Raw genomic sequence first — 144,179 nt, forward strand, 5'->3', positions numbered from 1 at the left:
TGATCGTTTCCTCCTGTTGGCACTAAGACAAGTATAAATAGGTCTTAAACAAGGATGATTTTATTTCGCCCACTGTTATAAATACAGATATAAAGAACGTTGTAGTCACAGAGATCAATTGACTGTCAGCCATGTGTCACAAGAAACTTATCTTGAGCCTTTTCGTGGCCCTTTGTATTTGTCTGGTGAGTATTACTGGTAAAGTGTTTGAGATATGCCGGACGTTTGAAAATAGCTAGATTCAGTTTTAAAACTATTCTACATGTCATTTTTTAAACAAACACGAATGAAAATGTGTTGTCTGTAATGACCGACAATTTACTTGTGCATAACGTTCTATAATTTATTAAAAAGACTTTATCCAAGCGTGCTATGAAAATTTCTTAGGAAAATTACCTACATGTAGGTACATAATATTCCAAAATCATTTTCAGGTGTGCCAGGCTTCATCGTCTGGGGAGAGAATTGGTAACAGAGCCCGGTCGTACATGTCAAGTCGGAAGTGGTTGTATTCCAGTAGTCACGTGACTGGAACAAACACCAACAAATGCAACATTTTTGTTGCAGATGTTCTAAAGGAGGAGACTTGCCCCGCCCCAAACAGGTAGGCTTTCTCTTTTCTTGTTTTGTTGAGCAAATACTAACATTTACCCCTATATTACGCGGTCTAACTGCGAGCAAGGTAGAATCTGGTGTGGAAATCATACAGCCCTGGGTTTCAGCCTGATATCGTTTTTTGTTCACCAATCACAAATGAAGTTACTTTGAAAGTTCTGTTTCTGACTGGCTGAAACTCAGTCTCAAACTCAGACTCAGTATTTTGTGATTCCAAGACAAGGCTTGAACTTACAAGCCAAATGGTAAGTATTTAAACTGAATTCCTATCATCCAGTGCAATCATAGATCTGAGATATGTGTCTAAGATATTCACAGTTTGATGCGCTCTGTACAAGTGCTGTTTGACAAAAATTCGTTTTTATTTGCCATCTCTGTTCTCAAACTCTTCACCGTGACACTTTTATTTATCTGTCTTGCCCAAGGAGACGAAGAACACAACGTTCTTCCGCGGATATCAGAGATGAATCTCATTACATTCCAGCAACGGTTAAAGGCATGAACAACTTGAGGAAAAATGGTTGACAAACATAAAGCTACAAGTTAGCAAATAAATATAGTCGAATGCAAAAACATGAACATAAGGAATCCTCTATTGTTGTTTGTTTTAAACTGAGACAATTAAAAGTTATTAGACCATATAAACTTTGCGTGATTGCTTTTGAATTAAAAATTGAGTCAGGTAGATACTATTGTATAACGAGGTAATATGAGATCTGTGAATATAGTCCATGTATGAGTAATCACAAAAATGACAGGCCTATATATTTTAAATGACCAAAATATGAGAATATGCACGAAGGCAGGAACATTCCTCTCTCTCTTTCTGTGTGTGTGTGTGTTTGTTGGATTTTTAACGTAGCTTTAACAATTTTTCAGTCATATCGCTACGATGTCTGCATTGTGGCAGTTTATAGTTATGTCGAGCACTGAGGCATCATGCCGCAGACATGTAGCATGATGTCCCACTCAGTCACATTATTCCTACACTAGTCCAACCAATCATAACACTAACCTCTTAATGTTAAGCGCCAAGCGAGGCAGCTGTTAGTACCATTTTTAGAAGTCTTTGGTACGACCCCGGCCGGGGTTCGAACCCGCGAGGCGGAAACGTTAACCACTAGGCAACCCGAGCTGTACATTCCTAAATAGCTAATATTCACATCATGGGCTTTAAACTTAACTGAACTGATTTAGCGTAATTACACAAAACAGTGGTAAACCTTTTAAAACTTGTTGGTATTGTTGGCTATACATCTAGTTTATTTTCTGTTATTATTATTATTATTATTATTATTATTCGTATATAGGTAGCAGTGGGTTGGGGAACCATTCCACTGACTACCTCGCAATTCATTATATAGCCAATTGGACCATTATTTAAGAAAAATTGATTTCTAGCTTTTTTCTTTTTGTTTTCAAGATGGTTTTGGTATTATTCACCGATTGGAGCAGAAGAATGGGCCAATCCGAATTCGTGGTACTTGGGCACCTCCCGCTGTTGGGAAAGATGCAACAGCCCCGTGAAGGGTGATGTCATAGCAACGGGTGGTCATGTGGGTATTGTTTCCGGTTATCGGAAAACAACGAGTGCTTCAGCAGCAGCTAACCCTCAAGGCTTGATTGTCGAGAACGACTGGGGTTTCCGAAGCGGCCAAAACCCAACTTGCTGGCGCTATCGACACTACAAATCCGGCTGTTAAAATACAACGTCTCATATTTGACAAAAACTGTCCGGTGATCTGAAAACTCTTTGTAAAACTGCAGTGACCTGAAGAATGTGAAAACAAATATTGATATAATCTTTTCAATACTCATTCAGCACCACTTTTTCCTCGTTGAACTGAATGCCAATTATTTGTTTCTTTACTTTATTAGGAAATCAGTAATTGTTACAAATAAGAGAGGGTTACAACCAGGGGAAAAGTACTGTGTGAACGCGTGGAAACGGCGTTCCCTTACTTTTTGCACGTTCCCTTACTTTTTGCGCTAGTTATTGTCCTCAACTGAGTAACGTGCGTTCTCTCACTTATTTATTTAGCACTACACCACTGTTTATAAGCAAAAGAAAAGTAAGTCATGTCCAATTTTAATTATTATAGTTATCATTACAAGGTAAATCGTAATCTCGGTATGTATTTTATAAGCAATTTAATTTATTTCAGATGACCTTCCTAATGGACACCTATAATTCACAATCTGTTGATATCTTCATCGACAAGGAATGTTTTCAGTATCGATGGATGGATAGATGGATGGATGGATCGATAGATAGCTAGATAGACAGACAGACAGACATATAGATATATATACTGGGTGAGGTGGGTGGATAGTGAATGGGTAGGTAGGTAGGTTGGTAAATAGGTAAGTAGGTGGGTAGGTAGGTAGGTAGGTAAAACTGAAATATTTTTTGTCAGAGGCTTAATGGGGCAAAGATGAAGTTAGAAGTTGACGAGTTTTCCCGCTTGGTAGCAACAACGGAAAGTGCTATCCCCATATTCTACTGAGGATGCGTGTTAGCACAAAGTGAAATTGTATATGGAGAAAGAATAGTATATACAGATTAGAGAATTTATTTTCGTCCTCTAGTATACCCCGTGTATACTAGCTTGCATGGGAAATCTCATTCGAAAGTACTTCTCGAAGAAACCATCCATGCACAAGTACATTGAAATAAGAAAATATGTTAACTGGAGAAATTTGCTTAGGATGCGTTTAAAATTAGAGATAGATTATTATTTCTAAAGTAATTTCTTCATAGATTGTTTAAATTTGTCTATTCTTTCCTTTTCTGCTCCTGACGATTTGTGTATTGCATTTATGTTTGAAGATGTACCTACAACATTTGGTAACCATGCACTATTTGTAATATTTTTATAAGTATGTAAATGCTTATGATAATAAACTAATGAATTGTAATGTATCTTTCTATAATAGCCCCTATGCCTTGATTTCTGTCAGAGAAATTCGGAGTAACTGCGTATTTAGATGAGAGTTAATTACTGTATCAACATTAGAGTAGTTATGCTACTCGCAAATCCACGGAGATTTCCATTTTTTATGTGGAGATGTGCGTATTGGTACGTGCAGGCCAGGTGATCAATGCTGTTATCCGTGGACCCTAGTTCCGATCTGAGTAAAGGACGAATTAAAAATGCTCTGCCCTCTACAATAATATTGTCTTGCCCCCCACCAATAGCTCTCTCTCTCTCTTTTGTGGCAAAATATCTATCCACAAACATATTTCTTGAAAACAATACGTGTTTATCGAATGACATTGTTATCAACAACAACAATTTACAGAAGTGACAACGTTTGCGAATTGAATTATCGATGTAATCGGTGTTAAATTTTGTTTGTATTACATTTTTACATTTCTTTTTCGTACAAGTGTAATAATTATCTCGTTTTTAAATATATTGTAATTGCAATTAAATCCGCTCTGTTAATGTCCTCACAGTAACTAATATATAATTCTTAACACAGGGCATTGAAACGTGTTCATGCATATTGTTGTATGTATATTGTTTTGGCAATACGTGAAAGAAAACCACATGTACATTTTGGGAATAGAGTCGTGGTTTAAAAAAATGGTGATACATTTGTCATTTTCTTAATGGATGGTTGTAAAATTACTTCAACTTCTTTAAAGGGTTTGAAAAAGTTTGCTCTTCTGTTAATATTCAACATTAAAAATGTGATTAAATACGTCTCTTATGCATAGAACCAACCGTATTATTGTAGGTGTCTGAAAAATGACTGAAGTATACGAGATCTTTCAACTGTTTCGAAGATCAATAAGCTTCCTAGTCATGGGACTGTGTGACGTCAGAGACGGGACAGCTGAAACAATTGCTAGTCAGCCTTGTTGTGTACTTTTTTATTCCTGAATTTAGTCATTTTGGTAATAAACCTATTTCAGGTATGGACAGACATTCTCGTTCCTCAAAATTTCAGCCATACCGGTTTGAGACGTTGTCAAACGATGCTCTAGATTTTGACAGCTCGGAAACCGGCTCATCAGCTGAGAACTGTTGTGAAAGACGATATTAATATCAGCGTACTTATGAACAGGAGTTGATACTATCGTTTTTTTTTCGAAAGACATATTTCAATTTATATTTCAAAAATACAAGTTTAGTTTTATTTTTAGTTCTACAAAATAATATATGTGGGTGGGGAATGTAAACAGTAGTGTGGCGGATATTCATTGCAATTGCTAATATGCGTGTAGGTGATATAATTCAAGGTTAGTTTAGGATAACATTTAAGTATATTGCACGTTCTTTGTCAGATAGTGTGTAAAATTTTGCTTTTTAAAATTGTGTCTGTGCATAGACGTGTTATATATCTCTGTGCATGTCTATTTTCTTTTTTGGAGGGACTGAGAAGTAGTGTTCGTCATGTGCAATATTGAGTTCATGTGATACGCCCTGTTAAGTGCCTTAAACAGTAACATCATATTCTCCATTATACATTCTTGTGCTTATGCAATAAAACCTGCTAAAGAGATAACCAACACTTCTGCCAGCAAAAAAGGCCAACTTTCATTGTATGTGGTCTGTCCAAAGATGCTATCTTATTTATAAACACCCACATTTTGTCTTTCGTTTTGCGAGTTCGGCTTACCAAACAAGTGATCGCAAGTTCGATACTACCAGATATTTTGTGCTTGTTTGTATTTTGATGTTCAACTTTAATTTAATCTCGCTCATCCAATCCATTTTAAATTCCATTTTAAATTCTAAGTTTTACTTTAATATTTTACGTTGAAACCTTTTTTATCATTCCTCTCTAGGACGTGCAACCCGGCTTCCAAACGAAAGGTCGCGTGTTTACAAACTCGCGGCGGCATTTTAACATTTTTAAATACTTCTTTTGGTATTTTTATGTTCAAAGTTTCTTTTAAACTCGTTCATCCCATTTTTGTAAAATACATTTTTTGATACTTGTTTTCTGTTCAAGAGCAGGCAATTAACCCAGCTTTTTAATATTCAATAACTGCGTGTGGCATTATTTTATAAATCTGGTTTTCAAAAACAGGCAGCCTCATAAAATGGGACATTCATTTGACCTGTTACTGTTATTTTGATATTGTAGTAGAACCTATTTATGAATCATTCTTTCTTCAATTACTTCTTTCATAGGTGCTTTGTGGTTTCTCTTAGCTCAGGCATGCTGAGAATATCTATTGTCAGGAAGTGGATCTTGGTGTTAACCTGTCCCCAGACTCGGCGATGACAGTCATATAAATTTAATATCACATACATCGAGAAAAAATAAGATTGTTACACATCAAATAATCAAAGATTTAAAAAATATCAGGGTATATGTATTATGTACATGTGTGCACTACAATAAATACTGTAGAACTCAGTCATGAAGGTAATATAGATACTTGTACTATATACGATTTGTGTTGTGTATATGGCACTTGCTAAGAAGACTACACGATAAAGTTATCCCAGTCCAGTCCTGTATTGTAACAGCAATAAGTGCATCTCTTCCCATGTACACACGCATATCCTAAGGTAGTAACACGTATCATGTGTGTGTGAGTGTGATTTGGAGTTTTAACATAGCTATAACAATTTTTCAGTCATATTGCTACAATGTCTGCAATGTGGCAGTTTATAGTGATGTCTAGCACTGGAGCATCATGCCACATACATATAGCATGATGTCCCACCAAGTCATATTATCCTGACACCAGGCCGACCAGTCCTAACACTAACCTCTTAATGCTGAGCGCCAAGCGAGGCAGATGTTAGTACCATTTTTGCAAGTTTTTGGTATGAATCGGCCAGGGATCGAACCCACGAGCTCCCGCATCCGAGGCGGAATCACTAACCACTAGACCACGGGAGCGGTCACACACATATAATGTAGAAACTGATTTTGTTATAGTAATTTAAAATGTTTATTATAATGACTTATACTGATATATAGTGCTATTTCAGATTAGTGCAATGCCAAGGAATTAGGAAAAGAACGAGTTCCAGACCCCATTACACTTATGTTCCTTCGGTTTTATGCAACACAGCATGTTGGTATTTTTTTCCCTCTTAAAACTAACGTGCATCCGACATCAACTTCTACATCTGCAGTCACGCGCTGCTGCCAGTCTTCCGCCTCTGACATCACTCGCGCTGGGTTTCCGAAGATTAAGGGAAGTTATGCATACGAAGCGGGAACGTTTATTTGACCGATTTGATAGAAAACGACTGTGTACTACGTGAGGATCTGAATTTCAGCAAACACATTCCTTTGGACATTTTTATATACTCTAGTAAATAGGAAAAATAAATAACATTGGAAGAAAACCTTTCAGTCATATATTTGTATTCTTCAGCATATTACCGACAGGAGGTACTGTCTGTAGTACCGTTTCAACAAGGTCCCAGTTACACTTAACGTCTCAAATGTTCTTCCTTATATAAATATTTTCAGTATGTGTTCAAAGGTATAATTTGATAATAATAATAATAATAATAATAATAATAAAATAATAATAATAATAATAATAATAACAATGAGGACTTTGTATAGAGCCTAATCTTTTGAAGGTCTAAGAGCTTTACAACATTAGACAACACGTATAAGATAAAAACATATAATGATATCATTACAAAAACAAACACCGTGAAATTAAAAAACATTAAAAAACATGCTGAGAATATTTAAGGTAGGAAGCATTATTAGGTCTTTAAGTTTGTTCTTGCAGTCGAAATAAGTGAGTTTTGAGAGCCCTCTTGAATGTGATGACTGAGTCTTTGTGTCTTTGTGTTCAGTGGGCAATTCATTCCACATTGCTGGGCCCTGGTATGCAAAAGAACGCTTTCCATATGACTTTGTTTTCATAGTGGGAATAATGAGTATACGATTGTCAGAGGAGGAGCATAAGTATCTTGCTGGTGTGTACACACGGGTGAGGTCGGATAAGTATGTTGGACAGGTGTGTTTTGAACTTTTTGAAGTTTCTGGAGCAGAGATTGAGATAAACCAGACAGAATTGAGTTACAATAGTCCAGTCCTGAAAGTACTAATGAACACACACGTGTTTTAGTGGTATCAACTGAAAGATATTTGCGAATTGAGCCGATGTGTCTCAGCTCAAGATATGCAGCCTTGCATATGTTCATGACATGTTGGTGCAATGTGAGAGTACTGTCCAGAGTAACACCTAGGTTTCGTACTGATTGTGTGAATTTAATGTTGGTGTTGCTGATATTTATTGTTTGAGGTAGAGGATGTGAATGAAAAAGTCTTTGTGTTGTGATCAGAATTGCCTCAGTTTTATCATCATTCATCTGCAGCTTGTTACATGTCATCCATGATTTCACATCAGAAATGCACCTCTCCACACTTTGGATGGTAGCATCAACTTCAGTTGGGTGGCTAGATTTGTATATTTGGGTGTCATCAGTGTACATTTGGTGAGACACTGGATGATGATCTATGACACTTGAGAGCGACTGAGTGTACAGAATGAAGAGAACAGATCCAAGAACAGACCCTTGTGGAACACGTCAACATAGCTCAACTGGGCTGGAGTGTATTCCATTTGCAGATACAATTTGTGTCCTGTTGACCAAGTAGGACTTGAACCACAGTAAGGTTGTATCATGAATGCCAAATACATGCTGGAGACGGTGAAGTAATATATCATGGTCTATTGTGTCAAATGCTGCATACAAATCAAGGAGGGTGAGGACTGTAATCTTTCCGCTATCCAGCGCAGAGAGAATAGCATTAACTACATTTAGAAGAGTAGTTTCAGTACTGTGGTAAGGGCGATAAGCAGATTGTACATTGCTAAAAAGACTGTTTGAATTTAGATGAGATACAAGTTGGGATAGAACGACCTTTTCTAAGATTTTTGATATGAATGGGAGATTAGAAACTGGGCGGTAGTTCTTTAAATCGTTATGGTCTAGTGTTGGTTTCTTCAGCAGAGGCTTTACAATAGCAATTTTTGAAAAATGATGGGAATTCCCCGGATGAGAGAGAGGTATTAATAACATCAGTTAGTGAAGGCAATACTGGATCTAAGCACTTAAGCAGCAGTGATGTTGGAATTGGACCAAGTTCACATGACTTTGGTGTACTCTTCATCAGGATTGTACGTACGAAATCGATAGAGACAGTTTCAAATGCTGCTAATGGTTACCGCTCAAATTCTGTATCCCAACTGTATGGTGACGACGAGTCAATTGAAATTGTGGCGTCAAGCTTATCTCTAATGGTTTGTACTTTGTCACGGAAGAAATTTGCAGGCATATCCGGAAGGTTGACTGGAGAGAAGGTAGCTGGAAGTGGTGTAGATTTGTTCCTTGACATTAGCTTGCTAGTAATCTCGAAGAGCTCTTTGCAGCTTGAACTTTCCATGATCTTAGTCGTGTAGTGGGCTGATTTCGCTGCATGGACTATATTTGTGACATTCTTCTTAGCGGCTTCATAGATTTGCTTATGAATAGTGAGTCTGGTGGAAAGCCAAAGCCTCTCAGCTTTACGGCGGTCTCTTTTAGGAGTGCGAATTTTTACCATCACACTGCTATACCATGGAGAACACTTTTGAATTGATACTCAGCACTTGGTAGCTGGCGCATGTTTGTCAAGCAATGAACGCAGGCAGTTATCGAGTTGTTCTGCAGTAGGAGGTAAGCAAGTTGTTAAGTTAGCTTGCATATCGTGCATTAGTTTGGTTCTATTTATCCTACGGAGGTTTCTCTTAGTAGCAGATAAAGGTGGAGGGTTAGGGACTGATACGTCAAGATGGCATATAATGCAGAGGTGATCTGATGCAAGGTCATGGGATACCAGGGAGGACCGTAGAATGTTATCATCAGGTCTATGAAGAATCCAGTCTAAAATGTGACCATGTTTATGGGTGGGTTGGTTAACTGACTGTTTCAGGTTGAAAACATGAATGGAATCTATGAGTTTTGATGTATTTGGGTTTCCGGGACAGTCAAAGTGAAAGTTGAAATCTCCAAGAATAACCAGGTTGCCACCTATCGATGACTTTATTGTTTTACAGTACATGCAGCACACATCGAGGATTAAAAACAATTACAATATACATAATGGCATTAATAAGATTTTGTTTTATCTTCATGTACAAGTTAAAACTTTCGTCAAATTTTAGGAATTTTCTACCCTTTTTTAAGAATGCAAGCAATCCAAATTCTACAGCTTTGAACGAAGGATTTGATTTCTGTACTTAAGTTAATTTGATCTTTGCCGCTAATACAATTCTTAATAATGACAGATGCTACGAAATCTTAATTTGAGGTGGTATTCGAAGACTTTTTGTGAAACCGAGGCCATGGTGCCCAAAACGGTACCAAGTCATGTTCGATAGTAATTTAAATGTTCATGTCTCTCGGCATTCGTCCATCTTCGGGTGACGATGGTGTATCTTCCGGTTGTGTGTCCTATCTCTACATTCGCGAGTGGCTGAAGAGTCCGACCCTAGAGTGACAGTCTCTGTTGCACTTGCTGCAGGTGAACGTCGATGCTAGTTGAGGCTGTTTTTGTTTCGCCTTCCTCCTGGCTCTCTCTGCAATGAGGCTTGTGTTTCTAGCTTCATCGGCTTTCTAAATTTTCATGTATGTATTGAACTAATAGGGTATTTGTTATATTCAGATATTTTGAAGTGATCCCTCATTCGACTGAAGCTAAAATTCGGTTATTTTTGTACATGACCCTATTTGACAGTACCGAACGTATTACACACTGAAAAAATGTTGTGAAAGTATTGTCGAAGATCTTCTATTCTAACCAGTCAACACGGTCATGGAGATTATGCAGTATACCGACTTCAGTGGTTGTCAATGTATATACTGGTAAAGACCAAGTCATTCACGGCATCGAACGAGGCCGTCATCCTACTGGAGATAACAAACACAAGTTAGGTCATGAAAATTTCATCGCCTCGTATTCTAATTGCCAGTAACAATTTACGAAATTAGCTGACTGCTTAGTGGTAAGTAAATCTTTTTTTAATATAATTCATTTCAAATTTGATGTACTGGACATATCGTATTTATGTCCAATTTACAAGTTAGCTTGTTTATACCTAGAGAATAAAATGACGAAATTTCACGAACTTCTTACATTTTGTAAAGGTTTTACTATGCAAGTCCGATGGCCGTGCTTTCAACAAAGAGGAGAACTGTTAATTTTCTAATCTTGTCTCCATCCTATAAGTGAAGATTAACACTTTGGTGTGGACTTTGTATTAAACATCTGGGATGATGACCTCATAATGTATCTAGAATAGTAGGAAAGGATATACATGTACCTCAAGGCCTAAAGACGAACTAATAATGACATAACTATATACCAGTATACACACATATACGAAGTTAACTCCACCCACCCTCTCCAACCCCATTCAAAATACGTCGTTTAATGTGAATGTTTTCGTTATCTAATTTTATCACATTATCTATAAGATATTGATACAAATCTGGGCATTGTAGTGAAATCAATGTCACGACTCATGCCGAGATGTGCTAAGTGTCCCTGATGGGTTTAGAACGGTCCGATTCTTTCATTTGCATTCATGATGAATCATTTTTCGAGGAAAAGGAGGCTATATAAAAAATACCCTTTAAAAGATCGTGTCGTGAAGAGAAGTTAGGAGGCAGGTGGAGGGAGCGAGAAGTAGTTAAATGGGAACATTATACCATCCATTTTACTAGTTCTAGCACACAACTTGTCCTCTGAAAAATATTGTAATGATGGGATACATTACCGCTCTCTTACCAACCTATGTATGTATGTATGTATGTATGTGATGATATTCTCTCACACTTTATTCTTTCTCTCCCACTCTCTTCCTCGATTTCGTTACCCAACAAAATAAGCACACAGATGTTTATCATAAGCATATTTGATTGATACTTGACATGTAGCGTGTTGTCAATAACATCAATCGATTGATCACTGACGACTATCAAACCTTATAGCGTGTTGTCAATAACATCGACCGATGCATGAATGGCTACTATTAAACATTGTAGCGTGTTGTCAATAGCTCAATCGATCAATGATTATTAATGAACCTTGTAGCCAGTTCTGAATAATGGATCACTAACTACTATTTCTAGTGCTGCTGTAGGGAAACAAATCAAACATATAAATGAAAGTCACGTAATTTTTATAGAAAAATGAAAAGCAAACTCGTAATATTTATTCTGGAAACAACGACCGAAAATCTGTAAATGATGCACCAATTTGAAGAAAACCAGATTCACAACGCAGAGAGCCATGTCAATGTAGTAGTCACGTGACACCAAGAAACACATCGCTGACACGTGCTCGGTACTTCTTGAAAATGGTTTTCTCCACCCTGCTGCGATACCTACAGGTTTCTGGTCATTGTTCTGAGAATAAATATGTTGAGAATTAAGAGTACATTTTATTTATTTGCAAACATTAAGTGACTTCTACATAAGTTGTCCAGATTCTATGTACAGCAAGTTTCGAAGTTTGTTTATTGTCGATGTCACGTGACTGTATGACCTCTGATATCGTTGACATGTATGTTGCGAGAGTTGTGTAGTCACGGGACTAGGAATGCCAATGGCCAGATCCAGATCAAATTTCAGCAATGACGTACTTTTGTCTCGTCTGTCAGCAAATTAGAGACATGACGAATGATATGCTCACGATTTTTGAGTAAATGACTCATATTCCTATCGATTTCATGCAGGTATATCCCGAAGAAAGGTCATTTAAGTTTGCTGGGCGGGCTATTAAGCGGCTACATTTCCTATACAAGGCAAAAATACCTTAACATGGAAAACAGCCTATCACCTACACCCCACGACTTAATATTCCCAATGAGGCCAGAGTATACGCCATAGGTCAAATTCCTGTCAGAGTTGATACATCCTCTGAACCAATGTTTTACATGCTGGGGACACTATAGAACCTACAGTGTAATGTTAGTTACAGTACTGAAGCTAACCACATCAAACAATGTATGCAATAGTAACTTCATAGTCTCGGTGTTAAATTCCCGTTTGAGGCTATAGTGTTCCCTTCATATTAAACCTACGGACATTTGAATCAATTCCCATGTTTCTTCCATTATTAACCCACGACGTAATGTTAATTCCCGTTTGAGTGCCAAGTGTCACATATTACTCCATCGTTTGTGCATAAATCATACGACTAATCGTTTAATTATGTTTACTCTTGGCGTATTAAGTGGCCATCCGAAATAAATATTTCATAAGTTAAAATTCTATTAACTGCAAATCTTTCTTGAATTCAAGACCTTTTAAAAATAGTACGAAGAGCGTAGGATTTTGCTGAAGCTGTCTCTGATAATAATACTAGAAGTAACACTAAAAATATACAACTTTGGGAGGTACATTGAAAACAGTTTGATTATTAGGTCAAGTATTCATCAAATACTTCAGGCACTTATAATGCTATTAGAGTTACAGGAAGCATGTATCTGTAGTAGTTGCACTTCATTCAGATATCCATTTCATATTCAACAGTATTTATTTAATTTATTTAATAACAAAGATAACCCACGGATTCTTCCTTTCTTCGTTTCTTCTTCAGGCTATCCCGAGCATTTACATCCACCGATAGTACACCGTGAACAGTCATAACAGCAACGTTTATTTTTATCTCCAGCAACCATTGGCTCATGTGATTATTTTAACAAACAAACGAACGTGTTGAAACTCACACAATGTCAGTTTCAATACACCTCTGAGTATTTTGTAAATATTTGCAACTGTAAACTGTCGGAATTCGAGTGATTGAAGTATGATGAAACTGATGCATCGTATGCAAACTTGAAAAGTTCATTGTTAGCGAAAGGAAATACGTGAGTAATAAACACTGCCATGACTGCGCAAAACACAAAACAAGGTCATGCTGACATTAATGATAAGTATACTTGTGAAATGCACGTAAGAAGACTAATAAAGAAATCTGCGATAAATCATGATAATAAATTCGAATTTAGTGTTAATAGTACACAAAGCTAATAAAACTATGCTACTACCCCTCACACCCACCCCACGCAAAAAAGAATTCAAAAAATGAACGATACCAATTAATGAATAAATTAAAGATTGTATAGCTATCTATTTTTTTAACTTTAGCGGTGGCCTTATGAAAAATGCTAAAAATAATTTTTCTGAATTCAATTTACCTGAGATACGTGCCACCCCTATATCAATTAGGTACCCACAATTTCAATTTTTCCTTTATTGCGGTGGGGTGGATGGGTGGGGTGGACACGGTTGCTTAGTTAGTAGAGCGTCGGATTCGTTATCTCAGGATTGCACGTGTGTGCGATACCTTCCCAAGTCACAATCCCCGTTGGCTATCTCGCTGTGTCATATAAAAAGGTACTTAGCTTATATTTCTCGGTATAATAAAGCAATCAATGTCTATAAACTGCTGTTTAAGCCCCATTCACCCACCCCGGCATTTGTTTTTGGACCACATTCATTTGTAAGTCAACAGAGGAAATTGCAGTATTTTAAAGAGATAAGCAATATTTCGAGTTATTTGTAAGTTCTTAATTCAAACCTTTGTATAGATAACAGAAGTATTTATCAGAAACATGTAATAAATGGAAAGTAGGACTGAATACAGAAATGGTGTAACAGAATACACATGAAATGCATATAATTTATGGCGTGCAGAGATTAGAAAACTTATCATAAGCAGCATGGCACAGTTATCAAACTATATGTGGGTCATGTGTTATGTATATTTGATTTAATTTACATCTGATTTAATTGTTTTAAGTTTTGAAATCTTTTATTTTTTAATTTAATTATGTCAAAATAATGTAGTTCTGTTTACTAGGAACTCGATAAAAAATAAATTTATAAAAAAAACTTGTTGACGTGACTGTTACTAATTTTGAATTAAGGTCGGGGACATTTTTTATGAAATAACAGACAGGAACTTCAGTTTCACTAATGGCCCTTCTCAGGATCTCTTTACTGTTCGACGAGAACTGATTATCGTTTGTCACCCTGATTAGAATAAAGAGAATGAGTAGTTAAAAAGAGGATCAAAGTGATTAATACCTTCTGATTGCTCCAAACAAAGAGTGAGCGTGACCTCATCAAAAGCCTGACCAATACACGTGTCAGCTAAAGGAATACGTCCTTATCAACATCATTCTCAAGAGCTTTCTTTGCCATAGCTCTGGTAACTGCATAAGCTGGGAATAAATCAGGGTATTCCTTTTCAATTGGATTGACTTTCTGAGCCAAGCAAGGTTTGTCAGTTACAAGTGTATTAACCACAACCTTGTCTCCAGCACGGTCGTTTCCTAGTAATAAATGATTGCCCTCAAAGGGTAAAATAGACACTGTGCCGACAGTCACGGGTCCTGAGACTAAGTCTGATGACAAATTTACACAGTGGAGAGGAACATTAACAAAGCTGCACTCTACTACCTGAATAAGAACACTCTCGTTAGAAGAAGACTTCTCAGAAAAAGGCAAAGTACCTGACAATAAACGACTCTGAGAAGCTCCTGTGTCCCTTAAAATTTAATAGGGATAAGCTTGCCCGAATCACCCAAGGGTGATATAGAACCTTTCGATATGAATGGTTCATAATTCTCCATAATAAAATCAGACTGGAGTTTATTAGACCCAACAAATGTATTGCTTTCAATACATGACCATGACCTTGACCACTTAGAAATAAGGGCATTTGGAATAGGACTGTCTTGATTCTGATGCCTATTTTTCATTTTGTAGCAATCATAAATAACGAGTCCTTTTTTCTTGCAATAGGCACATGTAGGAAGAGACAATGATCTCAAATCAAGCTTATCATAAGCTCGATCTTTAGAAGTTGTGTCAGTGTGAGTTTTAGAAGGGCTTCTATTAGGCTGAAATACGTTTCTGCCAGAAGACAATTGAGTAGAAGTCTTGTTTACAAAAGTAGTTTCCTTCTGTTGCAGCCAGTTTTCGAGTTATATGTTAATTTTTCTTCAGATTATTTGGATTCTAAAAGATTAATTCGTTTCTCTGGAAATATTTTTGTGCTCATGCAGAAGTCTTGAACAAAGACATTTCTTAAAAATTGTATTCGGATTTCGAAAACCGGAGTGATATTTCTTCTGTTTCTACAAGGATATGTAGACTTGAACACAGTATAGGATACATCATACGTCATCGCCTTCCATCTTGCATTCTTCGTCGGGCTCTAGCTTGAGTTCATTAGAACATTTCATTACTAGGACTTCTAACATTTGTTCGTGGATTATTCTTTGATTACTTTTGGATTTGTTTCTTAAAACCGTAAGTACTTATTTTTTATGTTTACATTATTTTTCCAGGGAAATAAATAATTTGTTAAATGTTTTCAAAGCTTGTTGTTTCGACTCTTTCCTGTGTTACTTTTTGTTAGAGCCTAAATACGTGACACATAAAAGTAGAGTACAGTTGATGCAGTCACTACAAAAAGCAGAGATGAGAAAGTGAGACTTGTGTAAGGGGTATTATTATGATGAACAATCCATGTGATTTAGTGGAGGGAGTATGGAATGGACAATACAAAGATTTTAAGCAGTAAGCGTATACAGTTTGCATTTTTAAAACAACCTTCTCTACAGATGAATTCGTCTGCTATTAAGAACCAGGAAGTCGTGTGCACGTGCTGATAATCACTTATCTACTACTGCAGCAATGGATGCGAAAGTACGAGATACTGACATGCTTCCAATTACCGCTATTTAAGGCATGTCGCTACACTGAGAATAGGGAGTGCAAGAGTACAATCCTCTCCAAAGATCGCTGACGAGCTATACTGTATAAGTAAAACAATGTACTAAACACAAAACGTATAGGTCATAGCAAGGTCGAATTCAATAAGTAATATAACTGTAAACAAAACTCTCTGAAAAGATCGTTTCCTCCTGTTGGCACTAAGACAAGTATAAATAGGTCTTAAACAAGGATGATTTTATTTCGCCCACTGTTATAAATACAGATATAAAGAACGTTGTAGTCACAGAGATCAATTGACTGTCAGCCATGTGTCACAAGAAACTTATCTTGAGCCTTTTCGTGGCCCTTTGTATTTGTCTGGTGAGTATTACTGGTAAAGTGTTTGAGATATGCCGGACGTTTGAAAATAGCTAGATTCAGTTTTAAAACTATTCTACATGTCATTTTTTAAACAAACACGAATGAAAATGTGTTGTCTGTAATGACCGACAATTTACTTGTGCATAACGTTCTATAATTTATTAAAAAGACTTTATCCAAGCGTGCTATGAAAATTTCTTAGGAAAATTACCTACATGTAGGTACATAATATTCCAAAATCATTTTCAGGTGTGCCAGGCTTCATCGTCTGGGGAGAGAATTGGTAACAGAGCCCGGTCGTACATGTCAAGTCGGAAGTGGTTGTATTCCAGTAGTCACGTGACTGGAACAAACACCAACAAATGCAACATTTTTGTTGCAGATGTTCTAAAGGAGGAGACTTGCCCCGCCCCAAACAGGTAGGCTTTCTCTTTTCTTGTTTTGTTGAGCAAATACTAACATTTACCCCTATATTACGCGGTCTAACTGCGAGCAAGGTAGAATCTGGTGTGGAAATCATACAGCCCTGGGTTTCAGCCTGATATCGTTTTTTGTTCACCAATCACAAATGAAGTTACTTTGAAAGTTCTGTTTCTGACTGGCTGAAACTCAGTCTCAAACTCAGACTCAGTATTTTGTGATTCCAAGACAAGGCTTGAACTTACAAGCCAAATGGTAAGTATTTAAACTGAATTCCTATCATCCAGTGCAATCATAGATCTGAGATATGTGTCTAAGATATTCACAGTTTGATGCGCTCTGTACAAGTGCTGTTTGACAAAAATTCGTTTTTATTTGCCATCTCTGTTCTCAAACTCTTCACCGTGACACTTTTATTTATCTGTCTTGCCCAAGGAGACGAAGAACACAACGTTCTTCCGCGGATATCAGAGATGAATCTCATTACATTCCAGCAACGGTTAAAGGCATGAACAACTTGAGGAAAAATGGTTGACAAACATAAAGCTACAAGTTAGCAAATAAATATAGTCGAATGCAAAAACATGAACATAAGGAATCCTCTATTGTTGTTTGTTTTAAACTGAGACAATTAAAAGTTATTAGACCATATAAACTTTGCGTGATTGCTTTTGAATTAAAAATTGAGTCAGGTAGATACTATTGTATAACGAGGTAATATGAGATCTGTGAATATAGTCCATGTATGAGTAATCACAAAAATGACAGGCCTATATATTTTAAATGACCAAAATATGAGAATATGCACGAAGGCAGGAACATTCCTCTCTCTCTTTCTGTGTGTGTGTGTGTTTGTTGGATTTTTAACGTAGCTTTAACAATTTTTCAGTCATATCGCTACGATGTCTGCATTGTGGCAGTTTATAGTTATGTCGAGCACTGAGGCATCATGCCGCAGACATGTAGCATGATGTCCCACTCAGTCACATTATTCCTACACTAGTCCAACCAATCATAACACTAACCTCTTAATGTTAAGCGCCAAGCGAGGCAGCTGTTAGTACCATTTTTAGAAGTCTTTGGTACGACCCGGCCGGGGTTCGAACCCGCGAGGCGGAAACGTTAACCACTAGGCAACCCGAGCTGTACATTCCTAAATAGCTAATATTCACATCATGGGCTTTAAACTTAACTGAACTGATTTAGCGTAATTACACAAAACAGTGGTAAACCTTTTAAAACTTGTTGGTATTGTTGGCTATACATCTAGTTTATTTTCTGTTATTATTATTATTATTATTATTATTATTATTCGTATATAGGTAGCAGTGGGTTGGGGAACCATTCCACTGACTACCTCGCAATTCATTATATAGCCAATTGGACCATTATTTAAGAAAAATTGATTTCTAGCTTTTTTCTTTTTGTTTTCAAGATGGTTTTGGTATTATTCACCGATTGGAGCAGAAGAATGGGCCAATCCGAATTCGTGGTACTTGGGCACCTCCCGCTGTTGGGAAAGATGCAACAGCCCCGTGAAGGGTGATGTCATAGCAACGGGTGGTCATGTGGGTATTGTTTCCGGTTATCGGAAAACAACGAGTGCTTCAGCAGCAGCTAACCCTCAAGGCTTGATTGTCGAGAACGACTGGGGTTTCCGAAGCGGCCAAAACCCAACTTGCTGGCGCTATCGACACTACAAATCCGGCTGTTAAAATACAACGTCTCATATTTGACAAAAACTGTCCGGTGATCTGAAAACTCTTTGTAAAACTGCAGTGACCTGAAGAATGTGAAAACAAATATTGATATAATCTTTTCAATACTCATTCAGCACCACTTTTTCCCTCGTTGAACTGAATGCCAATTATTTGTTTCTTTACTTTATTAGGAAATCAGTAATTGTTACAAATAAGAGAGGGTTACAACCAGGGGAAAAGTACTGTGTGAACGCGTGGAAACGGCGTTCCCTTACTTTTTGCACGTTCCCTTACTTTTTGCGCTAGTTATTGTCCTCAACTGAGTAACGTGCGTTCTCTCACTTATTTATTTAGCACTACACCACTGTTTATAAGCAAAAGAAAAGTAAGTCATGTCCAATTTTAATTATTATAGTTATCATTACAAGGTAAATCGTAATCTCGGTATGTATTTTATAAGCAATTTAATTTATTTCAGATGACCTTCCTAATGGACACCTATAATTCACAATCTGTTGATATCTTCATCGACAAGGAATGTTTTCAGTATCGATGGATGGATAGATGGATGGATGGATCGATAGATAGCTAGATAGACAGACAGACAGACATATAGATATATATACTGGGTGAGGTGGGTGGATAGTGAATGGGTAGGTAGGTAGGTTGGTAAATAGGTAAGTAGGTGGGTAGGTAGGTAGGTAGGTAAAACTGAAATATTTTTGTCAGAGGCTTAATGGGGCAAAGATGAAGTTAGAAGTTGACGAGTTTTCCCGCTTGGTAGCAACAACGGAAAGTGCTATCCCCATATTCTACTGAGGATGCGTGTTAGCACAAAGTGAAATTGTATATGGAGAAAGAATAGTATATACAGATTAGAGAATTTATTTTCGTCCTCTAGTATACCCCGTGTATACTAGCTTGCATGGGAAATCTCATTCGAAAGTACTTCTCGAAGAAACCATCCATGCACAAGTACATTGAAATAAGAAAATATGTTAACTGGAGAAATTTGCTTAGGATGCGTTTAAAATTAGAGATAGATTATTATTTCTAAAGTAATTTCTTCATAGATTGTTTAAATTTGTCTATTCTTTCCTTTTCTGCTCCTGACGATTTGTGTATTGCATTTATGTTTGAAGATGTACCTACAACATTTGGTAACCATGCACTATTTGTAATATTTTTATAAGTATGTAAATGCTTATGATAATAAACTAATGAATTGTAATGTATCTTTCTATAATAGCCCCTATGCCTTGATTTCTGTCAGAGAAATTCGGAGTAACTGCGTATTTAGATGAGAGTTAATTACTGTATCAACATTAGAGTAGTTATGCTACTCGCAAATCCACGGAGATTTCCATTTTTTATGTGGAGATGTGCGTATTGGTACGTGCAGGCCAGGTGATCAATGCTGTTATCCGTGGACCCTAGTTCCGATCTGAGTAAAGGACGAATTAAAAATGCTCTGCCCTCTACAATAATATTGTCTTGCCCCCCACCAATAGCTCTCTCTCTCTCTTTTGTGGCAAAATATCTATCCACAAACATATTTCTTGAAAACAATACGTGTTTATCGAATGACATTGTTATCAACAACAACAATTTACAGAAGTGACAACGTTTGCGAATTGAATTATCGATGTAATCGGTGTTAAATTTTGTTTGTATTACATTTTTACATTTCTTTTTCGTACAAGTGTAATAATTATCTCGTTTTTAAATATATTGTAATTGCAATTAAATCCGCTCTGTTAATGTGCTCACAGTAACTAATATATAATTCTTAACACAGGGCATTGAAACGTGTTCATGCATATTGTTGTATTGTATATTGTTTTGGCAATACGTGAAAGAAAACCACATGTACATTTTGGGAATAGAGTCGTGGTTTAAAAAAATGGTGATACATTTGTCATTTTCTTAATGGATGGTTGTAAAATTACTTCAACTTCTTTAAAGGGTTTGAAAAAGTTTGCTCTTCTGTTAATATTCAACATTAAAAATGTGATTAAATACGTCTCTTATGCATAGAACCAACCGTATTATTGTAGGTGTCTGAAAAATGACTGAAGTATACGAGATCTTTCAACTGTTTCGAAGATCAATAAGCTTCCTAGTCATGGGACTGTGTGACGTCAGAGACGGGACAGCTGAAACAATTGCTAGTCAGCCTTGTTGTGTACTTTTTTATTCCTGAATTTAGTCATTTTGGTAATAAACCTATTTCAGGTATGGACAGACATTCTCGTTCCTCAAAATTTCAGCCATACCGGTTTGAGACGTTGTCAAACGATGCTCTAGATTTTGACAGCTCGGAAACCGGCTCATCAGCTGAGAACTGTTGTGAAAGACGATATTAATATCAGCGTACTTATGAACAGGAGTTGATACTATCGTTTTTTTTTCGAAAGACATATTTCAATTTATATTTCAAAAATACAAGTTTAGTTTTATTTTTAGTTCTACAAAATAATATATGTGGGTGGGGAATGTAAACAGTAGTGTGGCGGATATTCATTGCAATTGCTAATATGCGTGTAGGTGATATAATTCAAGGTTAGTTTAGGATAACATTTAAGTATATTGCACGTTCTTTGTCAGATAGTGTGTAAAATTTTGCTTTTAAAATTGTGTCTGTGCATAGACGTGTTATATATCTCTGTGCATGTCTATTTTCTTTTTTGGAGGGACTGAGAAGTAGTGTTCGTCATGTGCAATATTGAGTTCATGTGATACGCCCTGTTAAGTGCCTTAAACAGTAACATCATATTCTCCATTATACATTCTTGTGCTTATGCAATAAAACCTGCTAAAGAGATAACCAACACTTCTGCCAGCAAAAAAGGCCAACTTTCATTGTATGTGGTCTGTCCAAAGATGCTATCTTATTTATAAACACCCACATTTTGTCTTTCGTTTTGCGAGTTCGGCTTACCAAACAAGTGATCGCAAGTTCGATACTACCAGATATTTTGTGCTTGTTTGTATTTTGATGTTCAACTTTAATTTAATCTCGCTCATCCAATCCATTTTAAATTCCATTTTAAATTCTAAGTTTTACTTTAATATTTTACGTTGAAACCTTTTTTATCATTCCTCTCCTAGGACGTGCAACCCGGCTTCCAAACGAAAGGTCGCGTGTTTACAAACTCGCGGCGGCATTTTAACATTTTTAAATACTTCTTTTGGTATTTTTATGTTCAAAGTTTCTTTTAAACTCGTTCATCCCATTTTTGTAAAATACATTTTTTGATACTTGTTTTCTGTTCAAGAGCAGGCAATTAACCCAGCTTTTTAATATTCAATAACTGCGTGTGGCATTATTTTATAAATCTGGTTTTCAAAAACAGGCAGCCTCATAAAATGGGACATTCATTTGACCTGTTACTGTTATTTTGATATTGTAGTAGAACCTATTTATGAATCATTCTTTCTTCAATTACTTCTTTCATAGGTGCTTTGTGGTTTCTCTTAGCTCAGGCATGCTGAGAATATCTATTGTCAGGAAGTGGATCTTGGTGTTAACCTGTCCCCAGACTCGGCGATGACAGTCATATAAATTTAATATCACATACATCGAGAAAAAATAAGATTGTTACACATCAAATAATCAAAGATTTAAAAAATATCAGGGTATATGTATTATGTACATGTGTGCACTACAATAAATACTGTAGAACTCAGTCATGAAGGTAATATAGATACTTGTACTATATACGATTTGTGTTGTGTATATGGCACTTGCTAAGAAGACTACACGATAAAGTTATCCCAGTCCAGTCCTGTATTGTAACAGCAATAAGTGCATCTCTTCCCATGTACACACGCATATCCTAAGGTAGTAACACGTATCATGTGTGTGTGAGTGTGATTTGGAGTTTTAACATAGCTATAACAATTTTTCAGTCATATTGCTACAATGTCTGCAATGTGGCAGTTTATAGTGATGTCTAGCACTGGAGCATCATGCCACATACATATAGCATGATGTCCCACCAAGTCATATTATCCTGACACCAGGCCGACCAGTCCTAACACTAACCTCTTAATGCTGAGCGCCAAGCGAGGCAGATGTTAGTACCATTTTTGCAAGTTTTTGGTATGAATCGGCCAGGGATCGAACCCACGAGCTCCCGCATCCGAGGCGGAATCACTAACCACTAGACCACGGGAGCGGTCACACACATATAATGTAGAAACTGATTTTGTTATAGTAATTTAAAATGTTTATTATAATGACTTATACTGATATATAGTGCTATTTCAGATTAGTGCAATGCCAAGGAATTAGGAAAAGAACGAGTTCCAGACCCCATTACACTTATGTTCCTTCGGTTTTATGCAACACAGCATGTTGGTATTTTTTTCCCTCTTAAAACTAACGTGCATCCGACATCAACTTCTACATCTGCAGTCACGCGCTGCTGCCAGTCTTCCGCCTCTGACATCACTCGCGCTGGGTTTCCGAAGATTAAGGGAAGTTATGCATACGAAGCGGGAACGTTTATTTGACCGATTTGATAGAAAACGACTGTGTACTACGTGAGGATCTGAATTTCAGCAAACACATTCCTTTGGACATTTTTATATACTCTAGTAAATAGGAAAAATAAATAACATTGGAAGAAAACCTTTCAGTCATATATTTGTATTCTTCAGCATATTACCGACAGGAGGTACTGTCTGTAGTACCGTTTCAACAAGGTCCCAGTTACACTTAACGTCTCAAATGTTCTTCCTTATATAAATATTTTCAGTATGTGTTCAAAGGTATAATTTGATAATAATAATAATAATAATAATAATAAAATAATAATAATAATAATAATAATAACAATGAGGACTTTGTATAGAGCCTAATCTTTTGAAGGTCTAAGAGCTTTACAACATTAGACAACACGTATAAGATAAAAACATATAATGATATCATTACAAAAACAAACACCGTGAAATTAAAAAACATTAAAAAACATGCTGAGAATATTTAAGGTAGGAAGCATTATTAGGTCTTTAAGTTTGTTCTTGCAGTCGAAATAAGTGAGTTTTGAGAGCCCTCTTGAATGTGATGACTGAGTCTTTGTGTCTTTGTGTTCAGTGGGCAATTCATTCCACATTGCTGGGCCCTGGTATGCAAAAGAACGCTTTCCATATGACTTTGTTTTCATAGTGGGAATAATGAGTATACGATTGTCAGAGGAGGAGCATAAGTATCTTGCTGGTGTGTACACACGGGTGAGGTCGGATAAGTATGTTGGACAGGTGTGTTTTGAACTTTTTGAAGTTTCTGGAGCAGAGATTGAGATAAACCAGACAGAATTGAGTTACAATAGTCCAGTCCTGAAAGTACTAATGAACACACACGTGTTTTAGTGGTATCAACTGAAAGATATTTGCGAATTGAGCCGATGTGTCTCAGCTCAAGATATGCAGCCTTGCATATGTTCATGACATGTTGGTGCAATGTGAGAGTACTGTCCAGAGTAACACCTAGGTTTCGTACTGATTGTGTGAATTTAATGTTGGTGTTGCTGATATTTATTGTTTGAGGTAGAGGATGTGAATGAAAAAGTCTTTGTGTTGTGATCAGAATTGCCTCAGTTTTATCATCATTCATCTGCAGCTTGTTACATGTCATCCATGATTTCACATCAGAAATGCACCTCTCCACACTTTGGATGGTAGCATCAACTTCAGTTGGGTGGCTAGATTTGTATATTTGGGTGTCATCAGTGTACATTTGGTGAGACACTGGATGATGATCTATGACACTTGAGAGCGACTGAGTGTACAGAATGAAGAGAACAGATCCAAGAACAGACCCTTGTGGAACACGTCAACATAGCTCAACTGGGCTGGAGTGTATTCCATTTGCAGATACAATTTGTGTCCTGTTGACCAAGTAGGACTTGAACCACAGTAAGGTTGTATCATGAATGCCAAATACATGCTGGAGACGGCGAAGTAATATATCATGGTCTATTGTGTCAAATGCTGCATACAAATCAAGGAGGGTGAGGACTGTAATCTTTCCGCTATCCAGCGCAGAGAGAATAGCATTAACTACATTTAGAAGAGTAGTTTCAGTACTGTGGTAAGGGCGATAAGCAGATTGTACATTGCTAAAAAGACTGTTTGAATTTAGATGAGATACAAGTTGGGATAGAACGACCTTTTCTAAGATTTTTGATATGAATGGGAGATTAGAAACTGGGCGGTAGTTCTTTAAATCGTTATGGTCTAGTGTTGGTTTCTTCAGCAGAGGCTTTACAATAGCAATTTTTGAAAAATGATGGGAATTCCCCGGATGAGAGAGAGGTATTAATAACATCAGTTAGTGAAGGCAATACTGGATCTAAGCACTTAAGCAGCAGTGATGTTGGAATTGGACCAAGTTCACATGACTTTGGTGTACTCTTCATCAGGATTGTACGTACGAAATCGATAGAGACAGTTTCAAATGCTGCTAATGGTTACCGCTCAAATTCTGTATCCCAACTGTATGGTGACGACGAGTCAATTGAAATTGTGGCGTCAAGCTTATCTCTAATGGTTTGTACTTTGTCACGGAAGAAATTTGCAGGCATATCCGGAAGGTTGACTGGAGAGAAGGTAGCTGGAAGTGGTGTAGATTTGTTCCTTGACATTAGCTTGCTAGTAATCTCGAAGAGCTCTTTGCAGCTTGAACTTTCCATGATCTTAGTCGTGTAGTGGGCTGATTTCGCTGCATGGACTATATTTGTGACATTCTTCTTAGCGGCTTCATAGATTTGCTTATGAATAGTGAGTCTGGTGGAAAGCCAAAGCCTCTCAGCTTTACGGCGGTCTCTTTTAGGAGTGCGAATTTTTACCATCACACTGCTATACCATGGAGAACACTTTTGAATTGATACTCAGCACTTGGTAGCTGGCGCATGTTTGTCAAGCAATGAACGCAGGCAGTTATCGAGTTGTTCTGCAGTAGGAGGTAAGCAAGTTGTTAAGTTAGCTTGCATATCGTGCATTAGTTTGGTTCTATTTATCCTACGGAGGTTTCTCTTAGTAGCAGATAAAGGTGGAGGGTTAGGGACTGATACGTCAAGATGGCATATAATGCAGAGGTGATCTGATGCAAGGTCATGGGATACCAGGGAGGACCGTAGAATGTTATCATCAGGTCTATGAAGAATCCAGTCTAAAATGTGACCATGTTTATGGGTGGGTTGGTTAACTGACTGTTTCAGGTTGAAAACATGAATGGAATCTATGAGTTTTGATGTATTTGGGTTTCCGGGACAGTCAAAGTGAAAGTTGAAATCTCCAAGAATAACCAGGTTGCCACCTATCGATGACTTTATTGTTTTACAGTACATGCAGCACACATCGAGGATTAAAAACAATTACAATATACATAATGGCATTAATAAGATTTTGTTTTATCTTCATGTACAAGTTAAAACTTTCGTCAAATTTTAGGAATTTTCTACCCTTTTTTAAGAATGCAAGCAATCCAAATTCTACAGCTTTGAACGAAGGATTTGATTTCTGTACTTAAGTTAATTTGATCTTTGCCGCTAATACAATTCTTAATAATGACAGATGCTACGAAATCTTAATTTGAGGTGGTATTCGAAGACTTTTTGTGAAACCGAGGCCATGGTGCCCAAAACGGTACCAAGTCATGTTCGATAGTAATTTAAATGTTCATGTCTCTCGGCATTCGTCCATCTTCGGGTGACGATGGTGTATCTTCCGGTTGTGTGTCCTATCTCTACATTCGCGAGTGGCTGAAGAGTCCGACCCTAGAGTGACAGTCTCTGTTGCACTTGCTGCAGGTGAACGTCGATGCTAGTTGAGGCTGTTTTTGTTTCGCCTTCCTCCTGGCTCTCTCTGCAATGAGGCTTGTGTTTCTAGCTTCATCGGCTTTCTAAATTTTCATGTATGTATTGAACTAATAGGGTATTTGTTATATTCAGATATTTTGAAGTGATCCCTCATTCGACTGAAGCTAAAATTCGGTTATTTTTGTACATGACCCTATTTGACAGTACCGAACGTATTACACACTGAAAAAATGTTGTGAAAGTATTGTCGAAGATCTTCTATTCTAACCAGTCAACACGGTCATGGAGATTATGCAGTATACCGACTTCAGTGGTTGTCAATGTATATACTGGTAAAGACCAAGTCATTCACGGCATCGAACGAGGCCGTCATCCTACTGGAGATAACAAACACAAGTTAGGTCATGAAAATTTCATCGCCTCGTATTCTAATTGCCAGTAACAATTTACGAAATTAGCTGACTGCTTAGTGGTAAGTAAATCTTTTTTTAATATAATTCATTTCAAATTTGATGTACTGGACATATCGTATTTATGTCCAATTTACAAGTTAGCTTGTTTATACCTAGAGAATAAAATGACGAAATTTCACGAACTTCTTACATTTTGTAAAGGTTTTACTATGCAAGTCCGATGGCCGTGCTTTCAACAAAGAGGAGAACTGTTAATTTTCTAATCTTGTCTCCATCCTATAAGTGAAGATTAACACTTTGGTGTGGACTTTGTATTAAACATCTGGGATGATGACCTCATAATGTATCTAGAATAGTAGGAAAGGATATACATGTACCTCAAGGCCTAAAGACGAACTAATAATGACATAACTATATACCAGTATACACACATATACGAAGTTAACTCCACCCACCCTCTCCAACCCCATTCAAAATACGTCGTTTAATGTGAATGTTTTCGTTATCTAATTTTATCACATTATCTATAAGATATTGATACAAATCTGGGCATTGTAGTGAAATCAATGTCACGACTCATGCCGAGATGTGCTAAGTGTCCCTGATGGGTTTAGAACGGTCCGATTCTTTCATTTGCATTCATGATGAATCATTTTTCGAGGAAAAGGAGGCTATATAAAAAATACCCTTTAAAAGATCGTGTCGTGAAGAGAAGTTAGGAGGCAGGTGGAGGGAGCGAGAAGTAGTTAAATGGGAACATTATACCATCCATTTTACTAGTTCTAGCACACAACTTGTCCTCTGAAAAATATTGTAATGATGGGATACATTACCGCTCTCTTACCAACCTATGTATGTATGTATGTATGTATGTATGTGATGATATTCTCTCACACTTTATTCTTTCTCTCCCACTCTCTTCCTCGATTTCGTTACCCAACAAAATAAGCACACAGATGTTTATCATAAGCATATTTGATTGATACTTGACATGTAGCGTGTTGTCAATAACATCAATCGATTGATCACTGACGACTATCAAACCTTATAGCGTGTTGTCAATAACATCGACCGATGCATGAATGGCTACTATTAAACATTGTAGCGTGTTGTCAATAGCTCAATCGATCAATGATTATTAATGAACCTTGTAGCCAGTTCTGAATAATGGATCACTAACTACTATTTCTAGTGCTGCTGTAGGGAAACAAATCAAACATATAAATGAAAGTCACGTAATTTTTATAGAAAAATGAAAAGCAAACTCGTAATATTTATTCTGGAAACAACGACCGAAAATCTGTAAATGATGCACCAATTTGAAGAAAACCAGATTCACAACGCAGAGAGCCATGTCAATGTAGTAGTCACGTGACACCAAGAAACACATCGCTGACACGTGCTCGGTACTTCTTGAAAATGGTTTTCTCCACCCTGCTGCGATACCTACAGGTTTCTGGTCATTGTTCTGAGAATAAATATGTTGAGAATTAAGAGTACATTTTATTTATTTGCAAACATTAAGTGACTTCTACATAAGTTGTCCAGATTCTATGTACAGCAAGTTTCGAAGTTTGTTTATTGTCGATGTCACGTGACTGTATGACCTCTGATATCGTTGACATGTATGTTGCGAGAGTTGTGTAGTCACGGGACTAGGAATGCCAATGGCCAGATCCAGATCAAATTTCAGCAATGACGTACTTTTGTCTCGTCTGTCAGCAAATTAGAGACATGACGAATGATATGCTCACGATTTTTGAGTAAATGACTCATATTCCTATCGATTTCATGCAGGTATATCCCGAAGAAAGGTCATTTAAGTTTGCTGGGCGGGCTATTAAGCGGCTACATTTCCTATACAAGGCAAAAATACCTTAACATGGAAAACAGCCTATCACCTACACCCCACGACTTAATATTCCCAATGAGGCCAGAGTATACGCCATAGGTCAAATTCCTGTCAGAGTTGATACATCCTCTGAACCAATGTTTTACATGCTGGGGACACTATAGAACCTACAGTGTAATGTTAGTTACAGTACTGAAGCTAACCACATCAAACAATGTATGCAATAGTAACTTCATAGTCTCGGTGTTAAATTCCCGTTTGAGGCTATAGTGTTCCCTTCATATTAAACCTACGGACATTTGAATCAATTCCCATGTTTCTTCCATTATTAACCCACGACGTAATGTTAATTCCCGTTTGAGTGCCAAGTGTCACATATTACTCCATCGTTTGTGCATAAATCATACGACTAATCGTTTAATTATGTTTACTCTTGGCGTATTAAGTGGCCATCCGAAATAAATATTTCATAAGTTAAAATTCTATTAACTGCAAATCTTTCTTGAATTCAAGACCTTTTAAAAATAGTACGAAGAGCGTAGGATTTTGCTGAAGCTGTCTCTGATAATAATACTAGAAGTAACACTAAAAATATACAACTTTGGGAGGTACATTGAAAACAGTTTGATTATTAGGTCAAGTATTCATCAAATACTTCAGGCACTTATAATGCTATTAGAGTTACAGGAAGCATGTATCTGTAGTAGTTGCACTTCATTCAGATATCCATTTCATATTCAACAGTATTTATTTAATTTATTTAATAACAAAGATAACCCACGGATTCTTCCTTTCTTCGTTTCTTCTTCAGGCTATCCCGAGCATTTACATCCACCGATAGTACACCGTGAACAGTCATAACAGCAACTTTTATATTTATCTCCAGCAACCATTGGCTCATGTGATTATTTTAACAAACAAACGAACGTGTTGAAACTCACACAATGTCAGTTTCAATACACCTCTGAGTATTTTGTAAATATTTGCAACTGTAAACTGTCGGAATTCGAGTGATTGAAGTATGATGAAACTGATGCATCGTATGCAAACTTGAAAAGTTCATTGTTAGCGAAAGGAAATACGTGAGTAATAAACACTGCCATGACTGCGCAAAACACAAAACAAGGTCATGCTGACATTAATGATAAGTATACTTGTGAAATGCACGTAAGAAGACTAATAAAGAAATCTGCGATAAATCATGATAATAAATTCGAATTTAGTGTTAATAGTACACAAAGCTAATAAAACTATGCTACTACCCCTCACACCCACCCCACGCAAAAAAGAATTCAAAAAATGAACGATACCAATTAATGAATAAATTAAAGATTGTATAGCTATCTATTTTTTTAACTTTAGCGGTGGCCTTATGAAAAATGCTAAAAATAATTTTTCTGAATTCAATTTACCTGAGATACGTGCCACCCCTATATCAATTAGGTACCCACAATTTCAATTTTTCCTTTATTGCGGTGGGGTGGATGGGTGGGGTGGACACGGTTGCTTAGTTAGTAGAGCGTCGGATTCGTTATCTCAGGATTGCACGTGTGTGCGATACCTTCCCAAGTCACAATCCCCGTTGGCTATCTCGTTGTGTCATATAAAAAGGTACTTAGCTTATATTTCTCGGTATAATAAAGCAATCAATGTCTATAAACTGCTGTTTAAGCCCCATTCACCCACCCCGGCATTTGTTTTTGGACCACATTCATTTGTAAGTCAACAGAGGAAATTGCAGTATTTTAAAGAGATAAGCAATATTTCGAGTTATTTGTAAGTTCTTAATTCAAACCTTTGTATAGATAACAGAAGTATTTATCAGAAACATGTAATAAATGGAAAGTAGGACTGAATACAGAAATGGTGTAACAGAATACACATGAAATGCATATAATTTATGGCGTGCAGAGATTAGAAAACTTATCATAAGCAGCATGGCACAGTTATCAAACTATATGTGGGTCATGTGTTATGTATATTTGATTTAATTTACATCTGATTTAATTGTTTTAAGTTTTGAAATCTTTAATTTTTTAATTTAATTATGTCAAAATAATGTAGTTCTGTTTACTAGGAACTCGATAAAAAATAAATTTATAAAAAAAACTTGTTGACGTGACTGTTACTAATTTTGAATTAAGGTCGGGGACATTTTTTATGAAATAACAGACAGGAACTTCAGTTTCACTAATGGCCCTTCTCAGGATCTCTTTACTGTTCGACGAGAACTGATTATCGTTTGTCACCCTGATTAGAATAAAGAGAATGAGTAGTTAAAAAGAGGATCAAAGTGATTAATACCTTCTGATTGCTCCAAACAAAGAGTGAGCGTGACCTCATCAAAAGCCTGACCAATACACGTGTCAGCTAAAGGAATACGTCCTTATCAACATCATTCTCAAGAGCTTTCTTTGCCATAGCTCTGGTAACTGCATAAGCTGGGAATAAATCAGGGTATTCCTTTTCAATTGGATTGACTTTCTGAGCCAAGCAAGGTTTGTCAGTTACAAGTGTATTAACCACAACCTTGTCTCCAGCACGGTCGTTTCCTAGTAATAAATGATTGCCCTCAAAGGGTAAAATAGACACTGTGCCGACAGTCACGGGTCCTGAGACTAAGTCTGATGACAAATTTACACAGTGGAGAGGAACATTAACAAAGCTGCACTCTACTACCTGAATAAGAACACTCTCGTTAGAAGAAGACTTCTCAGAAAAAGGCAAAGTACCTGACAATAAACGACTCTGAGAAGCTCCTGTGTCCCTTAAAATTTAATAGGGATAAGCTTGCCCGAATCACCCAAGGGTGATATAGAACCTTTCGATATGAATGGTTCATAATTCTCCATAATAAAATCAGACTGGAGTTTATTAGACCCAACAAATGTATTGCTTTCAATACATGACCATGACCTTGACCACTTAGAAATAAGGGCATTTGGAATAGGACTGTCTTGATTCTGATGCCTATTTTTCATTTTGTAGCAATCATAAATAACGAGTCCTTTTTTCTTGCAATAGGCACATGTAGGAAGAGACAATGATCTCAAATCAAGCTTATCATAAGCTCGATCTTTAGAAGTTGTGTCAGTGTGAGTTTTAGAAGGGCTTCTATTAGGCTGAAATACGTTTCTGCCAGAAGACAATTGAGTAGAAGTCTTGTTTACAAAAGTAGTTTCCTTCTGTTGCAGCCAGTTTTCGAGTTATATGTTAATTTTTCTTCAGATTATTTGGATTCTAAAAGATTAATTCGTTTCTCTGGAAATATTTTTGTGCTCATGCAGAAGTCTTGAACAAAGACATTTCTTAAAAATTGTATTCGGATTTCGAAAACCGGAGTGATATTTCTTCTGTTTCTACAAGGATATGTAGACTTGAACACAGTATAGGATACATCATACGTCATCGCCTTCCATCTTGCATTCTTCGTCGGGCTCTAGCTTGAGTTCATTAGAACATTTCATTACTAGGACTTCTAACATTTGTTCGTGGATTATTCTTTGATTACTTTTGGATTTGTTTCTTAAAACCGTAAGTACTTATTTTTTATGTTTACATTATTTTTCCAGGGAAATAAATAATTTGTTAAATGTTTTCAAAGCTTGTTGTTTCGACTCTTTCCTGTGTTACTTTTTGTTAGAGCCTAAATACGTGACACATAAAAGTAGAGTACAGTTGATGCAGTCACTACAAAAAGCAGAGATGAGAAAGTGAGACTTGTGTAAGGGGTATTATTATGATGAACAATCCATGTGATTTAGTGGAGGGAGTATGGAATGGACAATACAAAGATTTTAAGCAGTAAGCGTATACAGTTTGCATTTTTAAAACAACCTTCTCTACAGATGAATTCGTCTGCTATTAAGAACCAGGAAGTCGTGTGCACGTGCTGATAATCACTTATCTACTACTGCGGCAATGGATGCGAAAGTACGAGATACTGACATGCTTCCAATTACCGCTATTTAAGGCATGTCGCTACACTGAGAATAGGGAGCGCAAGAGTACAATCCTCTCCAAAGATCGCTGACGAGCTATACTGTATAAGTAAAACAATGTACTAAACACAAAACGTATAGGTCATAGCAAGGTCGAATTCAATAAGTAATATAACTGTAAACAAAACTCTCTGAAAAGATCGTTTCCTCCTGTTGGCACTAAGACAAGTATAAATAGGTCTTAAACAAGGATGATTTTATTTCGCCCACTGTTATAAATACAGATATAAAGAACGTTGTAGTCACAGAGATCAATTGACTGTCAGCCATGTGTCACAAGAAACTTATCTTGAGCCTTTTCGTGGCCCTTTGTATTTGTCTGGTGAGTATTATTGGTAAAGTGTTTGAGATATGCCGGACGTTTGAAAATAGCTAGATTCAGTTTTAAAACTATTCTACATGTCATTTTTTAAACAAACACGAATGAAAATGTGTTGTCTGTAATGACCGACAATTTACTTGTGCATAACGTTCTATAATTTATTAAAAAGACTTTATCCAAGCGTGCTATGAAAATTTCTTAGGAAAATTACCTACATGTAGGTACATAATATTCCAAAATCATTTTCAGGTGTGCCAGGCTTCATCGTCTGGGGAGAGAATTGGTAACAGAGCCCGGTCGTACATGTCAAGTCGGAAGTGGTTGTATTCCAGTAGTCACGTGACTGGAACAAACACCAACAAATGCAACATTTTTGTTGCAGATGTTCTAAAGGAGGAGACTTGCCCCGCCCCAAACAGGTAGGCTTTCTCTTTTCTTGTTTTGTTGAGCAAATACTAACATTTACCCCTATATTACGCGGTCTAACTGCGAGCAAGGTAGAATCTGGTGTGGAAATCATACAGCCCTGGGTTTCAGACTGATATCGTTTTTTGTTCACCAATCACAAATGAAGTTACTTTGAAAGTTCTGTTTCTGACTGGCTGAAACTCAGTCTCAAACTCAGACTCAGTATTTTGTGATTCCAAGACAAGGCTTGAACTTACAAGCCAAATGGTAAGTATTTAAACTGAATTCCTATCATCCAGTGCAATCATAGATCTGAGATATGTGTCTAAGATATTCACAGTTTGATGCGCTCTGTACAAGTGCTGTTTGACAAAAATTCGTTTTTATTTGCCATCTCTGTTCTCAAACTCTTCACCGTGACACTTTTATTTATCTGTCTTGCCCAAGGAGACGAAGAACACAACGTTCTTCCGCGGATATCAGAGATGAATCTCATTACATTCCAGCAACGGTTAAAGGCATGAACAACTTGAGGAAAAATGGTTGACAAACATAAAGCTACAAGTTAGCAAATAAATATAGTCGAATGCAAAAACATGAACATAAGGAATCCTCTATTGTTGTTTGTTTTAAACTGAGACAATTAAAAGTTATTAGACCATATAAACTTTGCGTGATTGCTTTTGAATTAAAAATTGAGTCAGGTAGATACTATTGTATAACGAGGTAATATGAGATCTGTGAATATAGTCCATGTATGAGTAATCACAAAAATGACAGGCCTATATATTTTAAATGACCAAAATATGAGAATATGCACGAAGGCAGGAACATTCCTCTCTCTCTTTCTGTGTGTGTGTGTTTGTTGGATTTTTAACGTAGCTTTAACAATTTTTCAGTCATATCGCTACGATGTCTGCATTGTGGCAGTTTATAGTTATGTCGAGCACTGAGGCATCATGCCGCAGACATGTAGCATGATGTCCCACTCAGTCACATTATTCCTACACTAGTCCAACCAATCATAACACTAACCTCTTAATGTTAAGCGCCAAGCGAGGCAGCTGTTAGTACCATTTTTAGAAGTCTTTGGTACGACCCGGCCGGGGTTCGAACCCGCGAGGCGGAAACGTTAACCACTAGGCAACCCGAGCTGTACATTCCTAAATAGCTAATATTCACATCATGGGCTTTAAACTTAACTGAACTGATTTAGCGTAATTACACAAAACAGTGGTAAACCTTTTAAAACTTGTTGGTATTGTTGGCTATACATCTAGTTTATTTTCTGTTATTATTATTATTATTATTATTATTATTATTATTATTATTATTATTCGTATATAGGTAGCAGTGGGTTGGGGAACCATTCCACTGACTACCTCGCAATTCATTATATAGCCAATTGGACCATTATTTAAGAAAAATTGATTTCTAGCTTTTTTCTTTTTGTTTTCAAGATGGTTTTGGTATTATTCACCGATTGGAGCAGAAGAATGGGCCAATCCGAATTCGTGGTACTTGGGCACCTCCCGCTGTTGGGAAAGATGCAACAGCCCCGTGAAGGGTGATGTCATAGCAACGGGTGGTCATGTGGGTATTGTTTCCGGTTATCGGAAAACAACGAGTGCTTCAGCAGCAGCTAACCCTCAAGGCTTGATTGTCGAGAACGACTGGGGTTTCCGAAGCGGCCAAAACCCAACTTGCTGGCGCTATCGACACTACAAATCCGGCTGTTAAAATACAACGTCTCATATTTGACAAAAACTGTCCGGTGATCTGAAAACTCTTTGTAAAACTGCAGTGACCTGAAGAATGTGAAAACAAATATTGATATAATCTTTTCAATACTCATTCAGCACCACTTTTTCCCTCGTTGAACTGAATGCCAATTATTTGTTTCTTTACTTTATTAGGAAATCAGTAATTGTTACAAATAAGAGAGGGTTACAACCAGGGGAAAAGTACTGTGTGAACGCGTGGAAACGGCGTTCCCTTACTTTTTGCACGTTCCCTTACTTTTTGCGCTAGTTATTGTCCTCAACTGAGTAACGTGCGTTCTCTCACTTATTTATTTAGCACTACACCACTGTTTATAAGCAAAAGAAAAGTAAGTCATGTCCAATTTTAATTATTATAGTTATCATTACAAGGTAAATCGTAATCTCGGTATGTATTTTATAAGCAATTTAATTTATTTCAGATGACCTTCCTAATGGACACCTATAATTCACAATCTGTTGATATCTTCATCGACAAGGAATGTTTTCAGTATCGATGGATGGATGGATGGATGGATGGATCGATAGATAGCTAGATAGACAGACAGACAGACATATAGATATATATACTGGGTGAGGTGGGTGGATAGTGAATGGGTAGGTAGGTAGGTTGGTAAATAGGTAAGTAGGTGGGTAGGTAGGTAGGTAGGTAAAGCTGAAATATTTTTGTCAGAGGCTTAATGGGGCAAAGATGAAGTTAGAAGTTGACGAGTTTTCCCGCTTGGTAGCAACAACGGAAAGTGCTATCCCCATATTCTACTGAGGATGCGTGTTAGCACAAAGTGAAATTGTATATGGAGAAAGAATAGTATATACAGATTAGAGAATTTATTTTCGTCCTCTAGTATACCCCGTGTATACTAGCTTGCATGGGAAATCTCATTCGAAAGTACTTCTCGAAGAAACCATCCATGCACAAGTACATTGAAATAAGAAAATATGTTAACTGGAGAAATTTGCTTAGGATGCGTTTAAAATTAGAGATAGATTATTATTTCTAAAGTAATTTCTTCATAGATTGTTTAAATTTGTCTATTCTTTCCTTTTCTGCTCCTGACGATTTGTGTATTGCATTTATGTTTGAAGATGTACCTACAACATTTGGTAACCATGCACTATTTGTAATATTTTTATAAGTATGTAAATGCTTATGATAATAAACTAATGAATTGTAATGTATCTTTCTATAATAGCCCCTATGCCTTGATTTCTGTCAGAGAAATTCGGAGTAACTGCGTATTTAGATGAGAGTTAATTACTGTATCAACATTAGAGTAGTTATGCTACTCGCAAATCCACGGAGATTTCCATTTTTTATGTGGAGATGTGCGTATTGGTACGTGCAGGCCAGGTGATCAATGCTGTTATCCGTGGACCCTAGTTCCGATCTGAGTAAAGGACGAATTAAAAATGCTCTGCCCTCTACAATAATATTGTCTTGCCCCCCACCAATAGCTCTCTCTCTCTCTTTTGTGGCAAAATATCTATCCACAAACATATTTCTTGAAAACAATACGTGTTTATCGAATGACATTGTTATCAACAACAACAATTTACAGAAGTGACAACGTTTGCGAATTGAATTATCGATGTAATCGGTGTTAAATTTTGTTTGTATTACATTTTTACATTTCTTTTTCGTACAAGTGTAATAATTATCTCGTTTTTAAATATATTGTAATTGCAATTAAATCCGCTCTGTTAATGTGCTCACAGTAACTAATATATAATTCTTAACACAGGGCATTGAAACGTGTTCATGCATATTGTTGTATTGTATATTGTTTTGGCAATACGTGAAAGAAAACCACATGTACATTTTGGGAATAGAGTCGTGGTTTAAAAAAATGGTGATACATTTGTCATTTTCTTAATGGATGGTTGTAAAATTACTTCAACTTCTTTAAAGGGTTTGAAAAAGTTTGCTCTTCTGTTAATATTCAACATTAAAAATGTGATTAAATACGTCTCTTATGCATAGAACCAACCGTATTATTGTAGGTGTCTGAAAAATGACTGAAGTATACGAGATCTTTCAACTGTTTCGAAGATCAATAAGCTTCCTAGTCATGGGACTGTGTGACGTCAGAGACGGGACAGCTGAAACAATTGCTAGTCAGCCTTGTTGTGTACTTTTTTATTCCTGAATTTAGTCATTTTGGTAATAAACCTATTTCAGGTATGGACAGACATTCTCGTTCCTCAAAATTTCAGCCATACCGGTTTGAGACGTTGTCAAACGATGCTCTAGATTTTGACAGCTCGGAAACCGGCTCATCAGCTGAGAACTGTTGTGAAAGACGATATTAATATCAGCGTACTTATGAACAGGAGTTGATACTATCGTTTTTTTTTCGAAAGACATATTTCAATTTATATTTCAAAAATACAAGTTTAGTTTTATTTTTAGTTCTACAAAATAATATATGTGGGTGGGGAATGTAAACAGTAGTGTGGCGGATATTCATTGCAATTGCTAATATGCGTGTAGGTGATATAATTCAAGGTTAGTTTAGGATAACATTTAAGTATATTGCACGTTCTTTGTCAGATAGTGTGTAAAATTTTGCTTTTAAAATTGTGTCTGTGCATAGACGTGTTATATATCTCTGTGCATGTCTATTTTCTTTTTTGGAGGGACTGAGAAGTAGTGTTCGTCATGTGCAATATTGAGTTCATGTGATACGCCCTGTTAAGTGCCTTAAACAGTAACATCATATTCTCCATTATACATTCTTGTGCTTATGCAATAAAACCTGCTAAAGAGATAACCAACACTTCTGCCAGCAAAAAAGGCCAACTTTCATTGTATGTGGTCTGTCCAAAGATGCTATCTTATTTATAAACACCCACATTTTGTCTTTCGTTTTGCGAGTTCGGCTTACCAAACAAGTGATCGCAAGTTCGATACTACCAGATATTTTGTGCTTGTTTGTATTTTGATGTTCAACTTTAATTTAATCTCGCTCATCCAATCCATTTTAAATTCCATTTTAAATTCTAAGTTTTACTTTAATATTTTACGTTGAAACCTTTTTTATCATTCCTCTCCTAGGACGTGCAACCCGGCTTCCAAACGAAAGGTCGCGTGTTTACAAACTCGCGGCGGCATTTTAACATTTTTAAATACTTCTTTTGGTATTTTTATGTTCAAAGTTTCTTTTAAACTCGTTCATCCCATTTTTGTAAAATACATTTTTTGATACTTGTTTTCTGTTCAAGAGCAGGCAATTAACCCAGCTTTTTAATATTCAATAACTGCGTGTGGCATTATTTTATAAATCTGGTTTTCAAAAACAGGCAGCCTCATAAAATGGGACATTCATTTGACCTGTTACTGTTATTTTGATATTGTAGTAGAACCTATTTATGAATCATTCTTTCTTCAATTACTTCTTTCATAGGTGCTTTGTGGTTTCTCTTAGCTCAGGCATGCTGAGAATATCTATTGTCAGGAAGTGGATCTTGGTGTTAACCTGTCCCCAGACTCGGCGATGACAGTCATATAAATTTAATATCACATACATCGAGAAAAAATAAGATTGTTACACATCAAATAATCAAAGATTTAAAAAATATCAGGGTATATGTATTATGTACATGTGTGCACTACAATAAATACTGTAGAACTCAGTCATGAAGGTAATATAGATACTTGTACTATATACGATTTGTGTTGTGTATATGGCACTTGCTAAGAAGACTACACGATAAAGTTATCCCAGTCCAGTCCTGTATTGTAACAGCAATAAGTGCATCTCTTCCCATGTACACACGCATATCCTAAGGTAGTAACACGTATCATGTGTGTGTGAGTGTGATTTGGAGTTTTAACATAGCTATAACAATTTTTCAGTCATATTGCTACAATGTCTGCAATGTGGCAGTTTATAGTGATGTCTAGCACTGGAGCATCATGCCACATACATATAGCATGATGTCCCACCAAGTCATATTATCCTGACACCAGGCCGACCAGTCCTAACACTAACCTCTTAATGCTGAGCGCCAAGCGAGGCAGATGTTAGTACCATTTTTGCAAGTTTTTGGTATGAATCGGCCAGGGATCGAACCCACGAGCTCCCGCATCCGAGGCGGAATCACTAACCACTAGACCACGGGAGCGGTCACACACATATAATGTAGAAACTGATTTTGTTATAGTAATTTAAAATGTTTATTATAATGACTTATACTGATATATAGTGCTATTTCAGATTAGTGCAATGCCAAGGAATTAGGAAAAGAACGAGTTCCAGACCCCATTACACTTATGTTCCTTCGGTTTTATGCAACACAGCATGTTGGTATTTTTTTCCCTCTTAAAACTAACGTGCATCCGACATCAACTTCTACATCTGCAGTCACGCGCTGCTGCCAGTCTTCCGCCTCTGACATCACTCGCGCTGGGTTTCCGAAGATTAAGGGAAGTTATGCATACGAAGCGGGAACGTTTATTTGACCGATTTGATAGAAAACGACTGTGTACTACGTGAGGATCTGAATTTCAGCAAACACATTCCTTTGGACATTTTTATATACTCTAGTAAATAGGAAAAATAAATAACATTGGAAGAAAACCTTTCAGTCATATATTTGTATTCTTCAGCATATTACCGACAGGAGGTACTGTCTGTAGTACCGTTTCAACAAGGTCCCAGTTACACTTAACGTCTCAAATGTTCTTCCTTATATAAATATTTTCAGTATGTGTTCAAAGGTATAATTTGATAATAATAATAATAATAATAATAATAAAATAATAATAATAATAATAATAATAACAATGAGGACTTTGTATAGAGCCTAATCTTTTGAAGGTCTAAGAGCTTTACAACATTAGACAACACGTATAAGATAAAAACATATAATGATATCATTACAAAAACAAACACCGTGAAATTAAAAAACATTAAAAAACATGCTGAGAATATTTAAGGTAGGAAGCATTATTAGGTCTTTAAGTTTGTTCTTGCAGTCGAAATAAGTGAGTTTTGAGAGCCCTCTTGAATGTGATGACTGAGTCTTTGTGTCTTTGTGTTCAGTGGGCAATTCATTCCACATTGCTGGGCCCTGGTATGCAAAAGAACGCTTTCCATATGACTTTGTTTTCATAGTGGGAATAATGAGTATACGATTGTCAGAGGAGGAGCATAAGTATCTTGCTGGTGTGTACACACGGGTGAGGTCGGATAAGTATGTTGGACAGGTGTGTTTTGAACTTTTTGAAGTTTCTGGAGCAGAGATTGAGATAAACCAGACAGAATTGAGTTACAATAGTCCAGTCCTGAAAGTACTAATGAACACACACGTGTTTTAGTGGTATCAACTGAAAGATATTTGCGAATTGAGCCGATGTGTCTCAGCTCAAGATATGCAGCCTTGCATATGTTCATGACATGTTGGTGCAATGTGAGAGTACTGTCCAGAGTAACACCTAGGTTTCGTACTGATTGTGTGAATTTAATGTTGGTGTTGCTGATATTTATTGTTTGAGGTAGAGGATGTGAATGAAAAAGTCTTTGTGTTGTGATCAGAATTGCCTCAGTTTTATCATCATTCATCTGCAGCTTGTTACATGTCATCCATGATTTCACATCAGAAATGCACCTCTCCACACTTTGGATGGTAGCATCAACTTCAGTTGGGTGGCTAGATTTGTATATTTGGGTGTCATCAGTGTACATTTGGTGAGACACTGGATGATGATCTATGACACTTGAGAGCGACTGAGTGTACAGAATGAAGAGAACAGATCCAAGAACAGACCCTTGTGGAACACGTCAACATAGCTCAACTGGGCTGGAGTGTATTCCATTTGCAGATACAATTTGTGTCCTGTTGACCAAGTAGGACTTGAACCACAGTAAGGTTGTATCATGAATGCCAAATACATGCTGGAGACGGTGAAGTAATATATCATGGTCTATTGTGTCAAATGCTGCATACAAATCAAGGAGGGTGAGGACTGTAATCTTTCCGCTATCCAGCGCAGAGAGAATAGCATTAACTACATTTAGAAGAGTAGTTTCAGTACTGTGGTAAGGGCGATAAGCAGATTGTACATTGCTAAAAAGACTGTTTGAATTTAGATGAGATACAAGTTGGGATAGAACGACCTTTTCTAAGATTTTTGATATGAATGGGAGATTAGAAACTGGGCGGTAGTTCTTTAAATCGTTATGGTCTAGTGTTGGTTTCTTCAGCAGAGGCTTTACAATAGCAATTTTTGAAAAATGATGGGAATTCCCCGGATGAGAGAGAGGTATTAATAACATCAGTTAGTGAAGGCAATACTGGATCTAAGCACTTAAGCAGCAGTGATGTTGGAATTGGACCAAGTTCACATGACTTTGGTGTACTCTTCATCAGGATTGTACGTACGAAATCGATAGAGACAGTTTCAAATGCTGCTAATGGTTACCGCTCAAATTCTGTATCCCAACTGTATGGTGACGACGAGTCAATTGAAATTGTGGCGTCAAGCTTATCTCTAATGGTTTGTATTTTGTCACGGAAGAAATTTGCAAGCATATCCGGAAGGTTGACTGGAGAGAAGGTAGCTGGAAGTGGTGTAGATTTGTTCCTTGACATTAGCTTGCTAGTAATCTCGAAGAGCTCTTTGCAGCTTGAACTTTCCATGATCTTAGTCGTGTAGTGGGCTGATTTCGCTGCATGGACTATATTTGTGACATTCTTCTTAGCGGCTTCATAGATTTGCTTATGAATAGTGAGTCTGGTGGAAAGCCAAAGCCTCTCAGCTTTACGGCGGTCTCTTTTAGGAGTGCGAATTTTTACCATCACACTGCTATACCATGGAGAACACTTTTGAATTGATACTCAGCACTTGGTAGCTGGCGCATGTTTGTCAAGCAATGAACGCAGGCAGTTATCGAGTTGTTCTGCAGTAGGAGGTAAGCAAGTTGTTAAGTTAGCTTGCATATCGTGCATTAGTTTGGTTCTATTTATCCTACGGAGGTTTCTCTTAGTAGCAGATAAAGGTGGAGGGTTAGGGACTGATACGTCAAGATGGCATATAATGCAGAGGTGATCTGATGCAAGGTCATGGGATACCAGGGAGGACCGTAGAATGTTATCATCAGGTCTATGAAGAATCCAGTCTAAAATGTGACCATGTTTATGGGTGGGTTGGTTAACTGACTGTTTCAGGTTGAAAACATGAATGGAATCTATGAGTTTTGATGTATTTGGGTTTCCGGGACAGTCAAAGTGAAAGTTGAAATCTCCAAGAATAACCAGGTTGCCACCTATCGATGACTTTATTGTTTTACAGTACATGCAGCACACATCGAGGATTAAAAACAATTACAATATACATAATGGCATTAATAAGATTTTGTTTTATCTTCATGTACAAGTTAAAACTTTCGTCAAATTTTAGGAATTTTCTACCCTTTTTTAAGAATGCAAGCAATCCAAATTCTACAGCTTTGAACGAAGGATTTGATTTCTGTACTTAAGTTAATTTGATCTTTGCCGCTAATACAATTCTTAATAATGACAGATGCTACGAAATCTTAATTTGAGGTGGTATTCGAAGACTTTTTGTGAAACCGAGGCCATGGTGCCCAAAACGGTACCAAGTCATGTTCGATAGTAATTTAAATGTTCATGTCTCTCGGCATTCGTCCATCTTCGGGTGACGATGGTGTATCTTCCGGTTGTGTGTCCTATCTCCACATTCGCGAGTGGCTGAAGAGTCCGACCCTAGAGTGACAGTCTCTGTTGCACTTGCTGCAGGTGAACGTCGATGCTAGTTGAGGCTGTTTTTGTTTCGCCTTCCTCCTGGCTCTCTCTGCAATGAGGCTTGTGTTTCTAGCTTCATCGGCTTTCTAAATTTTCATGTATGTATTGAACTAATAGGGTATTTGTTATATTCAGATATTTTGAAGTGATCCCTCATTCGACTGAAGCTAAAATTCGGTTATTTTTGTACATGACCCTATTTGACAGTACCGAACGTATTACACACTGAAAAAATGTTGTGAAAGTATTGTCGAAGATCTTCTATTCTAACCAGTCAACACGGTCATGGAGATTATGCAGTATACCGACTTCAGTGGTTGTCAATGTATATACTGGTAAAGACCAAGTCATTCACGGCATCGAACGAGGCCGTCATCCTACTGGAGATAACAAACACAAGTTAGGTCATGAAAATTTCATCGCCTCGTATTCTAATTGCCAGTAACAATTTACGAAATTAGCTGACTGCTTAGTGGTAAGTAAATCTTTTTTTAATATAATTCATTTCAAATTTGATGTACTGGACATATCGTATTTATGTCCAATTTACAAGTTAGCTTGTTTATACCTAGAGAATAAAATGACGAAATTTCACGAACTTCTTACATTTTGTAAAGGTTTTACTATGCAAGTCCGTTGGCCGTGCTTTCAACAAAGAGGAGAACTGTTAATTTTCTAATCTTGTCTCCATCCTATAAGTGAAGATTAACACTTTGGTGTGGACTTTGTATTAAACATCTGGGATGATGACCTCATAATGTATCTAGAATAGTAGGAAAGGATATACATGTACCTCAAGGCCTAAAGACGAACTAATAATGACATAACTATATACCAGTATACACACATATACGAAGTTAACTCCACCCACCCTCTCCAACCCCATTCAAAATACGTCGTTTAATGTGAATGTTTTCGTTATCTAATTTTATCACATTATCTATAAGATATTGATACAAATCTGGGCATTGTAGTGAAATCAATGTCACGACTCATGCCGAGATGTGCTAAGTGTCCCTGATGGGTTTAGAACGGTCCGATTCTTTCATTTGCATTCATGATGAATCATTTTTCGAGGAAAAGGAGGCTATATAAAAAATACCCTTTAAAAGATCGTGTCGTGAAGAGAAGTTAGGAGGCAGGTGGAGGGAGCGAGAAGTAGTTAAACGGGAACATTATACCATCCATTTTACTAGTTCTAGCACACAACTTGTCCTCTGAAAAATATTGTAATGATGGGATACATTACCGCTCTCTTACCAACCTATGTATGTATGTATGTATGTGATGATATTCTCTCACACTTTATTCTTTCTCTCCCACTCTCTTCCTCGATTTCGTTACCCAACAAAATAAGCACACAGATGTTTATCATAAGCATATTTGATTGATACTTGACATGTAGCGTGTTGTCAATAACATCAATCGATTGATCACTGACGACTATCAAACCTTATAGCGTGTTGTCAATAACATCGACCGATGCATGAATGGCTACTATTAAACATTGTAGCGTGTTGTCAATAGCTCAATCGATCAATGATTATTAATGAACCTTGTAGCCAGTTCTGAATAATGGATCACTAACTACTATTTCTAGTGCTGCTGTAGGGAAACAAATCAAACATATAAATGAAAGTCACGTAATTTTTATAGAAAAATGAAAAGCAAACTCGTAATATTTATTCTGGAAACAACGACCGAAAATCTGTAAATGATGCACCAATTTGAAGAAAACCAGATTCACAACGCAGAGAGCCATGTCAATGTAGTAGTCACGTGACACCAAGAAACACATCGCTGACACGTGCTCGGTACTTCTTGAAAATGGTTTTCTCCACCCTGCTGCGATACCTACAGGTTTCTGGTCATTGTTCTGAGAATAAATATGTTGAGAATTAAGAGTACATTTTATTTATTTGCAAACATTAAGTGACTTCTACATAAGTTGTCCAGATTCTATGTACAGCAAGTTTGGAAGTTTGTTTATTGTCGATGTCACGTGACTGTATGACCTCTGATATCGTTGACATGTATGTTGCGAGAGTTGTGTAGTCACGGGACTAGGAATGCCAATGGCCAGATCCAGATCAAATTTCAGCAATGACGTACTTTTGTCTCGTCTGTCAGCAAATTAGAGACATGACGAATGATATGCTCACGATTTTTGAGTAAATGACTCATATTCCTATCGATTTCATGCAGGTATATCCCGAAGAAAGGTCATTTAAGTTTGCTGGGCGGGCTATTAAGCGGCTACATTTCCTATACAAGGCAAAAATACCTTAACATGGAAAACAGCCTATCACCTACACCCCACGACTTAATATTCCCAATGAGGCCAGAGTATACGCCATAGGTCAAATTCCTGTCAGAGTTGATACATCCTCTGAACCAATGTTTTACATGCTGGGGACACTATAGAACCTACAGTGTAATGTTAGTTACAGTACTGAAGCTAACCACATCAAACAATGTATGCAATAGTAACTTCATAGTCTCGGTGTTAAATTCCCGTTTGAGGCTATAGTGTTCCCTTCATATTAAACCTACGGACATTTGAATCAATTCCCATGTTTCTTCCATTATTAACCCACGACGTAATGTTAATTCCCGTTTGAGTGCCAAGTGTCACATATTACTCCATCGTTTGTGCATAAATCATACGACTAATCGTTTAATTATGTTTACTCTTGGCGTATTAAGTGGCCATCCGAAATAAATATTTCATAAGTTAAAATTCTATTAACTGCAAATCTTTCTTGAATTCAAGACCTTTTTAAAATAGTACGAAGAGCGTAGGATTTTGCTGAAGCTGTCTCTGATAATAATACTAGAAGTAACACTAAAAATATACAACTTTGGGAGGTACATTGAAAACAGTTTGATTATTAGGTCAAGTATTCATCAAATACTTCAGGCACTTATAATGCTATTAGAGTTACAGGAAGCATGTATCTGTAGTAGTTGCACTTCATTCAGATATCCATTTCATATTCAACAGTATTTATTTAATTTATTTAATAACAAAGATAACCCACGGATTCTTCCTTTCTTCGTTTCTTCTTCAGGCTATCCCGAGCATTTACATCCACCGATAGTACACCGTGAACAGTCATAACAGCAACTTTTATATTTATCTCCAGCAACCATTGGCTCATGTGATTATTTTAACAAACAAACGAACGTGTTGAAACTCACACAATGTCAGTTTCAATACACCTCTGAGTATTTTGTAAATATTTGCAACTGTAAACTGTCGGAATTCGAGTGATTGAAGTATGATGAAACTGATGCATCGTATGCAAACTTGAAAAGTTCATTGTTAGCGAAAGGAAATACGTGAGTAATAAACACTGCCATGACTGCGCAAAACACAAAACAAGGTCATGCTGACATTAATGATAAGTATACTTGTGAAATGCACGTAAGAAGACTAATAAAGAAATCTGCGATAAATCATGATAATAAATTCGAATTTAGTGTTAATAGTACACAAAGCTAATAAAACTATGCTACTACCCCTCACACCCACCCCACGCAAAAAAGAATTCAAAAAATGAACGATACCAATTAATGAATAAATTAAAGATTGTATAGCTATCTATTTTTTTAACTTTAGCGGTGGCCTTATGAAAAATGCTAAAAATAATTTTTCTGAATTCAATTTACCTGAGATACGTGCCACCCCTATATCAATTAGGTACCCACAATTTCAATTTTTCCTTTATTGCGGTGGGGTGGATGGGTGGGGTGGACACGGTTGCTTAGTTAGTAGAGCGTCGGATTCGTTATCTCAGGATTGCACGTGTGTGCGATACCTTCCCAAGTCACAATCCCCGTTGGCTATCTCGTTGTGTCATATAAAAAGGTACTTAGCTTATATTTCTCGGTATAATAAAGCAATCAATGTCTATAAACTGCTGTTTAAGCCCCATTCACCCACCCCGGCATTTGTTTTTGGACCACATTCATTTGTAAGTCAACAGAGGAAATTGCAGTATTTTAAAGAGATAAGCAATATTTCGAGTTATTTGTAAGTTCTTAATTCAAACCTTTGTATAGATAACAGAAGTATTTATCAGAAACATGTAATAAATGGAAAGTAGGACTGAATACAGAAATGGTGTAACAGAATACACATGAAATGCATATAATTTATGGCGTGCAGAGATTAGAAAACTTATCATAAGCAGCATGGCACAGTTATCAAACTATATGTGGGTCATGTGTTATGTATATTTGATTTAATTTACATCTGATTTAATTGTTTTAAGTTTTGAAATCTTTTATTTTTTAATTTAATTATGTCAAAATAATGTAGTTCTGTTTACTAGGAACTCGATAAAAAATAAATTTATAAAAAAAACTTGTTGACGTGACTGTTACTAATTTTGAATTAAGGTCGGGGACATTTTTTATGAAATAACAGACAGGAACTTCAGTTTCACTAATGGCCCTTCTCAGGATCTCTTTACTGTTCGACGAGAACTGATTATCGTTTGTCACCCTGATTAGAATAAAGAGAATGAGTAGTTAAAAAGAGGATCAAAGTGATTAATACCTTCTGATTGCTCCAAACAAAGAGTGAGCGTGACCTCATCAAAAGCCTGACCAATACACGTGTCAGCTAAAGGAATACGTCCTTATCAACATCATTCTCAAGAGCTTTCTTTGCCATAGCTCTGGTAACTGCATAAGCTGGGAATAAATCAGGGTATTCCTTTTCAATTGGATTGACTTTCTGAGCCAAGCAAGGTTTGTCAGTTACAAGTGTATTAACCACAACCTTGTCTCCAGCACGGTCGTTTCCTAGTAATAAATGATTGCCCTCAAAGGGTAAAATAGACACTGTGCCGACAGTCACGGGTCCTGAGACTAAGTCTGATGACAAATTTACACAGTGGAGAGGAACATTAACAAAGCTGCACTCTACTACCTGAATAAGAACACTCTCGTTAGAAGAAGACTTCTCAGAAAAAGGCAAAGTACCTGACAATAAACGACTCTGAGAAGCTCCTGTGTCCCTTAAAATTTAATAGGGATAAGCTTGCCCGAATCACCCAAGGGTGATATAGAACCTTTCGATATGAATGGTTCATAATTCTCCATAATAAAATCAGACTGGAGTTTATTAGACCCAACAAATGTATTGCTTTCAATACATGACCATGACCTTGACCACTTAGAAATAAGGGCATTTGGAATAGGACTGTCTTGATTCTGATGCCTATTTTTCATTTTGTAGCAATCATAAATAACGAGTCCTTTTTTCTTGCAATAGGCACATGTAGGAAGAGACAATGATCTCAAATCAAGCTTATCATAAGCTCGATCTTTAGAAGTTGTGTCAGTGTGAGTTTTAGAAGGGCTTCTATTAGGCTGAAATACGTTTCTGCCAGAAGACAATTGAGTAGAAGTCTTGTTTACAAAAGTAGTTTCCTTCTGTTGCAGCCAGTTTTCGAGTTATATGTTAATTTTTCTTCAGATTATTTGGATTCTAAAAGATTAATTCGTTTCTCTGGAAATATTTTTGTGCTCATGCAGAAGTCTTGAACAAAGACATTTCTTAAAAATTGTATTCGGATTTCGAAAACCGGAGTGATATTTCTTCTGTTTCTACAAGGATATGTAGACTTGAACACAGTATAGGATACATCATACGTCATCGCCTTCCATCTTGCATTCTTCGTCGGGCTCTAGCTTGAGTTCATTAGAACATTTCATTACTAGGACTTCTAACATTTGTTCGTGGATTATTCTTTGATTACTTTTGGATTTGTTTCTTAAAACCGTAAGTACTTATTTTTTATGTTTACATTATTTTTCCAGGGAAATAAATAATTTGTTAAATGTTTTCAAAGCTTGTTGTTTCGACTCTTTCCTGTGTTACTTTTTGTTAGAGCCTAAATACGTGACACATAAAAGTAGAGTACAGTTGATGCAGTCACTACAAAAAGCAGAGATGAGAAAGTGAGACTTGTGTAAGGGGTATTATTATGATGAACAATCCATGTGATTTAGTGGAGGGAGTATGGAATGGACAATACAAAGATTTTAAGCAGTAAGCGTATACAGTTTGCATTTTTAAAACAACCTTCTCTACAGATGAATTCGTCTGCTATTAAGAACCAGGAAGTCGTGTGCACGTGCTGATAATCACTTATCTACTACTGCAGCAATGGATGCGAAAGTACGAGATACTGACATGCTTCCAATTACCGCTATTTAAGGCATGTCGCTACACTGAGAATAGGGAGCGCAAGAGTACAATCCTCTCCAAAGATCGCTGACGAGCTATACTGTATAAGTAAAACAATGTACTAAACACAAAACGTATAGGTCATAGCAAGGTCGAATTCAATAAGTAATATAACTGTAAACAAAACTCTCTGAAAAGATCGTTTCCTCCTGTTGGCACTAAGACAAGTATAAATAGGTCTTAAACAAGGATGATTTTATTTCGCCCACTGTTATAAATACAGATATAAAGAACGTTGTAGTCACAGAGATCAATTGACTGTCAGCCATGTGTCACAAGAAACTTATCTTGAGCCTTTTCGTGGCCCTTTGTATTTGTCTGGTGAGTATTATTGGTAAAGTGTTTGAGATATGCCGGACGTTTGAAAATAGCTAGATTCAGTTTTAAAACAATTCTACATGTCATTTTTTAAACAAACACGAATGAAAATGTGTTGTCTGTAATGACCGACAATTTACTTGTGCATAACGTTCTATAATTTATTAAAAAGACTTTATCCAAGCGTGCTATGAAAATTTCTTAGGAAAATTACCTACATGTAGGTACATAATATTCCAAAATCATTTTCAGGTGTGCCAGGCTTCATCGTCTGGGGAGAGAATTGGTAACAGAGCCCGGTCGTACATGTCAAGTCGGAAGTGGTTGTATTCCAGTAGTCACGTGACTGGAACAAACACCAACAAATGCAACATTTTTGTTGCAGATGTTCTAAAGGAGGAGACTTGCCCCGCCCCAAACAGGTAGGCTTTCTCTTTTCTTGTTTTGTTGAGCAAATACTAACATTTACCCCTATATTACGCGGTCTAACTGCGAGCAAGGTAGAATCTGGTGTGGAAATCATACAGCCCTGGGTTTCAGACTGATATCGTTTTTTGTTCACCAATCACAAATGAAGTTACTTTGAAAGTTCTGTTTCTGACTGGCTGAAACTCAGTCTCAAACTCAGACTCAGTATTTTGTGATTCCAAGACAAGGCTTGAACTTACAAGCCAAATGGTAAGTATTTAAACTGAATTCCTATCATCCAGTGCAATCATAGATCTGAGATATGTGTCTAAGATATTCACAGTTTGATGCGCTCTGTACAAGTGCTGTTTGACAAAAATTCGTTTTTATTTGCCATCTCTGTTCTCAAACTCTTCACCGTGACACTTTTATTTATCTGTCTTGCCCAAGGAGACGAAGAACACAACGTTCTTCCGCGGATATCAGAGATGAATCTCATTACATTCCAGCAACGGTTAAAGGCATGAACAACTTGAGGAAAAATGGTTGACAAACATAAAGCTACAAGTTAGCAAATAAATATAGTCGAATGCAAAAACATGAACATAAGGAATCCTCTATTGTTGTTTGTTTTAAACTGAGACAATTAAAAGTTATTAGACCATATAAACTTTGCGTGATTGCTTTTGAATTAAAAATTGAGTCAGGTAGATACTATTGTATAACGAGGTAATATGAGATCTGTGAATATAGTCCATGTATGAGTAATCACAAAAATGACAGGCCTATATATTTTAAATGACCAAAATATGAGAATATGCACGAAGGCAGGAACGTTCCTCTCTCTCTTTCTGTGTGTGTGTGTTTGTTGGATTTTTAACGTAGCTTTAACAATTTTTCAGTCATATCGCTACGATGTCTGCATTGTGGCAGTTTATAGTTATGTCGAGCACTGAGGCATCATGCCGCAGACATGTAGCATGATGTCCCACTCAGTCACATTATTCCTACACTAGTCCAACCAATCATAACACTAACCTCTTAATGTTAAGCGCCAAGCGAGGCAGCTGTTAGTACCATTTTTAGAAGTCTTTGGTACGACCCGGCCGGGGTTCGAACCCGCGAGGCGGAAACGTTAACCACTAGGCAACCCGAGCTGTACATTCCTAAATAGCTAATATTCACATCATGGGCTTTAAACTTAACTGAACTGATTTAGCGTAATTACACAAAACAGTGGTAAACCTTTTAAAACTTGTTGGTATTGTTGGCTATACATCTAGTTTATTTTCTGTTATTATTATTATTATTATTATTATTATTATTATTATTATTATTATTCGTATATAGGTAGCAGTGGGTTGGGGAACCATTCCACTGACTACCTCGCAATTCATTATATAGCCAATTGGACCATTATTTAAGAAAAATTGATTTCTAGCTTTTTTCTTTTTGTTTTCAAGATGGTTTTGGTATTATTCACCGATTGGAGCAGAAGAATGGGCCAATCCGAATTCGTGGTACTTGGGCACCTCCCGCTGTTGGGAAAGATGCAACAGCCCCGTGAAGGGTGATGTCATAGCAACGGGTGGTCATGTGGGTATTGTTTCCGGTTATCGGAAAACAACGAGTGCTTCAGCAGCAGCTAACCCTCAAGGCTTGATTGTCGAGAACGACTGGGGTTTCCGAAGCGGCCAAAACCCAACTTGCTGGCGCTATCGACACTACAAATCCGGCTGTTAAAATACAACGTCTCATATTTGACAAAAACTGTCCGGTGATCTGAAAACTCTTTGTAAAACTGCAGTGACCTGAAGAATGTGAAAACAAATATTGATATAATCTTTTCAATACTCATTCAGCACCACTTTTTCCCTCGTTGAACTGAATGCCAATTATTTGTTTCTTTACTTTATTAGGAAATCAGTAATTGTTACAAATAAGAGAGGGTTACAACCAGGGGAAAAATACTGTGTGAACGCGTGGAAACGGCGTTCCCTTACTTTTTGCACGTTCCCTTACTTTTTGCGCTAGTTATTGTCCTCAACTGAGTAACGTGCGTTCTCTCACTTATTTATTTAGCACTACACCACTGTTTATAAGCAAAAGAAAAGTAAGTCATGTCCAATTTTAATTATTATAGTTATCATTACAAGGTAAATCGTAATCTCGGTATGTATTTTATAAGCAATTTAATTTATTTCAGATGACCTTCCTAATGGACACCTATAATTCACAATCTGTTGATATCTTCATCGACAAGGAATGTTTTCAGTATCGATGGATGGATGGATGGATGGATGGATCGATAGATAGCTAGATAGACAGACAGACAGACATATATATATATATACTGGGTGAGGTGGGTGGATAGTGAATGGGTAGGTAGGTAGGTTGGTAAATAGGTAAGTAGGTGGGTAGGTAGGTAGGTAGGTAAAGCTGAAATATTTTTGTCAGAGGCTTAATGGGGCAAAGATGAAGTTAGAAGTTGACGAGTTTTCCCGCTTGGTAGCAACAACGGAAAGTGCTATCCCCATATTCTACTGAGGATGCGTGTTAGCACAAAGTGAAATTGTATATGGAGAAAGAATAGTATATACAGATTAGAGAATTTATTTTCGTCCTCTAGTATACCCCGTGTATACTAGCTTGCATGGGAAATCTCATTCGAAAGTACTTCTCGAAGAAACCATCCATGCACAAGTACATTGAAATAAGAAAATATGTTAACTGGAGAAATTTGCTTAGGATGCGTTTAAAATTAGAGATAGATTATTATTTCTAAAGTAATTTCTTCATAGATTGTTTAAATTTGTCTATTCTTTCCTTTTCTGCTCCTGACGATTTGTGTATTGCATTTATGTTTGAAGATGTACCTACAACATTTGGTAACCATGCACTATTTGTAATATTTTTATAAGTATGTAAATGCTTATGATAATAAACTAATGAATTGTAATGTATCTTTCTATAATAGCCCCTATGCCTTGATTTCTGTCAGAGAAATTCGGAGTAACTGCGTATTTAGATGAGAGTTAATTACTGTATCAACATTAGAGTAGTTATGCTACTCGCAAATCCACGGAGATTTCCATTTTTTATGTGGAGATGTGCGTATTGGTACGTGCAGGCCAGGTGATCAATGCTGTTATCCGTGGACCCTAGTTCCGATCTGAGTAAAGGACGAATTAAAAATGCTCTGCCCTCTACAATAATATTGTCTTGCCCCCCACCAATAGCTCTCTCTCTCTCTTTTGTGGCAAAATATCTATCCACAAACATATTTCTTGAAAACAATACGTGTTTATCGAATGACATTGTTATCAACAACAACAATTTACAGAAGTGACAACGTTTGCGAATTGAATTATCGATGTAATCGGTGTTAAATTTTGTTTGTATTACATTTTTACATTTCTTTTTCGTACAAGTGTAATAATTATCTCGTTTTTAAATATATTGTAATTGCAATTAAATCCGCTCTGTTAATGTGCTCACAGTAACTAATATATAATTCTTAACACAGGGCATTGAAACGTGTTCATGCATATTGTTGTATTGTATATTGTTTTGGCAATACGTGAAAGAAAACCACATGTACATTTTGGGAATAGAGTCGTGGTTTAAAAAAATGGTGATACATTTGTCATTTTCTTAATGGATGGTTGTAAAATTACTTCAACTTCTTTAAAGGGTTTGAAAAAGTTTGCTCTTCTGTTAATATTCAACATTAAAAATGTGATTAAATACGTCTCTTATGCATAGAACCAACCGTATTATTGTAGGTGTCTGAAAAATGACTGAAGTATACGAGATCTTTCAACTGTTTCGAAGATCAATAAGCTTCCTAGTCATGGGACTGTGTGACGTCAGAGACGGGACAGCTGAAACAATTGCTAGTCAGCCTTGTTGTGTACTTTTTTATTCCTGAATTTAGTCATTTTGGTAATAAACCTATTTCAGGTATGGACAGACATTCTCGTTCCTCAAAATTTCAGCCATACCGGTTTGAGACGTTGTCAAACGATGCTCTAGATTTTGACAGCTCGGAAACCGGCTCATCAGCTGAGAACTGTTGTGAAAGACGATATTAATATCAGCGTACTTATGAACAGGAGTTGATACTATCGTTTTTTTTTCGAAAGACATATTTCAATTTATATTTCAAAAATACAAGTTTAGTTTTATTTTTAGTTCTACAAAATAATATATGTGGGTGGGGAATGTAAACAGTAGTGTGGCGGATATTCATTGCAATTGCTAATATGCGTGTAGGTGATATAATTCAAGGTTAGTTTAGGATAACATTTAAGTATATTGCACGTTCTTTGTCAGATAGTGTGTAAAATTTTGCTTTTAAAATTGTGTCTGTGCATAGACGTGTTATATATCTCTGTGCATGTCTATTTTCTTTTTTGGAGGGACTGAGAAGTAGTGTTCGTCATGTGCAATATTGAGTTCATGTGATACGCCCTGTTAAGTGCCTTAAACAGTAACATCATATTCTCCATTATACATTCTTGTGCTTATGCAATAAAACCTGCTAAAGAGATAACCAACACTTCTGCCAGCAAAAAAGGCCAACTTTCATTGTATGTGGTCTGTCCAAAGATGCTATCTTATTTATAAACACCCACATTTTGTCTTTCGTTTTGCGAGTTCGGCTTACCAAACAAGTGATCGCAAGTTCGATACTACCAGATATTTTGTGCTTGTTTGTATTTTGATGTTCAACTTTAATTTAATCTCGCTCATCCAATCCATTTTAAATTCCATTTTAAATTCTAAGTTTTACTTTAATATTTTACGTTGAAACCTTTTTTATCATTCCTCTCCTAGGACGTGCAACCCGGCTTCCAAACGAAAGGTCGCGTGTTTACAAACTCGCGGCGGCATTTTAACATTTTTAAATACTTCTTTTGGTATTTTTATGTTCAAAGTTTCTTTTAAACTCGTTCATCCCATTTTTGTAAAATACATTTTTTGATACTTGTTTTCTGTTCAAGAGCAGGCAATTAACCCAGCTTTTTAATATTCAATAACTGCGTGTGGCATTATTTTATAAATCTGGTTTTCAAAAACAGGCAGCCTCATAAAATGGGACATTCATTTGACCTGTTACTGTTATTTTGATATTGTAGTAGAACCTATTTATGAATCATTCTTTCTTCAATTACTTCTTTCATAGGTGCTTTGTGGTTTCTCTTAGCTCAGGCATGCTGAGAATATCTATTGTCAGGAAGTGGATCTTGGTGTTAACCTGTCCCCAGACTCGGCGATGACAGTCATATAAATTTAATATCACATACATCGAGAAAAAATAAGATTGTTACCCATCAAATAATCAAAGATTTAAAAAATATCAGGGTATATGTATTATGTACATGTGTGCACTACAATAAATACTGTAGAACTCAGTCATGAAGGTAATATAGATACTTGTACTATATACGATTTGTGTTGTGTATATGGCACTTGCTAAGAAGACTACACGATAAAGTTATCCCAGTCCAGTCCTGTATTGTAACAGCAATAAGTGCATCTCTTCCCATGTACACACGCATATCCTAAGGTAGTAACACGTATCATGTGTGTGTGAGTGTGATTTGGAGTTTTAACATAGCTATAACAATTTTTCAGTCATATTGCTACAATGTCTGCAATGTGGCAGTTTATAGTGATGTCTAGCACTGGAGCATCATGCCACATACATATAGCATGATGTCCCACCAAGTCATATTATCCTGACACCAGGCCGACCAGTCCTAACACTAACCTCTTAATGCTGAGCGCCAAGCGAGGCAGATGTTAGTACCATTTTTGCAAGTTTTTGGTATGAATCGGCCAGGGATCGAACCCACGAGCTCCCGCATCCGAGGCGGAATCACTAACCACTAGACCACGGGAGCGGTCACACACATATAATGTAGAAACTGATTTTGTTATAGTAATTTAAAATGTTTATTATAATGACTTATACTGATATATAATGCTATTTCAGATTAGTGCAATGCCAAGGAATTAGGAAAAGAACGAGTTCCAGACCCCATTACACTTATGTTCCTTCGGTTTTATGCAACACAGCATGTTGGTATTTTTTTCCCTCTTAAAACTAACGTGCATCCGACATCAACTTCTACATCTGCAGTCACGCGCTGCTGCCAGTCTTCCGCCTCTGACATCACTCGCGCTGGGTTTCCGAAGATTAAGGGAAGTTATGCATACGAAGCGGGAACGTTTATTTGACCGATTTGATAGAAAACGACTGTGTACTACGTGAGGATCTGAATTTCAGCAAACACATTCCTTTGGACATTTTTATATACTCTAGTAAATAGGAAAAATAAATAACATTGGAAGAAAACCTTTCAGTCATATATTTGTATTCTTCAGCATATTACCGACAGGAGGTACTGTCTGTAGTACCGTTTCAACAAGGTCCCAGTTACACTTAACGTCTCAAATGTTCTTCCTTATATAAATATTTTCAGTATGTGTTCAAAGGTATAATTTGATAATAATAATAATAATAATAATAATAAAATAATAATAATAATAATAATAATAATAACAATGAGGACTTTGTATAGAGCCTAATCTTTTGAAGGTCTAAGAGCTTTACAACATTAGACAACACGTATAAGATAAAAACATATAATGATATCATTACAAAAACAAACACCGTGAAATTAGAAAACATTAAAAAACATGCTGAGAATATTTAAGGTAGGAAGCATTATTAGGTCTTTAAGTTTGTTCTTGCAGTCGAAATAAGTGAGTTTTGAGAGCCCTCTTGAATGTGATGACTGAGTCTTTGTGTCTTTGTGTTCAGTGGGCAATTCATTCCACATTGCTGGGCCCTGGTATGCAAAAGAACGCTTTCCATATGACTTTGTTTTCATAGTGGGAATAATGAGTATACGATTGTCAGAGGAGGAGCATAAGTATCTTGCTGGTGTGTACACACGGGTGAGGTCGGATAAGTATGTTGGACAGGTGTGTTTTGAACTTTTTGAAGTTTCTGGAGCAGAGATTGAGATAAACCAGACAGAATTGAGTTACAATAGTCCAGTCCTGAAAGTACTAATGAACACACACGTGTTTTAGTGGTATCAACTGAAAGATATTTGCGAATTGAGCCGATGTGTCTCAGCTCAAGATATGCAGCCTTGCATATGTTCATGACATGTTGGTGCAATGTGAGAGTACTGTCCAGAGTAACACCTAGGTTTCGTACTGATTGTGTGAATTTAATGTTGGTGTTGCTGATATTTATTGTTTGAGGTAGAGGATGTGAATGAAAAAGTCTTTGTGTTGTGATCAGAATTGCCTCAGTTTTATCATCATTCATCTGCAGCTTGTTACATGTCATCCATGATTTCACATCAGAAATGCACCTCTCCACACTTTGGATGGTAGCATCAACTTCAGTTGGGTGGCTAGATTTGTATATTTGGGTGTCATCAGTGTACATTTGGTGAGACACTGGATGATGATCTATGACACTTGAGAGCGACTGAGTGTACAGAATGAAGAGAACAGATCCAAGAACAGACCCTTGTGGAACACGTCAACATAGCTCAACTGGGCTGGAGTGTATTCCATTTGCAGATACAATTTGTGTCCTGTTGACCAAGTAGGACTTGAACCACAGTAAGGTTGTATCATGAATGCCAAATACATGCTGGAGACGGTGAAGTAATATATCATGGTCTATTGTGTCAAATGCTGCATACAAATCAAGGAGGGTGAGGACTGTAATCTTTCCGCTATCCAGCGCAGAGAGAATAGCATTAACTACATTTAGAAGAGTAGTTTCAGTACTGTGGTAAGGGCGATAAGCAGATTGTACATTGCTAAAAAGACTGTTTGAATTTAGATGAGATACAAGTTGGGATAGAACGACCTTTTCTAAGATTTTTGATATGAATGGGAGATTAGAAACTGGGCGGTAGTTCTTTAAATCGTTATGGTCTAGTGTTGGTTTCTTCAGCAGAGGCTTTACAATAGCAATTTTTGAAAAATGATGGGAATTCCCCGGATGAGAGAGAGGTATTAATAACATCAGTTAGTGAAGGCAATACTGGATCTAAGCACTTAAGCAGCAGTGATGTTGGAATTGGACCAAGTTCACATGACTTTGGTGTACTCTTCATCAGGATTGTACGTACGAAATCGATAGAGACAGTTTCAAATGCTGCTAATGGTTACCGCTCAAATTCTGTATCCCAACTGTATGGTGACGACGAGTCAATTGAAATTGTGGCGTCAAGCTTATCTCTAATGGTTTGTATTTTGTCACGGAAGAAATTTGCAAGCATATCCGGAAGGTTGACTGGAGAGAAGGTAGCTGGAAGTGGTGTAGATTTGTTCCTTGACATTAGCTTGCTAGTAATCTCGAAGAGCTCTTTGCAGCTTGAACTTTCCATGATCTTAGTCGTGTAGTGGGCTGATTTCGCTGCATGGACTATATTTGTGACATTCTTCTTAGCGGCTTCATAGATTTGCTTATGAATAGTGAGTCTGGTGGAAAGCCAAAGCCTCTCAGCTTTACGGCGGTCTCTTTTAGGAGTGCGAATTTTTACCATCACACTGCTATACCATGGAGAACACTTTTGAATTGATACTCAGCACTTGGTAGCTGGCGCATGTTTGTCAAGCAATGAACGCAGGCAGTTATCGAGTTGTTCTGCAGTAGGAGGTAAGCAAGTTGTTAAGTTAGCTTGCATATCGTGCATTAGTTTGGTTCTATTTATCCTACGGAGGTTTCTCTTAGTAGCAGATAAAGGTGGAGGGTTAGGGACTGATACGTCAAGATGGCATATAATGCAGAGGTGATCTGATGCAAGGTCATGGGATACCAGGGAGGACCGTAGAATGTTATCATCAGGTCTATGAAGAATCCAGTCTAAAATGTGACCATGTTTATGGGTGGGTTGGTTAACTGACTGTTTCAGGTTGAAAACATGAATGGAATCTATGAGTTTTGATGTATTTGGGTTTCCGGGACAGTCAAAGTGAAAGTTGAAATCTCCAAGAATAACCAGGTTGCCACCTATCGATGACTTTATTGTTTTACAGTACATGCAGCACACATCGAGGATTAAAAACAATTACAATATACATAATGGCATTAATAAGATTTTGTTTTATCTTCATGTACAAGTTAAAACTTTCGTCAAATTTTAGGAATTTTCTACCCTTTTTTAAGAATGCAAGCAATCCAAATTCTACAGCTTTGAACGAAGGATTTGATTTCTGTACTTAAGTTAATTTGATCTTTGCCGCTAATACAATTCTTAATAATGACAGATGCTACGAAATCTTAATTTGAGGTGGTATTCGAAGACTTTTTGTGAAACCGAGGCCATGGTGCCCAAAACGGTACCAAGTCATGTTCGATAGTAATTTAAATGTTCATGTCTCTCGGCATTCGTCCATCTTCGGGTGACGATGGTATATCTTCCGGTTGTGTGTCCTATCTCTACATTCGCGAGTGGCTGAAGAGTCCGACCCTAGAGTGACAGTCTCTGTTGCACTTGCTGCAGGTGAACGTCGATGCTAGTTGAGGCTGTTTTTGTTTCGCCTTCCTCCTGGCTCTCTCTGCAATGAGGCTTGTGTTTCTAGCTTCATCGGCTTTCTAAATTTTCATGTATGTATTGAACTAATAGGGTATTTGTTATATTCAGATATTTTGAAGTGATCCCTCATTCGACTGAAGCTAAAATTCGGTTATTTTTGTACATGACCCTATTTGACAGTACCGAACGTATTACACACTGAAAAAATGTTGTGAAAGTATTGTCGAAGATCTTCTATTCTAACCAGTCAACACGGTCATGGAGATTATGCAGTATACCGACTTCAGTGGTTGTCAATGTATATACTGGTAAAGACCAAGTCATTCACGGCATCGAACGAGGCCGTCATCCTACTGGAGATAACAAACACAAGTTAGGTCATGAAAATTTCATCGCCTCGTATTCTAATTGCCAGTAACAATTTACGAAATTAGCTGACTGCTTAGTGGTAAGTAAATCTTTTTTTAATATAATTCATTTCAAATTTGATGTACTGGACATATCGTATTTATGTCCAATTTACAAGTTAGCTTGTTTATACCTAGAGAATAAAATGACGAAATTTCACGAACTTCTTACATTTTGTAAAGGTTTTACTATGCAAGTCCGATGGCCGTGCTTTCAACAAAGAGGAGAACTGTTAATTTTCTAATCTTGTCTCCATCCTATAAGTGAAGATTAACACTTTGGTGTGGACTTTGTATTAAACATCTGGGATGATGACCTCATAATGTATCTAGAATAGTAGGAAAGGATATACATGTACCTCAAGGCCTAAAGACGAACTAATAATGACATAACTATATACCAGTATACACACATATACGAAGTTAACTCCACCCACCCTCTCCAACCCCATTCAAAATACGTCGTTTAATGTGAATGTTTTCGTTATCTAATTTTATCACATTATCTATAAGATATTGATACAAATCTGGGCATTGTAGTGAAATCAATGTCACGACTCATGCCGAGATGTGCTAAGTGTCCCTGATGGGTTTAGAACGGTCCGATTCTTTCATTTGCATTCATGATGAATCATTTTTCGAGGAAAAGTAGGCTATATAAAAAATACCCTTTAAAAGATCGTGTCGTGAAGAGAAGTTAGGAGGCAGGTGGAGGGAGCGAGAAGTAGTTAAATGGGAACATTATACCATCCATTTTACTAGTTCTAGCACACAACTTGTCCTCTGAAAAATATTGTAATGATGGGATACATTACCGCTCTCTTACCAACCTATGTATGTATGTATGTATGTATGTATGTATGTGATGATATTCTCTCACACTTTATTCTTTCTCTCCCACTCTCTTCCTCGATTTCGTTACCCAACAAAATAAGCACACAGATGTTTATCATAAGCATATTTGATTGATACTTGACATGTAGCGTGTTGTCAATAACATCAATCGATTGATCACTGACGACTATCAAACCTTATAGCGTGTTGTCAATAACATCGACCGATGCATGAATGGCTACTATTAAACATTGTAGCGTGTTGTCAATAGCTCAATCGATCAATGATTATTAATGAACCTTGTAGCCAGTTCTGAATAATGGATCACTAACTACTATTTCTAGTGCTGCTGTAGGGAAACAAATCAAACATATAAATGAAAGTCACGTAATTTTTATAGAAAAATGAAAAGCAAACTCGTAATATTTATTCTGGAAACAACGACCGAAAATCTGTAAATGATGCACCAATTTGAAGAAAACCAGATTCACAACGCAGAGAGCCATGTCAATGTAGTAGTCACGTGACACCAAGAAACACATCGCTGACACGTGCTCGGTACTTCTTGAAAATGGTTTTCTCCACCCTGCTGCGATACCTACAGGTTTCTGGTCATTGTTCTGAGAATAAATATGTTGAGAATTAAGAGTACATTTTATTTATTTGCAAACATTAAGTGACTTCTACATAAGTTGTCCAGATTCTATGTACAGCAAGTTTGGAAGTTTGTTTATTGTCGATGTCACGTGACTGTATGACCTCTGATATCGTTGACATGTATGTTGCGAGAGTTGTGTAGTCACGGGACTAGGAATGCCAATGGCCAGATCCAGATCAAATTTCAGCAATGACGTACTTTTGTCTCGTCTGTCAGCAAATTAGAGACATGACGAATGATATGCTCACGATTTTTGAGTAAATGACTCATATTCCTATCGATTTCATGCAGGTATATCCCGAAGAAAGGTCATTTAAGTTTGCTGGGCGGGCTATTAAGCGGCTACATTTCCTATACAAGGCAAAAATACCTTAACATGGAAAACAGCCTATCACCTACACCCCACGACTTAATATTCCCAATGAGGCCAGAGTATACGCCATAGGTCAAATTCCTGTCAGAGTTGATACATCCTCTGAACCAATGTTTTACATGCTGGGGACACTATAGAACCTACAGTGTAATGTTAGTTACAGTACTGAAGCTAACCACATCAAACAATGTATGCAATAGTAACTTCATAGTCTCGGTGTTAAATTCCCGTTTGAGGCTATAGTGTTCCCTTCATATTAAACCTACGGACATTTGAATCAATTCCCATGTTTCTTCCATTATTAACCCACGACGTAATGTTAATTCCCGTTTGAGTGCCAAGTGTCACATATTACTCCATCGTTTGTGCATAAATCATACGACTAATCGTTTAATTATGTTTACTCTTGGCGTATTAAGTGGCCATCCGAAATAAATATTTCATAAGTTAAAATTCTATTAACTGCAAATCTTTCTTGAATTCAAGACCTTTTAAAAATAGTACGAAGAGCGTAGGATTTTGCTGAAGCTGTCTCTGATAATAATACTAGAAGTAACACTAAAAATATACAACTTTGGGAGGTACATTGAAAACAGTTTGATTATTAGGTCAAGTATTCATCAAATACTTCAGGCACTTATAATGCTATTAGAGTTACAGGAAGCATGTATCTGTAGTAGTTGCACTTCATTCAGATATCCATTTCATATTCAACAGTATTTATTTAATTTATTTAATAACAAAGATAACCCACGGATTCTTCCTTTCTTCGTTTCTTCTTCAGGCTATCCCGAGCATTTACATCCACCGATAGTACACCGTGAACAGTCATAACAGCAACTTTTATATTTATCTCCAGCAACCATTGGCTCATGTGATTATTTTAACAAACAAACGAACGTGTTGAAACTCACACAATGTCAGTTTCAATACACCTCTGAGTATTTTGTAAATATTTGCAACTGTAAACTGTCGGAATTCGAGTGATTGAAGTATGATGAAACTGATGCATCGTATGCAAACTTGAAAAGTTCATTGTTAGCGAAAGGAAATACGTGAGTAATAAACACTGCCATGACTGCGCAAAACACAAAACAAGGTCATGCTGACATTAATGATAAGTATACTTGTGAAATGCACGTAAGAAGACTAATAAAGAAATCTGCGATAAATCATGATAATAAATTCGAATTTAGTGTTAATAGTACACAAAGCTAATAAAACTATGCTACTACCCCTCACACCCACCCCACGCAAAAAAGAATTCAAAAAATGAACGATACCAATTAATGAATAAATTAAAGATTGTATAGCTATCTATTTTTTTAACTTTAGCGGTGGCCTTATGAAAAATGCTAAAAATAATTTTTCTGAATTCAATTTACCTGAGATACGTGCCACCCCTATATCAATTAGGTACCCACAATTTCAATTTTTCCTTTATTGCGGTGGGGTGGATGGGTGGGGTGGACACGGTTGCTTAGTTAGTAGAGCGTCGGATTCGTTATCTCAGGATTGCACGTGTGTGCGATACCTTCCCAAGTCACAATCCCCGTTGGCTATCTCGTTGTGTTATATAAAAAGGTACTTAGCTTATATTTCTCGGTATAATAAAGCAATCAATGTCTATAAACTGCTGTTTAAGCCCCATTCACCCACCCCGGCATTTGTTTTTGGACCACATTCATTTGTAAGTCAACAGAGGAAATTGCAGTATTTTAAAGAGATAAGCAATATTTCGAGTTATTTGTAAGTTCTTAATTCAAACCTTTGTATAGATAACAGAAGTATTTATCAGAAACATGTAATAAATGGAAAGTAGGACTGAATACAGAAATGGTGTAACAGAATACACATGAAATGCATATAATTTATGGCGTGCAGAGATTAGAAAACTTATCATCAGCAGCATGGCACAGTTATCAAACTATATGTGGGTCATGTGTTATGTATATTTGATTTAATTTACATCTGATTTAATTGTTTTAAGTTTTGAAATCTTTTATTTTTTAATTTAATTATGTCAAAATAATGTAGTTCTGTTTACTAGGAACTCGATAAAAAATAAATTTATAAAAAAAAACTTGTTGACGTGACTGTTACTAATTTTGAATTAAGGTCGGGGACATTTTTTATGAAATAACAGACAGGAACTTCAGTTTCACTAATGGCCCTTCTCAGGATCTCTTTACTGTTCGACGAGAACTGATTATCGTTTGTCACCCTGATTAGAATAAAGAGAATGAGTAGTTAAAAAGAGGATCAAAGTGATTAATACCTTCTGATTGCTCCAAACAAAGAGTGAGCGTGACCTCATCAAAAGCCTGACCAATACACGTGTCAGCTAAAGGAATACGTCCTTATCAACATCATTCTCAAGAGCTTTCTTTGCCATAGCTCTGGTAACTGCATAAGCTGGGAATAAATCAGGGTATTCCTTTTCAATTGGATTGACTTTCTGAGCCAAGCAAGGTTTGTCAGTTACAAGTGTATTAACCACAACCTTGTCTCCAGCACGGTCGTTTCCTAGTAATAAATGATTGCCCTCAAAGGGTAAAATAGACACTGTGCCGACAGTCACGGGTCCTGAGACTAAGTCTGATGACAAATTTACACAGTGGAGAGGAACATTAACAAAGCTGCACTCTACTACCTGAATAAGAACACTCTCGTTAGAAGAAGACTTCTCAGAAAAAGGCAAAGTACCTGACAATAAACGACTCTGAGAAGCTCCTGTGTCCCTTAAAATTTAATAGGGATAAGCTTGCCCGAATCACCCAAGGGTGATATAGAACCTTTCGATATGAATGGTTCATAATTCTCCATAATAAAATCAGACTGGAGTTTATTAGACCCAACAAATGTATTGCTTTCAATACATGACCATGACCTTGACCACTTAGAAATAAGGGCATTTGGAATAGGACTGTCTTGATTCTGATGCCTATTTTTCATTTTGTAGCAATCATAAATAACGAGTCCTTTTTTCTTGCAATAGGCACATGTAGGAAGAGACAATGATCTCAAATCAAGCTTATCATAAGCTCGATCTTTAGAAGTTGTGTCAGTGTAAGTTTTAGAAGGGCTTCTATTAGGCTGAAATACGTTTCTGCCAGAAGACAATTGAGTAGAAGTCTTGTTTACAAAAGTAGTTTCCTTCTGTTGCAGCCAGTTTTCGAGTTATATGTTAATTTTTCTTCAGATTATTTGGATTCTAAAAGATTAATTCGTTTCTCTGGAAATATTTTTGTGCTCATGCAGAAGTCTTGAACAAAGACATTTCTTAAAAATTGTATTCGGATTTCGAAAACCGGAGTGATATTTCTTCTGTTTCTACAAGGATATGTAGACTTGAACACAGTATAGGATACATCATACGTCATCGCCTTCCATCTTGCATTCTTCGTCGGGCTCTAGCTTGAGTTCATTAGAACATTTCATTACTAGGACTTCTAACATTTGTTCGTGGATTATTCTTTGATTACTTTTGGATTTGTTTCTTAAAACCGTAAGTACTTATTTTTTATGTTTACATTATTTTTCCAGGGAAATAAATAATTTGTTAAATGTTTTCAAAGCTTGTTGTTTCGACTCTTTCCTGTGTTACTTTTTGTTAGAGCCTAAATACGTGACACATAAAAGTAGAGTACAGTTGATGCAGTCACTACAAAAAGCAGAGATGAGAAAGTGAGACTTGTGTAAGGGGTATTATTATGATGAACAATCCATGTGATTTAGTGGAGGGAGTATGGAATGGACAATACAAAGATTTTAAGCAGTAAGCGTATACAGTTTGCATTTTTAAAACAACCTTCTCTACAGATGAATTCGTCTGCTATTAAGAACCAGGAAGTCGTGTGCACGTGCTGATAATCACTTATCTACTACTGCAGCAATGGATGCGAAAGTACGAGATACTGACATGCTTCCAATTACCGCTATTTAAGGCATGTCGCTACACTGAGAATAGGGAGCGCAAGAGTACAATCCTCTCCAAAGATCGCTGACGAGCTATACTGTATAAGTAAAACAATGTACTAAACACAAAACGTATAGGTCATAGCAAGGTCGAATTCAATAAGTAATATAACTGTAAACAAAACTCTCTGAAAAGATCGTTTCCTCCTGTTGGCACTAAGACAAGTATAAATAGGTCTTAAACAAGGATGATTTTATTTCGCCCACTGTTATAAATACAGATATAAAGAACGTTGTAGTCACAGAGATCAATTGACTGTCAGCCATGTGTCACAAGAAACTTATCTTGAGCCTTTTCGTGGCCCTTTGTATTTGTCTGGTGAGTATTATTGGTAAAGTGTTTGAGATATGCCGGACGTTTGAAAATAGCTAGATTCAGTTTTAAAACAATTCTACATGTCATTTTTTAAACAAACACGAATGAAAATGTGTTGTCTGTAATGACCGACAATTTACTTGTGCATAACGTTCTATAATTTATTAAAAAGACTTTATCCAAGCGTGCTATGAAAATTTCTTAGGAAAATTACCTACATGTAGGTACATAATATTCCAAAATCATTTTCAGGTGTGCCAGGCTTCATCGTCTGGGGAGAGAATTGGTAACAGAGCCCGGTCGTACATGTCAAGTCGGAAGTGGTTGTATTCCAGTAGTCACGTGACTGGAACAAACACCAACAAATGCAACATTTTTGTTGCAGATGTTCTAAAGGAGGAGACTTGCCCCGCCCCAAACAGGTAGGCTTTCTCTTTTCTTGTTTTGTTGAGCAAATACTAACATTTACCCCTATATTACGCGGTCTAACTGCGAGCAAGGTAGAATCTGGTGTGGAAATCATACAGCCCTGGGTTTCAGACTGATATCGTTTTTTGTTCACCAATCACAAATGAAGTTACTTTGAAAGTTCTGTTTCTGACTGGCTGAAACTCAGTCTCAAACTCAGACTCAGTATTTTGTGATTCCAAGACAAGGCTTGAACTTACAAGCCAAATGGTAAGTATTTAAACTGAATTCCTATCATCCAGTGCAATCATAGATCTGAGATATGTGTCTAAGATATTCACAGTTTGATGCGCTCTGTACAAGTGCTGTTTGACAAAAATTCGTTTTTATTTGCCATCTCTGTTCTCAAACTCTTCACCGTGACACTTTTATTTATCTGTCTTGCCCAAGGAGACGAAGAACACAACGTTCTTCCGCGGATATCAGAGATGAATCTCATTACATTCCAGCAACGGTTAAAGGCATGAACAACTTGAGGAAAAATGGTTGACAAACATAAAGCTACAAGTTAGCAAATAAATATAGTCGAATGCAAAAATATGAACATAAGGAATCCTCTATTGTTATTTGCTTTAAACTGAGACAATTAAAAGTTATTAGACCATATAAACTTTGCGTGATTGCTTTTGAATTAAAAATTGAGTCAGGTAGATACTATTGTATAACGAGGTAATATGAGATCTGTGAATATAGTCCATGTATGAGTAATCACAAAAATGACAGGCCTATATATTTTAAATGACCAAAATATGAGAATATGCACGAAGGCAGGAACGTTCCTCTCTCTCTTTCTGTGTGTGTGTGTTTGTTGGATTTTTAACGTAGCTTTAACAATTTTTCAGTCATATCGCTACGATGTCTGCATTGTGGCAGTTTATAGTTATGTCGAGCACTGAGGCATCATGCCGCAGACATGTAGCATGATGTCCCACTCAGTCACATTATTCCTACACTAGTCCAACCAATCATAACACTAACCTCTTAATGTTAAGCGCCAAGCGAGGCAGCTGTTAGTACCATTTTTAGAAGTCTTTGGTACGACCCGGCCGGGGTTCGAACCCGCGAGGCGGAAACGTTAACCACTAGGCAACCCGAGCTGTACATTCCTAAATAGCTAATATTCACATCATGGGCTTTAAACTTAACTGAACTGATTTAGCGTAATTACACAAAACAGTGGTAAACCTTTTAAAACTTGTTGGTATTGTTGGCTATACATCTAGTTTATTTTCTGTTATTATTGTTATTATTATTATTATTATTATTATTATTATTATTCGTATATAGGTAGCAGTGGGTTGGGGAACCATTCCACTGACTACCTCGCAATTCATTATATAGCCAATTGGACCATTATTTAAGAAAAATTGATTTCTAGCTTTTTTCTTTTTGTTTTCAAGATGGTTTTGGTATTATTCACCGATTGGAGCAGAAGAATGGGCCAATCCGAATTCGTGGTACTTGGGCACCTCCCGCTGTTGGGAAAGATGCAACAGCCCCGTGAAGGGTGATGTCATAGCAACGGGTGGTCATGTGGGTATTGTTTCCGGTTATCGGAAAACAACGAGTGCTTCAGCAGCAGCTAACCCTCAAGGCTTGATTGTCGAGAACGACTGGGGTTTCCGAAGCGGCCAAAACCCAACTTGCTGGCGCTATCGACACTACAAATCCGGCTGTTAAAATACAACGTCTCATATTTGACAAAAACTGTCCGGTGATCTGAAAACTCTTTGTAAAACTGCAGTGACCTGAAGAATGTGAAAACAAATATTGATATAATCTTTTCAATACTCATTCAGCACCACTTTTTCCCTCGTTGAACTGAATGCCAATTATTTGTTTCTTTACTTTATTAGGAAATCAGTAATTGTTACAAATAAGAGAGGGTTACAACCAGGGGAAAAGTACTGTGTGAACGCGTGGAAACGGCGTTCCCTTACTTTTTGCACGTTCCCTTACTTTTTGCGCTAGTTATTGTCCTCAACTGAGTAACGTGCGTTCTCTCACTTATTTATTTAGCACTACACCACTGTTTATAAGCAAAAGAAAAGTAAGTCATGTCCAATTTTAATTATTATAGTTATCATTACAAGGTAAATCGTAATCTCGGTATGTATTTTATAAGCAATTTAATTTATTTCAGATGACCTTCCTAATGGACACCTATAATTCACAATCTGTTGATATCTTCATCGACAAGGAATGTTTTCAGTATCGATGGATGGATGGATGGATGGATGGATCGATAGATAGCTAGATAGACAGACAGACTGACATATAGATATATATACTGGGTGAGGTGGGTGGATAGTGAATGGGTAGGTAGGTAGGTTGGTAAATAGGTAAGTAGGTGGGTAGGTAGGTAGGTAGGTAAAACTGAAATATTTTTGTCAGAGGCTTAATGGGGCAAAGATGAAGTTAGAAGTTGACGAGTTTTCCCGCTTGGTAGCAACAACGGAAAGTGCTATCCCCATATTCTACTGAGGATGCGTGTTAGCACAAAGTGAAATTGTATATGGAGAAAGAATAGTATATACAGATTAGAGAATTTATTTTCGTCCTCTAGTATACCCCGTGTATACTAGCTTGCATGGGAAATCTCATTCGAAAGTACTTCTCGAAGAAACCATCCATGCACAAGTACATTGAAATAAGAAAATATGTTAACTGGAGAAATTTGCTTAGGATGCGTTTAAAATTAGAGATAGATTATTATTTCTAAAGTAATTTCTTCATAGATTGTTTAAATTTGTCTATTCTTTCCTTTTCTGCTCCTGACGATTTGTGTATTGCATTTATGTTTGAAGATGTACCTACAACATTTGGTAACCATGCACTATTTGTAATATTTTTATAAGTATGTAAATGCTTATGATAATAAACTAATGAATTGTAATGTATCTTTCTATAATAGCCCCTATGCCTTGATTTCTGTCAGAGAAATTCGGAGTAACTGCGTATTTAGATGAGAGTTAATTACTGTATCAACATTAGAGTAGTTATGCTACTCGCAAATCCACGGAGATTTCCATTTTTTATGTGGAGATGTGCGTATTGGTACGTGCAGGCCAGGTGATCAATGCTGTTATCCGTGGACCCTAGTTCCGATCTGAGTAAAGGACGAATTAAAAATGCTCTGCCCTCTACAATAATATTGTCTTGCCCCCCACCAATAGCTCTCTCTCTCTCTTTTGTGGCAAAATATCTATCCACAAACATATTTCTTGAAAACAATACGTGTTTATCGAATGACATTGTTATCAACAACAACAATTTACAGAAGTGACAACGTTTGCGAATTGAATTATCGATGTAATCGGTGTTAAATTTTGTTTGTATTACATTTTTACATTTCTTTTTCGTACAAGTGTAATAATTATCTCGTTTTTAAATATATTGTAATTGCAATTAAATCCGCTCTGTTAATGTGCTCACAGTAACTAATATATAATTCTTAACACAGGGCATTGAAACGTGTTCATGCATATTGTTGTATTGTATATTGTTTTGGCAATACGTGAAAGAAAACCACATGTACATTTTGGGAATAGAGTCGTGGTTTAAAAAAATGGTGATACATTTGTCATTTTCTTAATGGATGGTTGTAAAATTACTTCAACTTCTTTAAAGGGTTTGAAAAAGTTTGCTCTTCTGTTAATATTCAACATTAAAAATGTGATTAAATACGTCTCTTATGCATAGAACCAACCGTATTATTGTAGGTGTCTGAAAAATGACTGAAGTATACGAGATCTTTCAACTGTTTCGAAGATCAATAAGCTTCCTAGTCATGGGACTGTGTGACGTCAGAGACGGGACAGCTGAAACAATTGCTAGTCAGCCTTGTTGTGTACTTTTTTATTCCTGAATTTAGTCATTTTGGTAATAAACCTATTTCAGGTATGGACAGACATTCTCGTTCCTCAAAATTTCAGCCATACCGGTTTGAGACGTTGTCAAACGATGCTCTAGATTTTGACAGCTCGGAAACCGGCTCATCAGCTGAGAACTGTTGTGAAAGACGATATTAATATCAGCGTACTTATGAACAGGAGTTGATACTATCGTTTTTTTTTCGAAAGACATATTTCAATTTATATTTCAAAAATACAAGTTTAGTTTTATTTTTAGTTCTACAAAATAATATATGTGGGTGGGGAATGTAAACAGTAGTGTGGCGGATATTCATTGCAATTGCTAATATGCGTGTAGGTGATATAATTCAAGGTTAGTTTAGGATAACATTTAAGTATATTGCACGTTCTTTGTCAGATAGTGTGTAAAATTTTGCTTTTAAAATTGTGTCTGTGCATAGACGTGTTATATATCTCTGTGCATGTCTATTTTCTTTTTTGGAGGGACTGAGAAGTAGTGTTCGTCATGTGCAATATTGAGTTCATGTGATACGCCCTGTTAAGTGCCTTAAACAGTAACATCATATTCTCCATTATACATTCTTGTGCTTATGCAATAAAACCTGCTAAAGAGATAACCAACACTTCTGCCAGCAAAAAAGGCCAACTTTCATTGTATGTGGTCTGTCCAAAGATGCTATCTTATTTATAAACACCCACATTTTGTCTTTCGTTTTGCGAGTTCGGCTTACCAAACAAGTGATCGCAAGTTCGATACTACCAGATATTTTGTGCTTGTTTGTATTTTGATGTTCAACTTTAATTTAATCTCGCTCATCCAATCCATTTTAAATTCCATTTTAAATTCTAAGTTTTACTTTAATATTTTACGTTGAAACCTTTTTTATCATTCCTCTCCTAGGACGTGCAACCCGGCTTCCAAACGAAAGGTCGCGTGTTTACAAACTCGCGGCGGCATTTTAACATTTTTAAATACTTCTTTTGGTATTTTTATGTTCAAAGTTTCTTTTAAACTCGTTCATCCCATTTTTGTAAAATACATTTTTTGATACTTGTTTTCTGTTCAAGAGCAGGCAATTAACCCAGCTTTTTAATATTCAATAACTGCGTGTGGCATTATTTTATAAATCTGGTTTTCAAAAACAGGCAGCCTCATAAAATGGGACATTCATTTGACCTGTTACTGTTATTTTGATATTGTAGTAGAACCTATTTATGAATCATTCTTTCTTCAATTACTTCTTTCATAGGTGCTTTGTGGTTTCTCTTAGCTCAGGCATGCTGAGAATATCTATTGTCAGGAAGTGGATCTTGGTGTTAACCTGTCCCCAGACTCGGCGATGACAGTCATATAAATTTAATATCACATACATCGAGAAAAAATAAGATTGTTACCCATCAAATAATCAAAGATTTAAAAAATATCAGGGTATATGTATTATGTACATGTGTGCACTACAATAAATACTGTAGAACTCAGTCATGAAGGTAATATAGATACTTGTACTATATACGATTTGTGTTGTGTATATGGCACTTGCTAAGAAGACTACACGATAAAGTTATCCCAGTCCAGTCCTGTATTGTAACAGCAATAAGTGCATCTCTTCCCATGTACACACGCATATCCTAAGGTAGTAACACGTATCATGTGTGTGTGAGTGTGATTTGGAGTTTTAACATAGCTATAACAATTTTTCAGTCATATTGCTACAATGTCTGCAATGTGGCAGTTTATAGTGATGTCTAGCACTGGAGCATCATGCCACATACATATAGCATGATGTCCCACCAAGTCATATTATCCTGACACCAGGCCGACCAGTCCTAACACTAACCTCTTAATGCTGAGCGCCAAGCGAGGCAGATGTTAGTACCATTTTTGCAAGTTTTTGGTATGAATCGGCCAGGGATCGAACCCACGAGCTCCCGCATCCGAGGCGGAATCACTAACCACTAGACCACGGGAGCGGTCACACACATATAATGTAGAAACTGATTTTGTTATAGTAATTTAAAATGTTTATTATAATGACTTATACTGATATATAATGCTATTTCAGATTAGTGCAATGCCAAGGAATTAGGAAAAGAACGAGTTCCAGACCCCATTACACTTATGTTCCTTCGGTTTTATGCAACACAGCATGTTGGTATTTTTTTCCCTCTTAAAACTAACGTGCATCCGACATCAACTTCTACATCTGCAGTCACGCGCTGCTGCCAGTCTTCCGCCTCTGACATCACTCGCGCTGGGTTTCCGAAGATGAAGGGAAGTTATGCATACGAAGCGGGAACGATTATTTGACCGATTTGATAGAAAACGACTGTGTACTACGTGAGGATCTGAATTTCAGCAAACACATTCCTTTGGACATTTTTATATACTCTAGTAAATAGGAAAAATAAATAACATTGGAAGAAAACCTTTCAGTCATATATTTGTATTCTTCAGCATATTACCGACAGGAGGTACTGTCTGTAGTACCGTTTCAACAAGGTCCCAGTTACACTTAACGTCTCAAATGTTCTTCCTTATATAAATATTTTCAATATGTGTTCAAAGGTATAATTTGATAATAATAATAATAATAATAATAATAATAATAATAATAATAATAAAATAATAATAATAATAATAATAATAATAACAATGAGGACTTTGTATAGAGCCTAATCTTTTGAAGGTCTAAGAGCTTTACAACATTAGACAACACGTATAAGATAAAAACATATAATGATATCATTACAAAAACAAACACCGTGAAATTAGAAAACATTAAAAAACATGCTGAGAATATTTAAGGTAGGAAGCATTATTAGGTCTTTAAGTTTGTTCTTGCAGTCGAAATAAGTGAGTTTTGAGAGCCCTCTTGAATGTGATGACTGAGTCTTTGTGTCTTTGTGTTCAGTGGGCAATTCATTCCACATTGCTGGGCCCTGGTATGCAAAAGAACGCTTTCCATATGACTTTGTTTTCATAGTGGGAATAATGAGTATACGATTGTCAGAGGAGGAGCATAAGTATCTTGCTGGTGTGTACACACGGGTGAGGTCGGATAAGTATGTTGGACAGGTGTGTTTTGAACTTTTTGAAGTTTCTGGAGCAGAGATTGAGATAAACCAGACAGAATTGAGTTACAATAGTCCAGTCCTGAAAGTACTAATGAACACACACGTGTTTTAGTGGTATCAACTGAAAGATATTTGCGAATTGAGCCGATGTGTCTCAGCTCAAGATATGCAGCCTTGCATATGTTCATGACATGTTGGTGCAATGTGAGAGTACTGTCCAGAGTAACACCTAGGTTTCGTACTGATTGTGTGAATTTAATGTTGGTGTTGCTGATATTTATTGTTTGAGGTAGAGGATGTGAATGAAAAAGTCTTTGTGTTGTGATCAGAATTGCCTCAGTTTTATCATCATTCATCTGCAGCTTGTTACATGTCATCCATGATTTCACATCAGAAATGCACCTCTCCACACTTTGGATGGTAGCATCAACTTCAGTTGGGTGGCTAGATTTGTATATTTGGGTGTCATCAGTGTACATTTGGTGAGACACTGGATGATGATCTATGACACTTGAGAGCGACTGAGTGTACAGAATGAAGAGAACAGATCCAAGAACAGACCCTTGTGGAACACGTCAACATAGCTCAACTGGGCTGGAGTGTATTCCATTTGCAGATACAATTTGTGTCCTGTTGACCAAGTAGGACTTGAACCACAGTAAGGTTGTATCATGAATGCCAAATACATGCTGGAGACGGTGAAGTAATATATCATGGTCTATTGTGTCAAATGCTGCATACAAATCAAGGAGGGTGAGGACTGTAATCTTTCCGCTATCCAGCGCAGAGAGAATAGCATTAACTACATTTAGAAGAGTAGTTTCAGTACTGTGGTAAGGGCGATAAGCAGATTGTACATTGCTAAAAAGACTGTTTGAATTTAGATGAGATACAAGTTGGGATAGAACGACCTTTTCTAAGATTTTTGATATGAATGGGAGATTAGAAACTGGGCGGTAGTTCTTTAAATCGTTATGGTCTAGTGTTGGTTTCTTCAGCAGAGGCTTTACAATAGCAATTTTTGAAAAATGATGGGAATTCCCCGGATGAGAGAGAGGTATTAATAACATCAGTTAGTGAAGGCAATACTGGATCTAAGCACTTAAGCAGCAGTGATGTTGGAATTGGACCAAGTTCACATGACTTTGGTGTACTCTTCATCAGGATTGTACGTACGAAATCGATAGAGACAGTTTCAAATGCTGCTAATGGTTACCGCTCAAATTCTGTATCCCAACTGTATGGTGACGACGAGTCAATTGAAATTGTGGCGTCAAGCTTATCTCTAATGGTTTGTATTTTGTCACGGAAGAAATTTGCAAGCATATCCGGAAGGTTGACTGGAGAGAAGGTAGCTGGAAGTGGTGTAGATTTGTTCCTTGACATTAGCTTGCTAGTAATCTCGAAGAGCTCTTTGCAGCTTGAACTTTCCATGATCTTAGTCGTGTAGTGGGCTGATTTCGCTGCATGGACTATATTTGTGACATTCTTCTTAGCGGCTTCATAGATTTGCTTATGAATAGTGAGTCTGGTGGAAAGCCAAAGCCTCTCAGCTTTACGGCGGTCTCTTTTAGGAGTGCGAATTTTTACCATCACACTGCTATACCATGGAGAACACTTTTGAATTGATACTCAGCACTTGGTAGCTGGCGCATGTTTGTCAAGCAATGAACGCAGGCAGTTATCGAGTTGTTCTGCAGTAGGAGGTAAGCAAGTTGTTAAGTTAGCTTGCATATCGTGCATTAGTTTGGTTCTATTTATCCTACGGAGGTTTCTCTTAGTAGCAGATAAAGGTGGAGGGTTAGGGACTGATACGTCAAGATGGCATATAATGCAGAGGTGATCTGATGCAAGGTCATGGGATACCAGGGAGGACCGTAGAATGTTATCATCAGGTCTATGAAGAATCCAGTCTAAAATGTGACCATGTTTATGGGTGGGTTGGTTAACTGACTGTTTCAGGTTGAAAACATGAATGGAATCTATGAGTTTTGATGTATTTGGGTTTCCGGGACAGTCAAAGTGAAAGTTGAAATCTCCAAGAATAACCAGGTTGCCACCTATCGATGACTTTATTGTTTTACAGTACATGCAGCACACATCGAGGATTAAAAACAATTACAATATACATAATGGCATTAATAAGATTTTGTTTTATCTTCATGTACAAGTTAAAACTTTCGTCAAATTTTAGGAATTTTCTACCCTTTTTTAAGAATGCAAGCAATCCAAATTCTACAGCTTTGAACGAAGGATTTGATTTCTGTACTTAAGTTAATTTGATCTTTGCCGCTAATACAATTCTTAATAATGACAGATGCTACGAAATCTTAATTTGAGGTGGTATTCGAAGACTTTTTGTGAAACCGAGGCCATGGTGCCCAAAACGGTACCAAGTCATGTTCGATAGTAATTTAAATGTTCATGTCTCTCGGCATTCGTCCATCTTCGGGTGACGATGGTGTATCTTCCGGTTGTGTGTCCTATCTCTACATTCGCGAGTGGCTGAAGAGTCCGACCCTAGAGTGACAGTCTCTGTTGCACTTGCTGCAGGTGAACGTCGATGCTAGTTGAGGCTGTTTTTGTTTCGCCTTCCTCCTGGCTCTCTCTGCAATGAGGCTTGTGTTTCTAGCTTCATCGGCTTTCTAAATTTTCATGTATGTATTGAACTAATAGGGTATTTGTTATATTCAGATATTTTGAAGTGATCCCTCATTCGACTGAAGCTAAAATTCGGTTATTTTTGTACATGACCCTATTTGACAGTACCGAACGTATTACACACTGAAAAAATGTTGTGAAAGTATTGTCGAAGATCTTCTATTCTAACCAGTCAACACGGTCATGGAGATTATGCAGTATACCGACTTCAGTGGTTGTCAATGTATATACTGGTAAAGACCAAGTCATTCACGGCATCGAACGAGGCCGTCATCCTACTGGAGATAACAAACACAAGTTAGGTCATGAAAATTTCATCGCCTCGTATTCTAATTGCCAGTAACAATTTACGAAATTAGCTGACTGCTTAGTGGTAAGTAAATCTTTTTTTAATATAATTCATTTCAAATTTGATGTACTGGACATATCGTATTTATGTCCAATTTACAAGTTAGCTTGTTTATACCTAGAGAATAAAATGACGAAATTTCACGAACTTCTTACATTTTGTAAAGGTTTTACTATGCAAGTCCGATGGCCGTGCTTTCAACAAAGAGGAGAACTGTTAATTTTCTAATCTTGTCTCCATCCTATAAGTGAAGATTAACACTTTGGTGTGGACTTTGTATTAAACATCTGGGATGATGACCTCATAATGTATCTAGAATAGTAGGAAAGGATATACATGTACCTCAAGGCCTAAAGACGAACTAATAATGACATAACTATATACCAGTATACACACATATACGAAGTTAACTCCACCCACCCTCTCCAACCCCATTCAAAATACGTCGTTTAATGTGAATGTTTTCGTTATCTAATTTTATCACATTATCTATAAGATATTGATACAAATCTGGGCATTGTAGTGAAATCAATGTCACGACTCATGCCGAGATGTGCTAAGTGTCCCTGATGGGTTTAGAACGGTCCGATTCTTTCATTTGCATTCATGATGAATCATTTTTCGAGGAAAAGGAGGCTATATAAAAAATACCCTTTAAAAGATCGTGTCGTGAAGAGAAGTTAGGAGGCAGGTGGAGGGAGCGAGAAGTAGTTAAATGGGAACATTATACCATCCATTTTACTAGTTCTAGCACACAACTTGTCCTCTGAAAAATATTGTAATGATGGGATACATTACCGCTCTCTTACCAACCTATGTATGTATGTATGTATGTATGTATGTATGTATGTATGTATGTATGTGATGATATTCTCTCACACTTTATTCTTTCTCTCCCACTCTCTTCCTCGATTTCGTTACCCAACAAAATAAGCACACAGATGTTTATCATAAGCATATTTGATTGATACTTGACATGTAGCGTGTTGTCAATAACATCAATCGATTGATCACTGACGACTATCAAACCTTATAGCGTGTTGTCAATAACATCGACCGATGCATGAATGGCTACTATTAAACATTGTAGCGTGTTGTCAATAGCTCAATCGATCAATGATTATTAATGAACCTTGTAGCCAGTTCTGAATAATGGATCACTAACTACTATTTCTAGTGCTGCTGTAGGGAAACAAATCAAACATATAAATGAAAGTCACGTAATTTTTATAGAAAAATGAAAAGCAAACTCGTAATATTTATTCTGGAAACAACGACCGAAAATCTGTAAATGATGCACCAATTTGAAGAAAACCAGATTCACAACGCAGAGAGCCATGTCAATGTAGTAGTCACGTGACACCAAGAAACACATCGCTGACACGTGCTCGGTACTTCTTGAAAATGGTTTTCTCCACCCTGCTGCGATACCTACAGGTTTCCGGTCATTGTTCTGAGAATAAATATGTTGAGAATTAAGAGTGCATTTTATTTATTTGCAAACATTAAGTGACTTCTACATAAGTTGTCCAGATTCTATGTACAGCAAGTTTCGAAGTTTGTTTATTGTCGATGTCACGTGACTGTATGACCTCTGATATCGTTGACATGTATGTTGCGAGAGTTGTGTAGTCACGGGACTAGGAATGCCAATGGCCAGATCCAGATCAAATTTCAGCAATGACGTACTTTTGTCTCGTCTGTCAGCAAATTAGAGACATGACGAATGATATGCTCACGATTTTTGAGTAAATGACTCATATTCCTATCGATTTCATGCAGGTATATCCCGAAGAAAGGTCATTTAAGTTTGCTGGGCGGGCTATTAAGCGGCTACATTTCCTATACAAGGCAAAAATACCTTAACATGGAAAACAGCCTATCACCTACACCCCACGACTTAATATTCCCAATGAGGCCAGAGTATACGCCATAGGTCAAATTCCTGTCAGAGTTGATACATCCTCTGAACCAATGTTTTACATGCTGGGGACACTATAGAACCTACAGTGTAATGTTAGTTACAGTACTGAAGCTAACCACATCAAACAATGTATGCAATAGTAACTTCATAGTCTCGGTGTTAAATTCCCGTTTGAGGCTATAGTGTTCCCTTCATATTAAACCTACGGACATTTGAATCAATTCCCATGTTTCTTCCATTATTAACCCACGACGTAATGTTAATTCCCGTTTGAGTGCCAAGTGTCACATATTGCTCCATCGTTTGTGCATAAATCATACGACTAATCGTTTAATTATGTTTACTCTTGGCGTATTAAGTGGCCATCCGAAATAAATATTTCATAAGTTAAAATTCTATTAACTGCAAATCTTTCTTGAATTCAAGACCTTTTAAAAATAGTACGAAGAGCGTAGGATTTTGCTGAAGCTGTCTCTGATAATAATACTAGAAGTAACACTAAAAATATACAACTTTGGGAGGTACATTGAAAACAGTTTGATTATTAGGTCAAGTATTCATCAAATACTTCAGGCACTTATAATGCTATTAGAGTTACAGGAAGCATGTATCTGTAGTAGTTGCACTTCATTCAGATATCCATTTCATATTCAACAGTATTTATTTAATTTATTTAATAACAAAGATAACCCACGGATTCTTCCTTTCTTCGTTTCTTCTTCAGGCTATCCCGAGCATTTACATCCACCGATAGTACACCGTGAACAGTCATAACAGCAACTTTTATATTTATCTCCAGCAACCATTGGCTCATGTGATTATTTTAACAAACAAACGAACGTGTTGAAACTCACACAATGTCAGTTTCAATACACCTCTGAGTATTTTGTAAATATTTGCAACTGTAAACTGTCGGAATTCGAGTGATTGAAGTATGATGAAACTGATGCATCGTATGCAAACTTGAAAAGTTCATTGTTAGCGAAAGGAAATACGTGAGTAATAAACACTGCCATGACTGCGCAAAACACAAAACAAGGTCATGCTGACATTAATGATAAGTATACTTGTGAAATGCACGTAAGAAGACTAATAAAGAAATCTGCGATAAATCATGATAATAAATTCGAATTTAGTGTTAATAGTACACAAAGCTAATAAAACTATGCTACTACCCCTCACACCCACCCCACGCAAAAAAGAATTCAAAAAATGAACGATACCAATTAATGAATAAATTAAAAATTGTATAGCTATCTATTTTTTTAACTTTAGCGGTGGCCTTATGAAAAATGCTAAAAATAATTTTTCTGAATTCAATTTACCTGAGATACGTGCCACCCCTATATCAATTAGGTACCCACAATTTCAATTTTTCCTTTATTGCGGTGGGGTGGATGGGTGGGGTGGACACGGTTGCTTAGTTAGTAGAGCGTCGGATTCGTTATCTCAGGATTGCACGTGTGTGCGATACCTTCCCAAGTCACAATCCCCGTTGGCTATCTCGTTGTGTCATATAAAAGGGTACTTAGCTTATATTTCTCGGTATAATAAAGCAATCAATGTCTATAAACTGCTGTTTAAGCCCCATTCACCCACCCCGGCATTTGTTTTTGGACCACATTCATTTGTAAGTCAACAGAGGAAATTGCAGTATTTTAAAGAGATAAGCAATATTTCGAGTTATTTGTAAGTTCTTAATTCAAACCTTTGTATAGATAACAGAAGTATTTATCAGAAACATGTAATAAATGGAAAGTAGGACTGAATACAGAAATGGTGTAACAGAATACACATGAAATGCATATAATTTATGGCGTGCAGAGATTAGAAAACTTATCATAAGCAGCATGGCACAGTTATCAAACTATATGTGGGTCATGTGTTATGTATATTTGATTTAATTTACATCTGATTTAATTGTTTTAAGTTTTGAAATCTTTTATTTTTTAATTTAATTATGTCAAAATAATGTAGTTCTGTTTACTAGGAACTCGATAAAAAATAAATTTATAAAAAAAAACTTGTTGACGTGACTGTCACTAATTTTGAATTAAGGTCGGGGACATTTTTTATGAAATAACAGACAGGAACTTCAGTTTCACTAATGGCCCTTCTCAGGATCTCTTTACTGTTCGACGAGAACTGATTATCGTTTGTCACCCTGATTAGAATAAAGAGAATGAGTAGTTAAAAAGAGGATCAAAGTGATTAATACCTTCTGATTGCTCCAAACAAAGAGTGAGCGTGACCTCATCAAAAGCCTGACCAATACACGTGTCAGCTAAAGGAATACGTCCTTATCAACATCATTCTCAAGAGCTTTCTTTGCCATAGCTCTGGTAACTGCATAAGCTGGGAATAAATCAGGGTATTCCTTTTCAATTGGATTGACTTTCTGAGCCAAGCAAGGTTTGTCAGTTACAAGTGTATTAACCACAACCTTGTCTCCAGCACGGTCGTTTCCTAGTAATAAATGATTGCCCTCAAAGGGTAAAATAGACACTGTGCCGACAGTCACGGGTCCTGAGACTAAGTCTGATGACAAATTTACACAGTGGAGAGGAACATTAACAAAGCTGCACTCTACTACCTGAATAAGAACACTCTCGTTAGAAGAAGACTTCTCAGAAAAAGGCAAAGTACCTGACAATAAACGACTCTGAGAAGCTCCTGTGTCCCTTAAAATTTAATAGGGATAAGCTTGCCCGAATCACCCAAGGGTGATATAGAACCTTTCGATATGAATGGTTCATAATTCTCCATAATAAAATCAGACTGGAGTTTATTAGACCCAACAAATGTATTGCTTTCAATACATGACCATGACCTTGACCACTTAGAAATAAGGGCATTTGGAATAGGACTGTCTTGATTCTGATGCCTATTTTTCATTTTGTAGCAATCATAAATAACGAGTCCTTTTTTCTTGCAATAGGCACATGTAGGAAGAGACAGTGATCTCAAATCAAGCTTATCATAAGCTCGATCTTTAGAAGTTGTGTCAGTGTAAGTTTTAGAAGGGCTTCTATTAGGCTGAAATACGTTTCTGCCAGAAGACAATTGAGTAGAAGTCTTGTTTACAAAAGTAGTTTCCTTCTGTTGCAGCCAGTTTTCGAGTTATATGTTAATTTTTCTTCAGATTATTTGGATTCTAAAAGATTAATTCGTTTCTCTGGAAATATTTTTGTGCTCATGCAGAAGTCTTGAACAAAGACATTTCTTAAAAATTGTATTCGGATTTCGAAAACCGGAGTGATATTTCTTCTGTTTCTACAAGGATATGTAGACTTGAACACAGTATAGGATACATCATACGTCATCGCCTTCCATCTTGCATTCTTCGTCGGGCTCTAGCTTGAGTTCATTAGAACATTTCATTACTAGGACTTCTAACATTTGTTCGTGGATTATTCTTTGATTACTTTTGGATTTGTTTCTTAAAACCGTAAGTACTTATTTTTTATGTTTACATTATTTTTCCAGGGAAATAAATAATTTGTTAAATGTTTTCAAAGCTTGTTGTTTCGACTCTTTCCTGTGTTACTTTTTGTTAGAGCCTAAATACGTGACACATAAAAGTAGAGTACAGTTGATGCAGTCACTACAAAAAGCAGAGATGAGAAAGTGAGACTTGTGTAAGGGGTATTATTATGATGAACAATCCATGTGATTTAGTGGAGGGAGTATGGAATGGACAATACAAAGATTTTAAGCAGTAAGCGTATACAGTTTGCATTTTTAAAACAACCTTCTCTACAGATGAATTCGTCTGCTATTAAGAACCAGGAAGTCGTGTGCACGTGCTGATAATCACTTATCTACTACTGCAGCAATGGATGCGAAAGTACGAGATACTGACATGCTTCCAATTACCGCTATTTAAGGCATGTCGCTACACTGAGAATAGGGAGCGCAAGAGTACAATCCTCTCCAAAGATCGCTGACGAGCTATACTGTATAAGTAAAACAATGTACTAAACACAAAACGTATAGGTCATAGCAAGGTCGAATTCAATAAGTAATATAACTGTAAACAAAACTCTCTGAAAAGATCGTTTCCTCCTGTTGGCACTAAGACAAGTATAAATAGGTCTTAAACAAGGATGATTTTATTTCGCCCACTGTTATAAATACAGATATAAAGAACGTTGTAGTCACAGAGATCAATTGACTGTCAGCCATGTGTCACAAGAAACTTATCTTGAGCCTTTTCGTGGCCCTTTGTATTTGTCTGGTGAGTATTATTGGTAAAGTGTTTGAGATATGCCGGACGTTTGAAAATAGCTAGATTCAGTTTTAAAACAATTCTACATGTCATTTTTTAAACAAACACGAATGAAAATGTGTTGTCTGTAATGACCGACAATTTACTTGTGCATAACGTTCTATAATTTATTAAAAAGACTTTATCCAAGCGTGCTATGAAAATTTCTTAGGAAAATTACCTACATGTAGGTACATAATATTCCAAAATCATTTTCAGGTGTGCCAGGCTTCATCGTCTGGGGAGAGAATTGGTAACAGAGCCCGGTCGTACATGTCAAGTCGGAAGTGGTTGTATTCCAGTAGTCACGTGACTGGAACAAACACCAACAAATGCAACATTTTTGTTGCAGATGTTCTAAAGGAGGAGACTTGCCCCGCCCCAAACAGGTAGGCTTTCTCTTTTCTTGTTTTGTTGAGCAAATACTAACATTTACCCCTATATTACGCGGTCTAACTGCGAGCAAGGTAGAATCTGGTGTGGAAATCATACAGCCCTGGGTTTCAGCCTGATATCGTTTTTTGTTCACCAATCACAAATGAAGTTACTTTGAAAGTTCTGTTTCTGACTGGCTGAAACTCAGTCTCAAACTCAGACTCAGTATTTTGTGATTCCAAGACAAGGCTTGAACTTACAAGCCAAATGGTAAGTATTTAAACTGAATTCCTATCATCCAGTGCAATCATAGATCTGAGATATGTGTCTAAGATATTCACAGTTTGATGCGCTCTGTACAAGTGCTGTTTGACAAAAATTCGTTTTTATTTGCCATCTCTGTTCTCAAACTCTTCACCGTGACACTTTTATTTATCTGTCTTGCCCAAGGAGACGAAGAACACAACGTTCTTCCGCGGATATCAGAGATGAATCTCATTACATTCCAGCAACGGTTAAAGGCATGAACAACTTGAGGAAAAATGGTTGACAAACATAAAGCTACAAGTTAGCAAATAAATATAGTCGAATGCAAAAACATGAACATAAGGAATCCTCTATTGTTATTTGTTTTAAACTGAGACAATTAAAAGTTATTAGACCATATAAACTTTGCGTGATTGCTTTTGAATTAAAAATTGAGTCAGGTAGATACTATTGTATAACGAGGTAATATGAGATCTGTGAATATAGTCCATGTATGAGTAATCACAAAAATGACAGGCCTATATATTTTAAATGACCAAAATATGAGAATATGCACGAAGGCAGGAACATTCCTCTCTCTCTTTCTGTGTGTGTGTGTTTGTTGGATTTTTAACGTAGCTTTAACAATTTTTCAGTCATATCGCTACGATGTCTGCATTGTGGCAGTTTATAGTTATGTCGAGCACTGAGGCATCATGCCGCAGACATGTAGCATGATGTCCCACTCAGTCACATTATTCCTACACTAGTCCAACCAATCATAACACTAACCTCTTAATGTTAAGCGCCAAGCGAGGCAGCTGTTAGTACCATTTTTAGAAGTCTTTGGTACGACCCGGCCGGGGTTCGAACCCGCGAGGCGGAAACGTTAACCACTAGGCAACCCGAGCTGTACATTCCTAAATAGCTAATATTCACATCATGGGCTTTAAACTTAACTGAACTGATTTAGCGTAATTACACAAAACAGTGGTAAACCTTTTAAAACTTGTTGGTATTGTTGGCTATACATCTAGTTTATTTTCTGTTATTATTGTTATTATTATTATTATTATTATTATTATTATTATTATTATTCGTATATAGGTAGCAGTGGGTTGGGGAACCATTCCACTGACTACCTCGCAATTCATTATATAGCCAATTGGACCATTATTTAAGAAAAATTGATTTCTAGCTTTTTTCTTTTTGTTTTCAAGATGGTTTTGGTATTATTCACCGATTGGAGCAGAAGAATGGGCCAATCCGAATTCGTGGTACTTGGGCACCTCCCGCTGTTGGGAAAGATGCAACAGCCCCGTGAAGGGTGATGTCATAGCAACGGGTGGTCATGTGGGTATTGTTTCCGGTTATCGGAAAACAACGAGTGCTTCAGCAGCAGCTAACCCTCAAGGCTTGATTGTCGAGAACGACTGGGGTTTCCGAAGCGGCCAAAACCCAACTTGCTGGCGCTATCGACACTACAAATCCGGCTGTTAAAATACAACGTCTCATATTTGACAAAAACTGTCCGGTGATCTGAAAACTCTTTGTAAAACTGCAGTGACCTGAAGAATGTGAAAACAAATATTGATATAATCTTTTCAATACTCATTCAGCACCACTTTTTCCCTCGTTGAACTGAATGCCAATTATTTGTTTCTTTACTTTATTAGGAAATCAGTAATTGTTACAAATAAGAGAGGGTTACAACCAGGGGAAAAGTACTGTGTGAACGCGTGGAAACGGCGTTCCCTTACTTTTTGCGCTAGTTATTGTCCTCAACTGAGTAACGTGCGTTCTCTCACTTATTTATTTAGCACTACACCACTGTTTATAAGCAAAAGAAAAGTAAGTCATGTCCAATTTTAATTATTATAGTTATCATTACAAGGTAAATCGTAATCTCGGTATGTATTTTATAAGCAATTTAATTTATTTCAGATGACCTTCCTAATGGACACCTATAATTCACAATCTGTTGATATCTTCATCGACAAGGAATGTTTTCAGTATCGATGGATGGATGGATGGATGGATGGATCGATAGATAGCTAGATAGACAGACAGACAGACATATAGATATATATACTGGGTGAGGTGGGTGGATAGTGAATGGGTAGGTAGGTAGGTTGGTAAATAGGTAAGTAGGTGGGTAGGTAGGTAGGTAGGTAAAACTGAAATATTTTTGTCAGAGGCTTAATGGGGCAAAGATGAAGTTAGAAGTTGACGAGTTTTCCCGCTTGGTAGCAACAACGGAAAGTGCTATCCCCATATTCTACTGAGGATGCGTGTTAGCACAAAGTGAAATTGTATATGGAGAAAGAATAGTATATACAGATTAGAGAATTTATTTTCGTCCTCTAGTATACCCCGTGTATACTAGCTTGCATGGGAAATCTCATTCGAAAGTACTTCTCGAAGAAACCATCCATGCACAAGTACATTGAAATAAGAAAATATGTTAACTGGAGAAATTTGCTTAGGATGCGTTTAAAATTAGAGATAGATTATTATTTCTAAAGTAATTTCTTCATAGATTGTTTAAATTTGTCTATTCTTTCCTTTTCTGCTCCTGACGATTTGTGTATTGCATTTATGTTTGAAGATGTACCTACAACATTTGGTAACCATGCACTATTTGTAATATTTTTATAAGTATGTAAATGCTTATGATAATAAACTAATGAATTGTAATGTATCTTTCTATAATAGCCCCTATGCCTTGATTTCTGTCAGAGAAATTCGGAGTAACTGCGTATTTAGATGAGAGTTAATTACTGTATCAACATTAGAGTAGTTATGCTACTCGCAAATCCACGGAGATTTCCATTTTTTATGTGGAGATGTGCGTATTGGTACGTGCAGGCCAGGTGATCAATGCTGTTATCCGTGGACCCTAGTTCCGATCTGAGTAAAGGACGAATTAAAAATGCTCTGCCCTCTACAATAATATTGTCTTGCCCCCCACCAATAGCTCTCTCTCTCTCTTTTGTGGCAAAATATCTATCCACAAACATATTTCTTGAAAACAATACGTGTTTATCGAATGACATTGTTATCAACAACAACAATTTACAGAAGTGACAACGTTTGCGAATTGAATTATCGATGTAATCGGTGTTAAATTTTGTTTGTATTACATTTTTACATTTCTTTTTCGTACAAGTGTAATAATTATCTCGTTTTTAAATATATTGTAATTGCAATTAAATCCGCTCTGTTAATGTGCTCACAGTAACTAATATATAATTCTTAACACAGGGCATTGAAACGTGTTCATGCATATTGTTGTATTGTATATTGTTTTGGCAATACGTGAAAGAAAACCACATGTACATTTTGGGAATAGAGTCGTGGTTTAAAAAAATGGTGATACATTTGTCATTTTCTTAATGGATGGTTGTAAAATTACTTCAACTTCTTTAAAGGGTTTGAAAAAGTTTGCTCTTCTGTTAATATTCAACATTAAAAATGTGATTAAATACGTCTCTTATGCATAGAACCAACCGTATTATTGTAGGTGTCTGAAAAATGACTGAAGTATACGAGATCTTTCAACTGTTTCGAAGATCAATAAGCTTCCTAGTCATGGGACTGTGTGACGTCAGAGACGGGACAGCTGAAACAATTGCTAGTCAGCCTTGTTGTGTACTTTTTTATTCCTGAATTTAGTCATTTTGGTAATAAACCTATTTCAGGTATGGACAGACATTCTCGTTCCTCAAAATTTCAGCCATACCGGTTTGAGACGTTGTCAAACGATGCTCTAGATTTTGACAGCTCGGAAACCGGCTCATCAGCTGAGAACTGTTGTGAAAGACGATATTAATATCAGCGTACTTATGAACAGGAGTTGATACTATCGTTTTTTTTTCGAAAGACATATTTCAATTTATATTTCAAAAATACAAGTTTAGTTTTATTTTTAGTTCTACAAAATAATATATGTGGGTGGGGAATGTAAACAGTAGTGTGGCGGATATTCATTGCAATTGCTAATATGCGTGTAGGTGATATAATTCAAGGTTAGTTTAGGATAACATTTAAGTATATTGCACGTTCTTTGTCAGATAGTGTGTAAAATTTTGCTTTTAAAATTGTGTCTGTGCATAGACGTGTTATATATCTCTGTGCATGTCTATTTTCTTTTTTGGAGGGACTGAGAAGTAGTGTTCGTCATGTGCAATATTGAGTTCATGTGATACGCCCTGTTAAGTGCCTTAAACAGTAACATCATATTCTCCATTATACATTCTTGTGCTTATGCAATAAAACCTGCTAAAGAGATAACCAACACTTCTGCCAGCAAAAAAGGCCAACTTTCATTGTATGTGGTCTGTCCAAAGATGCTATCTTATTTATAAACACCCACATTTTGTCTTTCGTTTTGCGAGTTCGGCTTACCAAACAAGTGATCGCAAGTTCGATACTACCAGATATTTTGTGCTTGTTTGTATTTTGATGTTCAACTTTAATTTAATCTCGCTCATCCAATCCATTTTAAATTCCATTTTAAATTCTAAGTTTTACTTTAATATTTTACGTTGAAACCTTTTTTATCATTCCTCTCCTAGGACGTGCAACCCGGCTTCCAAACGAAAGGTCGCGTGTTTACAAACTCGCGGCGGCATTTTAACATTTTTAAATACTTCTTTTGGTATTTTTATGTTCAAAGTTTCTTTTAAACTCGTTCATCCCATTTTTGTAAAATACATTTTTTGATACTTGTTTTCTGTTCAAGAGCAGGCAATTAACCCAGCTTTTTAATATTCAATAACTGCGTGTGGCATTATTTTATAAATCTGGTTTTCAAAAACAGGCAGCCTCATAAAATGGGACATTCATTTGACCTGTTACTGTTATTTTGATATTGTAGTAGAACCTATTTATGAATCATTCTTTCTTCAATTACTTCTTTCATAGGTGCTTTGTGGTTTCTCTTAGCTCAGGCATGCTGAGAATATCTATTGTCAGGAAGTGGATCTTGGTGTTAACCTGTCCCCAGACTCGGCGATGACAGTCATATAAATTTAATATCACATACATCGAGAAAAAATAAGATTGTTACCCATCAAATAATCAAAGATTTAAAAAATATCAGGGTATATGTATTATGTATATGTGTGCACTACAATAAATACTGTAGAACTCAGTCATGAAGGTAATATAGATACTTGTACTATATACGATTTGTGTTGTGTATATGGCACTTGCTAAGAAGACTACACGATAAAGTTATCCCAGTCCAGTCCTGTATTGTAACAGCAATAAGTGCATCTCTTCCCATGTACACACGCATATCCTAAGGTAGTAACACGTATCATGTGTGTGTGAGTGTGATTTGGAGTTTTAACATAGCTATAACAATTTTTCAGTCATATTGCTACAATGTCTGCAATGTGGCAGTTTATAGTGATGTCTAGCACTGGAGCATCATGCCACATACATATAGCATGATGTCCCACCAAGTCATATTATCCTGACACCAGGCCGACCAGTCCTAACACTAACCTCTTAATGCTGAGCGCCAAGCGAGGCAGATGTTAGTACCATTTTTGCAAGTTTTTGGTATGAATCGGCCAGGGATCGAACCCACGAGCTCCCGCATCCGAGGCGGAATCACTAACCACTAGACCACGGGAGCGGTCACACACATATAATGTAGAAACTGATTTTGTTATAGTAATTTAAAATGTTTATTATAATGACTTATACTGATATATAATGCTATTTCAGATTAGTGCAATGCCAAGGAATTAGGAAAAGAACGAGTTCCAGACCCCATTACACTTATGTTCCTTCGGTTTTATGCAACACAGCATGTTGGTATTTTTTTCCCTCTTAAAACTAACGTGCATCCGACATCAACTTCTACATCTGCAGTCACGCGCTGCTGCCAGTCTTCCGCCTCTGACATCACTCGCGCTGGGTTTCCGAAGATTAAGGGAAGTTATGCATACGAAGCGGGAACGTTTATTTGACCGATTTGATAGAAAACGACTGTGTACTACGTGAGGATCTGAATTTCAGCAAACACATTCCTTTGGACATTTTTATATACTCTAGTAAATAGGAAAAATAAATAACATTGGAAGAAAACCTTTCAGTCATATATTTGTATTCTTCAGCATATTACCGACAGGAGGTACTGTCTGTAGTACCGTTTCAACAAGGTCCCAGTTACACTTAACGTCTCAAATGTTCTTCCTTATATAAATATTTTCAATATGTGTTCAAAGGTATAATTTGATAATAATAATAATAATAATAATAATAATAATAATAATAATAATAAAATAATAATAATAATAATAATAATAACAATGAGGACTTTGTATAGAGCCTAATCTTTTGAAGGTCTAAGAGCTTTACAACATTAGACAACACGTATAAGATAAAAACATATAATGATATCATTACAAAAACAAACACCGTGAAATTAGAAAACATTAAAAAACATGCTGAGAATATTTAAGGTAGGAAGTATTATTAGGTCTTTAAGTTTGTTCTTGCAGTCGAAATAAGTGAGTTTTGAGAGCCCTCTTGAATGTGATGACTGAGTCTTTGTGTCTTTGTGTTCAGTGGGCAATTCATTCCACATTGCTGGGCCCTGGTATGCAAAAGAACGCTTTCCATATGACTTTGTTTTCATAGTGGGAATAATGAGTATACGATTGTCAGAGGAGGAGCATAAGTATCTTGCTGGTGTGTACACACGGGTGAGGTCGGATAAGTATGTTGGACAGGTGTGTTTTGAACTTTTTGAAGTTTCTGGAGCAGAGATTGAGATAAACCAGACAGAATTGAGTTACAATAGTCCAGTCCTGAAAGTACTAATGAACACACACGTGTTTTAGTGGTATCAACTGAAAGATATTTGCGAATTGAGCCGATGTGTCTCAGCTCAAGATATGCAGCCTTGCATATGTTCATGACATGTTGGTGCAATGTGAGAGTACTGTCCAGAGTAACACCTAGGTTTCGTACTGATTGTGTGAATTTAATGTTGGTGTTGCTGATATTTATTGTTTGAGGTAGAGGATGTGAATGAAAAAGTCTTTGTGTTGTGATCAGAATTGCCTCAGTTTTATCATCATTCATCTGCAGCTTGTTACATGTCATCCATGATTTCACATCAGAAATGCACCTCTCCACACTTTGGATGGTAGCATCAACTTCAGTTGGGTGGCTAGATTTGTATATTTGGGTGTCATCAGTGTACATTTGGTGAGACACTGGATGATGATCTATGACACTTGAGAGCGACTGAGTGTACAGAATGAAGAGAACAGATCCAAGAACAGACCCTTGTGGAACACGTCAACATAGCTCAACTGGGCTGGAGTGTATTCCATTTGCAGATACAATTTGTGTCCTGTTGACCAAGTAGGACTTGAACCACAGTAAGGTTGTATCATGAATGCCAAATACATGCTGGAGACGGTGAAGTAATATATCATGGTCTATTGTGTCAAATGCTGCATACAAATCAAGGAGGGTGAGGACTGTAATCTTTCCGCTATCCAGCGCAGAGAGAATAGCATTAACTACATTTAGAAGAGTAGTTTCAGTACTGTGGTAAGGGCGATAAGCAGATTGTACATTGCTAAAAAGACTGTTTGAATTTAGATGAGATACAAGTTGGGATAGAACGACCTTTTCTAAGATTTTTGATATGAATGGGAGATTAGAAACTGGGCGGTAGTTCTTTAAATCGTTATGGTCTAGTGTTGGTTTCTTCAGCAGAGGCTTTACAATAGCAATTTTTGAAAAATGATGGGAATTCCCCGGATGAGAGAGAGGTATTAATAACATCAGTTAGTGAAGGCAATACTGGATCTAAGCACTTAAGCAGCAGTGATGTTGGAATTGGACCAAGTTCACATGACTTTGGTGTACTCTTCATCAGGATTGTACGTACGAAATCGATAGAGACAGTTTCAAATGCTGCTAATGGTTACCGCTCAAATTCTGTATCCCAACTGTATGGTGACGACGAGTCAATTGAAATTGTGGCGTCAAGCTTATCTCTAATGGTTTGTATTTTGTCACGGAAGAAATTTGCAAGCATATCCGGAAGGTTGACTGGAGAGAAGGTAGCTGGAAGTGGTGTAGATTTGTTCCTTGACATTAGCTTGCTAGTAATCTCGAAGAGCTCTTTGCAGCTTGAACTTTCCATGATCTTAGTCGTGTAGTGGGCTGATTTCGCTGCATGGACTATATTTGTGACATTCTTCTTAGCGGCTTCATAGATTTGCTTATGAATAGTGAGTCTGGTGGAAAGCCAAAGCCTCTCAGCTTTACGGCGGTCTCTTTTAGGAGTGCGAATTTTTACCATCACACTGCTATACCATGGAGAACACTTTTGAATTGATACTCAGCACTTGGTAGCTGGCGCATGTTTGTCAAGCAATGAACGCAGGCAGTTATCGAGTTGTTCTGCAGTAGGAGGTAAGCAAGTTGTTAAGTTAGCTTGCATATCGTGCATTAGTTTGGTTCTATTTATCCTACGGAGGTTTCTCTTAGTAGCAGATAAAGGTGGAGGGTTAGGGACTGATACGTCAAGATGGCATATAATGCAGAGGTGATCTGATGCAAGGTCATGGGATACCAGGGAGGACCGTAGAATGTTATCATCAGGTCTATGAAGAATCCAGTCTAAAATGTGACCATGTTTATGGGTGGGTTGGTTAACTGACTGTTTCAGGTTGAAAACATGAATGGAATCTATGAGTTTTGATGTATTTGGGTTTCCGGGACAGTCAAAGTGAAAGTTGAAATCTCCAAGAATAACCAGGTTGCCACCTATCGATGACTTTATTGTTTTACAGTACATGCAGCACACATCGAGGATTAAAAACAATTACAATATACATAATGGCATTAATAAGATTTTGTTTTATCTTCATGTACAAGTTAAAACTTTCGTCAAATTTTAGGAATTTTCTACCCTTTTTTAAGAATGCAAGCAATCCAAATTCTACAGCTTTGAACGAAGGATTTGATTTCTGTACTTAAGTTAATTTGATCTTTGCCGCTAATACAATTCTTAATAATGACAGATGCTACGAAATCTTAATTTGAGGTGGTATTCGAAGACTTTTTGTGAAACCGAGGCCATGGTGCCCAAAACGGTACCAAGTCATGTTCGATAGTAATTTAAATGTTCATGTCTCTCGGCATTCGTCCATCTTCGGGTGACGATGGTGTATCTTCCGGTTGTGTGTCCTATCTCTACATTCGCGAGTGGCTGAAGAGTCCGACCCTAGAGTGACAGTCTCTGTTGCACTTGCTGCAGGTGAACGTCGATGCTAGTTGAGGCTGTTTTTGTTTCGCCTTCCTCCTGGCTCTCTCTGCAGTGAGGCTTGTGTTTCTCGCTTCATCGGCTTTCTAAATTTTCATGTATGTATTGAACTAATAGGGTATTTGTTATATTCAGATATTTTGAAGTGATCCCTCATTCGACGGAAGCTAAAATTCGGTTATTTTTGTACATGACCCTATTTGTCAGTACCGAACGTATTACACACTGAAAAAATGTTGTGAAAGTATTGTCGAAGATCTTCTATTCTAACCAGTCAACACGGTCATGGAGATTATGCAGTATACCGACTTCAGTGGTTGTCAATGTATATACTGGTAAAGACCAAGTCATTCACGGCATCGAACGAGGCCGTCATCCTACTGGAGATAACAAACACAAGTTAGGTCATGAAAATTTCATCGCCTCGTATTCTAATTGCCAGTAACAATTTACGAAATTAGCTGACTGCTTAGTGGTAAGTAAATCTTTTTTTAATATAATTCATTTCAAATTTGATGTACTGGACATATCGTATTTATGTCCAATTTACAAGTTAGCTTGTTTATACCTAGAGAATAAAATGACGAAATTTCACGAACTTCTTACATTTTGTAAAGGTTTTACTATGCAAGTCCGATGGCCGTGCTTTCAGCAAAGAGGAGAACTGTTAATTTTCTAATCTTGTCTCCATCCTGTAAGTGAAGATTAACACTTTGGTGTGGACTTTGTATTAAACATCTGGGATGATGACCTCATAATGTATCTAGAATAGTAGGAAAGGATATACATGTACCTCAAGGCCTAAAGACGAACTAATAATGACATAACTATATACCAGTATACACACATATACGAAGTTAACTCCACCCACCCTCTCCAACCCCATTCAAAATACGTCGTTTAATGTGAATGTTTTCGTTATCTAATTTTATCACATTATCTATAAGATATTGATACAAATCTGGGCATTGTAGTGAAATCAATGTCACGACTCATGCCGAGATGTGCTAAGTGTCCCTGATGGGTTTAGAACGGTCCGATTCTTTCATTTGCATTCAAGATGAATCATTTTTCGAGGAAAAGGAGGCTATATAAAAATATCCTTTAAAAGATCCTGTCGTGAAGAGAAGGTAGGAGGCAGGTGGAGGGAGCGAGAAGTAGTTAAATGGGAACATTATACCATCCATTTTACTAGTTCTAGCACACAACTTGTCCTCTGAAAAATATTGTAATGATGGGATACATTACCGCTCTCTTACCAACACGTGTGTATGTATGTATGTATGTATGTATGAATTTATGTATGTAGATGATATTATTCTCTCTCACTTTATTCTCTCTCTCCCTCTTTCTCTCCCTCTCTCTTTCTCGAGTTCGTTACCCAACAAAATTCGCACACAGATGTTTTTCATAAGCATATTTGATTGATACTTGCCATGTAGCGTGTTGTCAATAACATCAATCGATCGATCACTGACGACTTTCAAACTTAAAGCGTGTTGTCAGTAACATCGACCGATGTATGAATGGCTGCTATTAAACGTTGTAGCGTGTTGTCAATAGCTCAATCGATCAATGATTATTAATGAACCTTGTAGCCAGTTTTCAATAACATTAATCGATGTATCACTGACTACTATTTCTGGTGTTGCTGTAGGAAAACAAATCGAACATATAAATGAAAGTCACGTAATTTTTATAGAAAAATGAAAAACAAAATCGTAATATTTATTCTGAAAACAACGACACAAAATCTGTAAATGTTGCATCAATTTGAAGAAAACCAGTTTCAAAACACAGAGGGCCATGTCAATGTAGTAGTCACGTGACACCAATAAACACATCGCTGACACGTGCTCGGTAACTTCTTGAAAATGGTTTTCTCCACCCTGCTGCGATATCGACAGGTTTCTGGTCGTTGTTCTCAGAATAAATATGTTGAGAATTAAGAGTGCATTTTATTTATTTGCAAACATTAAGTGACTTCTACATAATTTGTCCAAATTCTATGTACGGCAACTTTGGAAATTTGTTTATTGTCGATATCACGTGACTATGACCGCTGATGTCACTGACAAGTATGTTGCGAGAGTTGTGTAGTCACGTGACTAGGAATGCCAATGGCCAGATCCAGATCAAATTTCGGCAATGACGTACTTTTGTCTCGTCTGTCAGCGGATTAAAGACTTGACGAATGCTATGCTCACGATTTTTGAGTAAATTACTCATATTCCTATCGATTCATGCAGGTATATCCCGATGAAAGGTCGTTGAAGCTTGCTAGGCGGGCTAGTAAGCGGCTACCCCATGCTGACACCAAATGGTGTCGGCGAATTCCAACTTTTCGATAGGGAATGGACTCTGGCCCTACACCCCAACATAAATGTCCAAATATCAAAAATGGGGTGGCAAGGGTCAGAGGAAACTCGGACTATTAATGTAATGATAAATTGTTCGTAAACACAAACAGCAATGACGGTAAAGTAGTCGACTGGATAGATGTGAAATGCTTCAAAATGGATTTTATATTTAGCTACCAATGATATTGCTGTCGTATATCTGAAAGAGTTTAAAAGACCGGTGTCAGTTTCGTTTCGTATTATTACTGATTGAAAAGGTTGGTTATTTATAAATGGTGTTTTAATTGACTCCATCCAACATAAAACCGGATGCAATAAATAAATACTATCCAGAAGCGCGCGCTGTTAAGATTTTAGATTTAGCTTTATCAAAACCTTTCACATCATTATCAAAAACAATTGATCAATTGTTAATTTATCATCGGTTTCTATCACGCGTAGTGGTGGTACATTTCTGGCCATTTCATGAACGTATTGTTTCATGCCGTCATTGGTAGTATCAATATTATCTTTGATAAACGCAACTGACATACCGGAGTCTTTGTTTCTCTCGTTTGCAGCGATTTCAGCTAGGTTATTTGTAACTGCGCCTTTCAACCTGAGAATAACATATTTTATGTCCACGTTAGACGTTGTTTCGACCTGTCGTCGGATCAAGGACACTTGGCCAATTCTAGTTAAATTTGCTGGAGGAAGCCTCAATGTGACCCCACCATTGTTCTTTTTTCATGGCATTTTCTCCAGCTAACTTGTGCAAGCCAAGGTTGACTGTTACCTCGTGATAAGACATTATTATTTAAGGACGTAGCAAGTTCAATAATTAAATTTTCCACAGGAGCATCAAGGACCCTTATTAGACCCTTCAACAACAAAGTCTTGTCAGAAAGTATCACAGCATAACATCACTAATGAGTGGTTCCAGCGGGAAGTACATCTGCACGTGCATGAAAATGCATGTCAACACAGATTTTCTAAACAAGTCGGGTGTTTCGATGAAAAGTATTAAATAGGGTACAGTATGCGAAAGTTGTGTTGATTCATTTTCAAACCAGTCTCAATCTTTTGATGTCGGGCCATATACGACCACATATTACATTTGCGGTTTGATTTTCTCGTAAGTTAAGCTGAATTTATTCTGAAGGTTCGTAATGACCGTTTAAACGCAAAGAAATATGTCACTCATAAGTCGTCAAATACCATTTTGATATGGGTTTTTACTATTGTCTCGCTTTACAATTTGATACACCACGAACCCATGTTTTGGTGCTGTAAGACCATGTTGGGTATTTATTGCCATGTAAGCTCTCCCGTATTACTTTATTGGTGTACATCTGTTATATGCGCGAGAAATGACACCGTTGATGCGGTTCCTAATTGCGTAAATGATATCAAACGTGATTCTGTAGGCAAAGAAAGGGACTTGTCCTGCACTTGTAATTCTATATTTAGTTGATTGGGATCCCTGCCGGGTATAAGTTATACGGAGAATCTCACTTGCTTCTATCGACCAGCACATATATGCCAAATGCTTAATGTGATGCATATTTGAAATGAGACATCATTTATACATTATCAATTTTGCCTAATGCCTTTGGGTGACGTCCAGATCCACTCCCCATTGCCAAATTTGCAATCAAAATCTGACAGTTGCTGATGAGTGGTCTCATTAGTAATTTTACCAACCGCGGCCGAAATAGTTTCTGTTGACAGTTGCTTGACCGGTTTTGATGGTGGTCGAGCCACTAATCGTTGTAGTCGATCTCGAATCGATTGGACCGCTCGCAATTACAGATCTTTCAACCGGTCCCGGACAGCAAGCTTGATACTATCAACGACTCGCATGGCAACTTATGCGGGAAAACAATCTCGTAAGTACCTTTGGTGCGCCCGTGTACAATCCTATAACAACATGCAGATCTACAATGTGTCAGTCTTGATCCACAAAGGTCAAACAAAAAGACGTCAACCGATTATTATGACGTAGATGATATACAGATAACGTAAGCGTAATCAATATCAAATCACCTTGTTCCACAGTTGGTCAAAACCTAAACAGCTTATAACACTGAAGAAACACTAAAGAGTCACACTTAAAGAAACTCTGCTTTTATAACTGCCACAAATGGCCTCAGTTTAATTTGATCTGCATCATAGATGTAATTTTAATAATATCTGGCGCGATATGATTGCTAATGTGTAAAAATCGTTCAACATCTGGAATGTCGTCAGGCCAATCTAAAACTGATCTTATTGACGAATGTTTGATATCAACAGCATACGGTGCTGAATTAATCGAGATAATAGAGTTAAGAGTGAGCTCATGTTCATTGTAGAAAATTTAGAGTAAACAATGCGATTCTTCTCCGAATGTCTTTATTGGTTGATTCTATGTCGTACTCGCCGGCGAGACGTTCCTTTAGTATTCCAGGTGGCGCCAGTGAAAATACAAATGAGTTGCTGGCGGACAGAACGCCATGGGGAAGTGATCGGATAGTAGACCAGCTGTAATAAACTCGCAGCGACGTCAATGCAGTTTTAAGTGTGCGTGATTCACAGGCAGTAATGGGTGTATATCGTAATATACGTCATTGATATCTTCAGCACCTTCATGCATCAACGTGCGAATTTTTTTCAGTCTATAGTGAGCAAGTGCTGACAGATCGATGTTGCCTCATTAATGGTATCTGGTGCGTTGTTACCGGCAAGAAATGATCCCACAAGTATTTCCAAGGATGCGTGAAGTCATTAGGGTCAATACTCCACCAAGGCCTTCGCCTTGTTTGGTATTTGCTGATGCAACTTTCTTTTATTTTTGTTTGTCCATGTATCACATTCTTAAATGCGGACTCGATGGAACTTAATATCGCAGTTCAACATTCGTCATAGAAAAGAGATTTAGTTGACAAGATCTAAAGTTACTGAATGGCAACGGTTGATAGAAATATAAATGTTTTACGAATTTGTCTATGTACATTATGCCTTGCCAAGCATTTTATACTTTCTTGTGTGCTTAAAAACAACATAACACCATACTCGCAAGTTTTATTCATTGTCATTTCTATAATATTAACTCAGTACCTTTATTATAATATAGATTTCTGAAGCTGACAATGTTTAATTTATACTTCAGTTAACAAAAACTGACATGACAATTCCATCTTATAGCATATTTATTCTATAAATTGCTGCGATAAAGTGTTTCGCCAAGTCTTTGTAGTCATGTCTCATTATCCCCCACCGCCACCCACACACGCACAATACGAATGGGATGGATAATATATCCATTACCATGTCCAACTGAATGTACTATGTGTCTGTTTATCCACAATATGTTTGGGAACATTTTAACTTTTGGACCATAACTCTCCAACCGTTCAGTTTATTTCCATGAACTTTGGAACATATATTTGACAATTTTGTTTCCCTGGCAAAATTATGGTAAGATATCTCGATGAAACTCACTGTAACTTAGTATCTGGAACCTAAAACCATATATATAGATTCTGAACTGCGTGCAGAATCAGCGGTGATAAACAGGTACTTACCTGACAAGTAGTTTAGGAAATTACTAGACAAGTTTATATCCGACCAAAGTGGCATAAATGTATGGTCACACCCAAAATTCCCTTTCAATTTTTGTCACACAACTAGATCCTAAATAAACACGTGATCTCACAAACGTAATGCAGACACGATTGCACATCAAGACGGTGATTTGCTTCAGAAGGACACTGTATATAGTGGTCTAAAGCGCTCACTGTTACGGATCATTGCCATCTCATCTGTCTGTGTGGGTTCGACCAATGTGGGTATGTGAGTAAACTTGCCAGTGGCTTCTCGTGGGCAGGAGGTTCCTTCCGGAGTAATCTGGGTTCTTCCTTCATCATTGATACTGGCCGCCATGTATAGCCTCTCATGTTCTAAAAAATGGCGTCAAACCCCACAACAACAACAATCACAAGTTCTTTGTGAATATGAGATTTAGTTCTACAACACTGTTTTAACAAAAGATAATACATATCTTTACATGTGGTTTTGATAACCCGTCTGTCTCAAGGAATAGGAATGACAGGTTGCTGATGCACTATCAACTTTTCCTTGAGAAAATACACTCGTCAGTTTATTTTTTCTCATGTACAGATGCCAAATATATGTGGATAACACAAATCTCACTGGACACACGCTAATAATGATATAGACTTTTTTGGTGTTTGTATTTGAGCTAATAATTACAATGTTACGAGTCTATGCTCTTAAAATAAGTAACAGAAAAGAGTGAAGGCAACAAGCTTTGTAAAATTTAAGAAATAATTGATTTCCCTAGAATACAAAGTGAAAAATGAGAAAAAAAGAACATACGGTATTGCGAATTTAAATCCAAAAATATTACAAGAATTATAAACACAAGTCCTATCAATGAAATGTTCTAAGTGAATCTCAGTTCAAATCCTGATGAAATTCAAGATGGAAGACGATGACGTCTCTGTTGTGGTTAGCTAAGTACTGATGTGTCAGTAGTCTCTTGTTGAATCGCAGAAGATATTATTCCAGTTTTAAATTCAATATAAATTCCAGTGAATGTATTTATCCAAAAATTATATCACAGCACTTTTGTATTTCCAGGGAAAATAATCACTTGAATTCAATAATTTAAAGAACATAAAATTCAGCCCAAACTGGTCACAACATAATACAACTTGACGTGTCAAATGTTTTAACCCCAGGTTACAAACCGTTATTATAAAATCAGTTATAAGACTGATTAAAATGCATAATAGACTCCCAGATGGGGGTCAAGAGTTCATTCTTCTTGAAAAGATAGAAGTTTGTTACCGATTGGCACATGATAAATATCACGTAGTACATGTATGACCTTGACTCAACTTAATGATTCTTACTCCGAGACATAACTTTTTTTAACAAAGTTGTTTACTTGAATATTTCGGTCAGTCAGCACATACACATATAATCTATTGAAGCCATTTTTAGTTGTTTACGTAATGAAATTTAAAATAATTAAAAAATCAATCAGGTCAAGCAGAAATGAACTCAGTTGTGGACAAGGTCAAGTCCAGTAAACAATGTTACATTACAATAGCATGTGATGAAAAAATAACTAACAGACAAATAATTTAATTAAATTTACATAAAAATAACATACCCTTTTTATATGTTGCAAGCGGTATACTCTTAAAATGACGTTTGGAGGGTTATGCTCTACGTGTGTACACGCAAACAATCATCCTAGGAATTACATGAATTGTGACATTTATATAAATATGATGTCATTTATTATAAAAATGCATTACCTAGGTATACCTTAGAAAGAAATTTGATTTGAAATTGTTTGTGGCTTTTTGCACTTTTTTGGTGAGTACTTAAAATGTATACCGTGTGAGTGATATTTGAAAATAGTTTCGTGTTTTCTTTTTAAATAATCATCTTCAATTTGTATTATTAGAAATGAAGTTTAATGATGACCGTCTTTAAAAGCACATGAAAATTGGAGAAAAGAAATGTATTCGTGTAACAAATGTACATAAGGTTAGAAAGTGCGCGACAAAACGCTATACGATACAGATTTTTGCTTCCAATAACTCCACTGTCTGTACACTTTCTACACGTAAAGATAAACACAGCCTGTTTTATTTATTTGCTTTGCATCAAAGTTTTAAATGATTTATCGGCCTTTTCACTGCACGATTCACCATCTACCGCCTTTTAGTTGTTAATTTATTCAGTTTTTGTAGCGAAAATATAACAAAATAATGACACTGAATGTGTAAAGAAACGTTGCAGTACGTTACAATTACCATGATTCTTACAATATTCTGGAGAGCTCCAGTGGCCTAGTGGTTAGAGCGTCCGCCTGAGTTCGATCCCAGGCCGAGTCCTACCAAAGACTTAAAAAATGGTACTAACAGCTGCCTCGCTAGACGCTCAGCATTAAGAGGTTAGTGTTAGGACTGGTCGGCCTGGTGTCAGGATAATGTGACTTGGTGGGACATCATTCTACATGCCTGCGGCACGATGCCACAGTGCTAGATGCAACTATAAACTGTCACACTGCAGACATCGTAGCGATAAGACTGAAAAATTGTTAAAGCTACGTTAAAAGTCTAAATCACACACACACACACACACACACACACACACACACACACACACTATTCTGACCAGTTCAATTATAATTTAGTATGGTATTCCGTAAATACGTTAAAAAAATACGAAAATTTATTCAACTTATAATATGCCATTGTGTTGAGATCGGAAAGTCTCAAATGACAACACCGTGCTAACTTCGACCAGGTAAAATAATACAGTTTTTTGCTGTTGTTTTCTTTAGTACAATGCTTCTCTCCGCTTGGCCTCAATACATTTTGTCAAAGGGAAGGAAAATCCAGACTATTAAATAAAACAAAATAAAATATTTCGGAAATTTTAATAAATGCCCCTCGTGTTTTTGTTCGCCTCGCCTAAAGATCTGAGCTAATGTTTGAAAAACAATTTTTCGTATGCTGAGAACGTTCTGAGGGAGTCGATTCCTTCGATCATTTTTTGTGCTTCTTCATTTGTTAGACATTCTAAGTAACTGATATCATGAATAGAAGACGTTTGATTCTGTAATTATGAGAATGCGCTAACAATAGCAAATCGCTGGTCTGCAATGGATTATATATATATATATATATATATATATATATATATATATATATATATATATATATTGAGTGCTCATACAGAATTTGTGAACAAAAACATTTCTTAAAAATTGTATTCGAATTTCCAACACTGTTACTTCTTGTGTTTCTACAAGGAACTGTAGACCACAACACAGTACAGGACACAACATACATCATCGCCTTCCATCTTGGATTCTTCGTCGGGACTCGAACTTGAATTCATTAAAACATTTCAATATTAGGACTTCTAAAATTTTATTCGTGGATTATTCTTGGATTACTTTTGGATTTGATACATGAAACTGTAAGTTTATTTTCATTTTTACAGTATGTTTCCAAGGAAATAAATTATTTGTTAATTTTTTCAAAGCTTGTTGTATTCACTAATTCTTGTGTTACTGTTTATTCGAGCCTAAACACGTAATAAAGAGGAAAACTGCCCGGCGCCAAATAGGTTTGAACACTATTTCGTCTTTTAAAGAGTGATTCGTTATATGACCGTATCTAACGATGACCAATTTCAGAAAAAGTGGATTCTGGTGTGGAAATATTATATAAAACTCTTTAACTTGAACCTAACCTCGATAGTTTGTTTCCACAAAGTGCCTTACTTCTGAAATTTTTCTGATTGGCTAATATTAGAAACTTAGTGGCAAACTCGAACTTTTCGTTTTGCTACTTCCTGATAGACGTAGACTCCTAAGCGAAATGAACATAGTACCAAGAGTGATCTGCCAGCACGTTATGCAAAAGCAGATCTGTGTCTACGATTTTAGCAGTTCGAAGCGCGTTAGATAAGAGTACTTCTAGTAATCTAGAACACGCAATAGGCAAAATTCAAATAAAAGACATTTTGTTATTTGACAGATACGTTAATTAACAGGAAGAATATAATAATCACCTTCTCGGCTATCAGTCATTTCTCCGATACAATTTTCTTTGATCGTTTGTCCAAAGATCAAAAGAACACAAGAACGAGAACTCGTCCAGGCAGTTAAGGAAAATTGTGTTTTCTTTAATTTTCATTTGATACAGAATAAAGTCTAAATTATATTATCAAAGGAACTGATCAGCAAAAACTTTAAAAGGTATAAGAGTGTGGTGGACACAGTCCCTTAATATTGGCGTGGTGGCAGCGGTGTGATTAGTTGGATCTGTGGGCTGCATTTGATTTGACCATGTGGATTCTCATGAGAGAGGTTATAAATATTGCACAGAAAATCTGATATGACGCCAATTGCCAAGACGAGAGATGGAGAATCGTGATCTTTAGTCTAGAAGAAGATGATGTGCAAAAAGATTTAGCAGTCACAGTGGAAAACTGTTTAGGAGTAATCTAGACGGACGAGGGCAACCGAGGAGAAACTCTGCAGCGGATAGTAGGCACTGCCTTTGTAAAGTGTAACAGCAATACTGGTCAGTACTTTGAACAATCAGAATATCAGGGCAAACTGTCCCCTTCGCAACACGCAAACGTAAGCGTAGAAACGTTTATGGAAAAGTTGAACTAAACCGACTCGTATAAACCAAACAAAAGAATCTATTATACAACGAAGGGTAATCCCGCCTGCCTACGGTAGAATAGCAGAACAGCATTGAATGAATTTTAAAATTACTTACCGTACAGTAAGGAGCTAGGCAATTTTGAAGAACGGTAGAAGGCCCTGTACCTGGCTGTAAGGTAGAGATGTGTGGCAAATTAAGTACTTTGTTTCTGGTAGAATGACGGGACTTGTACATTGTCCCGATGCACCTCCAAAACTCTAACTCTGACTTTCATTTCTTTACGATAATTACTATTATGCAAGCATATTACTTGTGACAGTATGCGAAAGTCATTGATAGAATGACGGCGAAGTACAAAGAATTTATAAACTCACTTAGAAATATGATTCGCATCGTCGAAAACAAAAGGAATTGTATTGTATGCATCTAAACTTCGGGGAGTAGAATTTTCAGCTGATCTCGAATTGGCGGTAAAGGAGTTTAGTATAATTGACATATCCAACGGCCCCCAATTTTTTTTAAGATTGTTCTCTAGGTCGTATAATATCTATCAGAAAGATGTGCAAATCATAAATTAAGTAAAATCAACAAGCAATTTATTTATATACCGTACAACACAAAATGAAAATTTAAAAGACACTCAAAGTATTGTACATTTACAACTTACGGTAATGAATATACCAAAACCATTATTTAAACAATTACTTACAATCATAGACAAAGGTTAAGCACACGATAAAATGTACATAAAGTAATAACATCTCTAAAGATGGTTTTCTCGTGACGGATTTCGATATACGGTTTAAGATCCAGTGCATGACACCTACGCCATTTGGAATACTGTTGCATATTGTAAAAGAGCTAGATACCTCTCCGGAGTCGGAAGAAAGAGGTAGTTCAAAAACGGAAAGAGTACAGGAACAGAGAATAAAGAATACCAGAATGGCAACATGGATGATGCAGCAAGAGTTAGCAAACTCGGGAAGCAATTACTGGTCCTTTTCAAGAAGATGGAAAGACAGGGTGTTAAAACAATTAGTCCCAACAAGAAACAGTTAATTACAACGATAAGGCTATCATAATCGCAATCTAAAAACTTACGAGAATGTCTGCAAGCAAATCATGAACTGATGTATACATTCAAGGTACTTTGAATACCTAAAATATAATTTAAGTGACCTGGATAGAGGGCTGTGAGAATAGTGTAATATTAAAATCTGTCTTTCTAATTTTCTGGGTCCAAATAATACAAATTGACAAATGGTGGTAATGAAGCAACTGCTCCATTTGCTCCTCATCATTTCCGGCCTTGTATCCATACATGTAATGCCACATATCCGTTTGACCAATGTACATCACTTCTGGAATTAGAAAACCTCAGGTTGTTACACCAGCTCTCAGCGCTGTAGCGATAACTAGGGATTTAAAGTCCAGTTAAATTAGATATGTTATGTCTTTCTTTGAACTTTTTAAAAATGATTTGGTATCCTGGCCTTTTTTGTTGTTGTGGCGAATGCTATAAAACTCACAATATTCAAAAGAAAACATGTTGTATGCATCACGGATTTATTAACCTAAAGCGGCTTGAAAAGACCAGTGACCATGAATTACAGAGAGAGAGAGAGAGAGAGAGAGAGAGAGAGAGAGAGAGAGAGAGAGGATGATGATGCTATTCTTTTATTCCTCCATTTTCTGAAGATTTTAAGACAAAGTATAGAAATGCAATGAAAAATACATAGAATCACAAAAATAGTGGATTCGTTACTTCTGAAGTCTTCTGAATTATTTCCAATAGCAAACGAATAAATAAATTAATATCATTGCTAAACTAGATATATATATATATATATATATATATATATATATATATATATATATATATATATATATATGATAGAACATTTGAAAATGTATCCTCACAACAAAATTCGTTAGTTTCCTAATCGCTTTGCAATCCAGTACAATTATTTCTTTCCTTATATTCTGTGTGAATTCTCTATTGAATCGAATATATAATATCCTTTATCTTAATGAAATACTTGGTAGATAATCTGATCACATTTATCCATGCCTCAAGTTCTAAACGTTCTGATATGTCATATAAACCACCAAGTAGTATAATCAGTATAACATCATCGATCTGACCACAGAAATCACGGTAAATCACTGGAGGCATATACGAAAATAGACATTCCATCAAGCGGTTTCTGTCGTCTAAGGTTAAGGCACAATTCATAGAAATGTGCAAAATACTGTCATGACTCATTTTGCCACATAGGGGACACAGTCCAGGTCTTGCTTGCATTCCTCCAATACGAATTAATGTCCCATATTCCATTTTTCTGCTTGAGTCAGTGTAAGCTATTTTCCATAGATGATGCATTTTTAGTCCTGGATTAATTTTTTAAAAATCTACCGAATCCTTTCGATGGATTTCTGATACTCATTTCATGTTTTCTCTCCTCAAATATCTGTATTCTCGTCCCAATTAAGTTTTTCCATGTTATTTTGTCTGGAAATTTTCCAGTGAAAATAAAGTCGTTGAGATAGTGTTCTAAATCATACTTTTTGAGTACAGTATTTATATCATAAATAATAGAATTGTAGCTATGTTGGGGGCAAAAATCAAATTTCCAACAGCCCAGAGGAAAACCATTTTAGCAGTTAAGTTTGGTGATGTTCTACACATGCGACCAAGGAATACGCGTTTTTGCTTATCTATGCGAGCTTCCAATGATATCATCCCCAAGCATGATGTCGTAGATCCAATTGACGATCTTTGAGCGAAATCTTGTACTCTCCGGGCGAAATATCGTCGCATTTTCTTCATTGAGTCAATGCCCTGATATGACATATTAAACCAGAGTTCTGAACTATGCAAAGTAGATGGCAATACAACTCTTTCCCAGACTTTCCCAGAAACTATAGGATTCATCCCATTTGCATTTAATCCAATTGGGTATAGTGAGTTTGTTACACGTTTAGCTTTATCGTAGGAATAGACTATACGATCATTAGTTTTCACTGGTTGTGAAAAGGTAACTCCTGCATATTTCACTTTTTTTGCTCTAGGAATTTTCTGTGTACCCAGAGTAATTCCATTTGATGAGTACACTTCCTTTTTTTATACTAAATATCATCCAATTACTCTTGTTAGAGTCATATTTCAATTTTCACTTTTGTGCATACTGATAAGCTGTATTCACGAGTATTTGTAATCCATTCAGCGTAGAGCTTAGTAGAGCAGTGTCGTCTACCGAAAGCATGCCAGTTATGTTCATCTGATTCACTATTATCCCGCAAATAGTCATTACTAGTTCATTCAATAGGTCATTTATGTACACGAGAAATAAAAAAGCCGGCATTACACGCCCTTGACCAACGCCTCTCCGTAATGGAAATGTGTTTGATATACATCCTGTATACGCTACACAGGCACTTGACTGTGTAGGAATGGGCGATTATTCTCCATATTTTTGCATTAATTCCTAATATTTTTAGTTTGTTTAGTAGTCCACAATGCCATAGTCTATCCAATGCCTTTTCATTATCCAGAAAAACAGCATATACATTAGAGTTATGATTATTAACGTACATCAAACATTCTTGAAGAGTAAATGCAGCGGAGATAGTCCTGCCTCCTTACGAAATCCAAATTGATAAGGATGTCTAAATACTTTTGATTTCTGGTCATCAATATTTTTTCAAACAATTTTCCCAGACAAGATGTCATTGTTATACCACGATAATTCATCGGATCCTTGTTATCTTTACCATTTTGTTTGTATATCGGTATAATCATCCCACATCTATATACATTAGGCAAATGCTCATACTGGATCATGCAATTAAGAAGGGCAGTTAAATGTCTGATTAAATATTTTCCACCATACTTTAAGTGCTCATTCGATACGCAATCAATGCCTGGTGATTTTGTTTGTTTTTAGAGACTTGATATGCTGCAACACTTCTTCCTCTATAATATTATTACATTTTGTTATCAGTCTCTAGTTTGCTTTCTTCGTACATATTATTCATTTTGACACAATCATTATGTTCCTCATCTTTTGTGCCACTTAATTCAGAAAAATATAGTTTCCATAGATTGACACATTCATCCAAATTATTTTTAGATTCTACTCCTCGAAATGTAATATTACTAATATCCGATTTATCTTTCCTATTTTCCCGTATGACTGCAAATAATTCGTCTATTACCATTTCTGTACCCTTTTCTACCTCTTCAAGTATGCACTCTTTATATACCTTTTTCTCTAGCAAATGTTTCTTTCTAAACTTTCTTATTGCGTCCTTGTATTTTCTTTTGATGTTACACTCTGTGCTTCTATTTTTTCCTGCTTTGATCCATTCTCCACGCGCTTTTCTCATATTCTGACGTAATTTTTAAGCCCACTTTTCTTCCAATATGGTTTCAAGTGCGATTTGAATTCGGACTTTGGAATATATCTGTCTGATGCAGTTATTACACTCTTAGTTATCAATTCATTATACTTCTCTATATCTTCAACCTTTTTACACTGATATGTGAAATTCAAGAATGAACTAACATCAGATTTATGCATGCTCATTTTTAATGGATTTGCCAAGTTCCATTTCGTTCTTGGAGATACATGTCTTTTTATTTTCCTTCAATATATCTTTTGCAAGTGCTGCTGTAATAGGTAGGTGATCCGATATTGAGAAATCAATTTTGTCATTGACTATGTGTCTTTTTACAGCACCTCTGATTATTTCAGGTATTAATATATAATCAAGTGTGGACGTTCGTGACACGTCTTTTGATCTATACGTGATGTAATGTTCATGTGGTTTTATCACCAACGTAGCAACATGTTTCTCTGTTCTATTCTTTTTTTTTGAGAGCAAGATCTCTTCTTGATGGATTTTTACACACAAGATCTGCATCCATGTCGCCTATAATTATGCTTATATTTTCAGCAGAATACCTATCATACACATCAAAAACATTTTCACAAAATATGTCATATGCATCATCAGTTCTAGCTGTCGAGGGAAAGTAGGTTGAAATCAAAATTATAAGTTCCAACTCTCTCACTAAGACTTTCACCGCCATAATATTTGGGAACTCATTTTGTAAGGTGCTTAACTTGCATAGTGATGATCTATAAAATACATCAACCCCGCCACTGCCTCTATAGCATTGTTGTATCTCTTCAGTAGGTAGCGCATCATGTAATTTATCTAAATACGTTAGATTCTTTGTACAGTGCCAATGTTCAGTGATAATAAATAGATCTGTGCCTGGTAACAATTCAATTAGTTTCTGCGTACTATACACTATACCACGTATATTCCATGTTGAAATAATGAGCATAATTATAATTAAGAAGCAATTACTACTCATATGGCTATGCTCATTAGGAATATATTTTGTATTTCTCATGCGTTTCATCAAGCGGGTAGCCTTCTCTCCATTTTCTGTTTGTTATCCATTCCCTACATTTTATTCCAGAACTCCAAAGTGATTCATTATTTATCATCAGTTCAAAATCTTTATCCAGTACATTTAGTCGAAATGTATATATATATGATCCATCCGGATGGGGTCGTTCCTTTATACAAGAAAGACATTACTCTTTTCTGTCAGCAAAATAATTATTGACTATCATGCCGATTTCCTGCCATAAAACGATTGAATGCAGCTAACTGTTATAGTCTCTTGAGCGGTGCACTATTCCGAAACTCGTTATCTCGCACTAAAGTCTAATTGCAAGGCAATCAATAAATCAATCAATATAGCAAGCAAGCAAGCAATTAGAATAAAAATACACCAACAACATTGTAATTGCCGTAAAGTAATGAAGACAGCTGTAGATAAAACCCTTGTGGAGGTTGCAGTTACATAATATTGGTGTTTAATATGAAGATGACTTATATAATATAGTATTTTAAATATAAGATATTATTTTAAATATAATTATAGGTTACTGCATTTGTATGGGAAAATATGAACGAGTTTTGGGATGGAATACTGCACGACCTTGGGAGTGAAGCATATCCTTCCGACAAAACGAGTTCATATTTTCCCATACAAATTCAGTAACCTTTTGATTATATGCTCATTTTTTTAATTCTACCTAAGGTTTAATTATATAAACACAATACACTACAAGAAACAACGTAAATGAATGTATGCCGCATTCCAAACTAAATATACAAGCGCATATTCATCATTACACAAATCAAAATTATTACTGCGCACATAACTCCGCCCAGATAAATCTGAACTTAGTCGCGCGCTCGACATAACTTTCGAAAGAAAATGGCGTGTCTAGTTAAAATTGAAATTTGGAGTTATATTGTGAATGAATGTGCACTGTAACAACTTTTCCATTTGATCTGGAATGAATAGATTTTGGTATTTTTCTCGATTCTAGGAAATTTCGTGATTATTGACTGGATTTATATATGACGAAGTGTAAGTTTATTTTATTTTCCCATTCTAATCACCAGCTAAAGAAGAGAGTATATGACTTGTCACTTGTATGTTATTTGTAGCTAGCCTAAATCCGTAACATTGTATCAACGCGGAATGTGCCAAAGCAGCTGGTATGTGGCAGTCCACGAAACATCCGTTTTAGTTCATTCAGAAACAAATTTAAACAACCACAACGTAAAGAGCCTCTTACGCGAGTGTACATGATTTGTGTACAAATCAAAAGTGCTGGCGTCTGCGTCCATTGTTTGTTTACAATAGAAAGTTGTTCTTTTATGAACGTGAATGCTATATGTGTATTGTCGCGAATCGAACAACTTATTAAACAAAACAAACAGCAAGACTATTGAAAAGACGCATTAGTGCGACATTCCTATGTTGAAGAGTCAATGCGCTCTTTATGTTGCCGATATACTGATATAGTGAACGCCCTATATATCTGGTATTTATTCCACTCCAGGAGATATCATTCGAAATGAAAATCCGACCCAGTTTTGTTCAGGTTGGTATTTTAACGCCATGCAGCATAGGTATGTACTTTAATGCCGAGGCAACTGGGATAAGGTACATTGTTCAGGAACACAACAGTGTAGGTGACAGGATTTAAATCCGCAGCCTCGCGGTCGCCAGTCTGGAACACTAACCATTGACCCAATGCTCATCCAAAATTCCGACTCTGACTTTCATTTCTTTACGATAATTACTATTATGAAAGCATATTACTTATGACAGTTTGCGAAAGGCCATTGTTAAACGTACAATTAAAATGATATTTGATAGATTTAATTTACTTTATTTTACATTTGGATGTCGTGTTTGTTACACCTACGCTTTATATGCCCCCACCATATCCATGAAGACGACCGCTCAGGGATCAATTGGTCCATCATGGCTATACTTGCTACGGTGAATAATGTACGTGTGATGCCAAGACTGGGTGTCCAAATTAGAAGTCTTCAACAGCCCCGGAGTTCGTAGCATTGAGGGACTGCTGCTTAAAGCCCAGCTCAGATGGAATAGCAACGTCATTCGGATGGGGGAGAACATAATTCCGAAACAGATCGTCTATGATGAGCTCAGCAGGCAAAGCGGACACGAGGGCACTCCAGGAAAAAGTGTAAAGACAACCTTAAGTGTAACCTGAAATGGTGCGGAATTCAACCCAGCTAGCTGGAATCCTCTGCCATGCAGCGGTCTACCTGGCGCAAGCACATCGCAAAGGCTGATGAAATAGTGGAGGATGACCGCAGCTAATGCCGAACATCAACGAGAGAACAACGAGTATCCCGAACAATCACGTCTACAGACTTCCAATGTCCAATCTGTAACATCCTGTGTGCATCCAGCTTTGGAGCCACTTGCATATTCACCTTGTGCTGCACAACTAGATTCATCTTCAGACACGATGGACAACAGAAGATCACAGGGTGGTATTAAACGTTTGCCATATTGGAAAATATAATATAGATATATGAGTCTAAATATCAGCCAGATCAGTGGTTAGCGTCAGAGACTCCAACCGGAAAGGATGTGGGTTCGAGTTCTACCATCGGATCAGATTGGGCGGGTCAACGTGATTTTCTTTAGGCAAGGCACTTTTTTTCCAATTAGCACTCCACAAAATAACTTATACGTGTTCCTGCTCAGTACAGTATCAGACCAAACCAAAACCAAACCAATAACACAGTAGCCCTATGATAAATTTATATATTAAACGCAGATTAAAATGAAGCAATGAAATTATTTACATAAAAATTTGTAATTATTCCTTTAGATGCCAGACTCTTTCTGCAAAACACCAAGATGTGACGTCGTGATGTAAAATATGACGAAAAATATGTTTAATTAATTTCTAATTTTTATTTGGTATATAAATGATATCCATTCCTAGAATTTTCCCTGGCATTATTTATTGCATTTGTTTATATAAAGATAACTTATATCTCGAAACATAAAATGTACGAACGTTGTTATCACTTGTTATCTAATTGAAGGGAATTGATTGTTTGAGTTGCCATCTGTCGAGAGAAAAAGAAATTCATTTAGTCTGATTATGATTGTAGCGTTCAGTTCGATTTTCTATTCGTCTCAATCCAATTTTAGTTAACTTAATTAATTAATTAAACAAACAAAAAAGCCCTCTTATATCAATCATCTATTCATCGTAAATGTTTCAAATTTCCACTCTAACATCGCACCACACCACTACCAACCACCTGTTACACATGTTAGTCGAGACACTTGTATTAAGAAAGGTTAAATATCTTATTAAAGAGCCATTAGATAAAGCTCAGACAAATTTATTAGTAACAATGCAGTTTCAACGGTTATCAGGAAACAGATCTGCCAATAACACAAATTAAGAACGTTCCACATATCACGAACTATAAACATAAAACAACACTTTATTTTTTTTTAAATTAAGGTATATATAACTTCTTAAGTTTAAATAAAAGTGTTTCATCCACTGGGATATCGAAGTTTGACTAATTTGTCGATCTATTAAAGAATGCATTATTTCAAAATGTAATATTTTCGAATGTTTATCTCATCTTATTGCATACATTGTCAGGGGTACATTGTTGTGATAGGGCAAATTTCTGTCGATCTACGGAAAACACATTAGTTTGGGCCAGAGAACAATTAATTAGATTTATGGGGACAGGCACTTGTTTAATCGCTATACAGCAACGATTTAAATGTCTGGTCGGTAATGGTAGTGATTTTTAAATTAAGCATTCGTTTACTTAACCACGAGACGGACTATTAGGGACACGGCTAACTTTGATTTCATAGTGGAACTGTCAAACTTGAAAATTTTGGCGCCTAGATAAAAGACGGTAAATACATTTCATTCTGATTGGTTACGCTAAATAGGGGCGTGTTTCCCACACGAAATTTCTTTGCTTTGCTGCAAGAGTAAAGGTACAGGGGACTCAGTTTGGAAGACATTCTCTCGTAAAACTTTTGTCCAAGGGACCGGATGTCTGGAAGGTCGACGGACACAATTTTGGCGGTAGAAGCGAGAAACGCTTGAAAGCGAAAACAAAAGGGTATTTGCGTCAATTTCAGGAAATTGGTTGATATATATATATATATATATATATATATATATATATATATATATATATATATATATATATATATATATATATATATATATATATAATGTTTTGCCTGAATTAAGGATAATATTTGCATGAATTTATTAGTTAAATTCGTAGATCAACTATCTTGATACAAGTATAACAGTGTTGAGTTTATATATATATATAGCCGAGTGGTCTACAGCGCTCACCGTTCCGGATCACTGCCATCTCACCTCTGTCTGCGTTGGTTCGAGTCCAAGGCTCGCTAGCGCGGGTACGTGGGAAAGCCTGCCAGTAGCTTCTCGTGGGTCGGTGGTTCTTCCCTGGGTTTCGCAGGGTTCTTCCTCCACCAGTTATACTCGCCGCCATGTATAGCCTATCTTGTGCTGAAAAATGGCGTTAAACCCTACAATAACAACATATATATATATATATATATATATATATATATATATATATATATATATATATATATATATGAATTCGTACAATAATTTTCTTTATATCATGTCGAATTGTTTGAATTATTCGTCTTGTCTTTATAGGAATTAGGTTCTAAGAATTTCATGTCTTACTTTAGTTAATACGAGTGACGAGAGGCCGTGTGTTTTCGCCGATCTTAGGTAATTGCATGTGTGCTAAAGACTTGAATGTGTGTATTTGCTGAACATAACGTAAAGCTAGCCAATTTCATTCATTCATTTGTGTAATTGAGACAAGAGCGGAACTGTTATATCTTGTGTGTGTGTGTGTGTGTGTGTTAATTCGAGTGTTGAATTAGCCATTAAGAAGTACATATATCTTATGAAACTAGGTTTGTCTTGGTCTGTTATGCTTGGGCCGACTGATAGCTTTGGTATATGTTTCAATACCGATAGTAAGATCAGATCACGAGAGGGGAGTATTGTTCTCCCTGTAGAATAAACGACAGAATATTTAGGTTGTTCTCTGTTTTCAAAGTGGAAAATATCTCTTCAGATATATTCCCAGAAGTATCCTCAGATGTACCAACACACTGAGGTATCCACATATCTGTGTATCTACATGCTTACATATCTACCTAACCACACAAAGTTTTAAGGCCGAAGGGAGGCGGAACAGTAGGAATGTTGGAGAGAAAAAAAAGGAAATTCGAAAGGACAGAACAGCTACAGTGAAATTGGAGTGAACCGGATATAAGGAGGTCATGCAATTGCACAAGGCAACAACTTCGAATGTTAAACTCGATCGTATGATGAACTAATTCTATCAGTAAAACAGATCAACTATTTTTATAAGTATATTTGTTTTGAAATTTGGTGAAAGGTTTATTCTAAAAGAAGTGCATCTTCCTATGTATTGTGTTATCACCACTGTTTATGTAATCGATTAAATTTTGATTTTTCTATGTACGGGGGCTCGAGTTGTTCTGTTCTATATATCGGTTCAGATCTCTGTTTATTTTACCTATAAGTTTACTAGATCATCTGCTAGATAACGAGAACCGAATAAAGCGGACACACTGAAAGAAGGTACAATCCGCCAATCAACCCTTACCCTTTACAAAGAGAGGGGGCGTCTTTAAAATTGTATTTACACATGTTTTAATATACCTCTGTGTTGATTTCACCTTGAACGTGTTTAAAGTCAACCGTCAAGCAAATAAAATACAATGTGAATAAACAACACTCTCCTTCCCGCCCTCAGTACCTAACTAATACGATTCACATTTGTTCCTGTGGTCCCTGTCCTGTTATTTTTTCGTGCCCCAGATATCCTATCTTTCGCAAGAAAAAATCTTCAAAAGGAGAAGAAATTGATTACGAATCTTAACTTAAATTGCCCAAAAGACGTGGCACACCGACAACATAAATATCAGGGTGGATGCCTTACATTTTATCATTACACTGTGTTCTATCAGCATTAAATGGATAGGGCGATGCAGTACCTTCTCAAAACTTGTGAGTAGATACATCGTTACGTCTTTATTTAAACTAGAGCTTTGACAAGATTTGACCTAGTACTCTCCATTTTGAACATGACTACCCAGGTGGATCTGGCGGCATACGGTCTCGGATTACAATTCATTTTCCTTTATAGTCTCTACATTTGTTTATCAGTACTGAACTTTCCACTGTGTCATTACAAATCATATGTTAATCTAAAATACCTTCAATGATGACTTAACAGGGAGGTTTCTGTCATAGGTTTACCGCCATTTCTTTGAGAGGCTAGACTGAACAAAACTACGTGCAATGGAACACATATTTCACTTCCGGATCATCACCAAGGTCTTATTAATCATTGTGCACTGTCACCGAAATACACACAGACAAGCACTCAATAAACTCATATTCTAAAGAATAAACAATTACCTTTAAATCCACACCAAGAATGTCTACATCGAACTCTTGTAACACCAACAAAATTGAGAGAGGAAAAAAAATATGCTCTAAAATAGACTAAGACTAACATAACAGGATCAATAATCACGTGACTTCAAGATAAAAGCCGCCTTTCAAATGTTGCTGTATAAAAATTTCGTAAATATTAAAGTCAGGCAATCTTTGTAAAAATGACTCGTGATTTTCAACATAATCATTCGGTGAACAACTACCAGGTTCCTGTCGCTGGTTGCTGCAACCAATAAAATGCCGAACTGATCACACAAAGCCTATGTCGAACAGGTTGTCACGTAATGCCGAAAAAATCCCTGTTAACAAAAGCTCCCTGCATAATGCATCAGGCCTTCTCCACATATATTTTGTTAAGTAAAACGTAAATTAATGTAAAGAATCAATTTAAAATGGTTAAACTATAAATGGATTGAATCAGTAAATCATTCAATTAATTTTATGACCATAAAAATATAATTTGTTTCTCAGTTTTGTAAGTCGCTTTCCTTGCATTAATTTCAGAAAGAAAGTTAATTGTTCTCTGAAATATCAGTTCTTTAATTTCTTGCATATAAATGTGTGTGCTGATTCTTCGCTATCCAATGGGAGCGCATCCAACCTTTCTTCATTCCTGATGTTCTTGGGTAGATTTTGCCATCATATTTAAACAATGTTGAAAATATACATACTTTTTAGTTTCTCTGTGTCATGTAATTCTTGCTGTTCTGCTCGTGTATCATACGTGCAGACAGATAATGTTTAAAGAATGTGGTCAATGTGCAGGTTGTCAAATATATACATATATTGATAGATACATATAATTTATAATGTGTGCAACATGATTGAAGCCGAGTGGGCTTTGGACTAAATGAATAACACAAACATAATGTGCGTGAATGATGAGACTTATGTATTGTACGATAAGATAATAAATGAAACAATCTATGCAATACCCGACTCTCGCACACACCCTAAAAACATTCACAAAAGAAACAAAAATAAATAAATAAATAAATAAATAAATATATATATATATATATATATATATATATATATATATATATATATATATATATATATATATATATATATATATATACGCGTTCAATACCCAAAGGGAAAGTACCCGTGCATATCGAGAAACATGGGCATCACGCTACGAGCGACCTACAGCGAGATGTACTCATTAAATCACTATATGTCAAGGTAATAAAACAAGCTACTCTAGTTAACGTTGTACGCGTCGACAAAATCAAATATACATTTAATGCAAAACCGAATTATTTTCTTGCCTTATTCCGCGACAGTGTGCACAGATTATACAAATTAGTATCATCATCATCATCATCATCATCATCAAGCCTTATAATCATGCAAATGACTCGTTTAATTACATATAAACAAAATGAAATAAAAGTTTGAATTTTATTACCTCCCTTACATTAAGAACGGCACAGTTATCAAACTAAATGTGGCTCATACAATTATAGTACAGTTGATATATGCAATTAGAGTACAGTTGATACATGCAATTAGAATACAGGTGATACATGCAATTAGAGTACAGTTGATACATGCTTAGAAGCAGATATCAGATTTGTATTTGGTGGATTATTACGACGAATGCTAAGAATGATTTTGTGGAAGGAGTTTTTGAATGAAAAGTACAAAGATTTCGATTAGTAAGTGTATAGAGTTTTCATTTTCTTAACAATCTTCTCTACATACGAATTTTGCTATTATGAAACAGGACGACATGATAATCACCTGTCAACCGCAGCAAGGATGCGAAAGTAGAAAAATAAGACGTACAAGCTTCGCTGGAAGAGATTATGTGTAGAAGTAAACAATTCCACAAGACGTTGCAAAAATCATGCCATTTATTACAAAAACGAATAGCATAGGGTATAGTATAGTCAAGTTAAATAATTTAAATGTAAACAAAACTATTTATCAACATGGCTGTTCCTGGTGTTGACACAAAACAAGTATAAACAGATCTTAAACAAGGATGCATTTTTTTCGACCACTGTTATAAATACAGATATAAAGAACGCTGTAGTCACAGATAGAGAGCAATTGAATGTCAGCCATGTGTCACAAGAAACGTATCTTGAGCCTTTTCGTGGCCCTTTGTATTTGTCTGGTGAGTATTATTTTAAAAGTATTTAACACGTGCTACATGTTTGCTAGATTCATTTTTAAAACGGTTCTCTATATAATTTTTTAAACAAACACGAATGCAAATGTGCTGTCTGTAATAACCGACAATTTACTTCTGCTTAATGTTCTATAATTTATTAAATAAAATTATCTGAGCGTGATATGAAAATTTCTTAGAAAATTTACCGTCGGTACATTATATATAAAAATCTTTTCAGGTGTGCCAGGCTTCATCGTCTGGGGAGAGTATTGGTAACAGAGCCCGGTCGTACATCGGATCTGAGAAGTGGTTGTATTCCAGTAGTCACGAGACTGGAGCAAACACCAACAAATGCAACATTTTTGTTGGAGATGTCCTAAAGGAGGAGGGTTGCCCCGCGCCAAACAGGTAGGCTGTCTCTGTCCTGTTTTGTTGAGAAAATACTTTATATATGTGTATATTACACGGTCTAACTGCGATCAGCTAAACTTCTGGTGTGGAAATTATGCAACCCTTGAGTTTCAGCCTGATATCTTGTTTTCACCAATTACAAATGAAGTTTCTTTAAAAGTATCGTCTCCTACTGGCTGATAGTGGAAACTCAGTCTCAAACACAGACTCAGTACTTTGTGATTTCCCAACAAGGCTTAAACTTACAAGCGATATGAGCTAGTAGCCATAGGGATTTCCCGGCATTCTCTGCTACACATATCAGCGTCCAAGCTGTTCTCAGTTTGACGTGCGCTTTACAACTACTGTTTGAGAGAAAAATTATTCATTGGAAAATTTGTTTTCAGTCGCATTTCCCACTGTCATTATCTTCATTCACTCTGACATTTTTACTTATCTGTCTTGTCCAAAGAGCAGATGAGCAAGAGAATTCGCCCAGGCATTCTGGAGCTTTTGTCAGAGACAAATCTCATTAATTTCAGCAACGATCAAAGGCACGAACAACTTGAACTGAAAATGGTTAATAGCTGTAAAGCTACAAGTTACCAAATAAAATACAAATTACACAAACAAAAACAGTGGTAAACCTTTTAAAAATTGTTGGTATTAAATGTGGCTATACATATAGTTCATTGGCTGTTATTATTATTATTATTATTATTAGCAGTAGTAGTAGTAGTAGTCCCCGTATATAGGTAGCAGTGGGTTGGGGAAACCATTCCACTGACTGCCTCACAATTTTCATTATATGGTCATGTTACTCTATATAGGCTTATGGTTAATACTAAGATATAGTATTGTATTCTAATTCTAAACTCAATACAAAAGAGAAAAAAGAAGAAAACAAATGTATCGAACAGTCTCTTTACGGGGAGAGAGAGAGGAGTGCAAAAAATTTATTTTTTATTGTAACCATTTTCTATACGTATACGTATATACACACAAGTGTACATACATACATACATACATACATACATACATACACGTACGCACACACACACACACGCACGCACGCACACACACATATGTAAATATGCATGTTACCACTAGACTAAAAATTTAACGTATTTGTTATTAAAATGTTTATACGGTATATATAGTTTTACACACAAAATTCACCTTTTTTACCCAGTGAGTGTACATAACACTAGAATTTACAATTTTGGTATTAGGATTCATCCATATTGGAACTTTAATAAAGCCATCCGAGTTCTCTACAGTAAATTTGTTGTGTAATTCAATATATGCTTCAGATGCATCTGTCCATAATGCATTCATAAAATCTATGTCAAAAGTGAAAAACGTGTCTATAATTGGCATGAAAGTTGTTAATATCTTTCCGCTTAGGTTCAGAGGTAACAAGTCTTCCCACCTAAGTGAGTTTTAACGAACGTACAAATATATTACATCGATCATGTTCAAACTTCTTTAAGAATACTCTTTACACAAATATTTCATTTTGATTTTACCTCCAACACCCTATACAAACGTATGGCAAATTACATCTAAATCTTGAAGTTTGACTTTAGGTGGGTTTGATGAACTTAGAAACAGGTGAGCATCTTGGATATGGCCAAGCTTTTCTTTCACATCTACATTTTTCCAAGTGGGGTAAGTGATCTATTTGACCACTGTAAAAGTAAATATTTAAAGATCTAGTTTTGGTCTCATAATTGAGCTTGACCATGTCATCTAACTCCATAAATAATGCAATACCTAAATACGTGAAATAAAACGTATTCCATTGTAAATATCAGCAAGGTCTCTGTCAAGTTGGGCAACTCCCAAACTCAAGGCATATTAATGTGATCTTGGCACGATTTTGGCTGATATTGTGTAAGTACTCGTGCTTTAATTTATCAACAGTTTTTGAAAACAAAAAAGAAAAAACACACAAAAAACTTGCTATGTGAAATTATATCAACTAAATCTCAGACAAGTTCGATAGCCAGCATAATTCCACATGTTGACTGAGTTATACCGACTCGAATTGTCGCCTTGGAATTTTTTTTAAAAAGAAGATTTAAAATGATACTTACGTTGTAGCATGTGGTCAGCAAGATCTAGTAGAAGCCAAATACCCCGCGGAATCACTGAACATGAATGATATGATCGGGGTTATTACTGGATGATATTGAGGTAATACTATTAGATTTATTTTTATTTACAGTTTTTGATGAAACTTACTATGTAACTTTGTACCAATATTATCTCGAATACGTTCGACGAACATTAAAATGCACTTATGGTCATTTAGTCATTTGGACTTTAAGTGATTGATTTTGTTATCTCAGTTCACCTGGCCGTGTAATACTTGACCAACGGTTATTGCTTTTAGTTATTATGCTAACATCAGCCAAGCGAGCAATCTCAGGCCCAACTAGAGACAATTATTTAAGAAAAATGGATTTCTAATTTTGTTCTTTTTATTATCAAGATGGTTGTGGTATTCACCGATTGGAGCAGAAGAGTGGGCTAATCCGAATTCGGTGTACTTAAGCAGTTCTAGCTGTTGGGAAAGATGCTACATTCCTTCAAAGGGTGACGTCATTGCAATGAATGGTCACGTTGGTATTGTTTCCGATTATCAGCAAACAACGAGTGCTTCAGCATTAGCTAACCCTCAAGGCTTGATCGTAGAGAACGACTGGGGATTCCGAAGCGGCCAAAACCCAACTTGCTGGCGCTATCGACACTACAAATCCGGCTGTTAATATACAACGTCTCATATTTGAAAAAAAACTGTCCGGTAATCTGAAAACTCGTTGTAAAACTGCAGTGACCAGAAGAATATGAAAACAAATATTGATATAATCTTTTCATACTCGTTCGGCACCACTTTTTTCCTCGTTGACCTGAAGACCAATTACGTCTTTGTTCAATTGGTTAAGAAAATCAATAATTGTTGCTAGTTATTGCGGCTTTTGACTATGTGAAAAGTAAGCTGGTCTATTTCAATTATTATAATTGTTATTGTAATCTCAATTGTCTGGGAAATTTCTGCAATTTGATTTAATGTAGATGATCTTCCGAATGGACCCCTGTGATTCAAAATTTGGTGGTATCTCCATCGACAAGGAATGTTTTCAGTATCATCAAGATAGATAGATAGATATATAGATAGATAGATAGATAGATAAATGGATGGGTGGGTGGTTAGATAGGTGAATGAATAGATGGATAAATATGTGAGTTGATGGATAGATGGGTGGGTAGGTGGTTTAGTGGATGAGTGGATGGATGGATTGATGGATGGATAGATGGATAGATAGATAGATAGATGGATGGATATGTAGGTAAGTGGGTGGGTAGGAATGTATGTAAAGCGGCACTATTGTTGTCAGAGGCTTAATTGAACAAGCATGAATTTAGAAGTGGATGAGATTCCGCGCCCTGTCGCAACAGCAGAAAGTGTTGTCCCTATATTCTACAGGAGGATGTGTGATAGCATGAAGTGAAATTTTATATGGAGAAAGAATATTATAAATAGATCAAATACATTTTAAATTGTTCTCTACTGAGAGTTAAACCCGGGTTCATAGGTAACGGCACCCATCTCTTTAACCATTGCATCCTCCTGTAGGATCCAGCGATTGTTCCCTCTACTCTGGTTTATATTAGTAATTTGAAAATTGAAATTTTGAGACATATTTTATATTTCTGTTGTTCCAGTATTGAATTACACATCTAAGGTAAGAGTTTGCCACCAAGCTTACGTCGCTAAACGTGTACAGCGAAGGATTTTAAAAATATATATTCTTAATTGTAATCATATCTAATTCTGACGTCTGTGTATATTTTGAAATTGGAAGAATCCTGCTTAAATATTTCAAGCTGATTAAGTTTGTCACATATTGGTTTAGAATTAAAACTTATGAAAATATTTTACGGAGACTGCATATAGGTGTTATATACTGTATTGAAAATGAATCAGATAACATTATTAATTGGACTTCACTCCTGAAAGGTTCTTTTAAACAGATTTGGTTTTGGTTAGAATTTTTTATTTCCTGATTCTGTAAATTGATCAAAAAATATTCCAATTCTTATATAAAGACTTACATATGCTTTCCTATCGGAAAATATGGAACCTGAAACTGGGAAATATGGAAGCTGTAGAATCGATAGAAGTGAAAAATATTGCGTAATCTGTGCCAGCCATAATATTGAGGATGAATATAATTTTAGTTTAGTACGTTCTGTATATACCAGCTTGCGGGTAAATCTGATTCGAAAGTACAACCATTCATGTGCAAGCATACTGCATTGTTAACTTCTAGAAATAAGAAAGTGATATGTTCGCTAGAGAAATTTGTTTATGAAGCATTTAAAATAAGAGATAAATTATTATTCTAGGGTAATATTTTACAAAGATTGTATATAATTGTACAACCTCTCCTTTTCAGCTCTTGATGATTTCGGTTTTGAATTTATGTTTAAAGATGTACATACAGCATTTGATAACACTGCAGTATTTGTAATATTTGTAATATGTATTCTGTAAGTATTAAATGCTTATGATAATAAACAATCGAATTGAATTGTAACTTTCTATAATAACCTCTATGTGTCTTGATTTCTGAAGGAGGAATCCGGTGTGGCCGAGTACTTAGATGAAGATGAGAGTTAATTACTGTATCGCCTTTAGAGTCTGTACGCTACGCACAAATCCACGGCTATATTCATTTCTCTATGTGGGGATGTGCGTATTGGTGCAAGAAGGCAGGGCGATTAAACCCATGGACCCGGGTTCCAATCTAAATAGAGTATGAATTAACAATTATCTGACCTGTACAATAATACTCTCTCTCTCTCTCTCTCTCTCTCTCTCTGTGAAAAGATCCTGACTCGAGAAGCAATGTAAAGGTGATCTGAAAAATATTCCAATGATGGGAAAGCTATTACCGCGCTCTTACGAACCTTTCTATGTATGTATGCATGTATGTATGTATGTATGTATGTACGCATGCATACATGTATGTATACTAATATTCTCTCTCTCACTTTTCTCTCATTCTCCATTTCGACAACCAAAATAATTTGCAGACATATTTTTATAAGACTTGTAGCGTGTTGTCAATAACATCGATCGATATATCACTGACTACTATTAAATTTATAGCGTGTTGTCAATAACATCCTTTGATCGATCACTGACTACTAATAAACTTTGAAGCGTGTTGTCAATAGCATTCATCGATCGATCACTGACTACTATTACACCTTGTAGTGTGTTGTCAATAACATCCATCGATCGATCACTGACTATTATTAAACCTTGTAGCGTGTTGTCAAAACACCGATCGATCGATCACAGACTACAGTTAAACCTTGTAGCGTGTTGTCAATAACATCGGTCGATCGATCAACGACTACTATGAAACCTTGTAGCGTGTTGTCAATAACATCAATCGATTATTGATTACTATTAAACCTTGTAGCATGTTGTCAATAACATTGATCGATCGATCACTGGCTACTATTAAACCTTGTAGCGTGTTGTCAATAACATTGATCGATCGATCACTGACTACTATTAAACCTTGTAGCGTGTTGTCAATAACATCGATCGATTACTGATTTCTATTAAACCTTGTAGCGTGTTGTCAATAACATCGATCGATCACCAGTTACAATTCAACCTTGAGATGCAAAAAAGATTCAGCAGTTTATGCTGCTCAATGAACAAAACATCACTCAATACATTAAGGTATGATTGAAAAGATAGAGACAAACAATAATGGGTTGTGATGTGGGTGTTATTAGTCTGCAGATACACACTGAGAACAGTCCTTAATCTCCTTTGTACTTGCGTATAATTTGCATAGCTATATAAGGCTAAATATTTGACGGTTTAGACAAGCCCATGCCCCCACCCCCTTTAATCCGGCTCTTGATGAGAGAGAGATACAACTCTAAACAGGCTTCTCGTCACAGTCGATTTATTGTTTAAATGTGTGTGTTTGTCAATATTTAAGAACATAGTGGGAGAATATAATACTTTCAAACTTTTTTATATGTAGATCATAAACCGAATTACTGTCAAAATTACTTTTTCACCTCAGTCGGATGACGCATTACTTTAATATTCCCGTATGTTGATGCACTAATTTAAGCATTTAATGTAATGTTTGATCTGAAAACAAAAACATATGGTAATAGATGGAACACATCCTTCACCCAAAGATGCATTCATTTTAACGATATTAAAACATTTAGACACATAATACAACGGTAATTATCATTAAAAATAAAACTGTAATGTCTGCCTTCCTAAGAGAGCAATACAACAGAATATTTGTATTCGACATTTTCAAAACTACCGTGTACACAACTTAACCACCGACTCCACACCCAACTTCTTCAGAATCCGTTACCTATATGATCTGTTCATAAACACAAACACCAACACCAAAGATGGTAAAGTAGCCTACTGGATAGACGTGAAATATTTCAAAATAGATTTTATATTTAGCTATCCATGATATTATTGTTGTATATATGAAAGAGTTTGAAAGATCGGTCTCAGGCTCGTTACATATTATTACTCGTGGATCAGGCTGATTATTTATCAATAGTGTTTTAATTGACTCCATCCAATATAAAACCAGATGTAATAAATAAATACTATCCAGAAGCGCGCGCTGTTAAGATTTTAGATTTAGCTTTATAAAATCCATTCACATCATTATCAAAAACAATTGATCAATTGTTAATTTATCATCAATTTTATATCTCCTTCCTTTGTCAGCAGTTATACGTATCCTATAAATTAATTTACTGCGCATGGTGGTGGTGGCACATTTGTGGCCATTTCATCCACGTATTGTTTCATTCCATCATTGGTAGTATCAACTCTTTGATAAACGCAACCGACACTGGAGTCTTTCTTTCTCCAGTTTTCGGTGATTTCAGCTAGGTTTTTTGCAACTGCGCCTATCAACCTGACAATAACATCTTTCATATTCACGTTAGACATTTTTCGAGTTGTCTTTGGGTCATTGACACTTGGGCAATTGCAGTTAAATTTGCTGGAGAAAGCCTCATTGTGACTCCACCATTGTTCTTTTTTCACTGAGTTTTTTCCCCCAGCTAACTTTTGCAAGCTAAGGCTGAATATTACTGCGTAATAATACATTAATTTTTAAGGACGTAGCAAGTTCAATAATTCTATTTTCCACACGCGCATCAAGGATCCTTATTTGACCCTCAACAACAATGTCTTGTCATAAAGTATCACAAGATAACATCAATAATGAGTTGTTCCAGCGGGAAGTACATCTGCACGTGCATGAAAATACATGTCAATACGGATTTTCTAAATAACTCGGGTGTTTCGATGAAAAGTATTAAATCGGGTACAGTATGCGAAAGTTGTGTTGATTCATTTTCAAGCCAGTCTCAATCTTTTGATGTCGGGCCATAAACAACCACATATTGCATTTGCGGTTTGATTTTCTCGTAAGTTAAGCCGAATTTCTTCTGGAAATTCGTGATGACCGTTTAAATGCAAAGAAATATACCTCTCCTAATTCGTCAAATACCTTTTTGATATGGGTTTTACTAGTGTGTCGTTTTACAATCTGAAACGCCACGAACACATGCTTTGGTACTATAATACCATGTTTTGGTATTTATTACCATGTAGACTGTCCCGTAATATTACTTGGTGGGTGCGCATCTGTTGTATGCGCGAGAAACGACGCGGTTGATGCGGTACCTGATTGCATAAACGATAACAAACGTGATTCTGTAGACAGAGAAAGGAATTGTTCTGCAATTGTAATTCTATATTTAGTTCATTGGGATCCCTAGCTGGGTATGAGTTGTACCGAGAATCTCATCTGATTTTATCGACTTGCGCATGCGTGTCAAATGCTGGATGAATATTTATATACGATTGATTTTTGCCTAATGCCTTTGGGTGACAGCTTCACGTCTAAATCCACTTCCCATTGCCAAATTTGCAATCATCAAATCTGACAGTTGCTGATAAGAGTCCTCAGTAGTAATTTAACCAACTGCGGCCGTAATAGTTTATGTTAATGGTTGCTTAACTGGTTTTGATGATGCTTGAGCCACTAATCGCTGTTGTCGATCTCGAATCGATTGGATCGCTCGCAATTACAGATCATTCAACCGGTCCCGGGCAACAAGTTCGATATTATCAACGACTCGCATGGCACCTTATTTACAACTGGTACCAAGATGGAAAACGACCCCTTAAGTACATTTGATGCACACGTGTACAATCCACGAACATCACCAGGGCCAGTTCGATAATGTCATGTTAAAGATTTCCTACAGTTTACAACACGCACTTGTATCAAACGATCACGAACGACTGTCGTTATATTAACTGTAAGGTCGACCATTCTAAGGTGCATACTTGAAACCAATTTCTGAAGTTGACGCAGTTTAATTTATACTTCAGTTAACCAAAACCGACAGTGACAATTTCATATTATAGAATAAAGTGTTTTGCGTAGTCTTTGCCTTCACGGTCTCGATATCCCCCATGCTCCACACGCACATTACGGATGGGATGGATAATATACCTATTAACATGTCCAACTGCATTTGCTGTGTCTGTTTCTCCATAATCTGTTTGGAAACATTTTAACTTTTGGAGCATAACTCTCCAACCGTTCAGTTTATTTCCATGAACTTTGGAACATATATTTGACAATTTTGTTTCCCTGGCAAAATTCCCAAACAATTTATGGTAAGATATCTCGATGGAACTCAGTGTATAGCGCCAACTTACAGCTTTTGGAATACTGACAAACTCCATCCATTTCACGAGGTATCTGCAGGGTAACATTAAGTACAGACAGGAGGGATGCAGGAGTAGATAGAGGATATCTGCGTTTTTGAGAGTAGATATAAGGAAATATTTCACGAGTGAAGACAGAAGCATCATTTTGTCACGACCACTCATGACAATATATACCGTTTCGACTTCAGGAGTGAACTAATTAAATATTTCTTTTAAAATGATATTTTCATTTCATTTTATATATGTTCAAGGCGAAACCCATCGATTTTCATGGATTTTTTCTCTCTATTCTGTGACAACGGATATATTACTACATTGATAAAAAGAATTTCCGAAATTTACAATCATTTTAAAAGGAACTTTACAAATTTAGCTTGTGCAAATAATTCTTCTAATTGTGTGAAATTAATGACTATATTAAAATGAAAATGATGCATTTTGTATTTTCGTTAGCAGGCGTCTTGATCGGATTGACTCAATGAACTCTGTTGACAATAGAATATCGAATAGCAAAAGTTCATTTAGGTTCAGTCATTAATAATTTGCTGGATTCATGTGGTAAAGTAATTTTAAAACAGTTCATACTTGAAGCCTATTTTTTTATTTGGAATTCGTTTATAGGCATTTGTTGATGACGCCACCTTATTAGTTACTAGGGGACGTACATCCTCGACTCATTTTTTGTCTGTTCTTCATGAGAAAGGCAAAGAAGAAGAAGAATAAATGCAAAATGAGAAGAAAAATGAAATAGGCATAAAGTTAGAAATACAGATTTTAATATCATAATTCAGATTTCAACATCATACATAAGGGCAGATATCTTTCCTAAATGGAAAAAGTAGTACCAGGAGTGACATATCAACATATCATTTAAAAATATATCATAAAAAAACAGTAATTCACTCAGAAGATATATGATCACGATGACTTTATATATTTTTTATATAAGAACATTTTCTTTAATCTTTCAAGTTCGATTGGAATAGGACTACTCCGGTGGCCTAGTGGTTAGAGCGTCCGCATCGGATGCGGGAGGGTGTGGGCTCGATCCCCAGCCGATTCATACCAAAGACATATAAAACTGGTACTAAAAGCTGCCTTTCTAGGTGCTCAGCATTAAGAAGTTAGCGTTAGGACTGATCGGCCTGGTGTCAAGATAATGTGACTGGGTGGAACATGATGAAGTCTGTCTGCGACATGATGCCCCAGTGCTAGGCATCGCTATAAACTGCCACACTGAAGACATCGTAGCGATATGACTGAAAAAAATGTTAAAGCTACGTTAAAAAAAATCCAAACTCAAATCGATTGGAATATTACGATCTCAGAAGACAAAAGGAAAATATCTATAATACGTGATTTAGTCTAATCTAAAAGTTACACGGACACTGCATTTACATTGAATCGTTAGTAAGAAATAGTTTGTTTTTATATCAGTTCCTTCGTTTTATCCAAGTTTATTTCTTCATCTTCAAGTTCCTTCTCCGATATTTTTTGTATTTCTAGATAAATATTGTTCTGGTCGGTGCTTTAATACCACCTTTATTCAGTGTGATCAAATATTCCTAATATTTCTTGTAGAATTCTTGATCTAACACCAAACCTCATGAATGTCAATTGTACCTCCTATCGCTCCGGACAAAGCGTGACACTGGACACGTTTGCCTGAAAGTGAAATGTAAAACACAGAAACACCATCGCTGATCATCTGCAGGTGACTATTGTACGTTTCATTTAGACCATAATTTGCAAAAGCTACGACTGACCAAAACCATAGACAATCTAATCTAATCTGCTTATTTTAAAAATAACAGTAGTGAACACGAATATTAATTGTTACTGTCGAAAACCATCTTAACTGGATGAAACCTAATGTCTGTTTGTAAGCGTTAATATGACTAAAATGAGCAGGGCAAGTACACGAACCGTTCTCCGACGACTAATTAGGCAACTGAGCTTAGAGTGTAGTTAGTATTTACACAAACTATAGCCTCCCAGCACATGTTCCAAGTCTGGACATTTTGGGCATTTTTGATTTTTAATAATTATAGTTTGTTAATTGTCCTTTAAAATATGATTGGCTATATAGTGCCGAGGAAATGGGAGTTAGAAACGCTTCCCAAAGACACACTGAGGCACCTGACCTTTTTTTTGGCCTGATCGGATATGGACTACGAATAGATAGCATTCTCAATCATGCAGACTTTATATATGCTACCGAAAGATTATTCACCTGCAATTTTAGAACGTTTAATTTTTCCATGACTATTGAAACCTGCAAACCGTTTGGGGGATGGAAGTGGAATCCTGAACGTGATATATCTATCACAGAATAAATATCTTATTAATTCTTCAAATTTTTTAATATATGAATGAAAGTCAATGAAGTCAATGTAGTCCACGCATTCTAGATCAGTCCTACTGCGATATATATACATATATATATATATATATATATATATATATATATATATATATATATATATATATATATATATGGGTGGTAAGGGTGTGCTTTGAAACGCTATGAAAGCAATCGTCTCCACCAAATCATTTCTATATACGCCTTCCCAGAAATGTCGTACTAAAGGGTTCATGAAATTTTGCTGAAACTGAGTGCAGAATCAACGGTGATAAATAGGTGCGTACCTGACAAGAAGTACAAGAAATGCTCAGACATGTTTACATCAGACCAAAGTGGCATAATTGTATGGTCACACCCAAATTTCCCTTTCAATTTTTGTCACACACCTGGATACTTAAATAAACACGTGATCTCACAAACGTAATGCGGACACGTATGCACATCAAGAAGGACACTGTATACATCAGGTTGTAGGGTGTTGACGTTACTTGACTTGAATCGCATCGATGCACCCAGTGGTGTAGTGCCAAATAAAGAAGTGAGAGAACGCAATAACGAAAGCGAGGGAACGCGTGCTACTAAGATACGGGAAACAAGTAAGGGAACGCAAAAATAGCAAGGCAACGCCGTTCCCACACTTTCCCACAGCACTACACCCTGCTTGCACCCCAAGGGTGGAAAATAACATTCATGCTATTTATCATTCGTGCACAAATAACATAGGCTGACAAAAACATACATACGTGAGTATTTTCACAAGTTTTGTTGTTGTTGTGTGGATATGAGATTTAGTTCTCCAACACTGTTTTAAGAAAAGATTATAGATATCTTTACATGTGGTTTCGACAACCCGTCTGTCTGTAGGAATAGGAGTGACACGTTGCTGATGCACTATCAACTTTTCCTTGTGAACCTTCACTCATCAGTTTATTTATCTCGTGTAAAACTACACAATATATGTGGATAACACAAATCTGACTGGACACACGCTAGTATGGATAGAGATTTCTAGTGTTTGTCTTCTAGTTACTGATTGTAACATACCATCTTTATCTGTTACAAGCGGTATACTCTTAAAAGATGATATTTGGATGGTTATGTTCTACGTGCGTACATGCAAACAATCACCCTAGGAGTTACGTGAATTGTGACATTTATGTATATATGTATGTATAATTTATTGCGCAAAGACGTTAATGTAAATATCATGTTATTTATTATAAAAATGCATTGCCTAGGTATACATTAGGGTCAAGATGAATAAGTAGATATATTGCGGGGGTAAAATAAACAGGTATGTATATATATATATATATATATATATATATATATATATATATATATATATATATATATATATATATATACACACGGCAATCAGACAAGATTGAGAAGAACAAGAAGAATCAAAGGCGGTAGCGATGTATCCGAAGAAATTTGCCTTGAAACTATTTGTGGCTTTTTGCGCTTTTTTGGTGAGTATTTAAAATATATACCGTGTGCGTGATATTTAAAAAGAGTTTCGTGTTGTTTTTATATAATCGTCTTTAATTCACATTTTTGGAAAAACAAATTGAATAATCCCAGTCTTTAAAAATTTAAAAATTGAACAAATTGTTTTATTCGTGTAACAAAAAATGTACACGTAGTTAAAAAGTGCGCGACAAAACGTTATGCGGTAAAGATTTTTGCTTCCAATAACGCCACTGTCTGCACACTTTCTACATGTAAAGATAAACACTGCCTGTTTTACTTATTTGGTTTGCATCAAAGTTTTAAGTGATTTTTTGACTTTTTCACTGCATGATTCACCATCTATATATAGTCTTTTATTTGTTAATTTATTCAGTTTGTATAGCGAAAATATAACAAAAAATGGCAGTGAATGTGTAAAGAAAAGTCGCAGTTCGTTACAATTACCTTATTTCTTACAATATTCTGACCACTTTAACTCAAAATTAGAATTATATTCCGCAAGGAAATTGCAATTTTACGAAAATTTATCCCGCTTATAATGTGTCACTGTGTCAAGATCGGGAAGTCTCAAATGACAGGACTGTGCTAACTTCGACCAGGTAAAGAATAAAGTTTGTTGCTGTTGTTTGTTTGTTGCAATGCTTCTCTCCGCTTAGCTTCAATACATTTTGTTAAAGGGAAGGAAAATCCAGGCTATTAAATAAAACAAGACAAAACATTTCGGAAAGTTTAATAAACGTCCCTCATGTTTTGTGTGAACACACTAGTTGTACCTCTCCAGAGGGTGTCGATTCCTTCGATCAATTTATGTGCTTATTCATTTTTAGACATCTCAAGCAATTGATGATATCATAAATGGAAACTTTTGATACAGAAAATATGAAAATGTGCTAACAATAGCAAATAGCATGTCTGCAATGGGTGATGTGTCCGCCCACTTCGAGCGTATTTTATATATACCGTCCGTAGTGACCAATACTTTATTTCTGCATTATTTTCTGTAATTGCTTAAAGAAAATTATTCGACAGGTGTGCGAGGCTGCCTCCTCGGGTGTGAGTATTGGTGACAGAGCTCGGTCATACATAGGAAGTCAAAAGTGGCTGCGTTCTGGCAGTCATGAAACTGGACCAAACACCAACAAATGCAACATTTTTGTTGCTGATGTTTTAAAAGAGGAAAACTGTCCGGCGCCAAACAGGTTTGAAGACTCTTTAGTCGTTTATAGAGTAAATCGTTATATGACCGTATCTAACGACGAACAGTTGCAGAAAAAGTGGATTCTGGTGTGGAAATATCATATAAAGCTCTTTAACTTGAACCTAACCTCGATAGTTTGTTTCCACAAAGTGCCTTACTTCTGAAATTTTTCTGATTGGCTACTGTTAGAAACTCAGTGGCCAACTGAAACTTTGCGTTTTGCTAGTTCCTGATCAAGAGTATACTCCTAAGCGAAATGTAGCGATTTTAGCAGTTCGAAGCGCGTTAGATACGAGTACTTCTGGTAATCTTAAACACGCAATAGGCAAAATTCAAATAAAGACATTTGTTATTTGACAGATAAGTTAAAAAAACAGGAAGAATATAATAATCGCCTTTTCGGCTACCAGTCAATTCTCCGATACAATTTTCTTTGATCGTTTTGTCAAAAAGAACACAAGAACGAGAACTCGTCCTGGCCATCTAGCGTTTATGTCAGAGACAAATCGTATAGCATTCCACCAACGGTCAAAGCACAGACAACGTGGAACAACAGACCTGAACTATAGGGCTTAAACGTGGCAAATAAACAATTAGCATTATTCAATGTTCGCAAAATCACTTTGAATATAAAAATCACTTTATGATTATTCTTAAGCGAGGCAGATTATAAGTGATTAGACAATACACACCGTGTGTGAGTGCACTTAATTTATTATTTGACTGACATAGATCCTACTGTGTAACGAGGGAATCAGTATTGTGTGACGTTGGTGTCTGTCTCATTATTCTGATGTCCAAAATATGATAATTTTCATGAGAAAATGATTATTCTAAAAAAAGTCAACGTTCATCAATGTTTTTAAAGTAATTTAATCGATTTAGTCAAATTATGAAAAAGACTATTGTAAACCTTCCAATTTGAGATTTTTGACTTTCATGATTGGATTTTTAATGTCGTTTTGTACAAAGAACTGACAATCTGTTGCGTCGGTCATTATCATACTATTTTTTCTTGCTAATTCTTGTTTACATGAAGAATAGTTAAGGATTTTAATCATTAATAAGTTTAGGTTTTCTTAATGCTCTTCCGGTTTTTAGTTCACCCAGCCTTTATCTACCTTATGGCATGCATCCGTCCTGTGGTACATCAGTTAACTATTACTTGTGGACTTTCTTTAAGTTTTATTTATAAACAGTTTTAGACGAAAATATCAGCCATGTTCGATGCAACTTCCTTTGTAACTTCCTATCAATAAGATCTCGGATGAGTAAGATAACTCGCAAAATCAAAGCCAATTATTGAAATGATGTGTTCACTGATTAGCTGAAATTTGAAGTTTTCCATAAAACAATGTATGTAACGTGACATCAACAAGATCTCAGACAAACACAACTCGCGCATTTTAACGGTATGACCAGGTCTCTTGTGGACGCATTAAGGGCATTATTTATAAACAGATTTAATGAAATTTGCTTCGTAGAGTAACGTCAATATAATTTAATGAAAGCTAAATATCCAGCGATATTCGCACATATTACTGAGGTGATCAAGGAGCGTGATTACTGTAATTATTGACGTACATGTGAATTTATTTTTATTTAGTCTTTGATGAAACATGCTATGTAGCACTTAGCAAGTGATCTTGTTATTTTAGTTTACATCGATATATACGATGGGCGCCCGCACTTACCATCTCCTCCCGGATTTCGTCTCTAACATGTTTAGGCCCACATCCGTAAAACTGAATAGCTGACCACTACAAATTTGCTCCTCCCACCCCGAAAAATAGTCTGCCGGCGCCCCTGTCGTATATTTCTTGAACAACTGTTATTGTATTAGCTAATCGAACCACATCATCTCGTTGGGAGATATCAGACTTAATTGGAAAATTTAAAAAATAGATTTCCAGTTTTATTTTTGTTTCATTTTGAAGACATTATTGGTACTCGCCGATTGGAGCAAACGAGTGGGAGAATCCGAATTCAACCTATTTGAAAAATAACCCGTGCTGGGAAAAATGTTCAAGTCCTCAGAAGGGTGACGTCATAGCAATGAATGGTCACGTTGGTATTGTTTCCGATGTCCAGAAAACAACGAGTGCTTCAGCAGCAGCTAACCCTCAAGGCTTGATCGTCGAGAACGACTGGGGTTTCCGAAGCGGCGAAAACCCAACTTGCTGGCGCTATCAGCACCACAAGGCTGGGTGTTAAAATAGATTAACCCATACAAGAAAGAATTATCTAAATTATCCTTTTTCAGCATTTCAATAAAGGAAAACTGAATTTAATTTTTTTCCCAGAACTTTTCTCTAATCCGTAAACGCTTTGAAAAACCTTGACTATTAAAAAAGGTGGTATATATATTCTTTTACGATTGTTCCTCATGCACCTTTTTCTTCCCATTTGACCGGAAAGCTAAATACTGGTCTCGTCAGTTTGCTAAGATATCATTTATTTAAGCAAGTAAGTGAGTTTGACAACAATGAGAAATGTAAATACTACCCATTGAGAATAATGCATCGTAATTCTGTTTTTCAATATTTAAGTAATTTGATGTAGTTAACTTAAAGAGTCAAAATGAATTGACACATAAGACGCACAATCTGGCGCTATCCTCATCGATAAGGAACCGTTTTTGTATCGCTTAGACCAATAGTTGAATGCATACGTTGGTATGTAGATGGATGGATCTATTAGGACAGAATGTTTTTAGTTCAAGTAATAAGATTGAAATTTTCTCTAAATTGTATTAAAAGTAAGTTTTGATTAAATGAAAGTAATTTTCTATTAAAATATATTGAGATTAAATCCATTTATCTCGGTATTACAATTATATACTATTTAATAAAGATTGCGCCCGTATGAGCAGAAATTCACACCCTTTTGTACATACATTTCCCTTGTATCATAGAGTCAGCAAAAGCTATGCTCGTTAAGTTGTGTAAGTTGCCGCATTGCGGAAGCCTAAAATTCCTAAGCTATAAGCTCCACGCGCTGCCGTGATATAATTGTCTGTCTAATGACGCACATAGACCCAGACGATAGCCTGTAAGAAACTATGAAGCCTGGTTTGATTCTGGTGAACATAAGAACAAGGCACATGTCCATATTTGGCTTTATCCTAAAAAACTGATATAAAAAGCCACAGTCCTCGGGCACGCCAGTTTATTAGCCAGAAACTCTAACAGGCTTCTGTCTTTACAGGTAAGATTATCGTCTATGTACTATTTTTCATATAGTATAATGACTTTTAGTGTTATAAGAATTTTTAGTGTTAAGATGTTAATCTAATATCAGTATGTTTAAACATTAGATTATTTTAATATTTCCTAACTATTCTGTAATATAATGTATTGGAAAGTTTAACTGTTTGAAGAACTTATATTTACTTGTAATTATATTGTTGATTATAGTAAAAAGCAACGTTCGCTACCAAGTTCATACTCAGCAATAATTAATTTAGAAATAAAACACTCTTTGAATAATAAAGTTTAATATGTTGACATTTTAGAATAAATTCAGTAACATATATTTCAATTACGGTATTAGCATGAAATATTGAATTTTAGATTCTTTTGCTATCGTGAATTTATTCGATATTTAAATATCTCTATTATATTCTAAAAGGCAGAAATTATACAATATATGATGTTGGTAAGTGAAAAATTATCGTAGTTTTATATGTATCTCTTATATTCGTAATTTAAGCTTATGTAGTTTGATATTGGAATGTAATTTTATATGTTGAGTATTTCAATAAAAGTTTATTCGCCAGAAACTCAAACAGGCTTCTGTCTTTACAGCATCCCGTATCTCTCGCAAGCCAATTCCCCAGATGTAGCCACATCTTCATCGTCAAGTGACACCTTTTTCAAGAGGATTGAACTTCCTCTCTCTCTCTCTCTCTCTCTCTCTCTCTCCGTTAGGTTTTGAAAACAGCTTGACCTAGAGTTTATGAGACAAACCATCCGTCTATTTTTTCATAAAAGATCTCAGGCAGGTAAAGAAACAATAACGATGTAAAGAATTATTGGGTCTGCATGATGGTACAATTGGAGGAGTTCCCCAGCTCAATAGCTTTGGTAGAACCGTATGCTTGCTTATGTGAATTATTTAAAATTTGCGTTATGGGACTTTTATAACATTCATATAGATAACACGATGAATACGAATACGGTGGATAGATATATTTAATTATCGGTAGAAATAATGTTAATGAATTATTCGATATGGAGAGAGAGAGAGAGAGATTTGTATGAGCATTCTCGATGCATGATTTTATACAAAATATGTTGTAGAGAATATGTCGGGGAAACGCTGCCAGCGGATGTCTGGCATATGTCTTTGTAAAAGGTAACAATAATACCGATGAATTCTTTGAACAATCAGAATATCAGCGCAAACTGTCATCTGCCCAACATATAAAGGAAAGTGTAGAAACGTTTAAGGAATTGCTGAAGAAAACTGACTCATCTAAATCAAATGATGGAAGAAAAGAAAAGCGTTGAGAGATTATAAAATTCATTTACAGTGTGTGTGTGTGTATGTTTGTGTGTGTGTGTGTGTGTGTGTGTGTGTGTGTGTGTGTGTGTGTGTGTGATTTGGATTTTAATGTAGCCTTAAAACTTTTAGTCATATTACCACGATGTCTGCAGTGTGACAGTTTAAACTAATATCTAGCACAGGGGCAACATGCTGAGGACATGTAGCATCATGTTCCACCCAGTCACATTATCCTGACACCAGGCCGACCAGTCCTGACACTAACCTCTTACTGATGAGCGCCCTGCGAGGCAGCTGTTAGTAGGCTACCACTTTTGTCTTTGGAATGACAAGGCCGGAGTTCGAACCCGTGACCTCCCGCATTCGAGGCGGACGCTCCAACCACTAGACCACCGGAGTCAGTTTACAGTACATTAAAGATCTGGGAAACTTCGTACAAAGGCAGATGGCCATATACCTAGCTGTAAGCTCGAGAGCTATGGTAAATTAAACATTCGAATATTTGTCTTGCTGAATGACGTCGATGCACAAAGAATTTATAACCACACATAAAAAAAACTTTTCGCATCGCCAAAACAATAGAAGAAATCTACAAACTTGAACTTCGGGGACGTCATAGAAAACCAGGAGAATCGTTTTCTGAACTTGGACATCTGATAAAGGAGTTTAGTAACTCTGGCATACCAAATATCCCCAAGATAAATTTAAGGTTTGTACGAGTCTAGGTTTTGAAATATATAACCGAGTGATGTGAAATAACAGATGAGGTAAAATAAAAAAGATCAGTTAATTTACATTCAATACAAAAGAAAAATTCAAAAGACACAAAAAGTATTATGAATTTACACCTTACAGTCATGGACAAAATTTAGTTCTGTAAACTATTATTTAAAGAACCATTTAGAATCATGGACAAAGGTTAAGCAGACGATTAACTAAACATAACATGGGACCATTTCTAAAGATGGTTTTCTCGTGACAGATTTCCATATCCGGTTTATTATCCAGTGCATGACACCGCCAGCATTTGTAATAGTTTTGCAAACTGTAATAAAACTCGATCCCTCAACGGAGTCTGAAGAAAGAGGTTGTTCCAAAACTGAAGCAGTACAGGGAACATAGACTACATAATACTAAAATTGTGACAGAGATGATGCAGCGGTAGTTAGCAAAGTCGGGGTGGAATTATGGGTCCTTCTCATAATACGGAAAACACAATTAATCCCACTAAGAAACAATTAATTACAACAATAAGGCCATCATCATCGCAATCTCAATATTTGCGACGATATGTACAAGCAAATCATCAACTGATGTATACATTCAAAGTACTTTGAATTACTAAATATATGATTTAAGTGACCTGGGTATTTGGATGTGAGAGCTGTATAACATTAAAGTGTGTCTTTGTAATTTTCTGGGTCAAAAGAAACTAAATGATAAACGGGGACCTTGGAGCAACTGCTCTGTTTGCTCCACATTCATTCCGGCGTTGAATACGTAAATGTAATATAATATATTAGTTTGACCAATGTACTTCACTTCTGGAATAAAAAGTCAAGGTTGTTACATCAGCTGTCAGTGCTGTAGCTATAACTAGGGTCTTCAAGTCTAGTTAAATTAGATATTGTCCTGCCTTTCTTTGAACTTTTTAATAAATGATTTGGTATGATACTATTATTTGTGTTGAGATAGATATACAACTATCTACAATTTACAAAAGAAAAAATGTTTTATCCCCGATTAATTCACCTAAAGGGTCTTGAAAAGACCAATCACCATGGGAGAGAGAGAGAGAGAGAGAGAGAGAGAGAGGGTGGTGGTGGGTGGGTGGGTTTTGATTGATATATGTTTTATACAAGAAAGACATTACTCTTTTTTGTCAGCAAAAATAATCATTGACAATCACGGTAATTTCCTGCTATAAAAGTTCGAATGCATCTAACTGGTACGATCTTCTAACTGGTGCACTATTCGAAACTCGTTACCTGAAACTAAAGACTAGTTGCAGGACAATCGATTAATTAATCAATCAAGCAATCAATGACAATAAAAATACACAAATAACAAATGTAATAGCCATAAAGAAATGAGGACAGTTGTAGATACAACCCAAGTAGAGGTTGCAGTTACCTAATATTTATATGTATTATGACGCAGATTTTTCAAATACCGTATTTGAATTAGTTCATTTTCAATGAAGATGTTTTAAATGTAATACATTCAAAGTCAGTTAAAGTGCGCCATTTGCACACGAAAAACGGCTGAAGATTTTCGGCTTTGAAAACAAGACAAATGTATTTATTTTGAAAGAACTATATTTGAACAATTAGAAAACACAAAAGGTAGCTCTTGAATAACAAATTCACACCAAGAAAAACATGAATATACATGTGGGGGTATTTTGGATGGTGAATTACATTACTTCTTACTACTGTAATCATATCAAATCTATTTTATTGTAAAAAGAACCACAATTGCGTATAAAACACATTTATATGATAGATATATGATTGATTTACCAAATAAAACATTTAAGAAACAATACACTAACCAACTCTAAAACATATCGGTCAACTCATTTATACTTAAACAATAAAAAGGAAAATAGACGCTTTTAAGAAAAAGTGGCTATTTTTCAATGTTGATACCCTTTTATTTTAAAGTCTAAAGACCATTTAATTAAATCTGTGCATTTGTTAACCATTTAAGATAATACTTAACAATTAATATGACTTGAAACTTTACCAAACAGATATTTATTAGACTTTACAGAAGTAGTACTATTTGTAACGTAGTTCACAAAAGTCCATAAAATATATAGCCTTGTTATTTATGTTTAAACTGGAACCATTGTAGAAAAAAAGAACTTTTGGGTTATGATTATTTTTTGTTACAATGATTTGCAATATCTTTGCAACTATATTAACACATAAAACATAAAATCTTTTAAAATGTTACATTAAATTCCCAACGCGAAGAAATATTCAAAAATCCCAAGTTTCACAAATGAAATTGTGCTGTTCACAACGGTTTGAACAAAGATAAACAATGGGCTATGATCATTTTACACCATTAAATGTTTTGGAACAAATGATTGTGTACTCAATACTGTTATATTGCTTGTATAAAACACAAATGATGCTGTAACGTAATTCACTAACGTTTTACTGCACATGGTCGCTTCAGTATATATCCTGTTGCATGTTCATGATGTACAGTCAAAGTCTGTCAAATAGATTTTTGACCTTCTCAAGGTCTCGTCCTGAGAATTTAAACATATTGCGAGTCTTTCCTTGCTTTATCGGCTCATCCAATGAGCACAATACGTCAGAACTTGGTATCCAAATCTGATCTGGTTTCGCAGGCCATTTGAAAGAGTTTTTTCCAGCCACCATGAAATTAATATTATATTCCTGGTCGTCTTCGTCGTATTCTAAAACTTGTCCAACGTACCACCTGCTTTCATAAATCGCTGCTACGTATGTGTTGACTTGATAAAATTCATCTGTGTTTATTTTATTGCATTCCATTAGTTCTGTAGCCTGCTGTTCACTTTCATCATGTCCTGTTGTTTGTTCAGCTTCTGAATTTTGGACTATGTTGGTTTCGCTCATCTGATGTACTGTCCATCCATCACATGCTGGTACTGGTTGACCGTCGACGAAACACTTATCACAAAAGAATGACGTATTCCTCACAGCAATGCTGCCTTCTCCAAGTGGAATAACTGCATGTACCTGTATAGTACCCTTCACTTGCTTTCCGACAAGATTCGAGAGTTCTTCATGGGGTTCTGTACATTGAGACTTTGGGACAAATATGTACTTAAGTGCGCTATTTTCCTGTGTTTTCCCCCATTGGAAAAAATCATCTGCTGACTGAATTATTGCCGAGTGTCTTTTGACGGCCATATCAGCTAGTCGTTTGGCAGTACCCCCGACCCCGTCACAGGGGCCTTTCCCGTGTCCAGCTTCAAAATATAACCAGGAAGCTTTAATACCGGGAAAGATCGTATCATGATGTGCTACTATAGAAAAAATCTGCTTGTTTCTATACTGTGACGTAGGCGAGTCCGTCATATAGTGAACCATTTCAACATTCTGTAATACAGCTTTCACTTCTTTTACAACATGCTTCATGATTGCAAAGACTGTCGATGAAGTGTGAGACAACTCATCAGATACTACTACTAGTGATTTATGCTTTACCTTTACCTCATCTTCTTTATCCTTGGTATAAATTACAACTGGATGCAACGTGACAGCATTCTTATCAAAATATGCTGACTGGATTTCTTCCGCAAACCCGCAAGTATAATTTTCTGCGAAATCCATGTGACATATGGCATGTGTTGTCGGCAGTATGTCTTTCAAACGTCTTGACTGACCGTATTGTTCTTTGACTTTGTGAATATGTTTCCTAAATTCTGTCAGTTCTGATCTCAAAAGTGCAACAAAGTCTGTCTTACTTTTCTCCACTGATACTATTTGCATTCTTTTAAAGAACTTTCCGTTTTTCTCAACGTCTACCCTCTTCCATTCTGAAAACTTGATCTTTTCTTCGCTGATACTTTCTATTCCTTCGACGATTTCTTCGTCTGACCTTTGCTCAACGTAAACATCTGGATTTTCGGAGGTCGGAATGCCCAAACTTTTAAGTGCCTTTAACTTTAAAACCATGTTTTGGTGTCGTTGACATAAACATGTCTTTCTGTTGCTAAATTTGACAACGCTAATATGTTTAGGTCTCATTCTTCTAAATGTTGTCAAGCTTATCTTTGTGTCGCTGTTTTCCGCTAAAAACTTTCTGTGCAAGTTATAAATATAATCATTCAATGTTCTTTTCTGTTGGTGTTCGTCTCCTCTATTGGCATCTTTCTTCCCTGGCAGACATGTGCTGTTATCATCCCTCTCCATAAACAGCCTAACTCTTGTCCTCATTGATTGTCGTTCAGCATTAAGTCGCTGTTTTTTAATGCTCTTTCCTACCCTTGCTTTAAGCAACTGTTTTCTATGTACTCCAAGACTTCGGCTAATCTGCCTGCCCATTCTGTATCGGTGAATAAGTTTACCACATATAACTCCCAATGTTGTTCTTATTTTAGCTTTTCCTTTCAATCTCTGTGCTGCCTCTTCAGTGTCTCCAACTAAACAATTTTGAAAAAGGAGTTTTTGTCGTACTTTCTTTCTTGATCTTGGAGTCATATTGAGTTGATTTACTTCCGTAATAGCTCGACTTTTCGGTGTGGTAGTACTAGGAACACCTGTTTCAGTGTCAGTACTTGGTTGTGGAGTTCTAATTGTATCTACACGTGATGAAGATTTATTGAGTTTTCTATTCAATCGTTGTACTTTCTTTCTAAGTGTAGCATTTCTTGTGTTTAGTGTCTTAACTTTCATGTCTAAAGTCTTTATCTTCTTGTTTGCTCTTGATAGAGATTTATTTGTTCTCCTTTTACGCTTCTTTTCGTTGAAATTCATTTTGACAAAAAAAGGCTGTCCAGGGGTTGATGTGCTTGGTACTTCCCTATCTGTTGTTGAGTCACATGGTCCAGGTTCTTCGTTAGATCTCATTTCTGTTTCGTTCTGATCTTGCTGGCGGTGCTGTGTGCTTTTTTTTCCCTTGACGATGTTTTCGCATGCATTGTCGTATCTTCTTCCGTCTTTTAGACAATGATCGATCAGAAAGTTCTGTTGTTGGTACATAATATCGTTTCACTCTTTGTACCTCCCTTTTTAGGTATTCTTCGCCTTCTTTTTCCTTTTTCCTCTCTCTGTATCTTTTTTGCCGTTCAGCATTGCTCATTCTAGTCATCTCCTGAAAGCAGTTAACGAAATATGCAAATCATTAGATGTTGGTGAATTACGTTACACAATAGTGAATTACGTTACACTAAACTGTGTGCCTTCACGTGACGTAAATACAAATGGAATCAATATTCCATGTTCACAGTTCTTCGCTATATTATATATTTTGTCGTTTTATAATGATTTTCGCTGACAATTGATGTTATATACTAAGTGTTCTTCTTGTTAAATAAATGTGTACTTACGAGTGATGGTAATGTTAACACCAGAAAATGTTTTAAATGTCTCCCGCTTGGCAACTTCCGTTTTTCAATAAACGCCCGTATGTTAGGCGGTGTCAGAAAATAATGTTTCCAGGTAATTTGTTCCTAGGAAATAGTTTTAAACCATGTTTACTGAATATACCGTAACGTAATTCACCGCAACGTAATTTACGGACATAAGCATTTTCAAATATATGAGAAATGTTACAACAGCTAAAAGCAATGTTTATATGGCAATTATGGTTAACATAAGTGTGTTTATAACTCACAGTGTTTGACGCATATACCATATACTTATTATGAGGTAGGTACCGTAACGTAATTCACAATTAAATGCAAAAAATAAAAAATTGAAATCAAAGACTGGTTTTTAGGACAAAATTATTCCTACACCTTTAAATCATGATTTATAAATATTTCGAAGCATTAATGTACATATTTGTTCTGGTACGATTACTGTATTAATCAAATATGTTTGCAATACGGCTATCATAAAATTGTAACGTAATTCACAGCATTTTATGGGACACAAATAATTTGTTGTTTTTTTTAAATTCCAAATATACTGACATAAAAACAGAGTGTTTTTATCAAAATTCAGACAATTCTCTATCATAGAAGACTTATTTCACTTATTTATTTCGCTACAAATTTTCTTGCCATGTAAATAAATTTAGAACCCCAAATTTGTGACACCATGGTTTTTACTGTGTAGGCTTCAAAATGAGTCCGTGTTGACCAATAAATGAGTCAAACAGAATGTTATTGTTATTTTTTCAACTCGTTATTGCCTAGGGGTTAACTTAAAAGTCAAATTCCCATCAAAAATATACTATTGGTCATCAAAAAAACGTCTGTGACCCCGATATTTGTAATTGGCGCACTTTAACTGACTTTGAATGAATAAACTTACAGGATGTCCCTCTCCAAATGGAAGAATTTTATAACACAGCTATAGAAAAACATTTTTCATTATATTTTTACATAGTACTGGACATGTGCCAAATAATTAAATCTATATATACATATATTGAGCGAATAGATATCAGTTAACAGGCTATGTCTCGTTTTTGTCCTTGACCTGGTCTCGAAATGCAGCAAAATGCAATTTAAGCTTCTACGCAACTAAATAACAATATATCTGCTAGGTTTCAGTAAGCTTATGATTTTGGTCACATGTGAAATAACATAGAGGCAAAATTGTTAAACACTGCAAATAACAGAGCAAATAGTGTTATATATTAGAGGTACAGGTATTACCGGTATACCATTTTACCGCGTTATTTATTTCCGGTACTATATTCCACCGTACTTTTTCACTGTACCTTTTCGTCTGTAGTTTCGGTCAGTAAGGACTGTACTGAAATTGCCGAGGAATCTTGTTACGACTTTAATGATATTTACATCGTGTTTTCATTGTTCATGACAAAAATGTTCAACAAATTAACTTTCTTTTCTTTTCTTTTCTTCTCGCACACCCAGCCTGGAACTACTCTTACAACTTTGTTACGAATCTATGGTCACAAACTTAAGTAACAGAAAAAATCAAAACCAACAGTTTAAAAAGATCTGAAACTTTAAAATGATCAAAGTTATAAATGAAAAATGTGAGAGGAACTTACAATATTATGAAGTGAATCCAAACTAGTCCTTATAAAGGTGTATGACTGTCCTAAACGAATGAAAAGTTCATTTTAAATTTCTATACTGGAAATATACTGGTCCTCCAAGAACCGTGACGTTGTCAAGATGGCGTTGTCCGAAATTCCCTCAAATAATTTATAACAAAAAGTTATAGTTCAAATAATGAG

At 36.3% G+C, this 144,179-nt stretch overlaps 8 protein-coding genes across 8 annotated transcripts; all 8 read left to right on the forward strand.

The window, feature by feature from the left end:
• Positions 1-25: 25 nt before the first annotated feature.
• LOC149770086 (uncharacterized) lies at positions 26-3,534 on the forward strand. The gene is made up of 3 exons (XM_089949412.1): positions 26-185; positions 435-604; positions 2,039-3,534. The coding sequence occupies exons 1-3, from the start codon at positions 132-134 to the stop codon at positions 2,316-2,318; spliced, it is 504 nt and encodes a 167-aa protein (XP_089805538.1). The 5' UTR covers positions 26-131; the 3' UTR covers positions 2,319-3,534.
• Positions 3,535-16,543: 13,009 nt separating this feature from the next.
• Positions 16,544-20,066, forward strand: LOC149770087 (uncharacterized). Its single transcript, XM_089949408.1, has 3 exons — positions 16,544-16,715; positions 16,965-17,134; positions 18,571-20,066. Exons 1-3 carry the CDS (start codon positions 16,662-16,664, stop codon positions 18,848-18,850), a joined length of 504 nt encoding a protein of 167 aa, XP_089805534.1. The 5' UTR covers positions 16,544-16,661; the 3' UTR covers positions 18,851-20,066.
• A 13,012-nt stretch (positions 20,067-33,078) lies between these two features.
• On the forward strand, positions 33,079-36,613 carry LOC149770088 (uncharacterized). The gene is made up of 3 exons (XM_089949409.1): positions 33,079-33,249; positions 33,499-33,668; positions 35,118-36,613. The coding sequence occupies exons 1-3, from the start codon at positions 33,196-33,198 to the stop codon at positions 35,395-35,397; spliced, it is 504 nt and encodes a 167-aa protein (XP_089805535.1). The 5' UTR covers positions 33,079-33,195; the 3' UTR covers positions 35,398-36,613.
• Positions 36,614-49,614: 13,001 nt separating this feature from the next.
• On the forward strand, positions 49,615-53,152 carry LOC149770089 (uncharacterized). The gene is made up of 3 exons (XM_089949410.1): positions 49,615-49,788; positions 50,038-50,207; positions 51,657-53,152. The coding sequence occupies exons 1-3, from the start codon at positions 49,735-49,737 to the stop codon at positions 51,934-51,936; spliced, it is 504 nt and encodes a 167-aa protein (XP_089805536.1). The 5' UTR covers positions 49,615-49,734; the 3' UTR covers positions 51,937-53,152.
• Positions 53,153-66,171: 13,019 nt separating this feature from the next.
• On the forward strand, positions 66,172-69,704 carry LOC149770090 (uncharacterized). Its single transcript, XM_089949406.1, has 3 exons — positions 66,172-66,343; positions 66,593-66,762; positions 68,209-69,704. The coding sequence occupies exons 1-3, from the start codon at positions 66,290-66,292 to the stop codon at positions 68,486-68,488; spliced, it is 504 nt and encodes a 167-aa protein (XP_089805532.1). The 5' UTR covers positions 66,172-66,289; the 3' UTR covers positions 68,489-69,704.
• Positions 69,705-82,756: 13,052 nt separating this feature from the next.
• On the forward strand, positions 82,757-86,277 carry LOC149770091 (uncharacterized). Its single transcript, XM_089949407.1, has 3 exons — positions 82,757-82,929; positions 83,179-83,348; positions 84,801-86,277. The coding sequence occupies exons 1-3, from the start codon at positions 82,876-82,878 to the stop codon at positions 85,078-85,080; spliced, it is 504 nt and encodes a 167-aa protein (XP_089805533.1). The 5' UTR covers positions 82,757-82,875; the 3' UTR covers positions 85,081-86,277.
• A 31,138-nt stretch (positions 86,278-117,415) lies between these two features.
• LOC149770092 (uncharacterized) lies at positions 117,416-122,518 on the forward strand. Its single transcript, XM_089949413.1, has 3 exons — positions 117,416-117,524; positions 117,760-117,929; positions 120,409-122,518. Exons 1-3 carry the CDS (start codon positions 117,462-117,464, stop codon positions 120,683-120,685), a joined length of 510 nt encoding a protein of 169 aa, XP_089805539.1. The 5' UTR covers positions 117,416-117,461; the 3' UTR covers positions 120,686-122,518.
• Positions 122,519-130,490: 7,972 nt separating this feature from the next.
• On the forward strand, positions 130,491-135,417 carry LOC149770093 (uncharacterized). Its single transcript, XM_089949411.1, has 3 exons — positions 130,491-130,590; positions 131,621-131,790; positions 133,727-135,417. The coding sequence occupies exons 1-3, from the start codon at positions 130,537-130,539 to the stop codon at positions 134,001-134,003; spliced, it is 501 nt and encodes a 166-aa protein (XP_089805537.1). The 5' UTR covers positions 130,491-130,536; the 3' UTR covers positions 134,004-135,417.
• The last annotated feature ends 8,762 nt before the right edge of the window (positions 135,418-144,179 follow it).

This window comes from Sinohyriopsis cumingii, unplaced genomic scaffold (assembly GCF_028554795.1).
Source record: "Sinohyriopsis cumingii isolate HCF-2022 unplaced genomic scaffold, ASM2855479v2 utg002708l, whole genome shotgun sequence".
Classification (NCBI taxonomy): Eukaryota; Metazoa; Mollusca; class Bivalvia; order Unionida; family Unionidae; genus Sinohyriopsis; species Sinohyriopsis cumingii.

Bases quoted from the DNA above. Each gene is read 5' to 3' on its own strand.
- LOC149770090 (XM_089949406.1), top strand. From the start codon at position 66,290: ATGTGTCACAAGAAACTTATCTTGAGCCTTTTCGTGGCCCTTTGTATT. The intron at 66,344-66,592 runs GTGAGTATTATT...AATCATTTTCAG, and splicing joins TGGCCCTTTGTATTTGTCTG to GTGTGCCAGGCTTCATCGTC. The intron at 66,763-68,208 runs GTAGGCTTTCTC...TTTGTTTTCAAG, and splicing joins ACTTGCCCCGCCCCAAACAG to ATGGTTTTGGTATTATTCAC.
- LOC149770088 (XM_089949409.1), top strand. From the start codon at position 33,196: ATGTGTCACAAGAAACTTATCTTGAGCCTTTTCGTGGCCCTTTGTATT. The intron at 33,250-33,498 runs GTGAGTATTATT...AATCATTTTCAG, and splicing joins TGGCCCTTTGTATTTGTCTG to GTGTGCCAGGCTTCATCGTC. The intron at 33,669-35,117 runs GTAGGCTTTCTC...TTTGTTTTCAAG, and splicing joins ACTTGCCCCGCCCCAAACAG to ATGGTTTTGGTATTATTCAC.
- LOC149770091 (XM_089949407.1), top strand. From the start codon at position 82,876: ATGTGTCACAAGAAACTTATCTTGAGCCTTTTCGTGGCCCTTTGTATT. The intron at 82,930-83,178 runs GTGAGTATTATT...AATCATTTTCAG, and splicing joins TGGCCCTTTGTATTTGTCTG to GTGTGCCAGGCTTCATCGTC. The intron at 83,349-84,800 runs GTAGGCTTTCTC...TTTGTTTTCAAG, and splicing joins ACTTGCCCCGCCCCAAACAG to ATGGTTTTGGTATTATTCAC.
- LOC149770089 (XM_089949410.1), top strand. From the start codon at position 49,735: ATGTGTCACAAGAAACTTATCTTGAGCCTTTTCGTGGCCCTTTGTATT. The intron at 49,789-50,037 runs GTGAGTATTATT...AATCATTTTCAG, and splicing joins TGGCCCTTTGTATTTGTCTG to GTGTGCCAGGCTTCATCGTC. The intron at 50,208-51,656 runs GTAGGCTTTCTC...TTTGTTTTCAAG, and splicing joins ACTTGCCCCGCCCCAAACAG to ATGGTTTTGGTATTATTCAC.
- LOC149770086 (XM_089949412.1), top strand. From the start codon at position 132: ATGTGTCACAAGAAACTTATCTTGAGCCTTTTCGTGGCCCTTTGTATT. The intron at 186-434 runs GTGAGTATTACT...AATCATTTTCAG, and splicing joins TGGCCCTTTGTATTTGTCTG to GTGTGCCAGGCTTCATCGTC. The intron at 605-2,038 runs GTAGGCTTTCTC...TTTGTTTTCAAG, and splicing joins ACTTGCCCCGCCCCAAACAG to ATGGTTTTGGTATTATTCAC.
- LOC149770092 (XM_089949413.1), top strand. From the start codon at position 117,462: ATGTCAGCCATGTGTCACAAGAAACGTATCTTGAGCCTTTTCGTGGCC. The intron at 117,525-117,759 runs GTGAGTATTATT...AAATCTTTTCAG, and splicing joins TGGCCCTTTGTATTTGTCTG to GTGTGCCAGGCTTCATCGTC. The intron at 117,930-120,408 runs GTAGGCTGTCTC...TTTATTATCAAG, and splicing joins GGTTGCCCCGCGCCAAACAG to ATGGTTGTGGTATTCACCGA.
- LOC149770093 (XM_089949411.1), top strand. From the start codon at position 130,537: ATGTATCCGAAGAAATTTGCCTTGAAACTATTTGTGGCTTTTTGCGCT. The intron at 130,591-131,620 runs GTGAGTATTTAA...ATTATTCGACAG, and splicing joins TGGCTTTTTGCGCTTTTTTG to GTGTGCGAGGCTGCCTCCTC. The intron at 131,791-133,726 runs GTTTGAAGACTC...TTCATTTTGAAG, and splicing joins AACTGTCCGGCGCCAAACAG to ACATTATTGGTACTCGCCGA.
- LOC149770087 (XM_089949408.1), top strand. From the start codon at position 16,662: ATGTGTCACAAGAAACTTATCTTGAGCCTTTTCGTGGCCCTTTGTATT. The intron at 16,716-16,964 runs GTGAGTATTACT...AATCATTTTCAG, and splicing joins TGGCCCTTTGTATTTGTCTG to GTGTGCCAGGCTTCATCGTC. The intron at 17,135-18,570 runs GTAGGCTTTCTC...TTTGTTTTCAAG, and splicing joins ACTTGCCCCGCCCCAAACAG to ATGGTTTTGGTATTATTCAC.